The following is a 129,167-nucleotide window of genomic DNA, read 5'->3' on the forward strand; positions in this document are numbered from 1 at the left end:
TGGGAGGATGCAGCTCAGTGGGTTGCATCAGACAGCCCAGTGAGGTTTTGCTCTCTCCCTTCCTCAGCTGTGCACTTGAAGCTTCTGTTCATACTTGAGAGCAAGGATGATCTGAGAGGTATGTGTAAGGGTCTAGAGCATGTCTGGGACTGTGCTCATGGGGAGAGGTGGAACTGACAGAGCAGTGATATCAGCCCCTTCTAAAGCCTCAGAAGGGATATCTTGTTCTTTAGATCTAGAGAGAACCAGCATCTTCCCCAACTGCCTTGTCCCACTGCCAGGGTGCAGCTATTACAAGCAAATGGCTGGGTAATAGGAGGAGCTGCAGAAGGGCCCCAGGAGCCCAAGCAGGTGGGACAGCTGGTGATGACAGGCTCAGTCTGTGGGAACAGTATGTGTGCTGGAGATAGCCAGGGAGAACCCATTTTAGCAAGAGCTGGGCAGACTCACAGTCACATGGCTCTGGCTCAGCTGTACAGCCTGAGCTTTTGGAAGCTGAGAGAACCAAATTTTCAGAATTTGCATATTGCAGCTGAGTGACTCCACTGACTCCATTTCCTGAGGCCAACGAGTTGTTCTCACAGTCCTGTTTCTGCAAGAATCACAAAATGGATGACAACCCCCCCCAAATTTCTAATCTGATAGCACATTTGGAATTGGTGTGGAAATTGGGCAAAGATTCAGCTTGAGTATTTGATATGAAGTGTTCATTTCTGGCTAATGCTATTTCTGTTACATCCCTCCTTCAGAGCATGATTTAAAAGGACTGTCTGAGAGAAGGGCAATGCAACTTGCTGACTCTGTGTTACCTCCTGCAGCATTTTGAATGCAGCTTAATTCCCCTGTGAAAAGAACTGATACAACCAATCCCCATGAACTCTTCACACTTGACAGAAACCCAAGTGAAGAGGGTGATCCATAATAATTAGGAAATTGGGATCAAAAGTGGGCAGGCTTAGCCCGATCTGTTTTGCTCAGGGGCAATACTGCAGTTTATAATACATAACTTAATTACTAGAGAACATCCTTTCTGCAAGTGAAGGCAGGTTCACTGAGTGGAAAAGCTGCTATAAATATAGTTCTAAATTCTACTCAAAACTAGGTTAGGAGAGCATAAGCCTGAGTAGTATTTAAAAGAGTAAAAGGAGAATGTCATGTAGTGTTGTCCTATTTCTGGCATCACTCCTCAGTGGAAAGGCCATTGTCACCTATCTGCCCTCGCGTCGTTCAGAAACAAGAAATCAAACACAAGATAGAAATCATGCCCTTTCCAAACAAAAGTGGATGTCCTACTCAAGAGCAGCGGCAGACATCTTCAGCTCAGGGCTGCAGTTGCGCTGTCAAAGGCAGACTGAGCTATGTTTGTGTGAAGAGTCCTTTTGTGTGTCACAGCTACTGTGTTAATAAAAGTCTAAACTGCAGAAGAGGTCCATCCCCACACTTTTCTGCTTTTCCTCTTACTTTATACATGTACTCTACACTCTATAGGCTCTGTTCAGTGGAGCTAAGACTTACAAGATGGAGGTAAATTTAAGATTTAAGGGTTATCTAATATGTTGTGTAAGAATAGTCTGATAAATGCAGAAGATATCACATATCTTAGCATTTGTTTTTCTTTGTCTCTTACAACCCCCAATTTCATTGAGGATGAGATGTCAACAGCCATTACACAGCAGGGAGTTAATTACAGAAGTTACTGGGTTATGTAATAGTGATTTCCAGTTTTCCAGACTCAGTAAGTCGTATCTCCTCATGACCAGGATTTTTTCTGGCCTTCTGGTTGTATGTCTATACTAAACTTTTTTTTCAGGGCAGTGATTAAAATAGTTTTACTGAAGGAATTTTAGCACTTAAGTTCCCTGGTATCTGATGGATTTTTCCAGAACTGAACATTAGCAAGAGACAGTTACAGTTTGCCATGCTTATATCTTATCCTGCTCTGAGGGTAGTGCTTTCATTATATGGCCATAAAGTAATGGTACTTCTCTGCCTCTCTTGACAGAAAAGTGCTTAAACATTCTATTGCTGGATTTGCTTTTTTTTGTCCTTTGTAGGATTGGGATGAGAGGCATGGAGGGGTGCAAGAGGGTGTGATTGAATTATCAATTGTTTTTGTTTTGCCTCATAGAGTGCAGGTTCTTCAGCACTTCAAGACTTTAGAGTAATTTTCCTCTGTGTGGCAAATAATTTTTTCTCAGTGCTTGTTGGAGTATGTATTTTCTGCTGCTGTCTGGTATCAATATTTAGAATGTTTGAGTAGGGCAACCTAAGCCCCTAATGTACACATTTAATAAAAATCTGAACTGAGAAAAAGGAAAACAAGTCAAGGTCTCAAAGCTGAATCTCCAAATTATGCCAGTGATGTCAAATTTGAACATCACTGTGTCTAATTGTTTAGTTTGTGGTGGCCACAGCATAATCCTTGTTCTTGAGTTAGGCACCTGTAAGTAAATGTGATGCAGAGCTACTCAAGGTGCTTTAGCATGGGCTAATTTAGTTTCTTTTCAGGGTGGTTTATCACACAGTGTTTTATACAACAGTAGTGCTTACTTGCATCATGCTGTGACTGGAGTAAGGCTTTTGCTTTCTGTTGTTCCACTTTATATAAAACAAATCAGGTTTCTCTAGACTGAGAGGGTGGAGCATAGGAATGACTTACTAAGTGAAAGGCTTGTACTTGGGAGGGAGGAGTTGTTGGTTCTGGTTTCTGTCCTGTTTCTGAGTTCAATGTAATCATCAAATACTCTTGCTTATTTCTGCCAGAGTGACTGAAATTTGCCCATTTACAAATGGTAGCATGCAGGCCCAGTCAGAAGCAAGAAAGGTAGAGGCAGATTGCTCAGCAGGACGTTTCTGGCACATGTGTCTATCTATGCTGTGATTCTGTGGGCCCTGAGTACAACAATATGCACAAGGCACAGTTGGAGGAGTTAGGTACATTGTGAACAAGATTTTGCCCATCTCCTAGAATTTCATGGCTGTTATTTGACTCTGACCATGTTCTGTAGTTTGACAATGAGATTAGAGGGTGTTTTGTAATTCTGAAAAGCAAAGATTTTGGAGGACAGATGAGATGAGATCATATATCTTTGCCATGACTTTTGGCAGTGTTTTGCAGAATTATTTTGCATATTAATTGTACCAGCTCTATCTCTTTTTCAGACTTCAGTGTACTTTTTCATGTACTTCAGTGGGTACATGCTGAAGCTGGCAAGGAAGTCAAGAAGGTGTATCAGAGGGCATGATCTTGTTACATGTAATTTTATGAACAACCACTTTGATTATTTACCTTAATGGTGATGCTTGTGCTCTTCCAGAGACCATTCTTCTTCACTTGATAGAGAGCAAAATATGTATCACAAAATAGTTAAGAGTAGTTGCCACACCCATGAGTAAATAGGTTTAGTTCTTGCTCCATAGTGCAGGAGATTTTGAAAAAGAAAATAGTAAAAAATAAAGATATCCCCAAGTGTTTTGACCGCTGAGACTATTGGATAGAGAAGGAGAAATACACCTCTGTTCTCCAGTATGTGAAAGATGATAAATACATTTGTAAGTGCTTTCTGTATTTAGGCCTGCAGGTGAAAAATTATAGGGAAATACCCTGAGAATCTAAGTAGATCTTGGATTATTGAACAATTGTGAAATATTACGATATGAGCAGCTTTATATACTCCTGTTCACAAAAACACAGGGCCAAGCAATGCTAGTGCAGCAGCTCAAAGAGGATTTTAGGAAGTTGGTAGCAAATAAACATCACTCAAGCTCCTAAATGGAGACCTGGTTTTACTGATTTAGCCCCAGGTGCCTCCCCATAGTACTCAAGTAATGGTAGGCACAGACACACTGGGAAGCTTCTGTGCTCTGGGTGGGACAGCACGAATTCTGTCCCAGCTGTTGCCAAGAGGCTGCCATATGACTTTATACTTGCTGATAGTTTATTTCTCCTTCAAAAACAGGAAAAGGGGGAGATTCTGGACCTTTATCACATTTCCTTCTCTAATTGCTGTATGAGCAGTTTGTCACCCAAAATAAACTGCAAAAACTTGCTTACCCCAGGGGAGAGAGAATTCATTTGAGCAGGCATCGTCTGTGTGTGCAGCTGGTGCATTCAAATTTCTCCTGTGTTCAGAATCGAATTGTGTTTTAAAAGGGTTTTGCAAGTAGCTTGTAACATTTTTATGAAAACAGGTTACATAGGTTTCTTGTTTTAAAACCCATTTCTGGGTTCATCCCTGGGAGAGAATGCAGCAATTCTGCCCCTGTGCTCATGCTGTTTATCTTTTGCTAAAGAGAGGAAAGCAGATTATGGCTTTTAAGAGCTAAGCTTCAGCTTTTCTGCAGGTCTGTGTGAGGGGGAACACGTTGCTTTGGTGCCTTCAATGCAAAAATGTTTAACTTGGGAGCAATTCTAAAGAAGCTTAATACACTTCCACAGTCACATAGGCGACTATTTTAGTTCAGTTTGCCAAAATAACACATACCAAGTAAAAGTAAAAGAGGCCAAGCAACCTTTTGTAAAGTGCACTGGTTTAAATTAAGTTACTGCAGCCTTTTTTTAATGCAGGCAAAGGCTGTTATCATCTGGAGAAGGGAGTTGTCAGGATCAGTGTACCTTGCCAGCAGCATGGCTGACTTTATCAAGAGAAGGACTGAGGATTAGAAGGTTCAAAGGAGCTGCACTTCTTCCCACAACTCTTCTCTTTAATTGAGGAGGGGCTAAACTCAGATTGATTTTTGTCCAGATGGACTTGGAATATTGTACTGTGAGAGGCTACACTAAACAATTAATTGGAAGGTGTTTTTAAGAACTCCCTTCTCAAATTTAGCTCTGAATTAAGAAGTTCACAGCTTCTCATACATTCTGTTCAGTCCAGAAATTAATATTACAGATCACTGCCTTGTAAAAGCACTTCTCCTGGCAGAGCAGTCAGCATTCTCCTGAAAGTTACAGTCACTCACTACCAGCTTGAAAACAAGTCAGCCTGTAATTTCTAGTGCTGATAGTTCCAGCAGGGCTCTTGAGCTGCCTTCGTGTAGACACTAGAAGAAAGCAGTGACAGACCATGCACTATTTTTGAGGCTTTCACTTGCCCTGACATAGAAGAATTCACATTTTTTCAAGGAAGTGTCCTGTGGCACTTCCACAAACAGCTGTATTGCTGAGCTTTAATTGTCTCCTATTCTTAAAAAACTTGTACAAACTTCTGATGCAGTGCTTTTTTTCTTTTTTTAACTGATCAGTCTAATTTCTGCCTGCAACCACTGTCAAACTGCTAATAAAAGAGTGCAGTAAGTTAGGCAGCAACTTTTCTTTAGCTCAGAGAAAATAATTCAACAGTTCCTTTTCTAAAGGTACTTGATTCTACATTCCCAAAAATGTTTCCATCATATATATTTTTGTATTTACATTCCGTTTAGCATAATAAATACATCTTTAAGGTGGCTTTTCTATTTTAGAGAGAATACATAATTGGACCATATACTTGCATTATAAAATAACTAGAAAAGACAGCTTGTGTGCATGTAAGGTGTGTCTTTGCTTAACCTTATCTAGTAAACAGTTTTCTAGTACAAGATTTGGGGGTTTCATATCTAGTTTACATTCCCATAATGCATATCCCAAGATTTCCTTAGCATGTGCAAAGGATGACAAATATCAGTACTTCATACAACTATATTTAATAAGTTATTACAGAAAAAAATAAAGTTCAAACTACAAAGTTTAAGCAGTTGTAAGCAATAGCAGCATTGAGCTCCATGTTTAGTCACAGTACTGCAGTTCCATACAAGCATTAGTCCAAGCCAAAAAGGAAGAAGCCTTGTTAGAATTACTAGCAAAAACAATCTAAGAGAACATGTAATAAAAGATACAGTACATTTAAAATTAGTTGAAAAACAAGTACAGAGATCTTAGCTGTGAATGCTCTAAAAGTTATGTCCATTAGTTTGACAGTAAAATTACAAATATCTAATACTTTATACCCCAACAGAACTACATCCAGAAAAGAAAAAAGAGCAAAAATTATCTCGTTAGCACCCTGGTTTTCTACTTACTGATGAACTTTTTGTCATGTAAATTTGAGTGTGTCAGACTTATGTGACCAATGTGATTTCTGACCAGCTACCCATTTGGGGTATAGAGTAGTCACTAACATGAATATAAAATACTCCGTGGTATGATAGAACACTATAGCAGCAGAGATTAAGAAGTTTGTCTGTTTAAAAAAAAAGAAAGGAAGGAAGAAAAAGAAAAAGGGTTTAGCTGACATCATACAAACCAGCATAAAAGCAACTACATACAAGCCAGATTAAACAAAAGAGACATTTCTACAAATCTGTGACTAATCTTTCACTCATACCTTGCAAGTAGAGATGTCACAATACTGAAATATTAACATGGGAGCTTTTCCCAGTTAAGCGCCTTTTTTTTTTGTTCCTTTTTTTTTTTTTTTTTACTACTCTAACAGATAGTGAAATCAGCAAAGTTATTTGCTAACTGCATATTTGCAATACAATTTGTTTTAGCCCATGCCTTGCTAGCAGGCTATAAAATACAAGCATGTCGGCAGAAATATAAGCATAAACTTTGTACCACTTAGCAGGAATTTTTTATTCCCTCTTCATTCCTTAATCTCCTTTGTTTGCAATTTGTGTACATTCCAACCAGTAGTACCTAATTTGAGTCTAAATTTTACTTCACTATTTGATCTAGTCTATACATTACTTACAGAACTGAACACACAGAGGATACACAATAGACCAACTCTGGGCACATTTCTTCCCACAAGTCACAGACGAGCCACTCTAACACTCGAGCAGAAGTTAAGTCTAAAAGGTCATCAGCAACTTGTGGAAGCAAGAGTTTTGTCTAGAGAAAGTCATTGTATGCCCTGTTTACGCAACACCAGTTTTAGTCTGGATTGTTTCAGGTGCCAGAACAGAGTCACTGGCTTCAGGAAGGGGTTTCTTCTGGCTGCATAGGGAAACAAAGGTGATGGAAAGAAATGGAGGTGAAAAGCGTTTTGATACTGGCCCTTGGTATTGCCAATACAAAAGAAAAAAGGGACAAAGACACAAGAGAGGCAGAGAAGAACGGAGAAAGACAAAGAAGCTGAACGGCTGTTCAGACGTGGCGGCAATATGAGTTACTGCATTGCTACCAGGGGATGGACAGAGTGTTTTGCATTAACTTGGCAGCTCCCACCCTCGTGGGGTGGCTGGGTTAGGAAATGCTGTGGGCACCGACAATCTGCTCCACACTGCCACTGAGAAACGCATGCAGAGAGGGACTTGTGCAGGAAAGGGGCAATTTCGTTAAATAAATAACACGGTGGCAAAATACAATGAAGAATATATATTTTCGGAGGTTCAATCTAAGGCTATTGAAAAGAGAGTTTATTAAGTTCATGACAAGAAAAGTAATGAAGAATTATGCTGAATGGGCAGGGTCAAAAACCCATTGTTCAATAGATTTAGTTCCTTATAACGGCAATAGTATTTCATCAACACTGGTGGTGTATAAATCTAGACAGCGAACTGGTACTGTGACATCCCTATTATCTCCCTAAATCATTTTGATAAAGGAAAAGGCTTTTCAAAATATCACGTTTTTTCTGCTTCATTCTGTCATTTTATTGCCCAATTCTGTTACAATTTTCCAATCACTTTACATAACCAACCATTTTCATCATTGCCACACTATTGTAAACCACATCAGCAAGTTAATACATAAAGCTTTGCATTTCAAAAAACTAGACACTTTAGTAACAATATTACAAAGATTTTAGCTTCAAAAATAACTGAAAATGAAAAAAATAAACTTTTAAAGAATCAGCATCATAAAATTAATTTATTCCAAGTAAAAATACAAAATAATATTAATGACATTGACCAGATATGAAAGTCTCTCCCAGAAACAACTATATTAATGGTTGAGAAAGCACTCCTTAAAGAAAATACGAAATAAAAATGAAAAATATGTAAATATGTTTAATTTTTTTCTTAGCAAAAAATCTTTCTAAAAATAACAATGAAAATTTGTCTCAGTACAAAGGCTACATTACTATTGAAAAAATACCAGCATGAAGAAAAGGTACATATTTGACAGTAGAAAAATGATTTTAGTGAATCACAATGTCTAAAGTCTGCAATGAAAATAAATCTGCAATAAAGATTTATGCCTTTTTTCTTTTCATTTTTCTTTTTTTTTATACAAACAGTACAAACAGTATTGCACATAACAACAAATAGTCGAGGTTAGGTTAGCCTTCAAAAAAATCGACTAGTTCAAGTCTCACATCAGAAAAGGCCACAATAGGACCTGTTGTACCCAGGGGCTTCTTAGTCAAGTTGCAGTTCAGAACTCCATATTTTAAAAAATAACTTTTTTTGAAGGACCCTCTTTTAATATAACATATTAACAACTCAGGGGCACATTCATTTACAAAACAAAAGGGAGCATGTCATAATTTAATAAACTAAAAAAAGTTCTCTTTAAAAAAATACAAACAGAAGAACTCTCACAATTCTGGTCAGTCGTGCATAATCACACTTGATTATAAATATACAAATTAAGGGAAAATATTTTTTCACCTTCTATTCACAACTTTCAGCACCAAATGGAGTTTGTGTTTACACCTGTTCTTTATGATGATTTTGTTTCAGATTTAATCCAACATTATGCTATACTGTACATCTTCCAGCTTCTCTCGCTCTCGCTCTCTTTCTCTCTGGGAGTATTTTTCTACATGAAAGAGGGGTATTTCTTCAAAAAGGTTTACTTCTTTCACATAATTAGGTAGACTTCTGTAGGTTAGCTATGATCTTTAATATTACAGTTATAAAGCTCTAACTTCTTCATTTTCAAAAAAACTCAAATAAGCATGAAAAAAATAAAGTTACCCATCTGTTAAATCATTTTTCTTGCAGAATTAAATTAATATATATTTTTCTGAATAAACTTACTTAGAAAATATCATTTTCTTTCCTATATTTCAAAATTGAGGTATTGCAAAAGATCATGTCAGTCAGAAAGCATGCCTTTTTCTTTAAAAAAAATCATCAGCCAACTGTTGAAAACTGTCTAGATACAAAAAGTAGTGCATAACAAAATGTCTTGTACAGATGAAAAAAAACAGAAAAGACACCTGGGCTGGGAAAAGCAATATCACAAAACCGCCCAGAAGTAACTTCAAAAGGGATAATTATAATAAGCATTTTAAACCAGTAAAAAACTATTTTTTCTTTTTTTTTTTCTCCAAAAACAGAAAAAATCCTTTCAAAGCCAATACTTGCAACTAAACATTGGGAAAACCAACTTACTAAATTAGACACAAAGAAGGACATCACAACAGACAAAACCCAGAACATTTAAATCTACTATGCGGTGTCATATCCAGTCAGATTGTCCCCAGAACTGCAAAAACAAAGGAGGAAAAAGAAAAAAAAAAATAGTGTACACATTCTCACAATCATTAGTATACCAAGTGTATTTATATTTATATGCTATCTGCAGCCCCATAGTTCATGCTAAAAAAATGTCCACTGTGTTAGCAGGTCTTAATTGTATTCAAGCTTCACAGGATACATCCAGGGATTAGAGAGATAACGCCACATCCACAGAGCAGACATCTCATGTTACTTTAATATGCAGACATTTCTTTAGCACCACTTTGTTTCCTAACTTTCTTAAATGTGCCTAGGTTAGTAGTTTGACAGACTATCTAATCGGTAGTGTATGTACGCCAGCATGAGCTCTTTGGTTTTCTGGACAAGGTCTGCAGCTACGTAAATGATGCAAGCATTAGGAAAGAGATTGTAACTAAGAGCTCATTTCTGTTTATGTACCTGTTACGAACTGTCAAAAATGTGTTAATGTCAGATACAGAGGCTTTAACAGTTAAGTTTGATCACAGTACTAGACATAATCACTTTACTATATAAAATAAATTGCACGATATATAACAGAGCACCGCAAAGTACTTCATCTACCATCCACAAATTTTTTTTAAGAATATCCTACAGCTAGTTTTTATATTTGTTGTAATATAGATCATTCTGTAATGGGCTGATCCTAATTTCAGAAGCATTACATTTACTGAGGCATGCCTTCCTCCAGTCAGTAATCAATTTTTTTTGTTACTGAGCATTTTGTAGCCTACGTAGATTCATAATTTGTGCATTGTGGGCAGGTTTTATATTAGACATATATAAAATTTATTGCATGCAGCAACCTGATTAAGTAAACATGCAGTCAAAAAATATTGACCTTCCTTGGAAGCTTTTCTGTATGCTATACTGATCTCCTTTCAGCAGCCATCACTATTTTAATCACATATTCATTTTTAATTGATACCCTAGCCTGAATAGAGTATTATGGTATTAGTAATACCATTTTAATAGCAGCAAAAGCTATTGCAGCATACATTTACATAACACTAAAAGACCTAACAGAACAAAACAAAAAAACCCAACAAAACAGAACAAACAAACAAAAAAAACCCTCGGCAAAATAAAAGAAAAAAGTCTGATCCAGCTTATGAGGTATCATCCTTACAAGTCAAAATCGAGAGCAACTAAAGGCTTATTTTCTTTAAGGGTTATTACTATTCTAAATGACCCAAACTAATGATTGCTGAATATCTGTTTAAGTTTTTGCTACATCTGCCACCTACTCGTGAATATTACCTTTGGTAAGTCATCTGCTAGGGGCAAGTCTAAATTTCTGAAAATAAGTGCATGCTCCAGTTTAAAAATAAAAATAATTATAATTACAATAAAAAAAATCTTCATCACATACGCATCAGCCCAGTGAAGACTGATGAGAATGGCAGTCTACATAATGTCACTAGTGACAAGTCTTGTGTAGGAAATTAAGGTACCAAGCAGATGTTTGTGTGAATCAAAGTGCAAAATCAGTACAGTTACACTCTGCCGGTTCGTATTATACTGGACACTGAGTTCAGTAATGTGACTGTAAATAATAATAATAGTAATAAAAAGACCCATATCTTCATTAAAGTCGAGGACGAATGCACAGATTTCCAGAACACTAAGCCCTGAGGCAGCGCTCTCTTTTCACTCAATTTTATTTACTCCAGTACTTCTTGCTGGGTGCGGCCGGGGTTCAGCTCCAGCGGAACGGGACGTGGCGGGGCCGGTCACCTCCCTCCTTTACCAGTGGTTTGTGGAACTCCCGCCCAGCACGGGAGTGTATGCTGGCCCAGCAGTATTCACAGTAATACTGCAAACAGGTAACATTGGCACAAAAGAATGGAGCAAATTTTCCACCACAGCGAGTGCCCTGGCATTCGTCACACATCTGATCATCCAGCACATATGGCTTCACTTCCACCTGCACCAAGGACAAGAAAACAACTGTAAGAATGTTTCATAGTTTTGCTAAGCAACAACACAAACCCCAATATTTTAATTTTTTCTGTCTCTGCTGAAGGGTTTCAGCTGATGCAGGATCAATCCTGCACCACCAGAGGTGTGGCCACCAGAGGCTGGTGGTTAAATTTTCATACCACACGCTTTACCCGTCAGAAAATGTCAAGAAAGAAGGGTGTGCTTTTGTAACTATTCAACATTCCTTGGAAAAGTTGGGTCTAGGAAAGTACTAAGATGGAAGTACAGTAAAAATCTCCAAGGATTTTCCACTAAGAAAGCTCCAGGAATCAGAATAGAGTTGGTATAGGGGCAGGCCATGAGAGCAGCATTTAGGAAGAAAACTTATAACGAACAAAATTATATTTCTAAATTTCAGTGGTCTAGTGAGTTTCAGAGGGTTTTTTTCCTCAGAAGATTTTTTTTTTTTTGTCTCTTTGGTTTTTCATGATTTGCAAAATGCAGGACCAGACTAATAGGAGATTCAAATTAAACAAAATTAAATGTACTTGTACTAAATACTCTCCATTTGGTTGGCAAAAATCACTGTCTAAAGATTTTTCGCTCTTGAGGTGCAATAAAATTTCATTGTAGTTCCAACTAGGGCCTTGCCATCAATTTCAAATAGTCTGGAGAGCTGCTGACTTTAGTCCTACACTCAGCTGTAAACAACTTAGTGCTCGAATGCCTTTTGTTCTTAAAGCATTTGTGCCAATCACAGCAGGACTGATGCATGATTAGGCACTCGCAATAATGCTATTACAGACATTGAATATGTTCCTATGAATTGTGCCTACACATTTAAATTGAGTGTTCATTCAGTACAGGGAAATCATGAGTTCATGCATGTCTAATTCTTATGGCTCTCTGATGCTATTTATAAAGTGGTTTAAGTACAATCAACTGCACTAGAAAAGATAGAAAAAATTGAAGTACACATGTGTTAGCAAGTGTTAGTCCGGCACAATTTGTATATTGCGAGGAAAACCTGAGTCTAGTAACAACGCTTAAATTCACAGCTGTTTAAAGAAACATAGAATAAAATGTGAAGCTGAAAGACAAGAAACATTCTACAAAAAAGCTTTATGCTGAATTTACTTCAGTTTATTCTGATCACACTTCAATAAATGTTACTCCTTTGAAGTAAAGCTTCTATAGTGAGTTGTATTTCTTGCCTAAGGAACAGCTTGGGCTGCCAATCTATTTTTTTTAATTACACCCTGCTACTAGTATTGCATGGAACAAGTCTGAATAACTGCCATTTTGCATATCAGATGCCATATCACTAAAATTAGAAGCATCATGTAAAATAAAACAGCGCTGTCTCAAATGAAATTGGAAGAAAGCAGGTCCAATGCCCAGCACAGCTCTAGATCCTCACCTACTCAGATTTCCCAAGCATGAATTGTGAAGGTCTCAAATAGAGTCTCTTTCTGTCTCTCTCTGTCTCATCTTTTCTTGCATTGGTTACTAGTGAAATAATTTTAAGAAAGTTGGCTGTGCAGTTCAGGGATTTGAATCTATTAGATTAAAATTTAAGGACTAATTAAGAGACTTCATACTTCTTCAAACTCACACATAAATCTATTTTTAAAATAGATAAAAGATAACTAAATAAATTATCAGTCCAGCAAATGAAAAAAGAACATACCGACGAAAAAAATTACTAGCTAGTGACCTTTTGGTGGCTTTAGCCTAAAGCTTAGAAAGTACCCTCTAGCAAGCATGGCTGATATATAAATCTCAAAGGGTTCAACGTGTGATTAAGACTCCAAAAGTAATCTTCTTAATCTCTCTGTAAGATTTTTCAGAATCTAATGGACAAGAAATGTTTAGGAATAGCCTTGTCATAGTTAATGTAATATGGTGGAAAGCACCATACACAAATTGTTAGAGGAATTGTAACTCCATAACCTCCTCGAAACTGAAAAAAAGTACAATTCAGATTTGTAAAGACAAAGTCAAAATAGTTTGAACTTTGCAGCTGTGCAGCTTTATATGCATACTGCACATAATAGACACACCCAGTACCTGTTAAACTGACTTTTGAAGAAACCATTTACACCAGATTAAAAACAAGCCAACCCTATCAGAAAAATACATAGCAGCAGTCCAGGCCATGTGTCCTTTTGAATAATTCTAAATGCAGAGCCCTCAAAGTATGGATGTTGTTTGTATGTGTAATCAAGAGGTGAAGACAGAAGGTCTAAAGGAAAAAAAAAAATCTGGAAAGTAATGCTTTCTTTTAATATGTTCAAGTCAAATTTCAGTGAATACTGTAACTTCACTCCATATTTGAAAAGCCCTTTAGGGATTTCATATGGACTGAAAAAAAATCATCTCATTTCTCCCCCTACTGCCTATCAAGCAGTGGCATTTGGTTTTAGTTAAATAATTCTGGAGACTTTTGAGGTCAGCATTACCTATTTTAATTGCTATAAACCTGTGCTTTAAGGACCTCAGCTCTCAACCTACACTACTGACAGAAAATGGCCTAATAATAGCAAAACTGTCAGAAGCTACACAAGTAGTCACTAAACTAAAAGCCACTGATGCACAATGAACAAACATCTAAAGGAAGAGAAAGAAGCTGGAAAATGGTATGGAATTTCACTTATGGAATTCAAAAGAGAACCAAGGACAAATGAGCTTACAATCAACTATTTTCTGGGTTTAGCACTAAACAGTTATTTAGAAATGTTTAAAGTACTTTTTCACTCTGCTTTAGATGTTTAAATAAGCTTTTAAAAAATTGACAAATGTCATCTGAAGAACAGAACTTACAGTTCTGTTCAGAACTTACACTGTGTTCCAACACAATGCTAATAAAGATTTTTTAAATACCTGTACAGTCTGGTAACAACCACTGTGCTCCATGCTGTTCTACTTACCCGTTTATCAATGTCATTGTGTTGGAGCTGGACAAAGCGAGCACTGATAGCAGCAATATAGCTTTGCTGATTGGAGAAAGCCACTCTGCCAGCACCTTTTGGGTACTTCAGCTCTGGGTCTGTATCAATGCCAGCATAGCAGACACCTCCATATAAACGGTCCATAATCATTGCCAATTCAACTGCAAGAAGTTAATTGTTAAATATAATAGATTTAACATAAATCATGGTGTTGCATTTGGATTGTTGCATTTTAAAAAGCACCATTTGCCTTATCAGATGTGTCTTCCAAAGTCTAAAATTCCAAAGTAAAACACAGATTCAATCAACCTTACATGAATTATAGTAAAATATAAAGGCAAAAACCGGAATCTGTAAAAAGTTGATGTGGCTGAAGTGTGAAAAAAAAATACAGAGTTATGCTGTTAAAATAGGTATCAGATGAACAATAATTTACAATATTGCATATTAAAGCTCTGGTACTTGGAAGGCTTTTTAATGCTAGTTTACATGTAAGATCACTTAGGGATATTCCTGTTTTTAGAATCTGATATTTTGCCCTAAGTACTAAGGTTCAAAAGATATCAAAGATGTGTTTCACATTTGAAACAAAAATCTATGAAACATCCAAAGTTCCTGCAGCTAAAGCAAACCTACATTATAGATGCAATTTAAAATAGTATTTTGGTAGAAAATACCAAATCTTGGTTGTGGATCTTTTGAAATGGTTTGTTGCTTTTTATGTTATTAATAGTAACTCTAAAGAAGCTACAAATATCATTCATAAAATCAGCGAGGTTGAGTGCATGGCTGAGGACACATACGGAAGTTAAGGGAAAGAAGTGAAGGAAGTAGTAAAGAGGCTGAAGAAAGCAGGGAAGAGCCATTTAAATTGTGCAAGGCTGTATGGCCACTGAGCCAAGCTCTCTGTAAAACCTCACAGGCCAACAAATTTGTCAGATGGACAATGCAAGAACTGAGACCTGTGCAGGCCCTGCCAAGTCAGCCATTTTTTAGTGCTAATGTGTGAAAACACTTTCTGCAGCAAGTTACCATTGAACTACCCAAAATAAAATTTTAACTCACAAATACAGAACATTTAAATTCCCATAGTTCTCCCAAAATTCTCATCAGTAAATTGACTAAAAATATGTGTTCACATAAATCTGTGTGCAGGCAAGACCGTATGCTAATTTGCTCATTTGCAACAAGCAAACCAATGTCTGACTCATTCTACCAAACCAGGTAATACTTTTGCTCCAAGGAGTAAGGAAAAACTACCAGCATAATGTAGTGATTAATAGATTCTTCTGCTTTCTAATGATTTGGAATCATCACTTGGATAGTTATCTCAAAAAGTGACAGTACAAAATAAACATCTTGAACACAATTACAATAGTAGCTCCACTAAGTTACTCTTGCCAACAGAGAAAGAATATATAGGATTCCAGGGCAAGGAAACCAGGCAGTGCTCAAATATCTTAGGAAAAACTTCTGTATCTGATCTTTAAAGCTGCAAACAAAAAGAAATGGAAACTGCTTTGGAGAAGTTACCCATTTAAAGGCATCAGTTTTCAAATGTAATGCATTTCAAATCTGATCTATGACAGGCCAAATGGCATACAGTTTTATAAAGGCAATCATTAGGAATGCGCTAATATTTAATTGTTACTATTTACATAATTACCACCTTACAGTTGGGCATTATTTTAAGATGGTGAGGAAAGTGAAAGCTGCCAAGAAATCTGGAATAAGAGAAATCTTACTGCCAGCAATGGCTGGGGGATGTTGGTAGAGCTTTCCAAAAGATTTAGGATTAGGCAAAATATAAAGTGAGGAGCTGAAGTTCCAAAAGTGGCTGCTGAAGGAAACTGAGGGCTACAAGGAAGGTCATTCTACCAGTGACTGAGAGGCCTGGTCTACTACAGTTTCCCAGGATTAGGATTAGGGATGAGAGGATGAGAAAGACAAACCATGCAGCTGCCTTGGAGTGAGGATGGAAAGGGAGTAAAAAGAGAAGTGAGGGCTGCCAAAAGATCTGGCTAGGAGAAATGTTTTAAATTGCTTCATGTCTTTGTCATTGGCTCACCAAAAATGTCAGGATTTAGAAGAAAGGAATTAGGGTTGAGCTACAATTGGGAGCAGTGCTCAAATGGGGCCTTCAAAACAAAATGAGGACTGCCAGGAGTCCTGGGCTGGGATAAATCTGTCCTCTGGCCAAAACCTAAGGAGTCTTATCTATGGCTCTGCAAATAAAAGTGAAGAAAAAGAGCTGAGAGTGAAGAAAAAAAATTGAGGGAAGGAAGCTACATTAGGATTAAATCTGGAAAATGCTCTTCCATGTGAGGCCACCAAGAGACCTGGGTTGGGATGAATTTTCCTTTGGGACAGTAGCTGAGAGGCCATGTCCACAGCTCCATGGAAGAATTAAGGTAAGGGTTGAATAAAAGGGAAACACTGGGCTGAGGTTGGAATTGGTTTGGAAAGGGTCTGGGAGAAGGGTCTGGTCTTTGTCTTCTAGTCAAAGGAAAGGGAAACCTGTCTGCACCTCAGCAGACAAATCAGGGCTTGGATTAAGATGGTCTACATTACAAAACATCAGCCAAGTTTTAGGGTATTATGCAAAGCCGGGGAAAACTCTTTCTACTGGCAATCCAAATAGTAACCTATTTAAAAGATAAAAAAATAGTCACTGTTTGTATTTTGTAAACAGGAATATACTCCTTGTCTTAGAAAGCAAGCTGTGATCTTTGGAAAACACAGAGTCCATTTTCTGATCTTTTACAGATGCTATTTATCTTTCCTCATCTTTTCTACTTTATCTGCTACATGCCCTACATTTTCCTTCTACTCACCAGCTCGGAGAGGCCGTGGAACTCCTCCCACAAAGATTGTTTTTCTTGGATCCAAAGGCTGAGACCCATCCATCACAAAGTCACTGTCACTTAGGTTCCAAGGTCGAATTTGCACCTGTATTAAGGATCATTTTTAGCAGAGGAACTTGGCCACTTAACTAAAATTAATAAAAACATGCCAAATCTCCCTATAATTAAAAACAAAATTTGAACTTTTCAAAAGCAGTAAGTTGGTTTTATAAGAACCAAGACAATTTGAGAATGTACCTTATCTAAGTATCTGAAAGACGGGGGACAACTCATTTATCACCTCTAGAGGCCAGGCTTGAGTTAAATGTCCTCATGACAAACTCCTACGCTCATTAATTCCCTGCGCCTAATCGCCATCATAGGAAGAAACCTGTGAAAGGACTTTCAGAACATTTTACCATGTATGTGCAATTACAGCTGCAATTTGGGCTTCTGGCTTTCCTGAAATCACATACAGTGATCCACAAATTTAAAAGCACTGATAGGAGCTGATAAAATTAATTTCTGTGCTTGGATGTGAAAGGAATTTGTATAATATGTGAATGCCTATTTCTATTGAGCAGCAAGCAACAGCTGATAAGAAATCTTTAAATTAAACAGAAAGAAACTGCTCAGAAGTTATTTAGATAAAGCTGTTCATCAATCCATTTTTTTGATCCTAGGAATCACACAAGCCTGCTCACTGTGCTGCAGTCCTGGGTTGTTCATTCATCTCTTCCAAGATTTTTAATAGTACTTTTAAAAGGCAGCACATTTTTTATCTTATTTGCCTGCAGTTTTCACCTCATTTGTGTATCTCCATAGGCACAAAAAAGGACCAACATTAAAGAATGTTAGAGATGTGAACAATAAAAACAGGCTACCGCATGTCTTCTATTCTGCTACAGCTGTCTGCAGTAGTTGATTTTACCCCATAGTTTCTATAAGGTAAATGAGGCCTAAATTATAAATTGATTAGCTGTTGAATGAATAAAAAATAATAATTAAAAAACCTAACAAAATACAGGGGATATTTGATGCTATCTGGATCTTGATTTGGCAGGGTTAAGTTTCTTCATTTCATCACATAAGGCTTTCTTTTCTCTCAAATCAAATAGATGAAAAATTACCGTTGTGTTGTTTTACAGCTAACACTGTAAAAGGATGCACATTCCTGAAGCATACCAAGAGTACCAAATATAAAAGTTAATTGAACATGGCATTTATCAGAAAAAAAAAAGTTAAAGCCACGCTACACTGATACAGGAAGTCAATTCAATGTAACAGCAAGGTCAGAAACAGGAAATGACAATAATTAACTCTAAGTATTGTTTATTTATTTATTAACTGAAAAGAGTAACAGCAAATGGGTTAGCAACCAGCATAAGTGTTATGGCATAAGCTGCTTACCGGTTTATCCTTGATTGTGGGACTTGACACACATAGGTAAAGTTTGCCATCTTCTTCCAGACAGGCATCTATCAGAGCTTGTACAGAACTTTCTTCCTGGAACAGCAGAAAGGCGTAACCTTGGAAAGGATAAGGGCACAAGAAAGAAAAGTAACAGATTGATTTACAGACCATTTTTAAACAAACAAGCCAGAGAAGTGGGTAAAGTATACAAATTAAAAATAACTGTTGATGTCGGTAGTTTGTTGTGTTGATGTTGGTAGTTTGATGTTGGTAGTTTGTTGGTAGTTTGCAGTGCTCCTTTCTTACCTGATCACACACTCCAAAGGTTTGAGGGCTCAAGGGACTGACCTTGACTCACATTCCATAAAGTAAAACAGGCAAGATATTTGAGGCCTCAAAAACCAGCAACCTGACTACAGCTGACTATTCGCTATCCACAGATATTTGGATTCTTGGCAGAGGAGAAGCAACCCAGCTCCTGCTCTGCTGTTGGTACACACATCACTGAAGTGCTGTCAATAAGCACTGGAATGCTCTGGGAAAAGGCAGCAATGTGTTTTGGTGTAAGAAAAGTCACTACAACTTTTCAAAGGGTACAGCAGAGGGAGATAAGGAGAAAATTAATTTCCCTAGTTTATGAATCCAACCGAGGAGATCCTCAACCCTGAGCAAGCTCCTTTGTACGTGTCCTATTCTGACATCTAAACAGTGACACAATTTCCATATGAAAGGGTAATTTAGTCCAGTTGGTCTAATTTCAGTTAACCTTGCTGACAATAAACTGAAAAATCTGGCATATACACTGTGTCCCACAAACTTGAAACAAGGTTGCCACTTGAAATGCAAGATACACTTGGAACTAAATGGAGTTGTTATAGTCTGGCAAAAGCATTTTTGCTAGCCTAAACAGACAGGGAAAAAAAAATCTCTATTTCAATTAATACCAACATTGGCATATCTTCTCTAATGATGGGAACTTTTCTGTATTACTGAAAGCACAGTTTGTAATAAGACTTCAGTAACCTCCTTCTTCAAAACAAACACACTAGATGGAAAGTGTATTAAGGTGCCTATTCTGCCTTTCTAATAAAGAAGATCTTGATATTCATACTTTATGTTAAAAACTGGCATGTTGGTACAAATTAAAGGCAGTCATACAGGAGTTTTAGCTAATAGTGCATCAAGTATGTATTCTGCCCATCTTTCCTCAACATTATTAACTGAAAAGAATTACTCATTTATCTTTATTATAGCAGAATGTGCATTATATGTGTATTAGGCATGTGAGAGAAAATAAACTTACTGGCCCTGTGGACACCATTCAACTTAGCAAGCCACAGCTGGTAGAGTTTATGAGAAAAGACCTAAAGCAAAATATTTCTCAGGAGTTAAAGATTATCCAGCTTCATGCCTGCCATGGCTTACCAGAAAAGGCCTGACTGCATTTCACAGCATTCATGGAAAGAGCATGTTTACAGAAAGAAAAGGTTTTCTTTTATTCTTCTAAATCTGGTAACACCTTCCTTTTGCAGCTCCATGGTTAGGCAAATTTGGTGGAGTAAAATGAAATCACTGTTTTGTAACCCATGGGGGAAGGCAGGAATGAAGTTAGAATTTTTATACTCTGTTCAGTTTAAGTGATTCATTACAAACATCATGAGAGTAAAGGTTATCTGGACAGTTACATGGTGGTATAGGAATATTTGAGAAAGGTACTAATGGACTAAAAGTACAGATCTCTCAAATGAAGTCCAGAGCAGATTGGGTTTAATTAAGAGTTTTTCTTTGGAATTTCAAGTAATTGTGAATTAGTTCAATTTTATTATAATACCTGAAGGGTACCATTTTATGCTCAACTTGTGAATACTGAATAATTAATAGTTTAAGTTCTTGCATTTGAGAACAACAGTAGATAAATCGTTGTTCAAATGCATCAACCATGAGCTGAATCTTCTGGTACAAAGCCAGCATTTGGCATGCAAATGTTAGATAGCCAACAGGGAAGGATTAACCTACTTCTGGTTCTTAGAACCTGGGCTCTTTTCAAACAAAGTGAAATACTGTAATGAAGAGTTATATATAAGGTCAAAGAGTATTTGAATCTCCATGTCACATGTCTGCATATCATCTACTGATTTCATATGTAATCGATCTGAAATCCATACTTCCCAAAATTCAGCCCACTTGCAAAATCAAGATAAAAAAAAAAGATACAGGAATCATAATCTAAGGGCTATGTGTTTTCAGCTTTATAACACTGAGGTTGGATGGCAGAATTGAGAGAATGAAGAGAAGAACTTCCTCTTTACATTGTGCATAGCAAGTCAGAAAAGGCTTACATGCACTGATTTCCTCTGCAAAAGGGAAGGACCACTTATGCTTGAAACAAGCTGAACTACCTTCGAAGCACAACTTTCATCCATTTAGACAGTGTCTTTTCTGATGTTTTTATAAGCTTCAGAATTACAATAAAATCTAGCATTGACCTCAGATTTCTTATAAAAAGTATTTCAATATATAAATCTACCTCATATTATGTAAAAAAAGGATGGCAAAGAAAATTACTGTTCTAGTCTCATTTCTTTAGGGTTATTTTTAGATGGTTGAGGTGGCTGCCTCAAAGAAGTAAATCTAAATAGATTTAACATTTTCATGAAATATATATTTCACTTTATTTTTTTCTTTCTTTTTTACTAGATTTAAAAAAATAGCTTTGAACTGAATTATGGGATATTCACTAGAACTTTTAGAATAAAGTTGTTTTAAAATCCCACAGGAAAGGAACATTTAGAAACAGTGTGAACCAAATTTCTAAATCAGTTAATGTGATGACAAGGGTCATTGCTCAAAGTCACCTTAGTAATCTTATTAGAAGATGCTTTGAACATGAATAAAACACATTTCAAAATCCAAAGATGAAACTACTATTAAAAATTAAACTCATTTTTGAAAAATAAAAATCCGAGGTGTTAAAAAGCTGCAGACTTTCCTTTAAACATTGCAATGACATGACTGCATTTTCAAAAAAAAACTTCAAAGGCTTTAAATACTTAAGAAACCTCAAAATAGAAAAGGCTGTAATCTCACTTAGCTACTGCAGAAGAGTGAAATTATGTATTAGTCAGGGCTGCAAAGATTAATTTCTTTTAGTCAGTCTAATTTTATATGGCAGTTTTTGACCCTGTCAGCTGATTCTTTTCTCTAAAAAACAAAGGTGTATAAGAAATAGGAACAGTCTAGAATATTACAGTGACTCTTCTATTTCTGCACATTTACATTTTTATATGTTTTTCATGAATACCAGACCAAGCCTGGCTGGTGTGCTATGTAAGAAATTCCTCATATGCCACGTTACAGACAGGTACTGGGGAAGGGTTTGTTTGATTTTAATTAAAGGATTGTACTCCATATCCTCAGTTACACTGAAAAATAATTGGATCTTGAATCTTAATAGCAATAAAATGAATCGTACATGTCAAATGGAAGACAGGAGACATAACAAGAGAAGTCAGCAATGGAGTGGATCATAGAGAAGAGCTGAATGAAAACTGAGGTTCTGTGTCAGTAGCTTCTGTAAAATAAATTGCATGTCTTCATAATTCCAGTCTTAGCACTAAATAGCCCGCATCATGAGATCACCAAAAGAATTGAAGCTAACACTTAACCCTTACTAATAATGATCTTAACAAATAACAGAGAAAACAGAAACATTCTATTTTGTCATAAATATTACGGAGCATTTTTCTCCACATCTTCAATTTAAGTGGAAGGAGAAACCCAATCCACCCACAGAACCTCTGCTTTCTGGACATGCATTATTTGTGGGATATGGGAGAGAAGCCCCAATGCTTCCTCAGCAGAAAGGACACCATTTCTATAGTGCTGCAGTAAATACATATAGCTAAAGATTTATAAAGTCTTTTCAGTTCCAAAACATGTCAAAAAGCAGAAAGATTTTCTAGCCATCATTACTTTATTTTCACCACTTACTGATAAAAAAAGCCCCAAAAGAACAGTATACATATGCCATCTCAGTTTGTCCTGTAGTAAAAATACTCCCACCCACCTGTATTAAAAAAGAAAAGACTGAAATAAATTACTTGGATTTTTTGGTGGTTTTTTTAACCAAAAGAATATTCCACAGGCATATTAAAGCCTCTCTTTATCTGGCATTTTACTTCTAAACTAGTGTAAAACATTGCAACAGCAAATTTATACTGTTGTCTCTTCTTTCAAAGGTCACAGCCATTTTCAACATCAGACTTCAGACTGCAACATGATCTATAGCAGCTATAAATCAGAATTAAAGGATATAAAAGCATAAAAGAAAGGCTCTAGTATACAATTTGGTTACTGTAGTTGTAAGAGTAGTTACATGGACTTCATTTGAGAAAGACTAAGTATTTGATGAGGTGGACGCTATCTTTGTGAAATTTACTGAGTCTGCAGCATGAAAAAAAGCATTCAAACTAGTAAATATATAAAAACCCAACTAAATTCAGAATTGGATTTTTTAAATTTTGATTTTCAAGGGCAATATGCAATGGTGACCGCTCTGGGCAGAGCAGCTCATGGTCATCATCTGGAGGGGGTCAGGTCTGCTGCTGCTGCTTTTACTCTGAACAGATGGCTCAACAGAGATCTGTTTCCAAGTTTGAACAAAACCTGTTACTCTTCTTTGCAAAAAAAAACCATTTTCCAGTCCTACTCCAACCAACATTAACATGGGAAAATTCTACAGAAATATAAATGCTCTGCTTGATTTCAGCTTCTATTTCAAGCACAGTATCAGCAAGAGGTAAAAAAAAAAAAAAATCAGAGGAAGAAAGCACTTGTCCAGAAATCTAGGCTAGCTGGATTTCAGTTATTTTAAATTGAATTTGATATTGGGTTTTACAATAAACATAGTTTTCGCTTTAAATTATATGTTTTTCTTAACAAAGAAAGCAAGCAGCACTTGCTGCTTATCCCAAAATATTTGGGACTGTTGTCAAGAGCTTCAAAGCAAAGTACTTCAATCAAAAAGAAAAGACACCCCATGTCATCTGCACAGATGAAGCTAGTAACATATTTTCTGATTTTTGTATGATTGTAACTCTCCTGTGAGCTGTAGAACATTTCTAAAGGCAGAACACAGAGCCTCAGCACTAAGCTTTGATTTCCCTTCTTTTAATCAAATAATCAATTTGTCATTTGCTGCTGTGGTGCTGCTAATAACCAGTTTGAATGTTCACTCACATGTGGATTGTTTTCAGGTTCTGGTTTGTTCAAATTTCTTGTCTTTGTTGACTGTAAGAAAAACATGCAGCTTGAAAAACCCTCCTTAATAACAGAAGGATTTTTTTCAAAAATTGGATTATGTTGAACAACAAATTCCTCTCAAAACCAAAGAAAACCCAAAACTATTTCTGATGAATAAGAGGATGCATGTTCCTGGGAGATCAGATTAGTATATAAAAAACAAAAAATAAAAATACTGGACTTACCAAATCCTCTAAAAAATTATGTGTTTACCTTTATTAATGGAACTGCCCAGCCTCCACTGGCACACAGCTGACTACTGGTTACACTCTTGGTACAATCAGTAGTCAGATACATTTTAGGTCCCAGGTAGGATTTGCAGGGTATGGAGCAGACACAATCTGCCAAGCACAGCACTGAGACAGCTGAGAGAAAGAGCAGCTCTGAGCTGCTCCCAGCTTTTGAGACCAGAGACAGGCAGATGCACTGCCTTGGGCAGAGGCACCCACCCATAGCCAGCACCTGAAATACTCACACTGCCAGTTCTGACCTCTGGTTTGAGAGGACACAAGTATAATTAGGGGTATTACCTTTGATAAATTTATGATGTGTGTATTCCAATGATCTTGCACCAATTTTAGATTACTGTATCATTATTTTAGAGGTAGAATCACTGAAGTGATCCTAGGAACCAAATACATAATTTTATAAATGTAATGCCTGTAGGACTTCATGAAAGACTTCAAGTTTTTAATGCATTAAATAATTACAACTGATTGGGAGTGGGAGTAGGGAACAATTTACTTTTTAGATGACCATCAGAACAATGAATATGCTGCAGTGCTAGTACAGAATCGTCTCTGCACCACCACCTGCAACAACCCCTTCAACATATTTCAATGATTTGAATGGATAATTTAGCACTTCATAAATTATTAGCAAAACAAGACAGCAAAAGCTACTACAAAGCACAAAATAATATTAAGTCCTCCATTTAAGCACTGTTCAAAGGACAACTTTTATCCTGAAGCCCATAATACTTACAGATCAATTAATGTATCTCCATTTATAAAACAAAAGAAAAGGTGACATTTAATAAAATTACTACTGGGGAGGGATGAGATGTGCAACCCACAGTAAAATCTACTTGGGTTTTAGGAGAGGTTAATGAGAATAAAACAAATATTAACTCCTTCCATTTGACAAAAGTGGTCTGGCTACCGCTACAGATAAACATGGAAAGCTTTTTATGTACTTAGATATGTTCAAATTATTGAAAAAGGGTCAAATGTTTGCTAAAATTTGTGGTTTCTTCTATAGCAACCTAGCAATTCTGAAAGAAAGTAGGATCTGTTGAAAGCAACATGAAAGCTGGGAGAGAATAATCCTGCAATGCTACTTCAGAATCAGATTTGTTCTGCCTAGGCTTGGATGGCTCAAAAATACTTTTGTATTTTGCCTCACCAGATACTTGTTTTCCCCCAGAAAAAAGAAGTTGCAAAGAACATCATTTTAGAGACAGAAATTCTCTTACATGAAGCAAGCTCCTTGAATGCTCTTAGATACCTGGCACAGCAGTCTCAAAGACAGACATTTAAAAATCATCATTATCAGTACACCACCAAGAATTCTCAAACATTTAGGACAAGACAGGAAACAGCATTAAGAGCTTTAAAAAGCGAGGCTCAAACAAAAGTCACCAAAAACCTTAAAGAAAATTCTCTGTAAAGCAAGCTAAAGCCACATAGCTACAGAAGAGCACATGAGTGTGCACTGCATTTTCCCACCACACATTTTGTGACTCACATTGATTTGAGATTATGCTGCCCTGCTGTGGGAAGACACAGGGACTACAAATTACAGACACGGCCTCAGATGTCAGTGGGTACAAGGACTGACACTGCACACAGTCCCTGTGTTGGAACATATGTAAACAACATCTAAAAACCCTCCCAGAATCACTGTTTGCCATACAATGTAATTCTGGATAGGGAATGTCAGTTTCCATTGTAACAAATATTGTGATCTCTGACTTCAGTTTTTTAAATACCAAAGATTGGCTCGGCATTTCATGCTGGACTGTGGTGGTATCATATTTGGTCAGTTAAGCCAAAGCAGGCAGTTTTCTAGAATAGACTGCTGTATTTGCACAAACTAGATATCTTATTGTGAATATAACTAATTAAATTGGAATTATGATTCCATCCTTTCTCCTTTAAACTGTTCATTTCTGTTCCTCTGGCAGAAACTACAACTGCCACTGCAGTAGCAATGGAATTAACCATGGAAATGGTCTTCATCCATGAAATTAAGATCAGTCAAAAGACTACAACAGTGTTCCCATCTAAACAGTACTTTGGAGAGAATCAGAGAGGCTTACACTGTCTGTCCCACCAATTGTTTTTAAATTAAAGCATGAGAATCATTTAATGTTACTTTGTGCAACTTTGCTTACACTGTTTGGTTTTTCATGAGATCTCCCTTACCTTAGTGTCCCATATGGAGCAGTAGGGACAAATGTGCTTAATTTTATCAGATAACAGCATAATGAACCGAAGAACAGGGAAAACACAAATGGATCAGACTGCTGCATCTCACATCTGAATCAACTTTTGTAAAGCCAAATCATTCCTCCCATTCCAAACCCATCCTATCTCCAAGCTCTGCCATGCTTCATTTTCTAACTCTAATTCTCATCTCTATCCAAATATCAATCTTTCTAAATGAAAAAAAAGGAAATTTTTTGCATAATTTTTGGCATTTTAAAACACATGGTTCAGTTCTTAGTGATCACTAGAAAAATCATAGTTATCACAAGGAAAAACCAGTGAAGAGTTTTTTAAAAGTTGTTTTAAAGCTAGCAATCTGTTAAAGAAAAAAACAACTGAAAAAAATGTTTTTGAAACAGTTGGCACCATCTGTTTAATGAAAAAAAAAAGGAAAGAAAAAAATTACTGTAGTTAGCATAAGCATTGCTTAACTCAGCACACCAGCAAGTAAGTGAAAACCCCATCAATTTATATTTAAATAAAACATGAATTATCTGGATTTTGTCAGAGATAAATAGACTGTGATATGGTAAAGTGCAACTACTTTTGATACCATCCTTTAATATATATTTCTTTATTTCTCAATGTCTCATAGGTACTCAAAAGATACTTAACCAAAAACCACATTTAATTCCCAAATCCTGTGGTGAAAGCCAAGTAAACACATTATGAACTGGGCATCTGCTTACCCAAGACCAACACATGGCATTTATAATTTTGCCAGTTCAGTTAGTAACATATCCAAACAGATGCCAAAGGAAGTAATCCAAAGACTTCTCAGGCAACAGGAATGAATTAGCCTTATTCAGAGGCAAGCATTAAAAACCATCTCATACATGACACAAACATAAAAACATGGTGCTAAGCTTTACAATGCACAGGAGGGGTAAAAAGAAATGTTAAGGCAACAATGCAGATGCTCAGAACTAGAAACAGGAGTCTCTTCCACACATTGTCAGCTGTTGACAGCTTCTCTTGCCCAAGTGCACAATATTCACTTTCAGTGACAAGAGCATCCCTGTTCTCTCAGCAACCTAAATATGGAACTCACTGGCAACCAAGGTAAGGTAAGTTGTGCTTGATCTACAGAATGATTTTGGGTTTGCTGTTACAATGCTCAAAACTCAAACGCTGACAAAGGCAGACTGCTTTCACAAGCACTGATCAGGGTATTCTGTCACATCAGGGAAGATTCAGTAAGGGAAACAAACCCCTAGAACATCTGGGAAAACAGGAAAACCTGGGTAATACAGATAGCAATGATGTGCTTGAGGAATATGTTGCAGATACATCTGTGTTGCTGTGCCATCCCCCAAGGTTCAAAATGGCACTGTTAACCTCACACTGGGATAAGCCTGGTGTTACTCACCATGCTGGAGATCCCAGCTCAGCATCATTTCACACACAAACATTTATGTCCACCAGGCCCAACACTAATGTGAGGTCTGCCTAAGCAGACCTGTGGTGACACCATCCTGCTCAGTGACCTGTGGTGACACCATGATTCCAAATCCAGGAAAACCTTTGTTCAAGCTCAGTGCTACAGGAATGTTTCTGGACTCCAACTGGTCCCAATGGTAGCTTACATGCCACTGCAGCTAAGCTAATCAACCCCACCAACTAATAAATTAGCTAATAAGGCTTGCTGGAACTGACTACGGCCGGACTCGCTCACTAAACTAACCAGATCAAGCCCTCGGGGCGACTGGTGGGTGGTGGTGGAGGTCACTAGACTGTAAGCAACATTTTAATCTTTCAGATTTCATGCTTGATCAGATTAGCCATGGTTAATGGTTTCTGCAGCCTTCTCTTCCTAGCCCTAAGAATATCAACAGAGTGCTCCTAATACAGGCCGACTACAGGGAATTAATGTCTTGCACCAGCGCAGCAAACACTCCAAAAGTAAATAAATTATACCAACAAGTAGATACTGGAAATCTGTATTGATTCACTCAGGACTGCAGGGGATGTTGCATCACCTGGATGTAACTGAAGACAGAAAAGTATGATGTGAAGCAGCTACAGCATAAAACTTCACTGCCTGTGCTGACCCATGGCATCACCTACTGATGTTGTCTGCCCCAAACCTCTCAGTGAACACTTAGCAAAGCAAATAGACAGAAATCCTGAACCTTGCTGAAAGACCAGACACTGCCCAATGATCTGCCCCTCCAGTAATGGAAAAGGCCATCCATCAAAAGGCCACTGAAGTCCATCTGGAGGTGATGACATATGTTCAGAAAGAGCAGGGCTCAATTTTACTGCCTCTGGGGCACATTCAGGGAGGTGGGAGAAGCCTTGAAGGTCAGGCTTTATCAATGTGTGAATAGACTCTGCATCATGCCCACTTTATTCCAACAATTAATTTTTCTTCTTTTCTTTCAGGCTTGCTAGCATACAAATCCCAGCTCATTCTCTCCTCTATAATTTCATTTGTCCTTTGTTTTTTGGGACATGTTTTCCATTTGAAAGACTCATATTCAAAACGTCAGAAAATTTACAGACTAGCAATGCAACATGGAAGACGAGACATCTAGAAAAATTGAGAAAACATTTGAATTCATAAGTACTTGACAGCTGAATAAGTCTCACTGAATTTTGCACCAAGCATAATTTCACATAGCTCTTTTAGTATTTTTAAGGAAGTGTCCAATAATGCACCAACACAGCTTAAAATAAAAGAGTAAAATAAAAACTAAAAAACCCAAAACCAAAGCCCACCAACTTATATTTTAGGTCGAAAGGAACTTCTGATCAAATGAGTATTGGAGACATTTTATTGTGGTACTTCTGAAAATTATTCCATAATAACTTTGAAAAGTAAGTACTCTTTATTGAAAAAAATTACCAAAAAGCTGTGAAAAAATTAGAATAGACATTCAAACTTTACCCTCTGACTCCTGGAAATAATATTCTGTCTTCTGTGTAGGTGCTGCCTGTATGGGATCATAGTAAATCCAGTACATTTGACCTACGGAGCTTACCATGACTGTAAGTGAATGTCAGAGCCAGGCATGCAGGATGCCTGATGCTGCAGCCCTGACTGATAACTAAGAAGTCAGATATAAATAAATCTGGAACAGTTGGGATTGACTGTTGTTTAGTACTTTCAGACAGACGTTCAGGGCAACTGGCAGGGGCTTTGAAAGCTGTTTCCTATATTAGAATCATGACAAAAATAGAAGTGAGGCTGCATTCACTTGTCTTCTGCTAAAATAGATCTTACTCAAAAACATTTCACAAGTTTATCAAGGCATAACTAGTCCACAGTCAGATAGAGAACAAAATCAAAATTGGAAGTCCCATGTTAATTCAACAAATAGTTACTTATTGAATTAATAAGAGAAAAAAAATTAAAAAGGAAAAACAAGTAGAAAATACTAAGAGATAATAAGAACAAGGAAAAGCTGGCTTTTCTAATTAAAAAAAAACAACTTTTAAGTGAAGGCACAATTAGAATTCACTAGCCAGAAAGACCCCAGAGATCTTTAAAATTAACATAAAAAGGGAGAAGCATTTATTTTACCAACTGTCCTTAAGAATATTGCATCGGGGTTGAGGTTTGGGGTGGGTTTTTTTGTTGCTTTTGGGGCTGTTTGTTTTTAAATTCATGAACAGATGCTGCATAACTGCTGACAGCAAGGCTGAGTGGTGAGAATGGAACAGGAAAGAGGAAGCATGTATGGGCTTCTCTTCAGATTTTAAGTGTCCCAAATACTGTTCGCAGGGCAAGTATTTGTCACAGTGTTATCATGCCTCCAGCAATTAAGTTTCCAAATAAATGAAGCTGGCTTTTATTTTTGTGTTTTTACAGTCAATCTCTATCTATCAAAATATTTTGAGATTAGCTAGTTCACTGACTGAACAGCCCATTGTTCTGCCAAAATTATCAGTGGCCTTAATGAGCAATTAAGAGATTCCAGGGTCAGTGAGAAATGAAAATCTTTGCATATAGACCAGAAATTTTATGTACAACTTCCTGCTACTGTTTCAGATCATGAGGGAACTCAGGAACTACATGCAAGAGGCACATGTGAAAGAGAGTAGAATGTATTGAACAAAACCAGAGAGCAGGGTACAGTAAGAGCAGTTTGATTTAACCAAGTAACCCTTCCCATAAGCTGTTCTTTCTTTCTCACCCAAAGCAGGTGTGCATAACCTTGTGCTGCCCAATCAACCTGCTCACACTCTGGCCCACCCCTGTGCCCGTGGTGCCCTCTGAGCAGAGCCTGCTCTGTGCCCCAGTGCCCAGGGAGCCCTGGTGTCGAGCAGGACCACAGCTCCTGGGTCACAGCACACGCTGGAGTCGCTTCCCTGCAAAACACTGGGCACCCAACCCAGTGACCCAATCCAAGGGACTTCCTCTCTTACTCCCATGGGTTTTGCAACGTGCAAACCACAACAGAATCAAAGATGACATTTCTGTAACTTGGATTCTACCTTGCATTTGTACTCCTAGTACAAATTAAGGCATAATTCAAGGGTTCAAGGTGTGCTGAAGAAGTACACACAGAGGAGCACATTTCAATGATCAAATTGTGAAATTTTTTCCCATCAGGACAATGGTTGAAAATATGCTTGATGAGAGATAGAAAATCACCATAAAGAGTAAAAATTTTGCTTTGTAGTGGATTGCCACATGGCAGATGTAATTTCCTTTTACCAGAACAGCTTTCTCAAGTGTATTTTAAACTAATTACCTTTAGGTGGAAAATATGACTTGCTTTCAGCTTTGTGAGGCCAGTCCACCACAAGAGGTCCAAACCTACGAAAGCTGGCAGTGATCTCATCTACAAAAAAACAAATGAGGCACCTTAGAGAGAACATAAAAACTGACTGGCAAGGTAAAAAGGTCTTACTTAAAAAAACAAAACAAAACAAGAATAGTGAAAACTGCAATGATGTCCATAGCAGATGCCTAAGTATTCTTTCATCTCTGTGCTGTACATGGCTGCTTAAAAAAGTGATTTTACATTCCACTAGTGGAAGTCTGCAGCAGGATTAAATGCAAACATGATCTATCAGAAGTGAATATGCTTCAGCTGCGGTCTATTTCTAATTATAGCCACAAAGAAGGGTCAGATGCAGCCTCATGGGACTGATGGAGGAGCTCCATGTCAGCACGGCTGCTCCTTGCAGCCTGCCCTAGAAAGAGGCTGCAGCAGGTCATGCCACTGTGGACATTTCACCTTCCTCAGGCCCTTCAGGAAATCTGCCTTGAATTACCAAGTTTTTTCTTCACTTTTTAAGCATCAACTTGGAACCACCATGTAACACACATCACGAGCTATCCTATAGGAAAATTTTTACATGTAAATCCTTCAGAAAAAAGTATTTAAAATTCTTTTAGAAAAAAATCTTATTTTCTCAATACATTTTAAAATGTACTTTAAAGAAAGAATTAGTTTAAAATCGTGTCTAATGTGATGTTAGGTAGATCAGAGTAACAAGCCACCAAAAGAAAAGGCAGTGGGGTTTTACAGTTTCTGGATTGCTGTTTGAGATGTGTCCAGTTTCTCTGACCCCATGAACTGCCCACCAGATCCTTCAATCATCTGGAGACAGAACATACATATTGTATACATATGTATACATATTGTATACATATTGTTCTCTGACCCCATGAACTGCCCACCAGATCCTTCAATCATCTGGAGACAGAACATACATATTGTATACCTGAAGAGCTGAAGGATAAAGGGTTACTGAAGGAGACCTCTCAGGAAAGAGGGTGACATCCCCCAGGTCACCATGTTGCTTCCTCACAGGACAGACTGGGCATGTATTTTGATTCTAAGTGACCCAGCAATGTGCACATCAGTTGTCCCTGTTGGGCTGCTGCTTCTTACAGCTGCAAATCCAGATTACCCACCAGATCCTGTACAACAGCCCTGCAGCTCTTGGTGTGACATGGGGACTGCATTTGAGGTGTTGGTAAACATAGACTGGCAATTCATACTATTTCTTTACTAAAACTGTACATGGTTTAGGCTTCAGATTAGTAGATTAGAGATCTCCCTCATTTCATTATAAGGCATCCTCAAATTCCCTGTGTATGCCCATTGAAGCTAGACAATGGTGGATTCCAGCTATATTCCAGCCATGAAAAATACACCAAAAACTGTCATGATTTTAGTTTGGGAGTAAGAGTTTGTGGGGACACATGCAAGTAGAGCAGATAACGATTGAGAAAAACTCTGACCATCCTTGTTAAGTAGATTTTTACTTTGTAACCATATTATTACCCTGTATTTATCATCTGAACCCTGCATACATGCTGGGTATAAGAGCTGGTTATTTAAAGCCCACAGTATTTTGGTAAGAACTGCATTAAGAAAGTCTTTAAAGTCAACCACATCCAAGAATAGGAAAAGATTATGGAGAGAGACAGTACCCACTAAGTTCCCTTTTTCAGCTTTCCCACCTGACAGTTGTGGGAAGACAGGTAGATCAGAAGAGCTGCTAGGCAGCCACTTCTGTCTCCATCTCTTCTGATCTACAGTGCACAAGAACGTCAGGTAAACTCTTGGGTGTTGCAGGGTGTGTTCCAAGTACCAGCACAAGCACTACAAGAGACACACCTGGGAAAATCCATTTGCTTCTATGAAAATATGACCTTTTTAATAGTAATTATATGAAAGCCAATCCCCACATCTCAGCAATGCAAGTGATTCACAGTACCTTCATCAATGTCAGGAGGAAGACCTCCAACAAACACCTTTCTAGAATAGCGTTCCACTCTTTCCCCATTTTGACAGCGTGTCGGAGAGCTGAGACCCGAGGACAGCGACTGATCACCATGGCTGTCATCTAGGAAGCCATCCTCAAAAGGAAACAGTGAAGACCGACCTGGAACAGATTTTGTAGGATCTATAGTTAACGCTATTTCCTGGAGAATGAAATATTTCAGTAAAAAACTTTCCCTTTTACTGTTTGACTTTAACAGAACTGGCATTAAAGGACCCAGCTAGGTGGTCCAGTTTTCCAATTCATGTTCATTAGTATTGCTTCTATTTTTCCAAGAGTGTATTACCCTTACAAGACAATAAACCTAATTTAGCTTTAAAATAAACCCTCGCAAATTGATAGAAATGAAAAGCAAGTTATTTGATACAATTATGTGTCATAGCTATAGAAATAACCTTTGCAAGATTTACATTTCCAACCAATTAGAGATTTACACCTTCCATAAAAGATCTTGAAGGAATGATCTCAAGATCCCTCAAGCCACTGCACTGCAGAGCAGGACAGTCCTTTGAGTGCTGTACAGGATCCTGACAGCAAGGGCTGCAGCACTTTCACTGCCATGGAACACAGGCCCACACTGACTAGGGGAGCAAAATTAATATGGAAAAGCTTTGGATTGTGCATATTAAGCAGGAAATGAAGAGAGTCGCTGAACAAGAAAAAAAATCTTGTTAAGTAAACCACAAAGAACTTGCACTTGAAGGAAAACATTGTTAGCTAGAACAGTCTGTCAGCCTGTCTGTTACTGAGTTAAAACATCCTTTCAGTAATGAATGAGCAAAATCAACATAAATGGCTGCTACTCAGTTTGTTAATGAAAAGTAAAGAATTTATTTGTAACCATCTCATGCGATTAACTTGTTGCTTCTACTAACAAAGTACACACACATTATCTTAAGAACAGATTTATTAACAAGGAAGATAAAAAATATTCAAAGACTGCATATAAGCAACACTTGCCAACTTCGGAATTTAACAATTCCCTATACCTGAGTTGAAAAATAGATCCTGCAATATAGAGAGATGTATAAATGGGAACCACACCTCAACTCTGAAAAGGCTACTTGTCCCCTCATACCATGGAGGATTTCTCCCAGGGATAGAATTATAATTAATTGATACAAACAGTTTATAAGGGGGTTGATTACAAATATAAATGCATTTATACTTTTGTAAGTGTACGTAATTAAATTCAAAGGTAATGAATCACATGAAATTGACATAGCAAGACCAAAGGTTTAATACCATACTGGTATTGGCAGCACAAGAAATGAAGGAAATAAAAACAGGGGCAAGGAGAAAAATCAATATAGAGGGACAGCAGTCAGAAAAACATACACACTGAAAATATCAGTAATTGTCTCCAGTAGCAAAGGACAGATTAAAAAAAGAAGCAGTAACCCTGTATAGGGAACACGAGCTAACCAAGTCAGGAAAGTCACTGACATACACCACCAGCCTGATCTTTTATTACAAACATCAGGCACCAGAAAAATGTTGATTAAAAATAATATATTGAATTTTAAACAATGAAAGAGATTACAGACACAAAAGTCAATTGAAGTAAAAATCCTACCGTGCATTTACACATCAACATAAAAAATGCCACAATCAGAGAAGGATGTAGAGATGCTACCTTTCAAAGACTTGTTGTCAGAAATATTGGGTTTAGAGCATAAAACAGGAAAGACTTCTGATGAATATTCCATTAATGGACAAACATGTCATGCACGTGTATAAACATATGCATTTTAACATAAAAGAGAACATTTGCATGAGAGAAAAAATAATTAAGAATACCACAACTGTGTAAAAACATCAAATCAGAACACTCATTGAAAAGCAGGAAATCTGAAAATATCTCAGAGACTGACATTACCGGAGAGATAAATAATTTTTAAATTCCTGCCCGTGAACCTGCCTTCTTGTAAAAAAAGTAAATAAACAACAAACATGAGCCATTAGTGGAAGATGACATATCAAATTAATAACAAGTTGTTCAAATAAAATACAGATCTGCAGAGGAGACTGAGTTCTGAAGGAAATAATAAAAATTCATAGCAACTTAGAAAGCAAGGTATCACCTCTAAGCACCATGCCAGACACTTGGTGATCTACAAGCACCACACATAAATGCAAATGATGTTCTATAAGTTATAGCTCAGTCAAGTATAGAGCTAAATGTAAGAAGAATACATTTGAAATAATGGAAAGCATACAGACAAGAGAATAGGGAATGACTGTTCACGGTCTTCTCCAGTAAAGGAAAAATGAACTGCATTGAACTCAATCAGTACATGCCAAGGCTGAAAGCAAGGCAAACTTTGGAACCCCTTGCTACAGACTTTTTGGGATGTTTAAAAATTTATGTAGGCTTAGAAAAAGGAATGAGTAAGAACAGGAGAAAAATGCAATCTAAAGTAATAAATATTAAAACATCACCTCAAGAGACCCCCTGAGCAAATTTCTGGGAGAACATTACAGGAAAGCATCACTAAATGCACTTTCTTTGTAACATACTCCTGTACCCCTCCCTGAGCATCTCTGAGTTGTCAGTGTAGCAAAATAGTTTGGGCTGATTTCCCACAGCAGTGCTTACATCTGTACCTGAAAAACTGGTTGTAAAAGTTAAAAAACAAGGTACCAGGAACATGACTCAACAGCTCTAAACGTGATACCTACAAAGAAATGCTCATCTCTTTTCTCAAAGGAAACAGAGAATCAAGTAGGGAACGGAGAGTTTATGGCAAGCCTCAAGAAATGTCTGACAAAACTTCTTCTCATTGCAGATGCTTAGTCACAGTGACAGGATCAAACACTAATTAAAATATCCAAGTGTAGCAAACATAAAATGAGTCCTTGCACAGACTTGCCTGTGGTTACTCTGCAATTACTCTATTATCCCAGTGCAAATGGTAAAAGCAATAATAGAGAGGGATATATGAGAATATTTGATAACCAACACATTTTTTAACAGACTGTTGTAGAATTTCATGCTTAAGGTTAAGGAAGCTCAAAACCAACATTATAAAAGTCAAGGTAATGATAAAGCACGAAAATCACAGACTTTAATATGCATGAGGCAAGTCAAAATTCCTAACATTAATGACAAGACACACACACAGAAATCTACTTGTTAGTATGGAAAAGCCTTAATTTCACACAGGAAACAAGTCTTGTGGAATGAAGCATGCTTCTTGGTAGTGAGAAAAAAAAATCTGAAAAGCCAGCACATTCAGAACTTGTTTGCCCTGTTTTGTCTCCACTAATATTTGTATAAAACAGCCTAAATTACATTCATCACAATTACTTATGCATGATTGTATTTTGCTTCTTCAATTACGAGTTGCCAGTAATTTATATTATCCTACTGATTCCTACCTCCATTCCTACTTTGATGCCATCTGATCAATCTGGAAACACCTGCCACAACCTCAAAATAAAATTAAATAGTGCTCACGTGCACAGAGAGTTATTTTGTGGGGAAAATTTGAATCTTTTGTTTCAGATTTAGCTATCAAATAAACACTAAAATGTGTCAGCTTTGAACAAAATCAGAGCAAATCCTTTATTACAAACTGTGTTAGTATGGCCTGTACAGCCTACCACCTCAACCCATACAAATTACAAGCCCTTGGACACTATTGGTTTGTGTGATTAAATGATTACACTATTGGTTTGTGTGATTAAATGGATACATCTGCCTCTAAGGTTCTTCATAAATGTGATGTAAATTCTACATTTGGAAAAGGGAGCAATGTCACCTGCATAGCTGGCAGAGAACTCCATGGAAAGGAAGATAAAATTAAGTTCAGTGCTGAAGTACCCCATGCAGATGGCACTGCCTAAACCTAATTGTTAAAAGCTGCTATTTTCACTGATATTTTCTCAATAACAACCAGTCTGTGTAAGCTACAGCACAGGACATAAATATAAGCTGCATTAGTGGCTTGCTCAGTACAGCTGTTGGACTTGCTATTGTCCTTGTTCCTTCATCTCTCAGAATAAACTGATATGCAGCACTGTACATTTATAAAATATTTTCAGGTTCCTTTTATGTTTTAAGGGTTGTCTATGATGAAATACTGTTAAAATGTGCTCAAATACTGTATCTTTTCCAAATGATTATCAATATTCACTGTTGAGGACAGTTACTAGTATTGGTATTGACACATGCTCTGAGGCAACTCAATGTAATGAAGTCTAATATTCAGCAAAAGCTGTTTCATGTAAGAAAACAAGTAATTTTCAAATGTTCAATGCAGCAGTTAAGCATTGGACTTCTACAAAACAAATAAACACCAAACATAAACCCAAAACTGATCTTTTTTTGGAACACTGCATTTCAAGTCACAAATACATGTCTTGAGAGTCTTTACATTCAGTCATCCTCCAGTTCTCTAGTAACAGCAACACACTGAAGTTATCAGCTCAGGATCATCATTGCTTTAAGATGCTGTTAAAAGGGAGCTGTTTTGCAAGGGAAGAATATGAGATGGATTTATACAAAGCAATTTATCAACTAAATAATGTTAAAATTGGTAACATCATCTTACCACAAGAAAACTAAATATTTATTTCTCCCACTATTCAGCAAACAAAACATTTAGTAAATACTTTTACCTCTTCTCCGCCCATAGCTCCTGGCTGCATGTAAACACAGAAGAAAATTGTCGGTACAGCTGTCATTAGATTTAGCTCCAAAAGCAATGAAAATGTAGCTTCTACCTCTTTGCTTTTTCCCTCCCACCATAAAAAAGGAAAAGACATTTAAAAGTGCAGGATGAAATTCAAACAACCCGAGACAAGAAAAAAAAGTTGATGATACAGCCAGGGAAGTAAAAAAAAAAAAGAAGAACATACCTGCTGTGCAAATTTTCTACATAGCAAAGAGCAAAGGTATTAAAAAAATCAGGCATATAGCACAGTATTTTAAAATAATAATTTAGGATTATGGTTTTAAGTGGCAATAAGCATCATCAATAGTAATCCTAATTAAAAGAACTAGTTTTGCATTTTACTAAATAGTTGTGGAGAACATATTTTCCAATTATGTTTCAATTCAAATAATTAACCATATGTAAATACTAAAATCATACTAAAACAGTATGAACTCAATAGCCAGTACATTCAGATGAATAAAACTAGATTGACAAAATGCCTTCATAACTACCAGAATTAACACAGCATTTCAATGAGACATGCATCAATGGCAAATCCACAATGTTGGACAACTTTAGAACTGCTATTTTGTGATATAGTGGCAAATGCAAAACCCAGAATTTTTGATCTGAAGTTTTAGAAAAATAGAAAATAATCTGGAAAAGCATGTCTTCTACACAGGATCTCTGAAATATCACAAAAGCCACCTATCCTTCCAAGGTAATCAAATGTGGAGGGCTGGGGTTGATCAAGCAGGTTTTTCAACAGAAGTGAGCTCAGGTAAGAGGTAACAGAGCTTTGTTTCGTTTCCTTCTCTCCTCATTGTAACACTCTCAGTGTTCCTGCTCCTTCCCAACCCCATCTCTTATTTCTGACACAGTGCCTTCCAGCCCTGCCCTACACCCAGGTGTCCCACCAGACCCCTCAGCATTCCCTGGCTACTTTTCTTCTGATGAGGGGCCCTGGGCTACCCAGAGCCAGGCTCGCCCTCCTTCCGCACAAGAACCTCTCTTCTACCCAAGCAGCTTCTTCCTCCAGCCCTGAAGAAACACCATACCCCTACTCCTTTTTTCTTCCAGTATCAATGAGGTCACAAAAAGGCAACTACATGAGTATGTCATTGGGGGGGGGGGGATTAAAAAATTTCAAGGGCTGTGATGAACTGCTCTGCAATTAATGTTTAACACGAAGACAGCAGGGGCTGTTTGTGTGAACAGCTACTCAGCCACAGGGAGGTGCTTGCTAAGCCCTAAGAGAGACTCTGCTTCTTGCATAGCAGGCAATAGTGAGAATTAACACTAGAGCTGACTTTGCAGCAAGAATAAAATTAGTCCTCCTGCTTTCTAGTTTTTGCCCTATTTTATTAGTTATTATGATGGCAAAGAATCATTGTCAGATCTCTTGTAGCAACTTGTTGTCTTGATGAATGCCCACATTCCCCAAAAAAGCATATTTCAAGGTATAGTTATGGACATATTCTGAGAGCAATTTATCTGAAAAAGGTTTCTCAGAATGTTACCAATCTAAGAATTAAATAGAGAAGAATTATTTCAGTGTGATGAAAAGGACTATTGTGTTTCTTCTTAAGAAAACAAATCTTTATATGATTGATGTAAACTTTTAGGCTCTGATCAAGATCAGTACATGATGGCAGAAACCTACCACAGGCTTTTGTAAATTTTAGAATGCCCTACTGCTGCTCATATATTATAACACTTATATGCAATACTGCACTGCAGAATAATACTTTTATCCTATACTTGCATTCACACACAATCTTTATGTTCATAAAAGTTACTGAAAGTCACTGAAGGTGTATTTGCCTGTAAATTCCAGGGGCAAAATGGTGCAATTCACTTAAACAGGAAGACAGGCAAGTCAGTTTTTGCTGATTTAAAAACATTGCATCACATTTAAATACTCAAAGAATGGTGAAATTTCACCACTGTTGTTTATATTTTGTATACATATACACACAATTTGAAAATTATCTCAGTTTTAACTAGTATTTATATTAAAATGTTAATTTTTTCCAAGAAGCTGAGTTATTCAGCATGACAACTTCAGAATGTCAATGCACGCTTTATTATGTTGCCTTCTCAGGATGTGAAGTTTGAAGGTGTCATTTGAAACAAGTTAAATAAAAAATACCCATCTTGCTGACAAGTCAAAATTCACAGCACAGCAGATTAAATAGCAGGAATAGTTCATCAGGTAAATTTCATAATGCCTCCAGTTTGAGTAAATACTTTAGAAAGGAACCAATTTTGAAATTGTTCCTGAATGAAGACATTTGGGAGAAAATAAGATTACTGCACTATTACAAACAATGAAATTACCAGAGCTATGTATATGAAGTTACTTTTGCTCTTTGGCAACTCCAACAGAAGACAAAAAGCAACTGGGAGCTCCTTAAACTGTACCCCCACTAATGCATCTGTTCCCCATGTATTGGTTTTGGTGCCAGATATAAATGTCCTTTTGTACTGAAAACCATCTCCTGAAATGTTTCTAAATTCAACAGAAATTATTCTTTCCTAGGTACCTCCTAGAGCATGACATATTAAGGCAAACCCAGGTGCTTTAGGAGGGGATGAGCACATTTTCCCATGTAAGAAGTGCACTGATGGATTGTGCAGCTTGCAGCAGGATCACCCCTGCTCTGGTGTTTGTCCATCCTTAGCAACGCTCTGGAACTGTCAGGTACAAAGTTACATAACTGCTGTGTCCCAAATTGCACAGCCTCAAATGCAAAGGAACAACAGATTCTTTTTCACCACTGATAACTCTCCTGAAACTATTAACTCACCGCATCCCAGAAGCCACGTGTATTTTTATGAACATGAAACTGTATCATGAAGGACAGAACTTTAAGCTTTTAACAAACCAGCAGAACAAACTCTCCAGACCTCAAATCTTGCAATGCAATCAAGGAAACTCAGTGTTAATGCTTTGGAATTCCCCAAAGCCTGCAGCTAACATTGCCCATTGTTGCAGTAAATCAAAACTCACTCAAATTTTAACTGCACTTCAAGGCTACACGAAACTGATGAAAAATTCTTTTCTGGGATTTTTTGACTGTTTTATTATAATGTGGGACTGAAACTGCAGCTTGTATTTGTATCAAATAATTAGCAGTCCTAGGAAACACTAAATTTGTGAATCCATAAAACATTTATTCAAAAGGACTAGATGTACATGCTCTCCATATCCTAACTTAAAATTAATTTGATCATGTAATTTCAAATTTAGAAATAGGCAACAACATTTATTTGTATTTTCACATTTTATCCAAGACTTAATAGAAAGTATTTCGAGATTTTTAAGAACATTATTTCTTCACTTCTGGTATTTATCCTGTTCATGCAGTTATGTGGCCACAATATCAAAGATGCACACTTCAAAGAAATCTTAAAGACACATCTTAAATTGACGTAAAATAGCATTACCTCTATGAAAAAAAAAGAATTCAGCATTTCTAGACTAGAAATTTTGGAGCTATACTGGCTAAAGGAAAGTTTATTTGACAAGGCTGGGAACCTCCTTGATTTATAAGGTACCAGAATATTATTTCTAGCTTGGAACACTCATTTGTATTCTTGAAGCAGTCAGCAGTTCAGAACAATACTTGCTTTAGGACATTATGAGTTATGCAATGATTTTCTAAGATCAGAAAGGAAAATATGTCAAGCTTTTGCTTTTGAACAGAGGGTCTCTGAAGTTCTTAGGGATCTGGAAGTTTACAAGTGAATTAAAATACCAGGGAAATGCATTCATGAACTGAGGGAAACTGATAGAATCAAGTCTAATTATGCAATGTGCTTTTCTGCAGCAGAGGGATCATCCAGAAGAACTGCAGAGATGGACACTCACCTACGAGTGGTTCAAAAGGTGGTTCTCAACTTCCACTGATAGATGGGCTGGATGTGCAGATGGGCACTACAACAATTTGGTTGTATGAACCTCAAGAGTCCCTTGTGGTTGATTTTTTTCCAATATTAACAATGCAAGTGTTGCAGCAATCTCCCTTCTAACATATGCTCACATACATATACAACTGAATCCCATCACCAGAAAAACACAATCTACATGTAAGCTGTATGCAGCTAAGTCCCACACACTGGGCCTCAAACACATGAACTGCATTCAACACCCAAAACCAGCTTAGGTGTCCTTTCCTGAGGCATACAAGCAGCCAAGCAACTGTGCAAGAGGGAAGGTTTATCTATTGTGACCTTTTCATTTTAGTTTAAAAAAATCTGTTACCAATAAAACTCACATTTTTTTTACAGCCAGGCTGCTTCATCTCTTCCAGCATCATATATAATACTCTTGGAGTAGCCTGGCAAATCTTAACATTCAGAGGAAACAGATGGCACTAACCCACAATAGAGAGGATCACAAAGATGAAAGAAAAGCACATTGGTGAGGTTGTGAGGCAGGAAAAGTGGTGGGGAAAACAAACAAACAAACAAGAAGGCATTAAGGAGCTACCAAGTTGGATTAAAAGGAAGACAATTTAAGAAATCTTCCTCTACTAGAAAAAGCCTTTAGCAGCCACTGATAAGAGATACTGCCTTCAGTAGCAGCCAAATTGGATTTCTGGAAGTGCAGATGCCAATATAAAAAACTGAAAGGAAGAAAGAAAAAAAAGCATGTACTAACTATTGCTCCCCTGCTTCCCCCTTCACCTTTTTAAAATTTAAATAGGTATAGAAGGGACTTTGAGATATCAGCAAGCCTCCAAGGCAGCATCAATACCACCTGCTTGTACAGCTGGTTCTGAGAAACCTAACAAGGTGATGTGCAAAGTGACAGTTCCCACACTCTGGGACTCCTCTGAACCCACTGCCTTTGCTATCTCACACTTTACATCAGGCATTTTTTCTCTCCACTTATATTCACTCAGATCTCTTCACAACTAAATCAGGTCTAGTTTTGCAGACCTTGTAAGTTCTCTCAGTGTTTTTTATTCCTTTCTGTTATTCTATATATGCTATTAAGACGGTGACACATTAGTAACCCAACCTGGCAACTGGGCTAAAGAGCTCAGCAAATTCCCATAGGCAAGAACTAAACTATTAGATGAGATTGATGCCTCCTGGAATTTAGTCACACAATTGCCCAGAATATTATCACTACAAAAAGAAAGCTTTTATTAGCTGTTAAACTGCCAACCCAAGATCTTGCAAGACAAAAGTAATTCAACAAGCTTTCAATTTGGAGCAGTTTATTTTAAGGTATAAGAGTAGCACTGGCAAAACTTTTAAATATAAAATGCTACTTCAGCAACTTTTATATCCAAACACTATATGTGTTTGAAAACAGCACATCAGAAAGAGCTAATTACAATAGCTCTTAAGGAGACAAGGCAATTTTAAAAACATCAGAAATATGGAAATAAAAAATTAAATCATTTTTTGTCATTACATTTCCTGTCATGGCATGACAACTTCCCCACATAAATGGGATTAATAAAACAAAAACCAAAATCTCAACAAAGACAGCTAAAAAAGTGCCCCAAATCCTTTCCTTAATGTCTTTTTCAAATTATTTTACTCTGAATAAATAGAACTAAATTACACTACTGAAAAGACAGTCAGAAGGAGAGTAAATAGTACCAGACCTCACAGATGACACATTTTTGTATGAGACAAGAATGAACAGTGGAAGCAGATGGAACATTTGTAGCCCAACAGGACTGCAAAGTCACTGTGCAGAGGAGCTTTATGAAAAACAAAACAAAATTCCAGCATTTCACAAAGGGGTTTCATTTAACTACCTTTAGACTACATTTATTTTACAGAAGATTGTTAGGGATCCCAGCACAACACTTCAGTGCTTCCTTATAGAGATCACACACCCTCATTTATTCCCATCTTCCTTTTTCACCTGTCACACTTCTCTCCCACTGAAGTCACTGAGGCTTTCTGGAGTTCCCAAGAAGCCCTAAAGACAGCTCACCACCTGCCATGTAGGTGACTATGCATTCATGCTGATCACCCAGTCCTAGTTACTCAGCTAATTAGAAAGGAGCCTATATTCCAGAGAAGCAATGACTGCAGGAATGTATGACTATAAAAGGTATTGAATATTACCAAGAGAAAGGATGGGGGACACCTTCGTGTTAAATTTATGCCATGTTTCCCCTACGAATTACAGTATCAATTATTTTAACAAGGTTCTGTAGATGAAAGTTTATAAAAATTCTTGTACTGTTTAGCTCAGTATGGAACTAAAAAATTACTTTATGTCACTAATTGATTCTAAACACTATTTCAATTAGAGAAATTTCATTTAGATCTACTACAGAAAAAGCGATACCATTTCCCCTTCAAAAATGCTTCCAATCTAATATTTGCATCTTGCTTTTGTTTAGCTACTCTTTATGCTCAGATCTCTCTGAATATTTGAAAATTGCATTCCTCAACAGAAGCCTAATTCTGAACTTCAAGAGCATTTATAATATAAACATGTTTATACACATGTGCAACTCTGTATGTACACAAGCATAATGCCACTAATGACACTAAGAGATTCCTAGTAATTAGGCATTTAAAAGTCATCTTTTTTACCCCATGAATTTCGTTATTTCAGAACTAAGTGTTTTAAGCTGGTGGTGATTCAGCCTTGCACAATGAACAGAACAGTGGTGGCATGCTCCCCCTGTGCTGCCAGCTGAGCAACACCTTCCCTCAAAGCAAACAATGTCCTCCAACATCTACAGAGAGCAGCTCAAGACAGGCAGGCAGGAAAATCCCCAGTTTCAAAAGGCTGTTATGAGTAAACAGGAATAACAGCTGAAGTACAGTTGGAAGTGCTGCCACAGAGGATGAGGTGCTAGAGACAAACATCCCCCAAAAACTTCCCCTCTCCCTACAGCACGTGAAGTTTTGCACTGCTGTTGGCATGAGCACATGTTGTCTCCCACCTTCAAAAGACTGCCTACATTGTCAGTGTGAAATTGAGCTCTGAGTAATAAATCTTAAAGATTATTACTATGTCTTCACAGGAAAAGAGAAAAATGCTTATGAAGCAGTGACTTTAAATAGAGTGTGAAGGTTGGATTTGCAGACTCAGCAGAAAATGCTTGGTTTCACAGAAATTAAACATAGACATGACAAGTATTATGATTTAAAGACATTAGATAAGTTCCCAAAATTATTCAAAAAAATACTGTGATGAAGTATCTTTCGGAATTTTTTTTTTAAACCCAAATCACAGCCATTCCAGCACAGAAAAGAATATTTCTTCTTGAACTAATTTTCCTTGGTATATTTCCCCACTAGAGGGGAAAGGTAATGAATGACAGGGGAATCACCTAGTTCTAAATTTTTCAAGTTTAGCTACATACAAAAAAGGACTTCAATCACAGAATGTAATTTTTAAGCTTGTGTACTTGAATATTTGCTTTTATTCTCAGCTCTTCAAAGATTTAAAACCAAAATCCAACAGGTTTCACAGTACAATAATCCTAGCTAAGGGCTCTCATTGATGGCCAAAAATTGCCTAGTATAGAACAGTAGGGAAAAGAGTTGCAGAAGAGGAAAAATATATGGGAACTTATTCAGACTGTGGATTTGTGCTTTATTTCATTTTGCATAAATTGCATATTTATGATTCCAGGCTTATTTAAGTCTTCAAACAGTTAATATTTGAATAAACCCATAATATTTTAAATAGTGCAAATGCATAGTATATATAGTTTTGGTCCATCAGTTAGCTATGCTGATATGTTAACCATGCAACAGGACTATAGCTACAAAAGATGATTGTTTTTATAAACAATTAGAGTATAGAGCTGCTGTAAAAAGTTCAAAGAAATTAGACAGGAAAAAAGTTCTTTTCATTATTTTCATCAAAAAGAAATCAGAATAAAAGACATCATTCATTTAAGATAAAAGCAAGTTGTCCCAAAATAGTGTAACTTTTTGTTTCAGTTTTTCATTCCCATCTTTCAAAAATCTGTTAGACTTTGTAAGAAATGCTACTATATATTTCATCATAACTGTCAATTTTTAAAGGTGACTCAAAATTCAATCACAGTATCCCATCTTCACAAATATATTTCTATTGCAGTTAGCTTGTTGAAATGCCCATTGTAGAACAATACATTCTGAGACCAGAATTCATGTCAAACACCTGTACTGTGTAGACCTTATTTACACAGAGAGGCATGGACAGCTTCCTCTTTATTTTAATAAAGTCTTTAATTAAACAAAACATTTCTCCTAGTTAATTATTTGATTTCCCGTAATTTCATGTGCCGTAAGAAAATGGGGGTTATCTGCTAACTATAACAACAAAACCTCCCTCAAATATCACCTCACCATTAACATGTAAAACTAAGAAGAGGACAAGCAAAGTCTTATGGGTTTCAAAAGCTGGCCTTTAAAGCCAAACGTTAAACACCTTGCATCTTGTCTATTACAAATTTTCGGTTCTTCATATCTATAAATTATTCTTTGCTTGCTGCTATACAAAAAAACCACCCTGCACTTTTCAGCTATACACAGTCTAACTTACATAGACAAAGTAAGCCTTAGTGCAAAGGCAAAAAAATTTTAGAGAAGTTCATAAGTAATCCTAAAATGTCTAATACAACACAGTAAACAAAAACTGACTTTTCAAAGCAGTTAGCATTTCTCAGGATTAGACAGACAAATACTCTGCTTTGATTTGCACAGTTCAGTTCAGCATTCTGCTGGTGCTGCCTGACACCCTGTCCCCCACCCTCCCCACACAGGAACTGTCTTCCAGATCCATTCTGCCAGGTTTTTTGAGTCCTTATGTTCATGACTGGACATTTAATTTTACTTTTATTTCCTGACAGAAAAAAAAAACAAACAATAATCTCTCAGTGAAGTGCAGTTTTCCTCATTATTTAGATGTCTAAACATTCTCCCAATTCCCATCTACATAATGGAAACCAACAAAGCAAACACTGTCAGGCCATGTAATTGTATGCAAAACTTGTAACAGCTCATCCTAACAGGAAGAAATATGTCTGGAGAGATATCAGAAATCAAAGTTACAGCTTTAACACGCATACACACCCACAGAAGAGGGAAGGAGAGAGACTATTCTGAAATATTTTCCATAGCACGCACTATGAAGGTTCCAGTGAAACACATAAAGCCATTACAAAGTTAATACAAAGAATCAGAGGTGATTGACTTATGGAAAGCACTCTCAGAGAGTGAACATGAACTTCTATGCAAACATTACACATATTTATGTCTGACTGTGCAGCTACTCACACAATAGATGTAAGAAATAATATTCTGCATGGCAATATAAATCACTAGACATTAACTACTTACTGTTAAGAGCCATAATATTGTCTGTTCCTGGATGATGGAAGTTTATTCCCATACGCCCTGCAATGTAAGTAAAAGCTATTTTCAATGTTTTTATTTCAAAATTGAATTAAATTCGTTAATATGAAAAATTTCTAAAGGGAATGAACAGTCACAGTAGCTGAATCTTCAACCTATTGAAGACAACTTCCGAAGAATACACATCTAAAATATTTAACACCACCGTAACTTCAGTATTATGTACTTAAAATATAAACAAATAAATAATAATTTTAATATATTCCTTTACTTTGCACTAAGAAAGCATTATGCTTACCCTTTCAAAACAAGCCCTCAACTTCAACCTTGCTGCACTTATGCCATTTATAGTTGGCTTCCAATAACGAGTACAGCATTACAAAACTCCATTTAATTGGTAAAAATAAATCACTATTTTTCATACTACATGCAGCACCAGAAGCTTTCAAGTTAACAGACAGTTGGAGAGGGAGTTCTTACCCTGGTTTTGCATTCCTCCCTAACAATCTCCCATCACCAACCACTTGTGGTATGACACTGGGTTGAAAGGAATATTGTTCTCAAGCAGTACATTCATATGCACTTTGAAAAATAGATATTCTTGACCTAAAGGAGATTTAGTCCAGAGAAACCTACTTTTACTGTTAGAGCAAGAAATAAGCCAAAAGCAGCAGTGCTGCTCAGATTAGTTTTGCATACTTTTGAACTGAGCTGAAGTATTAAACCTCACCCTGAAGACGCTTTGTCATAGGACTTTTTAAATTAAACCACCCAAGAAAATCTGAAAGCTGTAATTTGTATTGGTCCTTACTTGGAAAAATATGTAAAAAGATAATTATAGTCACGTAAAAATTTATTTCAATTAGGTAATGTAAGCAACTTCATGCACATAATGTAATTCCATTTAATAGGCTTCTCCTACTTCTAGGTCTGTGGCTAAGTTTGGGAGCTAAGGAAGAGGCCACTTTATATTTCTTCACTACATGGACACTCAAATATGGGAGCTCAGGATCCACTCACTACACTGAAAAACCAATAAAATGGTTATGTTCCTGTACTTCTGCAAACCCAAATTTTAACAAACTCTGGCAAAGCAGAACTAAAGCCAATCCTCTCCAACATTTTTAGTTCCTATTGATAATTAAACTTTCTATTTCCAGTCACAGAAACTGCTGTGCTGTAATGAATATTCTTTCTGAACAGATGCAGCATGAAGTTTCAATACACTTCTGAAACTAAGTCATAAGCAGGTTAAAATAAGTAAATCAATCTTTTCTTCACATTGAAGTTTTCCCCTTCTTTTAGAAAAAAATGCCACCACAATAAGGCTATGAAGCAAAGAGCACCTCCAGAAAAAAAGTGAGGAACAAGGTAAATAGAATTTCCATTTTTACTTTCTAACTCCTTGAAGAAAGCTTCTTAAAGAGATGATCTTCATTAACCACTTCACATTTCCTAATTACAGACATAATTCTCCTATACGTATTTTCACATTAATCTAGCGCTGCAGAAACATTAAAGCTGCTATTATTTCATTCAGTATAACCTTTGCTCATATACTTCAGACATCCCCAGATAAACATTAATCCCCTTTTCCTTAACAGTGTATTAATGAGTGTGAGGTTACAGGTATTTCTTGAAAAGAGAAAAGGTGTCTGCACTAATTTGTACTTTAAAATTAATACTTGGAATAGAAGGGGGGGAAAAAACAACTATGAAAAAATAGAGTAAAATTTGAATGCACAATGCTTGGATGGCTCCTTCTCTTTTCCTTTGCTGAAGCTGAAATTCTGCTGCTCGACCAACTTCAGAAATAGAATCCTATCTGTGACATCTGGGTTTGGTTTTTTCCTCCCTCCAGGCTGTCACTGGACCAGGTGCTGCTTGTGTGACATTCTGTCACCTGCCCTTGGCCTGCTATTTTTAAACAGCTCTTGTCAGCTATCTTTTAAGAGGAGCAGAAACTACAGAGCAGCACAAGCAGAAGGACATGTTCTCCCACTGAGCTAAGCCAGCATCCAGGACAATTCTGTACATCTTCAGAGGTCCCTCGTGCAACTCTACCGAAACAGATTAATGGAATCCTTTCAAAACACACCTGTACTAAAAGCATTCAAAAGAGACTGCAATATACCAATCATGAGACAACAAATTAATTATGAAGAATTATTTCATATTGGTTATAATGTTTTAATATTTTGTTGCTTGAAACCAATTATTCAATTGAAAAAGAGAGGCCATCTGTAGATTACAAAACTGCATAATTATTGAAGAAACAACAAGAGAGCACAGAAAGGAAATCATAATTTTTTAATTTAAAGATGCAATGTAGAACTGCGAAATGTAATTAAGAATATGTACTTTCAAAGACCTATTTAGGTGAAACACATAAATAACTACTGGAAAACAATCAATTTTAGGAAAAACACATGTTACCTGAATATTAAAAACAAATGTTACCTGAACATTTACAAAATCTATATAAGCACATATTTCTAATTATAGTTATAAAACAAAATCTGTATATAACGAGTTTACTTTTCAAGAATATTAAGTACACTAAACAGAAACGTAGGGAAGTTAAGAGCACAGAATTTATGGATTCCAGCAGTTCAGTGAAATCATAAATAGGAACCCTTCCAGTAACAACATCCCCAGTACTTGTATTCAGTGTACATCTGCCATTTTCAGTCTGCCTGATTTGGTTTCATAACTATTTACTGAGTATATTTTCAATTACGTGCTTTTATAACATACACTTAGAGTGCTGCAGTTAGGCTACAACAATAATCCTCTTTTATGTCTTTTCAATTCCTAGTTTAGAAAGAAAAACATCTAGCTGTATACTTCTTGCTCTTTAAACACTTCAGAGCATAAATGAAGGCTTGATGATTCTTGTAGAGCCCAGGCTGCACTCTTGCTTATCTTAAATCATTAAATTTCCTAAATTTTCTCTCCTAACAACATTTGGAGAGACTTTTCTAGCTGGACTGCCTGGGTGCTCTGCTGCATGTGCAATATCATACTTGCCATGGCAGAGAGCCCAATTCCTTTTTAGAGCCCATACTCTCTTCTGTATTGTACTGGAAATGAGGTGGTAAATGGAATTTAACTTTACCTTTTATTGTAAAAGTACATACTGATCTTGAATGAATTCTGAAATCTTTCTAACAACTTCAGGAAGTATATCCTTCCCACATATGAATCTTTATTGATTCTTTCGCAAGTAAACTTTTTTAAATTGTCTAGATAATTTAGAGTTACATGATCAGTTTAGAGAAATAATGCTGTTCCAGAAAGAGTAAACATGAGTACCAGACACAGTTTTACCATTATTGCATTTCTTCTTTTATTCATTTACTCTTCCTAAGTGCTTGATTGTATTTTGAACTTGTGTAACCCTAATCAGCAGCTGGATATGAACACTCACATAGTGAAGGACTGTTAAGATTACAGTTACCTATTCTAACCTTTCTTATGTTACAATCAACATTCCAAGAAACAATGTTCATTGCTTATATATTGAGTAAAACTTCTTGCACTATTATACCTCATGATTTGCACCAAGATTGATCACTTCTACCAATTCAGCAATTAGTGTTTGGCATAAGATTTGCTAGAAAATAGCAAAGTTGGTCTGCTTTTGACCTGTCCTGAACTTTCTGGGAATGAGAACTTCCTTGGAATGAGAACTTCCTCTCACATAATTCTTAAGATCACTGTTGATATCAATTACAATTTATGACTATATAATCCTGTAGCAAGGTCAAATGAAACTGGCAACAGGACTAGGTCTGCTCTATTTCTTTAGTAATAATACCTCCTTTATCACTCTTATCTTTTCTATCATTTCCAAGTTACTGCCAACAAAAGGCATTAAAAACCAGCAATATTTATTTGGCTAGATAGGTAGCAAGTGGGGTAGGGTAAAGTTTAGACACAGAAGAGTGCAAAAACCAAAGCACAACCAGAATATTACTCCAAATACGTGAAATAAAATTATTCATCTGACTTCCCATGTATTTGGGAGACCAGATAACAGCACAACCTACGACTCCACATAGCCTCCCTCATCTCCCCACACTCCCAGCTCAGCCATGAGTGTGTGCTCCAGGATTCACAAATGGCCACAAAGCGTGAAGCATGTGTGCATATACAAGGATTTTAATAGTTTTTACCTGAGTAGACCTTAGACCATTCTCTCTCCTTTTCCCCAAAACTACAGACATGTGAAGCTATGCTACATTAACTCAACACATATGCCCAAGACAATTTCAACACCAAGAATGTTGTAAGCAAGGGTCCAAATATAAAAAAAAAGAAAAATAAAAGGTAGCTCTCTGAAGAAGGTTATTGAGTTTATTCTCTCCCCTCTTTTTATGTATATTTGCCATTTGTTCACACCCATAATTTAAACACCCACACTTACAGATCTTTAAAAAAATTAAAATACTGAGCAGAACAAAAGTGCTATTGTTTGCCAGAAGGGAAATATGAAGAACCATTACTGTGTTCACATGTATATACTTTAACTGTGCAAAAACATATTGTGGCAATGTGAAGGGAAGTGTATAATTATCAGCTACGAACATCAGTAATAAAACTTCTTCCTATCACCAACTAAGCATATATATCCTACCAGTAGGGAAAACAAAACAGCATAAAATAAAACAGCATATACATTATGGTGAAATGCAGACTTTATAAGTTACATTGATCCAATAAAACACAGCAGTCTTGCACATATTTAAGTACTGCGAACATTTTTAGCTTGAAAACAGTTCTGTTGTCAAGATAATAGTACTTTGAAAGCAAGACTTGAACTTAAAGCTAAATTTTGCATTACTCGTAAGTGGTAGACAAGTATTTGTACACATCTGCTTATTCTACATAAAGTTCTAGAACTGTATTCAAAAGAGCAATATTGGCATTTTTCATTGGTGTGTTTGGGGGGACTAAAATAAAACAGTAACAAAGCAGACTTTACCATTAGCAATCTATACTAAAATATACAAAACCCTCAAAACAGTAGCAAAGTGAGAAAGAAAGAAAGCTAAACAGCTTTAGGTCTTTGTGAAGCCAGTCTTCACTAGCACAATGAAAAAAGGGAAATAAAGAGAAGGAAAATTTGCTATCTCTACAACCACTTCTTAAACTAAATAAAGCAAGCAAAAAACCCCACCACTCCTGACCAAACAGATTCAGCAGGTCAAAGACAAGGACATGCTGGTTGCCAGCAGCAAATCAGGAAGTATGACCATACTACAGGACTGTTGCAGAAGGCACTTATTTAATTTAAAAATTATGAACCATTTAATGACCATATTCTGTCCTGAAAAAAAAATATTAAAGAGGAGTTTTTAAAATAAGCAGAGTTTCAAATGGAAAGGCAACATACTCTCTTTCCTTCCAAAGGATTAGCATGAAAGGCCTAATTTTAAACACAAATACACGTGCAAGCACATCAGTCTGCTCACTCTGTTTTCCATGAGCATTTACAGAAAGGGGTCTGGTGAGCATCAAGATTTTGGGAAATGCTGGTATACTGCACTTTTTTCCTAATGAAAGTGTTGCAAAAAGCTCCAACAGTGTAGCACCATTTCTAGCACTGAGATGACAATATTTGTTCTATTTGCATGACCTTTGTGTTCAGCTGCCCACTGCAAATACAAATATGATCCATTCACCTTCACTTTTCTTAGGTCATGTGGCAAACTTAGTGCTTTGCTTACAAAAAGCTTAGGAACGCTTACAGCTGAACAAAATCAGGTGGCATGTACTGAAATGAATGGAAAACAAAGTAGAAAAGTGAAGGTCCATTCTGTATATATTACAACCGTCTTAAGTTGCATGTAATCTTCAAACACTTGGCTGTCAAAAATGTGAGTCATTTAAATGTAAAAAAGAAATCCTAAATTTTGCTTAGTTTTCATATGACCTGATAGAGTCTTTACAAAAGTTATGAAGCAGTAACCCAGTAACTTCAGTTTTGTGTTTCACAAATAAATGGGTGACATTAAGTACTGAAAATCAAGATAAAAAGTTTCCTCACAGATGCTATTTCTACCTGTGAACTGTAGTATATTTTTATTCAACATCTTGATCTCTACTGAAATATTGTGACATAATCAACACATGCTTTGTGCATCTTTCTACAGTATGATAGCCATTAAAATTAGGTATATTAAAGCCTACTCTTGAAATCCCCCTATGCATGTGTTGTCTCCAATTATTTATATTTGAAGTTGTGATACTTTAAAAAAACCACAATTTTTTGTTAGGTGGGGATTTGTAAATTACAAAGTTTGTTTCTGTTCTGATTTAGAATAAAACAGCGAACATTACTGTTATCTAGTGTAACAGTAAATTTGAAAGAAATAGTTTAAAGGGCATGATTTCTTTCCTCAGCTTTATACTTAGTTTCCTGACCTGTCAGTAGCACATGTGCACAGCATATGATCTAACACAGCTGAAATATTTTATTTAATTATTTAAAAATAGAACAAAGGCAGCTGCTAGTTACTTCTGATCAAAATATTTTTATAGATCAGAATACCTCTATTTGTGTTGTAATGCAATAGTTTGACACGGATAAACATATTGCAACAGTGACATATTACACCACAGACAGGAGACACTTTTATGTAGGAAAGAAATGTTCTGGTCAGTGATAAGTGCCATCTACCCATAGCCATTCTGATAATTTACTTTTGCCCTACACCTTTAGTCAAAGCAGAAGGTAAATAAAAAAGGTTAAAAAATACTGCAAATATAACCTTTCCTCATTAAAGCAAAACTGCTGCTTATACTTCTGTAGTGTATAATATTGGCCATTCAGAAAATAAATAAGACTGTTCAGGAAAAAACATCTTAGGAGATACTGCACATTTCTGTCGAAGAGGCCTTGTTATGACTGACGTGGGGAACAGCTAGATACCCTGGGCTGTACACTGTAATTTGTCATTAACCAAGTGAAGCTTAACAATTCCTTTACTCAACTTTTTCCCTCTTTTTTTTCCTCCTTTTGAAAGAAGGAAAGTATTTATGAGTATTGACTGAAAGAAAAGAAAAATGTTGAAGCTAGTCTTGATGGTAGAGAAAGCAGGTAGGGAAGTCTGCCAAAGGGTCTTGGGACAAACGAAAATGAGAATTCCTTTTCAATTAATTTACATTCCTTAAATCTCAAAGCACGAAAACGGCAAATTATTTTTAAGGTTGCACAGTTCCCAGACTATTAGGACAGAAAGCCAGGAACATACAGAGGGGTTCCCCTCTCTGCAGAAAAAGCTGAGAAATCAGTTTTAGAAACAAAACAAGAACTGACACTGAGCACCTTCTTGCAAGCCTGGGCTCATGATAAAATGCAACTTAGATGGATATGCTGGTAATTTAGGTCCAGAAACCTCAGAGCTAGATTTCAAATCTCTTTTACAGCAAGAAATACACAAAAAGAACTGAGTGATTGAGTGACCCTGGCTGTCCTCACCTGAGAGCACCAAGCCAGCCTGCCAATCAGACTGGCTCAATTGTAAGTAACTCACCATTGCAGAAGTGAGGATCAGATCATTTCTGCTGCACCAATAATCTGCCAGACTTGCTCTGCTCCATACTTGAAAGCAATAAAAAAGTCCCTCCCCAAAAAATGTCAGTTAATCACATGTCCTCTCAAGGTCAAGTGGATCATTCCTTAAAAGAAGGGATCTGCTTTGTTGACCTTGAAATAAACCCAATTTTCATGCCTGAAGGACAAAGCCTGGCCATACCTCAGACTGAGAAGGGTATGAAGGAAGCTTCAGCATCTACAAACAAGAGACTCTCCCTTTCTCACCTCGAGCTTCTCCACTACCTCTTCTGAACCAAAAAGAGCATGAGGAACTCAGACCCCAAAACAAGAACAAAATATCCCAGAAGCATTTCAATTTGGTCTTCCCATCAGAATCTTTTATGGTTAATCCTCCCACTCACATTCTGATCGAGAGCTGTCATTCCATACCCAAGAGAATGATTTTTTGTTTCAAGTATCTGCTGGGACATGAAGGACATATATGCCAAGAAAGATGATGTTCCAAGCAAAGTTTCAAACTTCAGATAAACTGCTTGCAATATTTTACTCATTAATGCATATACAGACAGTACTTCTAAAAATAAGTATTTTCTGGCAGCAGCAAGTTGAAATGATCCTGAAACATGGACCTGTTTCAGGCTCTGTAACATGCATTGGAGGCCCCAAGAAATATACAATTTTTCTATAATAAAATCTTTCTGTATTTTCAAAACCAGAGGACTTTGGTACTCACCCTTTTCATACTTTCCACTTAAAAATTTGGATGGTAAATGTATGACAAACTGACCTGTAAGTGCTGCTAGCTGTGATTGTTTGAGAAAAAAGGGCTCATTTACCAAAAGAGGAACAATTTTTAAAAGTCATTTGAAAGCTATCTCATTGCTTCTATTTTAAATTAGGGTTTTTGTATCTACAGAAGAAATAGTGCACAAACCTAAGAGAGGACAATCAGATGCAAGAGGAAGTAAAGATTTAAAGGCAATAAACAGTTTACTATGAAAGACAGAGGTGGTAAAATGAAGAGGAACTAGCTCAGAGAGTTGGTTAAGTTAATAATATTCCAGAAATTTCACACAAGAGGCATTCACACGAGTTTGTCTACAAGGAACTGAAAAAATTAAGCTGAAGTACATAACCAATATATTTAAAAAGTTTCAAGGTGACAAAAACCGAAAATTTGGCAATGACTTAAGAGCAAGCCAAAGCAAGCAGAACGGATCACTTACTTTCTGAATGTGGTAACAGACTAAAATGTCCTGCTACCTTAAGGGGGAGAGTCAGAGAAGAGCGGAATAAATAAGAAAAAGCAAATGAGTTCAGAAGACAACAAAGTGAAATGTGAGGAAGGTGCAGAGAAGGACAGCAGTTGAAAACCTTCTGCACCTTTGCAGAGAAAAAGTAGTGGGATGTACAGGAAAAGAGTCAAGACCAATTTTCACAGAAAAAGAAACAGCAAAAATGCAGTAAGAAAGTGATGTCATGACTGAATCAGTTTTTGCAGAAGAATGGTTTTCAGGAAAAGGATTCAGCTAAAATAGTAACATAGATCTGTTCAACACACAGGAAGGCAACGCCTCTTGCAAGGGAGAATGAACATGTCCTGAAAGAGCTGCTCCTACAAATATTCCCAGTCACACTGCAGTGTGAAAACAGGGGCAGGGAAAGTGCACACATGGCCAGGGCAAGGCTGGGGGCTGGCAAAGTCAGCCCTGTACTTAGATGGAAGAGGAAAAAGAAACACAGGGAAAGCAACGGTATCACTGGGGGAAAAAACCCATATGCAGAGACACAGGGAAGTAGCTAACAGAAAAGTAGAGTTCTCCAACAGCTGCTGACTGGAAGTGAGCTCACTGGCAAGGGAGGAAGGCCAAAATGGGTGAGAAGCACTAAATGAGAAAATGAAATTGTTAGAAAGAGCACATCCAGTCTGAGACAGAAGCCTTTGGAGGGTAAAAGTAAAGGCAATGGTCCCATTGTTAAATGGAAAAAATCTATTTAAACTTTACATAATATCCAACTTCAATAATTAATATCCACTCCAATTTCTAACCCCATCTTTTTCAGTTTTTCCACACTCAGATTCATGTGGAAATTAATTATTTAAAAATTAGTCGCTTTTTGTATATGTAAATAAACACTGAAAAACCCTATAAAAATTACGAGAGCTTTAACTAAATTACAATGAATCTGACAAGATACAATAAATACTTAACTGTATTTACTAGCAATTTGAATTTTATTTAATGCTCTAATGCCAGCCACATGAAACATATATCCAGTAGAAATGTCAATTTTGTTGAGCTTGGTTTTTTAAGTTCAACTTTCACCCTTTATCAGAAGTTTATGATCAGAATAGACACGAGACTGTATTCCTTGACATTTTAGACATGAATAATGGTTAAAGACACATGAAGGCTATGGCACAGCAAATTTCAATATAACAGTGGTACAGAAGCCAGTTTGGTTGGGTTGTGAATAAAATCTGTACCCAGAAGAGATGGTAAAAAAGGCAAAATAATTTTGACCAAGAAAAAATATTTTTACAAATGGAGAGGAGAGTAAATGAGGCAGTCATGACATCAAAAAGCATGTATATAAGCATTAGCATAGGAAGTGCTATACACAACTTAATTTCTTCTTTGTGTTCTGACTTCTTAGTATTTCGGAATCATTTCTTGTTCAGTACTTCCTTGGTATATGGCTTACAACTATCCTCAGTCTTAAAATTCAGAAAGAATGCATATCAGCAAGAATGTGTACCTATTTTTAAACACAACCAATGAAAGATAAAAACAAAGGAGGGTGCAGGCTGATCAGGAATTCAATGAAATGCTGCCACACCTTTTACTATACTATCAGCCAAGTATTACAAATGGTTTCATCCTTAATGCCAACACCTGGTAGAACAAACAGAGTTTAACAGCATAAATAATTAAAACTTTCCCAGCACTTAACAATATCTAATATATTTTAGATATTAGATAACAAATTGAAATCCAAATTAAGATAAATTTGTTTAAAAGAAACCAGAAATAACTATAGAGAATAACCTTAATATAGTGGTTGGTTTAGGACCAGTGCATCCTAGCTGATAACCCACACTTAAGTAGAACCTTTGAAAAAGATGTTGAACACAACAATTGGACTCCAGTTGCATGAAACATTTTTTGAAATGACTGCAGCAAGAGATCTTGCTCTACAATTTGCTGATACAAAATCCCATGTTTCAGATATGCTAGTCAGCTAATACTATGATTGTACTCTTACAATAAATGGATAGACATTTCACCTTATCTTCCTAGTAGAGAAGTTTATCTTAAGATGGGAAACAGAAATTTCACAAAACTGGAAACTCATTGATTAATAAAAAGTTTATAGAAATGCTGAAAAGCTGATTTTTGTTTAAACACCAAGCAAGCATGGACATATGAATATTCCTAACCTGTAAAATGATTCCTCCACATTATATCAGCGAAACTCATTGGTGGGCCACTGGGAGGGTAGTGTTTACCTTTCAGAGGCTCATGATCAGTCCTTATCATATCCATTAAGGAATTTTCCAAAGAGTGCAAGTTAAAAGTGTCATAGGGCCTATTCCGGTCCTAGAAAAAAAGGAAAAAAAGGAAGAAAAGACAAGTGTTATTGAAAAACTTAATTTTCTAACATAGACTCATTTCTTGTTATATAAATTCCAGCATCCAATTCTACATTACTTCTTGATAGAACTTTCTATAAGAAAATATAAATATGTCTACAGTTGTTTAAAATTATACCCTTCATTTTGCAACTGCTGTTTTCACCAGTACAGCTATGCAAAGAGGCTTTTAAGTATTTCTAAAAATATATATACAAGCAACAGCTAATTCTAAACATTGCCATTTAAATAAGAACTTAGAAATAAAGCAGTATTAATGGTTACACTGGAGAAATGAAATCGTTTCAGAGATACTTTACAGCTTCATCATCTGCTTTCTGTCACTGTGCTACGTTAATATCAGAGCAGAAGCAAGCAATGCTCAAGATACCAGCAGGAACCTTTGTGCCAGAAAGTACCAATTAATTCTTCAAATGTCTAACATTAACCAGACAGGTTTATGGAAAGTACACTAGGTGCAAGAAAAAACAGAGGCAAGCTAGGATAACACTTCCACTGTAGGGCACTCAAAAAGCTGAGCAAGAGCTGGTCTGTATTGTTTGAACCTCCCATTTTAAATTCATTGTAGTTCTGCTTCTGCTTTTGGTAAGTAAAAGGGAAAAAGAAAAGAAAAACAACCCAGAGTCAGTCTTTAGCAGGCCTACTAGAACAACCAGTTGCAAAGTTCAGGAACAATTCCATGCAGGAAACAACCTACCAATGCCCATGTATCCAGAGTACTGTGCACCATAAAACAGCATAACAGAATGGCCCCTTGTAGTCACCCTGTTGCTAAAAAAAAATGTATTTGCCTACTCTCATCACTATCATTAAAAAAAAGGGGGGTTTGTATACTATGTTATGCTACAGTTTATAAAGAGTGGTAAAACATTCAACCCTGCAAAACCTTAGTTGTAATATGCTCCCAAAATTCTGGGAACAGTGTTTTTCACATGCTGGTTACTATAAGATATTTTTGCTTGCAAAACTAGTATTTAAAATCCTCAGAGAACAAGCAGTATCCATAGAAAAGGTAATACAATTCTGTCTTAATAAACATTATTTCTCTTTAACCATCTTGTTCTTAGGTTGTCTTTAAATAAAACTAAAGGAGAGAATACTGGTATAAATTAAGCTTTCTTTTAATATTCTTGTTCCGGAATTAAAATAAATACACATCATTAAAAGCTTGCTGTTACAGAAAACTCTGAAATACAGGTAACCTAACTGTCAAAAATTTCATGTTCCCACAGTGCCTACTCTAAACTGAAGACCCTATTTCCCTTATCCAACATGCTAATGTTGTCTTTTCTATAAGTGGACTACCATTATTTTCTATACACATTTATTTAATCTATTGAGCATTTCTGGCAGTCAAACATGATGTTCAAAGAATGACACTTGATTTCTGTTAGAAGCTATACTAAGTACTGAAATTCAAATGAGCTCACTCATTTTCAATTGTCTTTGTTGATGATTCTTGTCTTCTACAGCTGCTTAGAATTCCATCATTTGTGTACTGTATTTAAAAGAGTACTTGCTCACCTATCCAAATGGATCAATACATTGAAACATAAAATAAAATGTATGTCCAGCAAATCCAAAGTACATCCTAAGGAATAAAAAAACCCCTCAAACCAAACAAAAACATCTAAAATGTTTTTGGACAAAATGAGGTTGGGTTTTTTTTTCCAAAAAAGAAAACTTTATTTGGTTAAAACAACCCACTTCTTAGTAATATGCATTGGTAGAGAAGAGTTTGTTATATTTCATAATCACTTCCTTTAAAAAAAATGCAAGGGTAAATTGAAAAGCAAAACCACTAACTTTGATGAAAAAATCCATTCTAGTTATGTATTAGTAAATTGATTAAATGGAATCTATATCATTCCTTCAAAGCAAGAATTTTTGTTGGCTTTTTCGATTTGCATCCTTTAGATACATATACTGCATGCAAGTGAAGAGGTCAAATGCTTCAATACCCAACTACAACATCCTTTTGAAGAGAAAATATGAATGCAAAGATATAGCTTATATCTTAAATAGGGGTAAGGAAGTATTTTTCAGTCAGATGTGTGCCCTGATCTGGTTTACAATACAGCCATAGCAGAGCTGAGCTGGCAAAACCAACACTGGCAGGCGAGCAAAAGGGCAGGACTGTTGCTTTTGCCACAATGGTAGTTTATTCTAGCTTCAAACATTCCTGAGATTACAGTCTTAGAGGTCAGAAGGCGTGAGTTCAGAAGAGGACACAGCCTACAAATTGAATTTAATTGCCCTTTATTAACATATGTATGTTATATTTTAACTATGCTACTATAGCAGCAAATCCCTGGGAGGTCCTGTGTTGTTGATGCCACAGTCCTGCTTTGTTCTGTAACCTGCCAAGGAGCTGTGCACATGGACACAAGTGGAAAAAGGGAAAAAGAAATCGTAGCACGGCAGCAAGGCTATGTAGAGCAGGCTTGTTAGAATGCTGCATCTTCCTAACCCTTTAAGGGGGACACAAACCTACAATATATTTTCAAGATGAAAACAGACCTACATTAGACATAGGAAGATCAATTTAATCAAAACCCTTTACCAGGCAATTGTAACACTTGCCTGTGTTATAGCACTTTAGCAAGATATATCTAGTAAAAGAAATTTTAGACTCAACAGATTTTACGAGTATGCTGTGGCAGTGCATAAGTATAACGCATGCTGACTACAGACTTTGCAGTGTGGGTGATAAAACACAAGTAAGGGCTAACATTCTAGCTCCAAAATAAAAGGGCTATTACCATTTTTCTCAGTAGCTTTCATTTCAGTAGCGACTCATTTGTACTCAGCAGATTTGAAAACTGTTTTCTAAATTCAGCAATTTGCTCCAAGACAACTGGTGCTTCTGCACACACACAATTATGTTTCCTCATTTCTCAGCATGAACAAGTTCTCCTGGTTTTGTGAGCTGACACTGTTCCAGCTCCTGGATTTGCCTTTTGCGTTGTTTCCAGAGGCCACCAATCTATTGCCAAACAATCCCAACAACATAAACAATTCATAAAGGTCCTTAGCAGCACATGAGAACTTTGCAAAAAAGTTTTGGGATCAGGACCATGAACTAAAATCAAAATACGTACAAAACACAGAGTGATAAAGCATAATAAATAACTTGGAAAAGAAGTTTTAAAATCCAGCCAGTCTGGAAGATTTGCTGGGATATCTTCCTACAGAAGACAAAGCTCCTAAGACCTACTTAGATAAACTGCATTATGGATAAAAGAGAAATCTCCAGCTACCAGGCACTGCCTTTGGCTACACAATAATCATTAAGTCAGCAAAAGATTAAGTCCAGCCTGCCCATGTTGAATTGTATTTCTGCTGTGTGCAGACAGCAGCTCCTTCACTGTTAGCTGCTGGTGTATATGGCAGCCTATTTCAGTTCTCAGAATTCTCCAGACTTGAAAGAAAGAAAAACAGTTTAGTAATAAGAGCTCTTAGAGAAGAGATGAGTCCTAAAACTTTAAATTCCAGCCCTTCATGGCTGTTATCTATACATTCATCCATGCCATGGATTCCGCAAAGTGGACATCAATATAGTGAAAAACCACAAATTCATATCAGGATCAGATTTTGAAGGATCACAAAGTGAAATGGACCTTTAATTGGAGTTGGGTCTCAACTTTCTACCTCTAAATATCTTACTTGTAAGTCTGATAAAAAAAGTCACGTAACACAGTGTCTATAATCTTTCAATTAAAAAAAAAAATAAAAACTGAAGAGTAACTGCCAAAATAACTGGAGAGTCAAAACACTAAAATAAAATGAGAAAATTCAACTATGTGCATTTTAACTGAATCTTACACTTTTGCATATGTATTATGCTAGTCTTTAATTACAGAGGCATGATAATTATTCAGAAGTCTCCAGTCTCCATCCAACACACATAATGAACAAGCTCTAGGAATGAATCAAACCAGTGCTTTGAAGAGGCCTGTTTATCTCTAGGACAGCTGCCTGTGTTGCTTACTCCAGGAGATGGCTGAGTTGTAATAAGTGCATCAGCAAATTCCAAGAAGGCAAAAGTAATTTTGAAAGTTATCTTATTTACAAAACAAATATTACTTAGCAATACTGAGGTATTGACACATTTGTAACATTTGAAAAAAAGAACTTTTTCCCATTTGTTGCACCCTGTAACACGGTAGGCTTTGTTCTGCTCCCTTCAGGCTCACAGCAGGGGCACACAAGGGCAGGGCATACCCAGCACTACTTCAGGTCCCTCCCAGTAGACACACAAACCACGTCTTTACGGCTGAGAGGGAAAGATAAAGAATGAGAAAAAAATATACAACTACATCACAAATGACAATGTCAAGACCAAATCTATGGCTAGGACCATAACAGGTGAGAAGTGGATCTTAATACAGCCTGATTTCCTCATTAACTCTCTCAGCTTGAACAGGTAGCCCAAAGTAATTGGAACTAATCAACTAAAAAAAGAAAAGACTGACCTATCCCATGGCAGAGACATGGAGAACATGCATCTTGCTCCAAAACCTGATGCTGTAAAATTTTCTTCTGACTCTGCAGAAGATTACGGCAGCAAAGACACTTGATCATTAATTATTAAAGAACAGTTAAAAAGTGACAAGTTTTACCCTCAGAATGCATGTCAGCAGTCTAACTCATGGTGCCCAAGCCCAGCTATCATCCATACTCAGAATCCTTAACCGTGAAACACAGGGTTGCATGTGTTAAATCCTTGTTGGCGTGGTCATCTACATCTATAGCATAAAATACACATGGAGTTGAGAGACACCCCTCATCTGCATATTTTTTACTGTGCAAGCAGCAAATCCTCAGGTATCTGGACCCTCTCAAAGACACATTTCCCTGTGTCTACATATTTCAGTTCACTGACTTCCTACTAAGCTTCCTATATTCTGAACACTATCTCAGTTTCAGTAACTTATTTCAGTGCTCTTAATTTTCATGCTGCCCTAGATTTTTCAGCTTTCTGCACCAGTATGTGGCACAACACAACGCAACTCTGCTGAGCAACAAGATGGCTTCGACTCACAGAAATATTAACTGTTTCCAGAACACCACAACTCCAGTGAGGCTCCCAGGAGTCATCAAAGCCTGAGACTTTACACGTAGCATTTTGATCAGAACAATGAGATCTAGAGAACAGCTAAAACTCTTATGGCTTAAACAACTTTCCTATCAATGCAAACTTCTTCACAGGGGTCACTGCTGTGCTATTTTATTTATCCATAAACTTGGATTTGGCTGGACAGGATTGCTAAGCATTGCCAATGAAAGTCAATGGAAGCACAGCTTTGAATAAATATAGGGTAAAGTGCCAGCACTGTTTCAAACAGGGCTCACTCACTCTGTTCTAGCACCTGCAGCACAGGTAATTACTAAGAACACAAGGAAAACAAGTTTGTCTTGTTTCAGTATCTCAATTCAAACTAGCAAAACCAACAACTGAAAAAAAAAAAAAAAAAGTATTCTTAAGTTTAGCTTGGGACATGCTCAATATGCCATGATGGTGCACGTGAATGATCACATACAGCATGCTCTAAATGCTTGCTGGGCAGTCCTTCACTTCTCACAGCTTCAGGTGGGATGCAATCCCACTTGCATTCTCAGGGAAGTAAAAAAAAAAGTCTTTCAAAATATAGGAAATCTGAGGAATATGGTCACATGGTAAAGTGAAATTATCACTGTCAAAAAATAAAAATTGTAAATAGCATTACATCCTTTGCAGCTTGGTGCTGGAATGCTGCCAACAACAACATGACTGACAACCCAGATACATGCAGAACTAGAACAACCAGAAATTTCAGTAATTTCTTCCTTATATTGGATTTAACAAAAAATTGAAATAAACCAAAACAAATAAGAAGACATAAAATGTAGGTAGGATGGAACAATAGGGTAAATTTGTCTATGCCCATAATGAGGTATAGCTAGTAACACCAAGTCTTAATGGAATTTTATTTGAATTCCACTTTCTTTTTTACCTTTCCAGCTAATTTTGGGTGGCAGTAAAATAAGTTGGATTTATTGTGTTCCTTTACTGGTACAAATTGGGCAATGTTTTCTTATGTTATTGTTGCTCTTGGAATGTGCACAGAACACATCAACTTCTTATATATTAGTCTTTTCTCAACATGACCAACTGTAGCACATTTTATTTTCATAGGTGTTTGGAAGTTCACTGGCCAAAAGGTGAATTTTTTAAAGCCTATTTACAAGGCTTCTACAAAAAAAAAGGAAGATTAATATGCATATAAAACAATATCTAACTGTATAAAAATTATGGAAAAATTTCCATGTAATTTGAAAAATAATATTTCAAAACTCTAATATTTAGTCACCTTCTCTGTGTTATATAAACTTTTATAGTTAGCATGCAAGAACTCGGACTGAATCCAAAAGCCTTGAAAACTTGACCTACTCAAGCAATTTTTCCACAAAGAAAGGTAAAGTTGTATTCAAACTTTAACACCTTATAAATTCTGAGTTCTAAAATATTTTAGTGACATGTCAGTAATTTTTATTTTCAGATTAACTAAAAAGCACAGAAATATGAAGAGATACAATCACAATCTGTATTATATAGAATTACAAAAACTAATAAGATTATATTATTTGGTTCAAATGTCCCTTTATTTTGCAGTTGAGATTCCTTTTTTGCACACCCTTAATGTACATGTTCAAAATATATAGAAGAAAGTTCAATCTTTATAGCTATAAGACTTGGCATCATACCCACTAAACTCGACTATCCTGTCACGTTCCTGAATATTCAATATTTGCTTGCAAAGTGGGGGAAGAAAATAATTCAGTTTACCCTGCATTTTCCTAAAAACAGCTGATAACTTAGTTCTTCTTCCAATACACATTTTTATAATATGCCACGCACACTATTTACATGAACACTAATGTTATTTCTCCATTCAACAACAGTCAAGCACAAAGAGTCAACTGCTCCAATGGGGAACACCATCTTATACCTTGCTTCCATCTTTGCAAATAGAAATATCATATAATACAATTAATATTTCAAGCATCATCTTTTGCAATGAAAACAACTGAACAGCGTATTTCAAAAACCCAAACAAAAACCCCACAACAACAAACAAAATATCAGAAGAATCAACAAAGCATCTATTCTTTTTACAGCCATTACACTACTGTAGGGAATGATCTGCAGACGGTACAACTGACTGAGCAGAGCAGTGACAGGATTTATGTTTAGTCATATTTTGTTCAATGTGATGCTTTAGATAAAAATCTGCTCATCAGTCCTGCTGCTGAATGCATCTCAAAAAGCTGATGTATCCACTTTCTATTATGGTTACTGATTCCAGTAACAAACAGTTCTAACACTTGTAAAATATAGGATTAAAGTAGTTACACCCAAGATGACCATCAATTCACAAAAACAAGCAAGTGGAAAAAAAAAGATGTCAGCAGTAGAATTTATAAGCCCATTCATTATACCCTTGAGCTATTAAAATGACATAATTTAACTGGTTCATTGGCCTGCTGTGCAAGAGTTCAGCACTGATAAGTTACCTTTGGGCTTCTACCTCTCTGTTCAGTAGAACGTTGCCTGTGTCCCATAGCAAGGAAAAAGTAACATTGACCTAAGAACTCTCTGCCAGACAAATCAGCACAAGTGCAAACCTCTAATCACAAAATGAAAGCACTGCAGAGATGCAAAGGAAGAGGGAGTACTGGGGATGCTACAGCACGAAAGGATCAGAATAATCCCATTCTGCAGGCTGGACCACAGAATGTAACAGACAGTGGAGACATGTTGTAAAAGGAAGCTATTGTCTCAAAGATTTACAGTCTGTCTGTGGTATGAAAGCCTAACGAGACAAAATGGGAGATAGAAAAGAACACAAGTAATCACTGTCAAATAGATCTCTGAGCACCATTGCCCAATAGCTTCATTTACTATGGCCACCAAGGAGACTCAAGGATTTCTCTGAAACAGTGGTTTTATCTATAGTTACTGATCATCAGTGACAAGGAATATATTGGTAAGAGGGGGAAAAAAAGTGTCACTGAAATGTTTAAACCTGATGACAAATAAAATATTGTCTCTCACCCTAAACCACAGTGCTTTTAAGTACATAATATTTAACTGGCACATTCCATGTCACACTCCTGTTCCATTTCTGTTGTGCTCAGGAAATAGTGCCTCCTGACAAAAATCTTGTAGGTGCCAGAACTCCAGTAGCTATTTCAACAAAAGAGAGATACCACATTTCATCTGCTCACACAGGACAAGATCCTCGCCTACAGGTCTGGAGAACTGTCTTAAGAGAGGACAGCCACGTTCCATTTCAGAAGAGGAAATGGTACAGTGGGGATCACTGGCCATAAGGCCTGGGAGGGAACTGGGGCTATTCACCAATATTTACTCATAGGCCTAAAGCAGGCCAGAAACATTGGCAATGAAAAACAGCTCCCAGAGAAGACAAGGAGGTGATGTCACCTTTGCAGTGTGACATCACTTTGCATCCAGCAGGATTTAACAAAAAAAATTAACCTATTAGTTGCAATATACTTTTAATTATTAATTACTTACCAATTACTCATGTGAACTACCCAAGTCCTAACTTTATACTATTATATAGCACAATTAATATGTATGATAAATTGTGGCAGACAACCACCCACTCTGTCTCCTTCTTCCTAAAAGGATTGAGAATAGTCAGGTAGCAACTCTTGTCCATCCTGGGACTTTATCAAGGACATAATCAATCACAGAATCCCAAACTGCCTCAGACACCTTCATGTAAGGGAAATAAAACTACAGGCTTTCTCAAGCTGTGCACCTACTTCGAAACATGAGCTGAAAACTCCTGCATAGCCAGTGAAATACCAGGCAAAACCTGTCCTAAATTGTCGTGTCATTATATCAGAAACTCTAATTTAAAAATACTTGCTAATACATATTTGATCATCAGCAAAATTACCAAAGGCTGCATATATGGAACTGAGCAGGCAGGAAACAGCAGACAGTAGCAATCCAAAGACACTTGTAACATCAAGCTCCACTTAGAGGAAGGAAAGACAGAAGCAGAGCAAAAAAATCCCAGTCCAAAATTATGTTTAATTAGAAGCAACTCTTCAGATCAATTATATGCAAGCAATTCCATTTCAGATTAAATTTTATAAACAAAGGAATTTTTCCAGTGCCAAGTACTGAATCATAGCACCTATGAAAAAAAGAGTTCAATTTAATAATAAATTCAAAATTAATCACTTAAATATATTGCCTTCATATGATAATATATTAAAATAGTAACTGAAACACGCTATGCATACTTCCATCTTTTATTGCTTAAGGGACTTAAAGGCATAGAGGATATGAGGATAATAATAACTAACTATATCATGTATAAAATGCCTGAATGCTTACGTTAAAATCCCTTAAAATAGGCAGAATAAAAAATTCTTCCCCTTAGATAAGAAGAGGCCATGAGCAGTTGTGTTGTCAGGTAGGTGTTATGCATTCAAATTACTGCTGCACATTTGGATTTAATTGAAATAATTCAGAAATCACTTACAAGACACAAGTACAAGTGTGAACAGCCAATTAACCAAAAGGAAACCTTCTTTATGCAGAAATTGAAAACCGTATTCATAGGAGCAGGAAAAGCACTTTCCTTTTACATCATAAGAGCTAAACTGATTAGCACAGATTGCTCCAGACAGGAAAAATGTCTTGACATAAAAGCCTACCTGATTTGCAACAGAATTCTTTTTTTTTTTTTTTTTTTTGCACAGCATAATAAAAACTGACAGGCACCTTAAGAAAATGTTGCTACAAGGAAAGAAGCAGGATGTTCAGCCACTTACACATATTCAGGGAAACTGTAAGAAGGTCAGCATGAATACTTTCAATAACAAATGTCTAGGGAAAACCTAGCAAGACTGAGAAAAAATTTTTAAAACACCAGAAGTCAGGAGAAAATAATGTAGCTTCTATAACTGCTCTTCACATTCATTGAGGAAAATCAGGTAAACAAGGGTAAATAGAGAAGACAGATAAATAGTAAGAGAAAGCAGCATCATCTATCCAACTCGGTAACTGATGAGGAGCACGGCAACATCGTAACCAAAAGGAGCCAGAGTCAGTAAGGCCGTCAGTGGAACCACTAAAGCTAGTCCAAGTAACAATGTCAGTACTGTGTATATCTGACCAGCAAAATAAAAATGAAAGAACTACAATAACTGAAGCAGGGTATGAAACTACAGATGACAAAACACTGTTTCTAGCTTTTATGACTGAAATTCAAGGATTTTGTCTCTAACGAAATACAGTGCAGAAATAATGTAGCACTGTGCATTATTGACACAATATCCTGGAAAAGATGATTCCTTCTTGAAAGATTAGGATATGGCTGATCTAAGGAGGACTTCCACAGAGCGTTTCACATGCTGCTACAGGCAAAGTAACCACATAAATGGAGACAAAAAGTAAGCAGTGCAATTGAGGTAAGAAAGAAAATGGCAAAACGGGAAAGAACTGCTATTGCTCAAGAGAATCTGCTAAAGAAGTGTGAATAATGCAGTTTCTTAAGGGCAAATCTTGAGACCAGTTTCGTTGAGATCACTTGAGATACTTGAAATGAGTAATGTTGGTTATTAAAGTAGAAACATAATAATAATATTTACAAGAGATCATCAACCCAGAAGAGATAAGCTCATCATACAAAAAGAGCAGAACTGCAGCAAAGCAGACTGATATTTAATAGCACTAACTACAAGGTCACGATCTCAAGAACTCAATCTTCACCATAAAGCAGGACCTCAACAATCAGTAAGAATGACACAGAAAATAGAAATACAGGAGATTTTTAATTGATTTCTGGACAATTATAAACCACAAATATAAATGTTATGTGTGAAAAGGTAAATAAAATTGTAGGTTGTATGAAAAACTATGCATTTCATAAGGTTGTCTTTTGCATGCCTGTATTCATAAAAAAAGTTATTTTCACTGTGTTTGTTTTTTTAAATGATTTCTCCTTACTCTACATGTCCAGTGGAGCCAAGGACTGAGCCACATTTTGAGACATTCACCAGTTCAAGTTTATATTCAAACAAAGCTACTGTGCAAGCAAAATAATTTGCAAAAAAACTTTCCAGTTCCTATACAAAAGTGAAGCTTTTCAAAAAACCTGTAAAATGTACTACAATCCATTTTCAAGTACTTTTGAATGGCATACACAACATTCGATACTTCTCCCTTGCCTAGCAAGAAAAAGTTGTTATATAAGTAATCTACTACTTTGTAAAACCATGTCAGTAGAGCGTGTTTCTGTTTAGACAAGGGAGGTGAGACTGAAGGAACTTGCATCAAAACATCACCTGTAAAATCTGCTGACAATTATGGCTGATTTTTTTACTTAGAAGTGACAGGTACAGCTTCACTTAGCCACCTGAGGACCCTCACCATAAATGCTGAGTCTGATCCAAACTTTTCAAGATTTTATTTGCAGAGATTCTCATCTGCAAAAAGTGCATGAGTATATTGTCATGTTGCATTGCCATATTTGAAAGTGCCACAGCTCCCCTTCCATTCTATACTATTAAAGTCCTACTTTTTCTTGTTCCTGACTTCTGTTTCCTCTACTCTCTTGTTCTTTCTTAGTCTTCTTACTCCACAGTCAGTTGCTACTTCAGGCTTTGTGAGTTTTAAGAAAAACCCTTTCAGTTACTATCAGAGGTCTCACTGTTCTCATTTTTTTTTTCAATTGTCACAGGAAGAAACAATATGATCCTGGAGAGAATACATGAGCAAGAGAATTCTTTAGTGAGGTGAAATAATTAGGTCAGACTGTTGTGGGCGTCATGATATAAAACTGGAAGTTATCTTTATAAGTAGTTTTAAAAAATTTCAAACCCACAAAGTATGCTATAAACATTTTACACACTTGGTTATTACACACCTTAACAATTACTAAGCAAATCAATAGATGACTTTAGATTTGCTTATACGCCATCTGTTAACATGCTAACAATCAGTTAATACATAAGTAATTTGTTAACCCTTTACAGATGTTAAGGTCATGCAGTAAATGGGAGTAACACTAGCTATGTCCATGTTAATTCATTAATGCTTTTAACACATCTCTTTCACAAAGCAAGATACTTTAGCAGAATGAAGCAGCAACTTTCAAAAAGGAATTAGGAAATTTTAATTTAATCCCAAACAATATTTAACCACTCAAGTGTTTTAAAACAAAATGTTTGCTCTGTTTATTTCAGCAATTTAAAGAAGAAGCCACAATTCCAAGGACTTTCTTTAAAAAATGAGTCTTGCTTGCAAAAAAGAGCCTCACTCAGAGAATAAAACCCAGAGAGCTTTGGTGGGTGAACTTCTTTGTTGTCTGACATTTCTCATTAAATGATCAGCTTTAAGTTGCCTACAGTGTTGCAAAAATAGCTTTTTAGGATGAATCTTTTTAAGCTCAGCACCTTCACAATAATTCTACATCGAAAAGGTGAAATTCAGCAGAACATCCATTTATGACTATGATATAAAACAAGGACTTTTTATATAAAGCCCATGATAAAGCCAAAATTAATGCTTTTCTCATTTATGTCAGAAGTGGTTTTTTTGTCAATCTGTGTGAAAATCCATCCCAAGTCATACATTTTGGAAGCTCAGTTTGGGCATTGGGAAAGAAAATCAGTTCTGCATGTTCAGACTAAGTTATCACTTGGTAAAATGTCTAAATTTCTAGAATTCAGAACTTCTAGCCAGTATTTCTGAAAATTTCGTTCTCCCTGAATTTGATTAAACCTACTTTTAAAACCCCTCATGCTATTTATTTTGCACAGGACTAAGTGAACACAACTACAGGGATTTATTGTGCCTTCCTCTGTAACCTGGAGCTTGGACACAGAAAGTGGAATAGGGGAGGCCAACTCAAACAAGAAGCCTCATTGAAAAAAAGAATCAAAATTCAGGAACAGGAAGAAATAGATGTTTGAAAGCAGCTGAACAGTTCAAGGGTGGATAAAACAAAGAAAATGGGCCATGCCCACTGAAACCTATTGACAGTGCTCTGTACACATAACTTTCATTAACTTTGTTAAACCAAGAACAAAGAACAATAGAGTTGATCAAAAGCTTCTTAACTTGGGTGATGAATCATGTGAAGTTTATCATTCTAACATGCAACAGAATCTATGGTTTTGCTTAAGTAGGTTATTTAGACTCCAGGAGTTTAAAAGAAAACTGTTGCAAATTCTTGCATATTTTGCAAAGCCATCCAGAAAAAAAAAGAATTAGGAACAACAGAAGTAATACTTCTCCAGAATCTTAAAGATGTACAGAGAACAACATGCACAGTTGAAGGAAAAGTTGGTATCAAAGAAATGAAATATTTTGCTTCTTTTCCTTGATGAAAAAAATCTTAATTCCTGAGTAATTGCTATGTAGCAGGAACTGAAAATTTTCACATGAACCAATTTGATGTCTTCAATTTTTCATGCCTAATTTGAGATTCACACAAACAGTAAACTTAAGAGACTGCAGTGGATGTTCTGTTTTCAAATACCTAGATTCTAAATATTTCAGAAAAAATTACAATTTTTTTAGTCTTATCAGATTGAGCATTGAGAAGAAAATTAATTTCCCAAACTCTGTGCTTCTTATTTACCTCTGTAGAATGGACTTCACATCATCCCTTCAAACACTGTTGTGACAAAGCAGAGCAGTATCTATCCTGATTGGTACAGTGCTTCTCTCCTATTAGATCTTAGAAAAATTGACAACTCTATCTCTGGAATGAGCTTGAGAAACATGCAATAAAAGGACAAAGCCACTTTTCCACAACAAGGAGGAAAAGGAAGACATCAATTAATTGTGATTTACAAATGCTGCTCGTAGCTTGTAGGAAAAGACAGAATCATATAACTGAAACTTATGAAAATGAAAATATTGACCAAGTCTGAACAAACACAAGCAAAGTTTCTGTGACCTTTCACAACTTGCATTTTTAAAATTCTAAAATTTACACATAATAATAAAATGATTACACAAATGAAGATCTAATTCTATATACAAAAATTTTACATTCTTCTAACTACTGAGACAGCTGCTTAGTACCAGCATGTGCAGCATTCTAACAACTGCTTAAAAGCAATGCTTTTGTGAAACATGGAAAAATTAGATTAAAAAAATAATGAAACAGAACATGGCAATGCTACCCTAAATTTAGGCACAGAATGTATAAGATATCACAATAGCCTAAAAACTGTGAAGTCTAGAATAGAAGCAAAATTCAGATGTGTATTCTTTAAGGTAAGATCACTTTCAAGCTTTAAACTAAACAGTGCTTTTTTTAGCTTCCCCTTAGTATAGGTCTGCTAGAAATTACTTTTGAGTGACCTTAATGAAAGGAGAGCTATTTTACCAACTGCTAACAAATGGAAATATTCATGATTCACTCAGCAAACTTTTTTTTTCCTTGAAGAACCACTGGAACCTGAAAACACTACTTTTCCAGGTATCTCTTCCTCTTACATTCCATTCACAAAAGCAGTCTAGGCAAGTAGATGAAAACTGGGAGAGATGATCCAAGAAGTGAAATAGCAAAATTAACTCCATGCCCTTCCCCTTCCCTTCTACTGTTCCTCCCAGAGAAAGATAAATCCTTTATCAAATTTTTAAGACAGAATTATTGATTGACTGATATGAATACCTTTAATGTTTTTAAGGAAGTCCTGTCTATGTAGAGTTGATCAGAACATCAGCTGCCTACTGAACACAGACCTTTGCTCTACCTTGACAGATTAACTATGATTGATTAATTAAAATCAAAACTCTGATCAATAAGCAATTAGTGCTCAATCATCATACTTTGAATATAAAACAGCCATGTGCTTTTTCCTTGTACTATTACTATATTTTAGTGAATTTGAAAATGCAGACATTTACAATTCAATCAAATTTAAAATCTAACAAAAAATTGTAAAATACTTCAAACTACTTAGAACATCATGTGTCACTTGTATCTGTTACACTGGAAGACTACTGAGATACCACAATATGTGCTCCCACATTTTAATATTCAGAATCCAGCTACAAACAGTGGTAGTTAATAGTACCAACAGAAGTATGTAAGAAAAGTTGGGGGGGGGGGGGGGGAAGCAGACCTAGGTAATTTCCTCCTTTTTTTTTTTTCTTTCTGCCCATAAAGTTGCAGGCTGCCAGTGTTTGTACATCATCATGCAAGAAAAATTAACACTGGACTACATGTTAAGAAATAGTTTTTACAGTAACAGTAACACTACTAAGTGTGGTTACCTACTAAACTGCCAAGAAGCTAGAGCCCAGAACGACAAATTTAAACTAAAGAAATACAGTGTTTTAAAAATTAATCTTTAAATATAACTACTGCTGACTAAAAAAAACTCTCTAGATTTAAAAAAGGGTTTTAAAATTAGTCACCAGAGTGTATTAGCCAGTAAAACTCCTTTACTCATAAACACAGAACTTTAATTGTTACACTCATTAATGTTCCGATACCTGAACTCTACATTTATACGTATATACACACTTATATTTAAACACAAACTCACTGCATGTTAGAATTAGCATTTTGTTTAAGTATTAAATATTGAATTTATATATAATTCCTAAATTTAGCTTATAATTTTATCTGGTCCAGACTAATTCCAACTGAAAACAATGAAGAAAAAAACAGTACACCAAAACAATTCCCCAAAAATCCTTTCTCAGTCTCCCTGCAAAAGATAGCATGTTAAAACTATCTTTATACACAATAAACACCACCTTTTTTATTTCTGCTAGAGAAATATCTATCAGTAAAGCTGCCAACAATGGTTTGATGCATGCCAAATCTTCAGAGCACAAACTGCAATGCATTTTTTGTTTTTAAAGAGCATTACTTGGAAAACCGCAAAACTCAGCATAGTTTCTGGAAAATTGTTACAGTGTTGCTATAATTAAAAATCCACAAGGTAGACACACTTAATTAGAATACTGGTCTGCAAACATTTACTTCCTCTCTATCTTCCCTGCAAAGAATTTCTTCTTGCCTCCAAGGGTCTATTTCAGGCAGTATCAATCCTCCTAACCCCACAAGCTGTGTCCCAATATCTTCACATGGCCAAAAGCCAAAAGAAATACACCATTTACCTGAGACAAGTGAAGGGAAAGAGAAGCTCAGAAGCAGGAGATGACAACAGTTCTGTACAAGCCCCACCACTCTGCTGGAAAATGGACCTGAGCCACTGCCGGGAGAACGGCGTCCCAGGGACAATCAGTTAATGGCAGCCTCAAACGCCAGAGCTGAGGATCACCTAATATAACAGCACAACACGACTGCTTGCCACACGGCAGTCAGAGACCCTGCACCTGAACCACTCAGAAGCCAAAAAAAATTCAGAAGAACAAACTGGCCATGTTTTTGTATTTCCTCTCTGGCCTAGTTCCACACCTGTTCCCATGATCTCGTCTCCAGCTCTTACTTGCTACATTACATTTCATTCCAGACTGATCACTTCTCTTTTTCCTTTCAACTATCAGCTTTGTAGCTACATTTTTTTTAATATACATTGCAATTGATTTTTTCCAGTAAGTGTATGAATGTAGTCTCTCTCAAAGCATTTTTAGTGGCTTTTCCACACCAATCACAAGGTAAACTCCAGCAGAGCTCCTACCAAGTGGTATTTTAAAGCTTCTGGTATGTTCTGCAGCACAACTCCTTGGGACAGACACCAATTGGTTTTGACATACAAGATGCACTAAGGTATTACTCAAATTAAGGGATGAAAATATTTAGCATATTGCTTTATAAACATGTTTTAAGAGAAATATTTTCAAATTGAACATTTTTTCCTAGAACAAGATCTATCACTAACTGAGTATCAACTGTCTTCAAATATTATAGACTCAGAACACTAATCTCAGTTACAGATCTTTTCTGATCAAAACCTGTGATCACTGCAAAGACCTGAACTACAAAACGGCTCTCCCTGATGTTATTTCAAACAGTGAAGATATTAATAGTTTTCTTCTTTCCTAGAAAGCCTAATAATCCTAACATAAAATAACAGGTTAACACAAAGAACTTGCTAATGTGCATAAGCTAGGAAGTTTACTGGAAGGTATATCTAAAGTTGCTCAAGACCACACAGTTATGGAGGGTGGCAGATGTAAACGGATAAACCTGCCAGAACTACTTTATAGTGCTGACAAGCAGAATTTACTGTGTCAACATATTGCCCAATTTAGGGGTGGGGGGAAGAAGAAAAAAAGACAACCAGTACCTTGGCAGCAAATATTAAACTCTTAGACTAATTTGAATTTCATTTTTATCAGTGCAACTAAACAGTTGCCTCCTACCAATAGTAAGGTTTCAAGATGTCTTTGGCATTTCATTAAGTACAGCAGCAATCAAGAGTAACCCAGATTACAATTTTTAATAAGCAAAATTCAACAGCTTGTATTGAAAAAAAAAAAAAGGAGCCTAATAGGAAAAAAAATTACAAGTGTTCTGAGTCTCTGAAATCAGACTGGTATACCAGCTGGTGCTGAGAATAGCCTACGCATTTGCTTTCAGTTGAGCATGAAAATACCAGGTTAAATTCACAAAGAAGAAAACAAGTTTCCAATTTATATATTGGCTAATACTATAGGTTTTTTGAAACCTTAATTTCAAAATCAAAAGAACTTTTCTTTAAAAGCAGTTAGCTATTTTTTCCTTGTGATGAGTAAATATCTGCCAGTTTAATTTGTGACAATTTACAGCCACAATAATTAAGTTCTGTATTCATTAAAGATGTATCTCACTAACCAAACCACAGAAATAAGACCATCTACTGTTGTTTTCACTACTAATTCAAATATACCAAGATTTGTAATGTCTTACATGTAGACAATTCAGAATACTTGTAAATTGAAACACATTTCCCACTCCTAATAAATTACTGGAAGTTATTAGCTTTTGTGGTGCTGTGCTCTGTGCAACATAGTATTTACAGCAGGCGTATTGTGTCTAAAGTGTAATCTTCCTCCAGTCTTCAGTGCTTCAGAGACATTAACCAGCAGCTCACCAGAAGGCACTCCACCTTCATTTAGGGCAGCCAATAAAAAAATTGCAACTCTCCCTTTAAACAGAATGAAGCAGCAAAATGAAATTTCAGGGCTGAGTATAAGACCTGTCCTCTTTGACTAGGACTGGAAAGTGCATATATTTTACTTCAACAGTCTCCTAAAATAATGGGGGTGGGGATGCATTTGTTTGATTTCTTTTTTTACTGTGTTTCTAAAACTAAGTGTCAATCTAAATGGTGTTCTTACCAAACTGGTAAGTTAAAGATGTTTGAGAGGTCATACTTTCTTGAGAAAACAACTACCTAAAGAGCAAGCATATATGAATGATTTAACTGTATTTCAAAGCAGAGTTTTGTCTGACACCAAAACATCTAACCTATAAAAGGTCTGAGATTCACTTCACCTAGTACAGATATGACTGCAAGTGCAAGCTCTGCTTTTTTTCAACTTAAAATGGATTTCACACCATGACAGCTTTCATTCTGCATTAAAATTGCAAATCTTCCATTTGGCCCAGTTTCAGCTGCAATTGATCTGCTTTGTCGTCATAGATTTAAAAAAAACAGTGAAGGGCACTGCAGCTTTAAATATTTCAAAGCTATGTAGCTAGTAAATAGACTCCATTGCAATATGGCTCTGAAGGTCGTGTCCTATTGTCTCTTTTCTCTGCAAATATTCTGAACAGCATAAAATGGTTTATTTTATACAATACTTTCCTGCCATTTCTAAATCATGTCAATTGTATTAGGCATTTCCTTACTGGAAAGGACAGCTACGCCACTCTTTCCATACACACCCACGCTGCTTCGAGATGTATTCAAAACGTCCACTGTGAATATAACAGCAGGGTGTATGTATTAGATGTACACAGCTTTTCATATGGATGCCTTATGTGAACAGACTCCCTGTTAAATCCCACCACAGCATAAGGACAATTAGTTATTGCAATGGTGATAAAATAATTAACTGAATTTCAGGTCAAGAAGCATCTTTGGTTAAAATTAACAGCCCAGTTAGAAAACTGAACCAGCAATTCCAACATCTCAGCTTTCTCACATATGGGAGAACAGGAAAAAAAAAAATCTAACATGGCACCAAGGGAACGTAGTCTGCCGAACCTGTTTTTCATGAAGGCTACTACCTTTCAGATGCTAAAAAAAAGAGCAAAAATCAACAACAAAAAATCCCATACACCACATTTAATAATAAGTTACAAGAAAAACACGACTTTGAACCTTAAGCTAAAATTGGAAATCTTTGTATATGCACTCCTTAGGTTCAACCCCACTTCTTTAACGTAAGGTGACTATTTGATGAAAACATGAGTTATGGAGATGCCACTCATACAGAACAGTAACACGAAACACAGCCCTGCAAAAAATAGAAATTTGTGATAGCTGTCATCATGCAGAAGGTGCGTGTAGTCATTTACCTGAAAAGGCAACAGATTGTTGCCATTGTCCGTCCTGAACGCGTTGTCTTCCATCCAGGATTTGGGGGTTAAGGGTGCAGCCCGTGGGAACTTCGGAGGGGCAATGACATTGCTGGAGAAGGGTTTTTTAAGGGGTGAAATGGGATTGAGGGGGGAGGGCACACCAACTCCCACTCCCACGCCAACCCCCACTCCAACTGCCCTTCGAGGGTCCCTACCAGCCTGCAGCCCACCCCAAGGGTTGGAAGGTGTACTCCAAGCCGCGTTTTGATGGTTATTCCAGCTGGAGGAGGAAGAAGAAGAGGCAGAGGAGGAAGACGGTTTGCTGGTCATGATGGGCTGATGGCTGTAAGCAGCATTTCTCTGGGCGAAAGGTGCCTGATTAGGACTCACAGGTGACCTCCGCTGCTGCTGCTGCTGCTGAGCTTGCTGCTGCTGCTGCTGATGTTGGTGGTGTTGAGTCTGAGCTAGGCCAATCTGAGGTGAGAAAGTGCCACCAAATACAGGGTTGACATGGTGTGGAAAATTCTGGAAAAGCATTGTCCCATTGACTGGAGTAATCCCTTGGAAAAAGCTATCATCCACCGTGTTTGTGGTCCCTGTAGACCAGGTGCTGCCAAACGAGGGAGACAAGGAGGTGCCGGCTGCAGGTTCTTGTTGAGGCTGGTGAAAGCTCAAGCCAGGCAAAATGGGAGACTCCATCTGCATCTTCTCCTTGCTATTTTGGGAAGGAGCTGATGTGCCGATACTAGTCACTGAACTGCTGTCTTCTGGTTTGGGTGTCTCCGACGAGATGGGTGTAGAGGGGGCTTCTGCTGAGTTTGGATCTTGCTGCTGCTGCTGCTGCCGCTGCTGCTGGGGCTGGGCTTTGCTTTTGTCCATCAGTAAATCATCCTGCATGGTTTGCGCAGCTGAAACAGTAGGGGAAAAAACCACAAAGACAGATTATTAGCATTGTCATTCATACCACAAGTCAGTCTGTTTTAATCATTTGCCAGCCAAAAATCTCGTCCTATTGCTAGTACTATGCTACAGCATATTGCAAGGCAAACCCGTAATCTTCCCCCTCCCCCATTTAGGAATATGTAACCTTTGATCGTGCTAGATTGCCCTTAAAATATTTTTTAAGATGCTTCACCCTTTTTGATGCCTTGTTTCCCTTCAGTCTAAATGAGAGATGTGCTTATAGGGCAGAGATATACAGCAATTTCGCCACGTCTCTTTTCTCTTACACCGGAACTCAGAGCTCTCACCCTGCAATGAGAAACTGATTCTGGTTCCTGTTTTTCCAAGCACCCTCCTCCTCCACCTCCTCCCCCTGGTTATTTGCATACGTCAATAAATACTGCTGCGTCCTTCAGCAAGGTTAAAAAGACACCAGTCTTCGCTCTTCTCCACCCCCTTTTCTATTAGGGGACCTTTAAAGGAGCCGGGTACCGATTTTCCTTAATTAACAAGCAAGCTTGCAGTGATTGAGGTTTATCAGAGCGAAAGCGCACAGGGACGCTCGCTGATACGGGAGCGGCTCCTCGCTGCACAATCGCTTCCTGCCCGTCCCTGCGCCCAGCCCGCGCCGGCTCCGGGCAGCCGAGGCGATGGCACAGCCGGGAAGGGGGGCCGGGGGGCGGAGACACTTCGCGTACAAAGCCACCGATGGGTGTTGGATTTGCCTTCGGTGACCTTACGATCTCTCCGCGTAAAACGCTGTTTTACATCAAAGCAGTCCTTTACTTGAAGGTATAGCTATCTACTCGCTCTATTTATATACATACCCGCTCTATTTATACGCATACATATGAAATCATCGGTGATTTCTCCATTAGAAAACCGTAAGGTCAAAATCAGCAGACCGGGGAGCTATTATTAGACTATGATCTTTCTAATGCTTTCAAATGAAATATAAAACCAGGGAAAATCGAAATATTTACAATACAGACATGCTGCATGTTAAAAATCATCTTTCTATGCACAAGACAAAGACTAGTGATGCAAATTATTTGCTAAATCAATACATAAGTTCAAACTTCAGAAAGGAAATGTATGTGGAATGGTTGAGGCTTATATATGCTAGAAAATGTGCTCCATATGTAAAAGGGCAGATCACATAATTTTATAATGATTTTGAGACCTAGTAGTACTAATACAATACAGACATAAATGAACAGCAATTGTATGAAATCACAACAGAAACCTCCACATTTTGCAGGCTTTTAGTCTATTGAGGAGATCATTCTTAATCTCAACAGTATTTTAAATGAGCCCCAAATCACTTACTTTCATGGAGTAACTGTGCCAAAGATGGCCATCGCTGAATACCTAACTGCATTGCTATTGAGTTAATCATATGACATTTACATGCCTAAGACTGCATTTTTTTAGGATTGTTTTTGTAATGTAACAATGTAAAGCCAAATCGATTAACTGTTTAAGAAAGGTGGCAAAGTGTGAAACTGTCAACACTGTCCTTTCTGACATCAAATGGTCCAGGTGTATCTTATATTTTTTGTTCTTTCCTTTAAATATCTTCTGAGGCATGCACACACATTTTAGTTAAAATGAATTCCAGGAAAGGTTTCTGGTATCTAGTAAGTTACTGCTTATGTTCCCCTTGATTTACCAGTTCAATATGTAAAGTGAGCAGCAAGGCTTCCTGAGCAGACCATGCTGTGAGACAACATTAAGCTCCTAAGGACGGGGTACACCATTGCATCTGTTCCAGGCAGCGCTGCTGCTGCTGCTGCTGGGAGTGCAGAAAACCTTGCAAGGCATTTTAAAGCAATACTGCAGTAAACCACAATAGACCAAGCTCTGTCTGTGTAACTTTCCATTAGCTTCACTTCTACCCACATCAGTATTACTCCTAAGGCTACATAAAACTACTGATGACTCCACATCAGAGGGAGAAAAGGATTATGTGTATCCCTCTCCCCTGGGTCTGGCCTATCAGTATAAAAATACATTTAGAAAGAAAAACATGGCATTTAGAAAAAAAAACATTTAGAAAGAAAAAATGTTAAAATTCTGTCGTCAATAAAGTTATATTTAAATTAGTTATTCACCAGGTTATCTATAGTGACTAGTACAGCAGTTGCTTCAAATATGTACCTTGACTTAGCTAGCTGGTTTTGAACTTTATCCTAAGGACTATGATTCATATTCCCTTCCATATTGCTTCTTAAAGGCAAAAATCACTGTACCATTCAACCCTCTTGTCAAGGTCAAGACCTTCCTTTAATGAATGAAGCCAGTCCAAATGAAAGAATACTGGTTAATAAATGACTTTGAAAGACGGGCCAGCCAATGTCTAATGTGGGACTAGGATGCAGTACTGTAAGTATTTGTACAAATTTACAATCCAGTACAGGAAATCTATATCCCCATAGCAATACCAGATCCATTTGCATGCAGAAACCCACGCAGCCAACACAGAAATGTTTAAGGAACAGTTACCTTTGGATTTTCTGTATTTAAAGATCAACAAAAGGACAGTATATTTATTTTCTTCTTTCAGGTTTGGTATATGATAAATAGTCGACCAGTCTGGCAAGAGCACTTTGACAACTGGAAGCTTTCAGCGCATGCTCTCCCACGGAATCATGGGGTTTGAAGTCTTACCGATAGACAGCATTTCACTGCTGCTTCCTGAAAGGAAGAGAGCTCGAAAGGGAAAAAAAATATGGGCACACTCCCTCTTCCCAGGGAAAACTGCTGCAATCTGAATCATCAGCTCTGAGGAAATATCTGTCAGACTGAGCTGAAAGTGACTAACTAAATATGAGCTTTAAATAGTTTGATTTAGAAGCCCAGATCAAATGGCCACCTATAAAGAACAACTGCTAGACAAAGAAATAGTTCCACACTTCCCTTACAAACTCCTAGCATAAGAAATTAATTATAAGCTCATACCAGCTATGAAGTTTACGGCTATTACAAAGGAAATCGTGCCACGTTGCTTAGCTGAAGAATATATTAAATAATCACATGTCATAATATAATTTCTAAATATATTCTGGAACTCCAACAGAAATAGGTCAAGTATGAAAATTTAAAAAGAAATCAAAATCAGTGCATAGGTGAAAAGTTGTAGTATGTGAATAGTTTCTAGTTTTCAAGAAAAAGTTACAACTTTTTATTACTGAGTTGTTACTACACTGAAAATTCCACAAAAAAATAAGCTGCTCAGAAGAAAATCAAGGTGTGAATGTTACTGTTTAACATTCCATCTATTCTGTACATGGTGGCGTTACACTTCACCTCCCTCCCTTTCACTACCCACCATTTACATATCTCCAGCCTCCACATCAATACACAGCCTGACAGGAGTTCCTCTCATAAGATATTAATATAGTGATCATTAATGTAGGTCGGGTAAAATTTTCAGAATTTCATTCACTGACACTTGGTGTTCTGTTTCGCACTAGTCCATGAGTTATTCTGCATATTTATTCTGGGTAATTCGTAATACTAACTATTCAGACCAAATAGTAATGCTCATAAGGAAATACATCATTGAAATCAGAAGTGTGAAAATAACAGTGTTTAATAAAAGTGCAGGCTGATTTTCCAAGGATGAAATATGCATAGCTTTGCGCATGAAAGAGAGATGACTAAAGCTGAGAAAGATAAATTAGGGCAGTTGAAAGTGAGTTGTTCTAACACTTATGTCTCTGCTTTCTGCACTCTGTTTATGTTGGACTGTCTGGTCTGCCTGCCCTAAATCAACTGTGTAATTAAGAGTTTCTCAACACTTGCTCTAACCTGTTTGTGCTACTCTGAATCATTAAAGGCAGCAAAACTGTTTTCTTACAGCAACAGAAAATACTTAATTTTATAAACTATCCCACCTCTCACAGGGCTGGCTCTAGGCATTCTATGTCCCTCCTTCATGTCCCTATTTACTTGTGGGCTATTGCTTTTCAGATGATTTGAGGATTCCCATGCAAGGGACCACACTGTTTCTGTCAGTTCTTCCTAGGAGACAGTTTCACTTGATAGATCAATTATTAGGATAAGGAAAAGCACTCCAGAACAAAGAAAATCAAGATTTAAAGACAGTTTTTGATCAACTAGCTACTAGAAGAATTTTTTTTTTTCCTAGCAACCAACTCCTTCATAACTGAAAGTTAAAAGATAGTAACGACAGCTGAATCAGAACACAAGAGCTTAATTCAATCTGGTATATGAATTACTTGACCTGGGCCAGTTCCAAAGAAACAAATGTAAGAAAGGCCCAAAATAAGCCAAGCTAATTCAATTAACATTGTATAAGGTGTATTTTTATTTTAAGCAATTCATTATGAAGCAATTTAAGCCTCTTTAAGCCTCCTGTGACTAACAAACCATGCTAGTCTTTTTGACAGAAAGTGACTATTCCAACTAGCTTGAAGGTTAAAATGAAGTGTTACGGTATTGAAAAAAAAAAAGTTTTATTGTAGAAACACCTTTTTTGACTTAGATTCATTTCATTTTAGACTAACTGAGGGCTATATATCTTTTAAAAAATGGAACCAAGTAGATGAAAAATGCCTGACCTTGTAATTCAATTTTACACATTGCTATCATAGCAGTTAATATTTAGGTTTGCCAAAATAGAATACTCCTATATTGCCAAGTTATTTAGCTTTGTTGTAAACAGCTAATAATTTCCACAGTTTTAATACTGCAAGTTGAGAAGAACCATATTAAGGTACAGCTCCTTATGTATTTGTCCTTTTTTCCAGGCCTCACTGAAGTAGTCATCTATACATACATATTTTATCTACCTCCATGTCATTCTTTCAGTACTCGCTTGTCAACTTCTTTATTAAGCTTAAATCTGTATACATTTGTTATCAAACCATTTCATATTTTTAAAAGTTGATATTTTGCAGTAAATCCAATAGCCAATTTTAGGGCTCAATTTTAAGCCTAATATTTGGTGATTTTCATTAAGTTCTGTACTTGCCTTCAAATGCACAGTTTTACTTAATTCACTTAAAATGGCTGCTACCACCAGCCAGTGTCTGGGAGCTGAGCTCTGGCAAAGCTCCAGGAAGAGCAGCCACTTTCCCTCACTCTGCACTGGCCAAACAGAGCCTGCTCCCAGGAGAGTTCTCTTGGCTCAAATGTAGCCACTCACTGCCAGGTGCAGGTAAGAGATGACAGAGTGAGGCAGAATGCAGTGAACATCAGAGAAATGGAGGGAAGAAACAAAGAAGGATCTATTAAGGGATGATATAGGAAGCAATAGTTTAAAAATGAAAACAAAATGCAAGAGGCAATCTGAGATTTACAGTGGAAATTGCCAATGCAAAGAAGGAAGTATAAAGAACAAAAAGTGAAAAGAAAATTAAGAGAAAAGGGGGATGAGGGAGAATGAAGGAGGTGATTGTAGGGGAGAAAAAAGCAAGCATTTGAATAGAGCAGCTGCATATCCACTCTTGTTAAAGAAAATAGAGAAGGATAAAATGACAATTCTTGCTCTGTCTGGGAGTAAGGAAGTGGTTTTTGACAAATTCAAAACCAGTTGGTTATATGTATATTTTAGGATCACACTTTGATTCTGGAAAAAGCAGATAAAGAACACATATCTCAAGCTGTCCAACAGTTTCCACAAATCAGTTTTTGGATTTCAGAATCTTTAAACTATTTATGGGATGTTAAGGGGTCTGCCATTATAGAATGCTTTGGGTTGTAAGGGACCTTTAAAGCTCCTGTAGTCCAACCTCCCTGCAATGAGGGATGTCTTCAACCAGATTAGGTTGCTAAACCTGACCTTAAATGTTTCCAGGGACAAGGAATCCACCCTCTCTCTGGACAGCCTGTGCCAGTGCTTTACCACTCTCACAGTAAAAGATTTGTTCCTTATGTTCAATCTAAATCTACTGTCTTTTAGTTTGAAACCACTAAAGCTTGTCCAATTATGCTTTTATGTATCCTATTACATTTTTATTTTTCATGTTTGGAAAAAATTAAATTTAAAAAAAAAAAGTCCAAACCTATTGACTGTTCACTATTTGATCTGATATTCAAGTTTTGTCCATTCCAGTCTTGTCACACCTTTCTTTGCCAGTGGTAGAGCAAATCAGCCACCTTTGTTACAGACAGTTCTATAGCCTCAAACGGTAGTCAAATGATCCTGGGTTCTGGTTCCATTTCTTCAGGTAAACATTCTTCACAGCTATTATTAGCCACTATGACCTTTATCATAAATGGCAGGCAACCAGCATATCCTTTCAACACCAAAGCAATAATACAGAAACTGCACAAACCACATACTCCTAGAAAAAAAAAACAGCTTCCCTCTTTCCATTTGTAACAATTGAGAATAAATATAAATAACCTAAGCTAGGCTAGCCTAGCTGCTCAATGTTCTGGCCAATAGGCAACGATCTTAGTCCAGAGCAAGAATAGGAACCAGAAAATCTTGATATCCAATAGTGCATTTACATGCCACGGACAGCTGTAATTGGGACAGTGTGTATTAGGATCTCTTCCAGGAGGTCATGCCCATGTGGTTTACTCAGGCCACTGTACATCCAACAATCCTCAGCACTGAATTTTATGGTCCCAAGAATAAGAACAAAATTAATTTTCTGGGACAGGATGTCGATGTCTTCTTCCTACCTGTTTCTATACCTCCTGTATACCTCTATACTTCAGCATTCCTCTTTATGATATTTGTAGCAATTAGAAAATAACAACACCCTAACTATTATGCACATAATACTGCTTACAGGTCCAAGTCCAGGTGTTTTTCATACATATTGACAACACTTTTCTCTCCCCAAAGACTCTCAAAACCAGACTGATTTGTCCCTAGCTAAGGCAGCAGTATATTTCCTAAACTCGCCTCCTGTTCCACCTGATGTCTGCTGTCACGTACATGCAAAACCAAGAACAGCTCTAGGTTGATGCAGCTGCACAGCTGCATCCTGGGCTTGGCCCTGTAAATTGCAACCTTGAACAGCAACTGCAGTGTAATTTACACAAGGTACAGGAACTAGTTTCAGAAGCACTAGTCTTTAAAAATATAACCTGAAAAGGAAAATTAAAAGCTTATTTTTACTAACTAATCTTTCCAAGAATCTGTCATGTCACAACAGCCTCTGAAAAACAGGCTATTGCCTTTGCTTCAGGAGCATGACGAGAAGGCAGGAGACAAACACGCATGGTGGAGATCCTTGGAAAGGCAACTTCTTTCCAGATACTATCCACCTCTTTGCTCTATAAAGGCTCTTCAGCTTCTAAATTTCCAGTTTTTCAGATTCTGATGCTCTAAATTGACGACTTCTACAACAAATTCTAAAAGCACCTTAGAAGGATTTTTTTTTCCCACACTAACAAAAGAGAGCTTTTGCCATTACCACTGGCCGTGCCATCCCTCACCTCACTTGCACACAGAAGCCAGTGGTCACCGGGCCTCCATCGAGCACCAAGTGCCACTTACAAGGGCGCTTGTCCTTGTCATCGACAACACCACCACTGAAACGGATTAATTTCCCTTCCGCCGTTCCAGCCACCGCCCTTCTGGGCAGCCCGGTCGGGGTTGGCACCCGGCAGGGTCCCCTCCGCCCTGAGGGCAGGTGGCGGGGCCCGGCGGCCAAGCAGAGGCGGGGGCCGCCTGCACCTGTTCGGCAGGGAGGGAACGGGAGATGCTCCTGCCCGAGGGGGTCCCTGCGGGAGCGGGGAGGGGGCAGAGCAGGCGGCCCAGTCTCTCCCTCCCTCCTTTCTTCCCTCCCTCCCTCCACCCGTGAGGGATCCCGGCCGGCAGCGGGGGACGGCAGGAGGGGCAGCAGCCGCCGGGCGCGGACCGTCCCCCCGCAGACCCCGCTCGGCCGCCCCGCCGCGCTCCCGTACCTGCCCCGCGCGCGGAGCTGGGCAGCGACTGCGCGACGGCGGCGGCGAGGAGAGACATGGGCAGGGCAGGGGGAGCGCCCCGCCGGACCTTTAAACCCGCGCCGGCGGCGGGACTACAGCTCCCAGCGGCGGCAGGACTGCGGCGGGATCGCGGCGGGGCTACGGCAAGACTACAGCTCCCGGCGCTCCGGGCACGAGCTCGCGCTCTGCCATTGGCGCAGGCGCGCTGCGGGGCCGGGCGGCGGTGACGGCGGCGCGGTTGTGCTCAGCGCTCGCCGCCTCTCCCCGCGGCGGCCCGGGCGCTCCGTCCTGTCCCGGCCACCGGCCCTGCGCCGCGTCCCGCCTGCCGAAGGAGGGGCCGTCCCGCGGAAGGGCGGATTTGCCGCCTTCCCGTTCGCTCCTCTTTCTCCGCCGCCGCACGCGTGACGCCTTTGTCAGGCTCCGGGCCCTCGGCTGGGCCCGCTCCTCCGCCCGGGGCCATGGCCGAGCAGACGGGCTTGGCGCTGCCGCAGACCATGGACAGGTACGGGGAGGGAACGTTCGGGCTGGGCCTGTGAGCCCCCCGCGGGGGGGTTTGGGGCCGGTGTCGCGGGTCCGGTTTCATTTTTTGCCTTGGTGGCCGGACAGAAGTTGTGCGAGCGCTGTCGTGAAGCAGCGCAAGGTACCGCGGGCAGCTGAGGGGCGAGGAGGGATCGCTCCCGCAGCCCTCGGCCGCAGGAGGTGAGGGTGTGCCTGAGCTGGGACAGGCTCTGGGGCAGCCGGGGGCTGCAGTCCCTGTCCCTGGGTCTAGGGGAGCCTCTGGGTAGGGAACGCACTGACGTGCACGTAAAGTGAGGCACCAAAAGATGACCTAAGCTTAGCCGGCCTTGTGTGTTTTGGTGCTGGTTTTATGATCTGAAGAAAGCCTACAATTACTTTCTGGAGCGTTCTTAAAAATTACAACCTTAGAAGTATTATGACTTAAGCATCTTTCCTCGTCTATAATTGCTAACTTCTAAATTCTGTTTATTATACTTGTTTTCTCTATGTGCTTTTATTTAAATATGTAGCACTTTCACCCTGTTCCACTTAGCACTTCAGATTCCTTAAGTGTAATTTTGACTCATCCAGGAAGCCCTTGCAACCTATTCCTACAAACAATAAACCATATTCACAGCATGTTATTGCAGGAGTTGTAATAGCCTGGCGTCTCAGAAGGTGGGGATCCACAAGCAGTCAGGCTTCTGTTGATGAACCTGTCAAGTTTTTATCATAAGTTTTCATCAAAAAGAACCCTTTCCAAGTCGCCTTTAAGGGAAGAGTATTTAATGAAATACAGCCTGTCATAAGGCAGGAGATACAAACTATGGGAGGCAGGGATAGAACTTGTGCAGCCTGGAAGGTGGAAATGAGAAGTTCCAGTTTGATATAGAAAGAAGATAAAAGTGATTAGGGGAGGGAAAGTTTTAGTTCTAGAAAAACTGAAAAAGTAAGAGATGACAAAAGGATGATTTATGTTATAAAAGTATTACTGAATCAACTCCTCTTAAGCTAAAAAAAAAAAAAACCACACAACAAACTTTCATCTACATCCTGAATTTTGAAGTGCAGTAATACATATTTAGAGTTCTAGGAAACCATAATACTGAGTGGATGCCCTGATGCCCATGGCTATTGTATCACACTCTGAAGTCCTAGTTCACCCTATTGGGAAATGGCTGTGAGGTTGTGTTTATAATCTTTGTTGTGACCCACTGTTAAATTAAATAGTTAATTAAAAAAAAAAAAAGGAAATTAGTTACCTGGTTGCCAAACCAGTTTACTGTTCTTCAGTTGTTACCTGTAATAGAGATGTGGGTTTTGATGTGCATTTAATCTTGTATCCTTTCAAGTTTGTGACATTATAATTTGTGTCTCTGGCTCTTTTCTAAGACTTTTTCTAGTATACTTGGAGTAGCTTGATATGTAAAACAACTGGACAGCGTCTCTGATTTCCTTAATAACAAGGACAGCAGGGAAAGAATTTTAAGTACCTGAGTAGCATGAAAGGAGGTATGAAGAGAGGCTGGAGCTTTCATATAAGAATTCCTTTAGATCATTATAGGAAACTTTAGAAACAGGAGTGTCACAAGGGATGAATGTAGTAGTAAGAAGGAACCAAGTATTTAGGATTTTAATTTCATTCAGAGCGTAGCACAACATCAATAGAAGGATTTTGGACTAACCAAGACCTCAAAATGCAGTCGGTGTAAATAATTTTTCTGCTTTGTATTTGGTTTATGGAGCAGGGTTACATTTGAATAAAGAGATTTTTATGCATCTGATGTTTCTGAAGGTTGTACATAACTGTGGTCATGTTGTTGGTAGTGGTGATCAAGATAAGCCTTCAGTATTTCATCCTAAGGGACATACATCATGGTTAAATTATCTGTGGGGATTCTGAGGAATGGAAATACTTCTTCTGTCCTGTTATCTTTTTTGCTCATGACAGAAATTTGTTTTCCTCAATGATAAAAAATATGCAAAATCTTTAGTTGCTAATGATTACAGCTAAACACAAAGTGCATACTTAAAATACAGATCTTTTAGTGAAGATGATTTTCATTTGGATTCTAATAGTTAAGGAGGGGAAAAAGAAGGGTTTTCTTCTGTTTCCAGTACCTAGATCATGACTGAGAGTGGTGACATGCATCAGGAATTAGGTGTTGCTGCAGATCTGAGCGCATGCACTCAGTGCATGCTTTGTATACAAGGGTCAGAGCTCCGAGAGCAAGTTCTTTAATTCTCTGCTTGTGAGAGGGAACAGCTGGATTCTTCTCTTGACTCTTAGATTCTGTACCTGTATATATAAACCTACATAGCAGGTTTATTTCCTTAATAAAGTTGGATTTCTCCAGTGCAAGGACTGACTTGATAGCATAATCACATTGTTGCCTGGGATTCATCCTTCTTTGATGTGTTTTGTGCTCCACCCTTTATTTGTCTGCATGATTTCAGTCTAGGAAGCAATCCACGGATTTGTAACAAAGAAGGTAAATAGCTGTTAAGATGTAAGGAGTCAGTTACTCAAAATTTCTACCTAAGGATTTTATACTTACCTGAAGGATTCACTGTAGCATAAATACAAGAAGCATGACTGTGAAGTGACACTACGTTGTGGATTGTCTCATTTGCAGCATTTAGGAAACTAATCCATATGATTGGCATCATCTTTTCTAGCCTCAAAATTGGAATTTCCATCCCTCTTGTAATTTTTTTCTTCTCTTTCATGTTCATATAGTAGTTCCAGATAATAATTATTAAGATAATGTCCTTTTCTGCAAGCAGAAATCTTTTAAATCTGTGGTGAAACCCCATATTTCTGGAGTAATGTGTACACTTTTAAGGCAGGTATTAGTAATCTGGCTAAATGGTGAGATTTTATTATTTTAATGCCTTTGTTCTTGTTTAATGCATAAATTACAGAATTATAGTAATCTTCAATAAAACTTGAAATTATGTGGCAATTGGTTTTTTATGTGCTGTTAATGTGAGCTGTAATGCTAAAATGTACTCATATTTTTAAGCTTTATTCTCTTGACTTCTGTTGAATTACGTGCGGATTACTCTTGCAGTTGGTTATGCCAAGGCTTCAGAATGCTGGGGTTGTTTTTCAAAGCATATCCTGTGCTAGTGATTAATGGTATTTCATATACTATCCAAATTAAAGACAGCTGCTCTCTTCTTTCCATACATTTGCCACCATGGTCACCATTGCTTTCTGTTACTTCAGTCTTCAGAGATGTTAGTCAACACTTGATGGATAATCTGTTGAAGGCTTGTCCAGGTACATGCTGAAGAATTAACATAGTGATAATTTTAGCATGGCTTTGTTTTTGAATTAGCATTCTTAATTTTCTGACTGGGTGGTAGTTGCTCAGTTGTGGTCAGTATCCGTGATAAAAACTAGAGCAAGATGATGGGACTTTAAGTCTCTACCCTTGCCATTCCCTATTGAAAGGAGACAAGAGAGCTGAAATTGCAGGTAGACTTTAAAAGCAATTAAACAATAAATTGTAGTTTGCTTAAGAAATTACTTTTACTATCAAGGGAGGAGTACTGTTGCAATTAAATTTTCTCTTTTCCATATCATTGATTTATTGGAAAATGCAATTGTAGTTCAAAAATTGCAAAATAGCATTGGATTTTCTATTTCAGTTTTTTGAACTGTCATCTGATTCCATAGTAATTTTCTTTTTTTTTTTTTTTTTTCCCCAAGTAAAAAGTGCAGGCATTGATTTAGTTTTATTTGCACAATTAACTGTTGATACTTTAATAAGCTAATACATGGTTTTGGATTAAGACCCTAATGCTACAACCTCAACAGTGTAATTAGTGCAGTGTGATCCTTGATTAAAGGTGTTTATTCTGAACATCTTAGACTTGTGCTGTATGTTGTGCTCTGATTTCTCTCACTCATGGAAGTTGACACACAAGTAACTCTTTGTAGGAGTGGAGTTCACCCAGATAAGATATGCAGAGTAATAAGCAACATAAATCACAATACAGGATTTATGTATTATCTTTATTTTTCACAGAATGCCATCTCTGCAGTTACTCAGTCTGTTTGTGTTACTCGTACTGATTAAGCATGTCTCTCTTCCTTGTCCTACCTCAAGTAATTATTTTCTTTCTTCACAACAGAGTTAAACTCTTTAGAGAGAGGTCTTCTTAACTTCTGGTCGAAGTCTGTCATTGTCTAGAAGTACCTGGCTTTCTGTTCTTCTTGAGAGTAGGTTATTCATGCTCAGAAGGAAAGGGTGTGTAAGAGTAGAGAATGGACTGTGCTGGATTAATCTCTACCAAGGAAACAAGGGGTTTGTTTTTCCCTGTCCTTAGCCTAACTATTTGGAAGTTGATGTTGATACAGGATGGAAAAAGCAAAATCACACATATCTTGGAGAGTGGGTTTCAAGAAAGAAAGTTTGAAACAATAATAGCTTTATAATAGCTTGGCTTTCTCATTACTGCTTCATCCCAGGTACATCCCTTTAGTATTTTGCTTCACTTTATCGTGAACGTTCTATGTAGATTGACTTCTTCCTGTGTCTTACCAGTAAAGATGATTAGTGGAGACTTATTGCAGACCTGTGCACTGCCTTTTGCCCATGTGAAATATGCAAGTGTCAGCATGTTATTTATAAACTACCTTAACCTTTTGACTGTTGTCTAATGTATTTATTTTTCTGTCTTTGATGTTTGCTTTCATATGCTTAGGAACAAATGTACATCTTTCAGTCACTGCTTAACAATTAACTTCTACCTGCAGACAGCAGATAATTATTCTGATAGATAACTATTAAAGTGTGAAGAAACTCTTGAGAAACAACTTACAAATTTTTGTACTCAAACTCTTGGCATCCCGTGTATTATGAAGGCACTCAGATAATATTTTAATTTGTTACATTCACTTTTTCTAAAAAGGCTATACAAACTCCTGTTTATTGATCTCTTCCATGTAGAAGTGTTCAGACTCTGTAATAGTGCTTAAAGTTCTAATGGTTTCCTTTGCTGTAGTGTCTTTAAGTGCTCACTGAAGTGGAAACTTCTGACAGTTTATGCAAATATGTTGAATAAATATATGTATAATAATTTACAGACAAATATCAGAAAGGTTAAGGTATTAATTTTGGAACAACTTTTAAAAGTAATATTTAAAGTGGTAATGAATATGCCAGGTGTTATGGCCTTTCTGCATTGTGCAGAGGGTGGAAAATTCCTGATGTGAAAATAAGTGCTTTCTAATTAACATTTTTGTTTTCCCCTGAGCAGCAGAATGGGCCAAGTACTAGATTTTTATAGGATGTAAATACCTACCTTTATCAAAAGAATGTGTGACTTGCTCATGCTTTTACTGGCATTTGTCATTTACCCCAAGTAGCAAATTCATAGCCAGTGCAAAAGAATAAGAGGACTCAGTCTGGAGTGATTAAGGCAAACTGCTTCTGGCTGATGTGTCTAAAGAAACTGTTGAGATTACATTTGGTGAAGGGGCTGGAGCACATGACTTACTTGAAAAAGCTAGAGGGAGCTAAGCCTGTCTGAAGAAAGGATGGCTTGGGAGGTCTGATAACCTTCTACATCCCAAGGAGGTTGTTCAGAAGACTGACTGTGGAGGTTCCTGGCAGGATGATGAGAATCAACTGTAAATATGAACAGAGAAGTTTTCAGCATGTGGGGATGGGAGTGATGCAGTTGAGCTTGGGAACAAGTTGCCCAGTGCAGACGTGGATCTCAGCCCATGGGGCTTTTCAGGACCCAGCTGGAGAACGTTCTGCAGTCTGGTCTGAATTTGGTGTTGCTTCTGTCTTGGGCAGGAGGTCTGACAAGATATCCTGTGGTCCCTTCCAAGCTGTAATTCTGTGATACCGAGTCTAGATGCAATCCCAGTTTAAGGGAAAACAGCACCATATCATTTGCACTGCATAACTTAAACATACTGTGCCAATAGGGAGGTACAGTCCACTGACACCTTCTAGCAAATCTGCACTTGGTCTTTTTTAGCACCAGCTCTGAAATTTGTACCTAAAAGTTAATTTCCTCTTTAGTTGGACTGGGAATTTGCTTTTTTTCTCTTAAGAATTTTTGCTCCTGTCATGTTAATGCTAATATGAATGCATTTTGTCAAAAATTTCGAACACTGAATGGAAGTGCTTATGCTCAGGATTTTTGTGTCAGTGGTTCTGGGGGAAGGATTAGACACTTCCTGTCTAAGACTACAGTAGGATAAGAAAACTTACAATCAAAATGTCCATTTCCAAATGCTGCTTAAAAAAAATTGCACTGAAGTTGTATTAAATCAGGGGCTAGCTGTTCATTTGTTTCTAAGTTAACATAAAAATTAAACTGGCCTGCTATATAATAGTTTCCCCTATAAGAAGTAAATACCAGTTGATTTAAGGGCTAACCAGGGAATCCTTGTATGTGCTTATATTTGGAAACAACTTCCACAGAAGCAAACTTTTTAGATAAGTGTTAATGTTTCTAGGTTTTCAGGTGATTGCTTATGGAAAGTATGGACTGTTTAGTGTTCTCAGTTTATGTATCTGCCTCTTTCCTCCTATGACCATGCAGCTCTTCTTCAATATGTACATAGTAAAAGAAACTGCTAAAACAGTGGGAAGATGGTAAACAAAAAAGTTGTCATGGACAAGAGGGGCTGGCATTCAGTGGTATTTTTTTAAGCCATGTTGATATAATTAATTATTTCTTCACATTCTAGAAAAAAGACAAGAACCTGTATTTTAAACCTGCAATGTGGTCATTATGTACCTTCCAGATCTCTTCTCATTTGTTTCTTCTAAGTGCTTCCTGGAATGTGAATATTTTTGTTTAGAAGTGGATATTTTTTATTGCCCTAAAATGTGCCAACATTTAGTTAGCTTTCTGTGAGGGATGTAATTACAGAAGACCATGTGCAGGGTGCTTGTGACTGTTCTACTGGTGAGTCATGCAGTCACTTCCACAGCTTGTCGAGGAGAGTTACTTAATGTTATCATCAGACACCTTGCAATTTTGTTCACATTTATTCAGAGTAAAGACATTTCCAAATTTTCAATGTCTGCCACATTTGATAAGTGGTTTTTGTTGTTCTCGAGGTATTAACATCCCAAGAATTCATCTTGTGGGCATTTAAAAATTTTGGTAATTTTTAGGTCAGAAATTGTTCCAATTTTTATTATTAGGATTATATAAGACGATTGATTTAAGTAGAGCTTTTTGGTTTGTTCTCTTATCCTGTAAATTTTCTGTGAAAAAATAGAAATTGTAAACTGAGAATAACTTGAGTAATAGTATTTGTCATAAATTCTTGAGCTCAAAGCAGTTTGCTTGCTTTGGAGTCTTCTACTTTTTGCAGTTGGAGGACTACAGTTCTATTTTTTTTTCCTCCTCTTTTCTTTGGAAGAACACAACAGTAAGATTGCTTACCCTGTATGATCAGTTTAACCATGAAACTCTAGGAATACATTTTAAGAAAATCAAACTTCTATTTCACAAGTACTTTCCCTAAAAATTGAATGTAAAGCAAGGAACCATGTTTGGTTTCTGACAGATGTCTATGCTAATGCATTACTTTTGTAACTAAAGCTACTGTGCCTAAAGATTCATTTGTACTTCTGCATTAACTGACACTGGGAAATGGCTGCAGGAGCTTGAGCTCACAAGATACAGACTCAGTGAATAATTTTGTGTTTCTTATCATTTGCTTATCACAGCAACAGCTTAATGTCAAGATGGTTACAGTTTTAAGAAAGTCAAACTTGGTCTATTCTGTATATAGGTCACTCCTGATATTTGTAGCATCTGTTGTCTACTCTGTACATGCACCACGAATACCAGTATCAGTATTTTTCTGATGCAACTCCCTTCCCCTTTCCCCCAGTGCAAAATAACATTGTTGGTTAATAGAAACTGCATATCTTTGTCTTCATTTGGTGTCTGGTCATCGTAGAGGTAATTAATAAGTAATTAAGATGCTTAAAGTCACATTCAAGGAAGTAACTTTAAATAGCCTCTAATGCGTCATTTCCTAGTTGCTTCACATCTCTTCTGTGTTTGTGATTATTGACAGGTTTGTCAAACAAGGCATGAGAAAATGTTTTCCCTGTATCATATCATATGCTATCTCCATTATAAAAAAAAATCCATTAATTTTTTTAAGCATTAACTTAATGCTATTAGAATTCTTCACTGTTTGCTATGTATGTACTTGACTATGTGTCAACTTTCTGTTCAAAGCATTGTTTCCATTTTGGAAGTAAATAGTTATGTGTATGTGGTTCTTTGTTTAGGTTTTGTTTAGTTGGTTTTTCTTTTTCCACTTAGTTTTAGTCACTTTTGTTTTTCTTCCTAAGATGGTAAGAATCAGTGTTATCCACCCCCAGCAGGCACTCAGTAGCTTTTATTGTTAGTTGTAGGCCAAGCTGCTAATATACATTAGTAAGAGTTCAGTTAGAAATACGTATATTTTAGTAATAAAGTGTTTATTGAATGAGCAGTAGTTTTTCCTGATTTGTCTTTTGCACACATCTAGAAGGGCCCTATTCTCCCTCCCTCGCTTAGAAAATAAAACAAATGTTTCTAACATCAAAATTCATTGCATATTTAGAGGCTGATAGCAAGGGCACTGAGCTTTGGTGATTTCTTAGCTTTTCCTTTTGAAAAAGTAAGAGTATGGTAATACTAAAGCCTTTAAGATAACTGAATTTTGAAAACTTTGTAAAAGGAACATGTCTGAATAACTGGTTGCAAAAGTTTAATTTTTCCAGAATGAAAGCTAATTTTTTTACTGACAGTATAGATTTTGGCAAACTAGAGACCAAAACCCAACAAGATAGCTAGATCTGAGGAGAGATTCCTTATTCTAACCTGGCTAGAACAAAGACCAAATTTAAGCACAATAGGTGATGCCTGGCAGTCAAAGGTTTAATTTTATACACAAGCTAGAAAGCAGCCAGCAGGATTCAGTGAACTGTCCTTTACTCATATCTCTGCCTTTATATAGTGCAGTGAACTCAAGTGTAAAATATTTCCCCTTGATTTAAGCTGTAATTAAGAATATAATAAAGCTTGAATTGAACTTCTGATAATCAGTAGATCTTTCTGGTGCACTTTCTCGTTAATTATTCTATGGGGTTTTAATGTGTTTGTTTACTGAGTTTTAGTTATCCACATGCTTTTATTAAAAGCTTTTAAAAATCTAGTTTATACTATATCATCCTGAGGTTAGAGGAAGTCAGAACCTATATATAAATACCACTTCTGTATGTTCATACCAACGTTAGCTTGATTTTCTGTACTTGAGCTGTTTCTATTGAAAGCTTTGCTTTTGTGGTAAAGTGTAGTTACTGTTATGTCTAGATTCTTAACTGTGTCTCCTTTACTCAGCTTTGCAAGCTATCTTTGATGACTAGGCAGAGCAGAATTGGGTATAAGGTCAGATGACTTTCAGGACTTCCTTTGAGTATTTTAGACTTTGTTTCAAGGTGACAACATGTTTTCTAGCTGAGTGATACAGGCTGACATATGGCTGCTATGCCATGCTGCCTTAAAAGCATCCGCTAAAGTCCCCAAGGAACATCTAAGACTGCTATTTTTGCACCAGTGTCTGTTCTTCACTCAGTGTATTTCCCTTGTGAGTTTTTCCTTTTAGGATAGTGTAAGGGTGTTTTGAGTTTGATAGGTGGGTTTTGGATTGAAGATTGAAGTATTTTCCACTGTGTTGGCCAGGAAAATATTGGGGAAAGAGCAATGTTCCATCCCGCAAGAGGGTTCATCTCTTCTGGCACTTCATCTCCTCTGTGAAGCATGACATAAGCTAACATTTCTCGGGTTAATGGTATTCCTTTGTAGCCTTTATCAGGGGTTGGTAGGCTAGGCTTGCATTCTCTCATGAGCAGGCAGTGTCCCTCTAGCACAAGATCCTATTGCTGCTGCTTCTGCACACTCAGGAAAGGGAAATGCTTAGTTGGTAGCATTTGCAATGAGGTGTTTCTCTTGCTTTTTGAGAGAACAGTTTGCTGTCCTCTACTAAAATTCCAGCCAACTCCAAAGCAGCCTAATGCCACTAGGTAACTCCATTTTTCTGACATCCTAGTCTTCCAACTTAAACATGATCTTGTAGTACTTAGAGTGATCTAAGTTGTTTAGATTCATCTTTGATGATGAATAGTGATAAGCTTTACACTAAACTTGCCAGATGGCAAGTTTAGTGTAAAGCTTATCACTATTCACCATCAAAGCTATTTTATCTGTCGACATAGACTATGCATAAAAAGCTGTTATAGAAGCTCATGAAAAATTGCCTCTTCCAAACAGCAGACTTGTGGGTCATCCTTTAGAACAGTGCCTTTTTATGGCTAGTTATTGGAACTCTTTCAGTCATTTCTTTCAAGTTACCTTTTCACCCCTCACTGGTTCTCTGTGTTGTTGTTGCTATCAGTTATGTTTCAGCCTTTTCACTTTCTTCTTTTTGGATGTGAAATTCAATTGCAATAAGCAGCTCAGACACCTTGTGCTTAGCAGGACAATCAGGCTTTACTCTTGCAGTAAGATATCAACAAATTCCTGCCACTTTAGGGAAAAGAGCTTTATGATGTGAGAAATGAAGAAAATTTCTTGTTTTATGAAGGAACTGTAATGAGAGGAAAAATGTATTTCTATCTCATGATTCCAGAGTGTGTCATGCATGTTCAAATTTGCATTTCCCACGGTAAGAGTTAGGTCTAAAAGTCAAGTAGAGCTTTCTTTTCTGAGAAGTTTTCTGATTTTGCTAACCATTCCTATTTGTATGCCACTGAACATAAGGGGGGAAATTCCAAGATGTTTCCATTCCCATTTCAGTACTGAATATTTGAAACCAGATCATAAAACAGCTGTACTGTCCCAGTCTAGCATTCATCTTCCATTAAGTGTTGTGGATACAAGGATATCTGCTGGGCTTATGGGGCTTTAGAAGTTTTTACAAACCTTTTACTAGTGTGTATAGAGAATCAACATACTGCTTTTAAATTACTTTTTTGTATTACTTTGCACAGTCACGCCTGCTTGAAAACAAAACTGTTTCATGATGGATTCAGCTTTCACAAATTGAGTCAGATTTGATTTAAATAACATGAATTAGATACTGTCTTCCCTTCCATCTAAGACTGGTTTTGGAAAAAAGTAACCTTTAGAAGGGGTATAGCTTACTAAAAAGGAGAGCAGTCTAGATGTGTCTGATACTGGAGTTCTTAGGGATGTGTTGGAGCTGTAGCTCCAGCCAGGTTCCAGAGAGAGCAGGCTCCTTACTGGTAAGAAACTTGTGGTTTGGAGGAACCTGGTTTTAGGCAGGCCTTGGCTTCTTAGTCGTGTAACATTTGGAGTATAGGATCTCTAATCTTCAGTACAACTTTCTCCCCATCTGCTTTGCTCTTAACACAAGCAATGCCTTGAAAAGAGTTTGTCTAGAGAAAGAAATAGATGCAAAAAATGCTTTATTCATAGCGTCAGAATAGAATTTTTGAGACTGGAAAGCTTAATCTGCTGGGGAGCTGAATCTAAGAGGCATTTGCAGCCTTATATTCAGAGCTGCAATAGTGATATTGGTCTGGAGTTTTGTATGTTTTGTTTTGATTTTTTTTTTTAGCCAAGGAAGTGTGGAAAAATACATTAGTGTTATTGATTTGGCTATGTAGAAAGTCATCAAGGAAAAAGGTTCGAGTTTCTATCAGAAACAATGCTTTGTTCCACCTTTTCAGCCCTTTCTATTTCAGGTTATCTGAGTAGCAACCTGATTCAGTGGTAAGAATCAAGGTCATATTTTATTCAGTACAAGAAAATGGAAAATCTGGCAAGAGCCTAGATAGCTGTTTTGAAATGGTTTTATTTAGTCCTTTCTGCTACAGCTGCTGTCAATGGAAAGAGATAAAGCTGATGACAGTATACAGGGAATTTACTGTTCATTATTCATGACTTGCTAAAGGTTTAAGTCTGTGAAGGATTTTGTTATTAATTTAGTAGGTCTTTCAGGTTTTCAGGTATGATTGGCTGGCAAGAAATTGGATGAAGCAATTAAAGAAAAGATGCATATTATTTGACTTACTAACCTTGACAGAGAACTTGAGAACAGAATTTAATCTATAACCATTGTCATGGACAAATTCACTAGTTAAAATTGCAGTGTAGCAAGATTATGTTTATGCTAAAATCTGTCATTATTTGAATAAACTCTAGACTTATATTTTGTGATGGTATCCTCAGACCTAACTAGCTCTGTTGTGAAGCCTTTAATTTATAAATAAAAATCTGAATTAAAAATTTTAGAGCAGTTGTAGACTTAAATAGGATGTGGAATGAGTGAGTGAATGTTTACCTGTAATGTAGAAAAAACCTTCTGACGAGGAACAATTATCAGTACTGTTGTATAGTATTATTTGTTCTTAAAGTAAATTTGAGGATTATTAATGTAAATAAAAATCAATGGACAATGCCAGAACTTGTATTTCGTAAGAACTTGATATTGACTGCAATGAACCAAAATGCCAGCCATACTTTGTAATCCTTACAAGTCTTAGTTGTGGTCTCAGCATTTTCATCTAGATCCTTACTAACTTGTGGCTTGTCTGTCTTTGCTCCTCCTGTTTAGGAAGGTTAATGTGGCCTTTCATTTGGGACTGCAGTAGGTGCACATTGGGAGCATCAAGGCAAAAAGAAGGGTGGTGTTGCAGGAGTGACTAGCATGACAGTTTTGATACAAACCAGTGTGGGGAAGGACAGAAAAAAGCCACGTCAGACTTTGATTTTACCTTCCCATTAAGATGAATGGAAGAAACTACAGTTTGATTCCAGATGTCAGACATCAACTGAAAAGCTCTAGTTTTAGACCACCACAGTTTAAATTTACATCTGTACCTACTATAATGTGTTCTGTACTTACCACTGCACGTGTGGACATTGCATGTTCATTTTATGGATTGTTCAATATTAAATTGAGCAATTTCTCTCCGGTCTTCCCTGGAATCTGAATCTCAAATTGTATTCCCTTTTACAAGTATGCTAGTAATAAATTGCTACATGTTGCCTTCTGCTCTGACACAATTGCAACATTTTCAGCAAATTCTACTACTGTAGATATTAAAAAGATTTAGTGCTTTAAAGAATGTCTTTTTAGGCACAGTCATTTCTATTACAAAAGCATGGGTATTCTTCTGTAAAGGAACACTTTCAATTTACAAATAGAACACTATCCAAAATAGTGAAGTCTTAAAAGCAAAGCTGTTAGACAACAATATTTTTCATTTCTTGAAGTTGGAGCCTGACAAAATTAAATTTCCCATTGCAGATTCCCCCTTCTTTTTTCTCAAAGAGGAGTTAAACAAAAGCAAAAGTGAGAGGAAAAAGCATCATGAACTACTGTAACATCCTGGCATAGAATCCACAATCATTATTCTCAAATAATAAAATTATTTTGTTTACGAGCATCAGAGCATTTCTCAGTTTCTTCTTCCTCAGTTACTGTCTGTTACTTGTTACACATAAGAAACCTTTCAGTGTTTTGTCTTAATGATGTTACCCAAGTTGTTAAGAGAACAAAACTTCATCATCAAAATTGTGATGTTAAACTTCAGTTCGGTCAGTGTCTAATTAGATTGTGTCTTTGTAGTTAAATTATAGGGAGGTTGTTTCTGTGCTCCTTTATAAGGGTCTAACTATGATTGTAGTGGCTTGCATAAAATATTTTTTAAAAATCAAACCATTATAAATATATATATAAGTTTATAGTAATATTCTTATATTGATAAACTCTGGTTTATTATGTAAATTTCAATATCTTCATTATGGGAATTAGCAAATTGTTTCACATTAAAAATTACTGGCTGAACATATCTGATATTTTCCTAGTTTAGATCCATATTTTGCTTTCTTTTATAAGCTGGCCAAAAGTCTGGCCTAATCATCAGACCAGATAACTTATCTGGGAATTCCTGGTTCTGTGCTCACTTCAGGTGAGGTTGTATAGACTGTCAGTCTTGTGTTTTCTCCTTACATAATTAATATATTTGAATTTTTATGTCCACATAATTGTCCAAAGCAGAAATTTCCTTCTCTATTGGTCCAATAGTATTCTTGAAGTATTTTGTAACTTAATTTATATTATACAAAGTCAACTTGTTTGAACTAAATACTTCATCTTTTCAAAGAGACCAAATGAATTTGATATAATTGCTTAGAGTTTTTTGTGATATATTGTATCATTTGTGTTGTTTTACCATTTAAGTGGATTGGATTTAGTTTCCAAAGTAACGGACTACAGTATTGATCTTTTATTTTTAAAATTAAAAAAACTTACCAAAATGTTGTAGAAGGAGATGATAAAACATTAAAAAATATGGATTTTCCATATGTTGAATAATTCAAAGATTGGACTATAGTCTCAATGCTTTTTAATCATAAATTATCTAAAAGTTTAATTAATAATTCAGAATGTGTAAAGCAGTTGTTTAGCTATCTGAAAAATTATGTTTATTATGTTGACTTTATAGCAAAACTCTGGTACAAAATGCTTACACTTCTGGTGATTAAGAGTGAAGTAATAACCATCATCTCCTCTAGATGCACATTTTCTTAAGCTGTATGCTTTCACATGTGAATGTTTATTTTAAGCATGTAAAAGTAGCAGAAAATATCTTTTTTTTTTTTTCTTCCTGTGATTACAGAAGCTGCTGGGTTTGTTTTGCTACCGATGAGGATGATCGGACAGCAGAGTGGGTGAGACCCTGCAGGTGCAGGGGCTCCACCAAATGGGTGCATCAGACTTGTCTGCAGCGCTGGGTGGATGAAAAGCAAAGAGGAAACAGTACTGCTAGAGTTGCTTGTCCTCAGTGCAATGCAGAATATTTAATAGTATTTCCAAAGCTAGGTAAGATACAGATAATTTAAATTGTTGCTTATTTATTTGTTCTTGCTTTATTTTTTTTTTCCTTTCTTGTGCTTGGAGCACCCTTTCTGTTGGAAACTTGTCTATTCCCTTTTCCAGGCAGAAAGAAATAACTTTATATTCTGCTTGCATCCTATTTGGTGGCTTAGTTAAATACCTTCTAAAAGTTTTGGATGTATTCCACTTAGGTATATAGATAAATCTTGCCATTGATCTGTAATTATTTCCTGCCTAATGGGATTATTTTTCTTGTTGAGCAGAAGGTGACTTCTTTCAGCAGTTGCCACACAGCAAATAAACACATCCTTTTTTTGACTCAGCTTGTAGAGACACTTATCAGAAGAAATTCAGAGGAGAATTTCCTAAGAAGCACGTGATATTACTAGAAAAACATACTTTCACTTTGGTCAGGAGGTGTTTCTGAGGCAATATTGCCCTGTAATCAAGAAGCAGAATATTTATGATTGCTAGGTATTGCTCTAGCTCTGTTTGTCAAGGTGAAAAAAAAGTTGGACATGGTCTTCCAGAGTTTCTTACTTGAGTAGCCAAGTAGGATAATGCACAGTATGTTACATGTATTTAAATTAGCAGTGCTTGCTGTTATTTCAGCCCTCGTTTGCCCATGTGTTCTATGGGATATATTAAGCAAATCAAGGAAGTGAAATGTTGCCATGGAAACTTAAATTTTGTTTAAAAGTAAAACTGCTTGTTATAGAAGTGGTGATGTAGCAATTGAGTGCAGGCATTTAGAGGATTTTAAAGAAGATTTTTTTAAAGCATCTTATTTCTGTAATAAAAGAGCTGAAAATAACTCATTGCCAATTCTTTGGGACAGGACCTCTTTCTTATTAGCTTAAGGGCTGACGAAATGAAGGTGTCAGGGGAGTTTTGAGTGATGATATTTACTTCCATGATAGAACACTGAGTAATGGGAAAGAAAAGATACACAACAGTACTGCATTGTTGATATAAAAAAGACATAAACCAGTATGAAACTTACTACAAATTATTCATATAACAACTGCAATTTGGCTTTGCTGAATCGTGTAACTCTCCATCATAAAGAAGGTATCAAATGATAACATTTAGCATTGGCTTTGAGAAGAAAACTGGGTTTTCATCTGGACACAGAATGCATCACAAAACTTGTCACTGTTTGAAATTCTTGTTTGTATCTTGACTGATGAAACTGTAATGTGAGATGCATTTGCATTTTATTTTGACAATGGCAAAAAGGGGTAACAACTATAATTTGGACAGGATACATTAACATAACAGGCATTTTAATTTGTTCCTGCAATTCGTGGCATACTGTATTTGAAAGCTTAGATTCCAACATTCCTGGATTCTGAAGCTGGCCTAAAATTTTTGCATGAGATTGTTAAGCTCTTGGCATGCAGGTATGTGAGACTCCCTTCATGTATTTTGATATATTTTTCCTAATAATACCATCTTTTTCCATTTTTAAAGTAAGGGCATAAAAATTCAGACTTGTATAAGAGTACACAAGACATCAGTAGTAGAGCAGGGAAATTAATCTGGGTTCATGGAACATCAGTCATGACCTTGAAGTGCCTTAAACAAGTGAGCCAGTCTTGCCCTTTTGTAACTCCTTCTAGTAACCCAAAGCTGTTATAGCACAATTCAACTACAAGTCAATCAAGGTCGCACAGGCAGACTAAGGACAGTAAGAATTTTCCAAGAAGCCTTGCTAGTGGCCCTATTTTGCAGCAGGTGTCTTTTGAAGACAATATTAGTCATACCCTTCCTGAGCCATCACAGTTCAGAAACTTATTTACTTTAAGAGTTCCCTAATGTACTGCTAGAAACTTTTTTTTTCTAAAAATTCTGTGAAAGGATACCCCCAACACAAATTTTCATTTATAATTATAGTTTAGAAGTAATATCAACTTGAGGAGACATCAGTGAATATAAATAACAGTGGGTGTTACTAGTTCAAAACAACCTCTCATGAAACATCTCAAAATCATAATTCCATTTTAGATTTGATAGTGCCTATCAGTTCTGGTGATTGGTGGTAATTATGTTCCTATGAGCTGTTTTCTGCTCTTTTGAGAACTTTCCCTAAAATGAAAAATATTGTTACCACTTTGAAAGTAATTAAAGTATCTCTTAGATAATTATTTCAGTTTAATAGAAAGAAAACAGTTTGGCAGAAAAAGTTCTTTAAAGCATGATATAGTTTTCAAAATGAAAAATATTTTTGTTTCGTATTTCCTTCTTTAATTTGGGTATCAGTGATATTTATCTTCCTGTTTATTTTCCTGTTTCTTCCTCAGTACCACCTTAAAAAGCAAAACCAGTTCTGTCCTCCTTTCTCACTACTTCCTTCTTAAGGGCTAATTAAAAGATTTTTTCAATATTTTTTTCCTAGTATGTTCTCAAGACTCAATACCTAATTCTCTAGCCAGGTTTCTCTTAATGATTAGTATCAGTAGGTGAAATTTATTCATACCTGTGTTACAAGGCAACCTTCAGTATCATTTGAGTCTCCTGTCTTCAAACATGTTTTCAAAATGGTACAACCAAACAAATTTTTCAGTGACTCTGGGAAACAGTCAAGATGTGTAAACTACTGTGCATTTAGTACTTGCAGTTATGACCTTGTTGCTACTTCCAGCATACTGATAGACATCCCAGCACCTTCTTAAGTGTGTTCTGGAAAGTCAAACACAACTGTTAAGAGTTGAACTGGATGTTCCTGTTGCTTTTTTTCCACCAGCTGACTTGAGCTGAGTAGAACTGGGGTTTTTGAAATCATTCACAATAGAGCTGTTCTCTAGAAAAATAAGAACTAAGTCGTGAAACGGGAGTCACAATTTTGTTGCTGTGGTTAAAATTTGAGAGACATGGAGGATTAGTTACTTGAGGAATGCCTGTAGGCTGGTTTTGAGAATTGTCACTGATTTTTGGTAGGAAAAAGTAGGAGGGAGCTCACAGGAACTGTCCATGCATATGAGCTGTGGGAGGACAGACTGTATGTAGAATTTGTTGACAAATACAAAAGTAATGCAGATTATGGTGATGGTGGTTTTCACTTCCATATATACATTTCAGTGTTCTGACTTTTGCTTCACTCATGCTTTTGCAGTTCCTCAAAGAAAAGATGCAGGCATTGCCCTTGTTTACCTCACCAAAGGTAGTCAGGGTATTTATTGTCTTGCCCTGTGTAAGTCTGGAAAGTGCAGTTGTACATAGACAGAACAATGAACCTATTCATGTGTTGTTGTCAAAGGCACTGAATAACCTGAATAGGAGTGTTTTTTCCTCCAGTGTTTTGAGAGGTGATCCTTTAAACATATTGAAGGCAGCCTTTTCCAGTGGAAGGAATCTTTTGTATTAACTGTGCTACTTTTTACTACATAGCAGGATAGTTTAGTGACAGAATTTTCAGGTGAAGCTGTCAAAGATAAGGACATGAAGTACATTACAACAAATGGGTATTTTTTCCTTTAGAAAACTAAAATATCTAACAAATAAAAAAGGCACTAAGCCTAAAGTGGTTTCTACAAAAGAACAATTCTTACTCAACACAAAGGAAGCTAATCTGTGGGTAAATTAGTGCTTTAAGCAGTGTATCAATCTCCTGGAAAGATTATGTGGTAAATGAAATGGTAGGTAGGCAGAAGTTACAAGTTTAGCTTAATAGCTTTTTAATTGTATATTCTCACTTAAACAGCACGTGTGGTATGTCAGACTTTTACTTTGCCTCGTTTGTTCTTTCTTACTGGTGATTGATGCTGACTTTTCTACAGTATGCTTTTATCTGTGTGTATCTATATATATCTATCTTGAAACCTTACTTTTCCTTTATCATAGGTCCAGTTGTTTACGTTTTGGATCTTGCAGATCGCCTGATCTCAAAGGCATGTCCCTTTGCTGCAGCTGGTATAATGGTGGGCTCTATATACTGGACAGCCGTTACGTACGGAGCGGTGACGGTCATGCAGGTACACACATCTTCCCTCTTCCTGCCACCTCTGAAAGCAAAAGTCAATTCAGACTCCTCTTTCCTTGGCTTAAAACATGCTTAGCTGCTTTCAGTGTAGTTACCAGTGAATTCAAGATGGTTTTTCACATTTAACTGGTCATAGTTTATAACTGCAAGTATGCCTGTTCAGGCATGGTTCAGTCTGCAGCTAACAAAATCCACTACTGTTCTAGTGGCTGCCCTGTGTATGGCAGACTGGTGAACCCAATTTGTTCTCATGGGAAAGGTGCCATTACCACCTAGCTACCAATAATGAGTAACTCTTCAGTAAAGACATGAGATATAATCTTTTACTTAGTGAAAAGCTTTGCTAGTAACATTCAAAGGGTTGAAATTGAAACATGGTAAATTATTTTCTGGATAATGTGATTTTTAAAAAATTGTATAAAGGAAAATACATGCTTTGAATGATGCAATTCATTCATAAACAAGAAATGCAAAACACTGCAGATTAATGTTTTAATTACTTCAGACTGTATGATTAGTTGAAAGGGGAAAAATAGTTCTCCTGCTTGTTCTTGTGAACTTGCTATTAAATAGAAAAGTAATGTTGACAGGTGGTACACTATTAACTATGGAAAGACTTGTTCATGGCAATCCTAGTTCAACCACAAGACCAGAGTTTTCAGAGATTGTACAATCAGAAGCACTTTCATTACCCTTTTAGTTGTTGATTCTTATATCGAGTCTAAAACTTGTGTTTTGCCTGAAATCATAAAAGTATTTCTGATGCTAATTCAGCTGTAGATAAAATTAACAAACAAAGTTAATAAATGCTCCTTTACACAGTTCTAATTTTAAATATACAACCTGGTTCTTCTCTCATAAGTCATTTGGCACCAGTTCTTGGGATGTGTGGTACTGCCCTGCCCTGCAGGTCGCTCCCTGTCAAGATGGTGTGGTTTTGGTTCAGTTTCTATGTGATCTATGTGATCTGAAAGCAGAAATGGAGCCCAAATGAGTGGTTGCAGTTTCCCTGTACCAGTGTGGCCAAGGGCTGGGCAGCTGCCTAGGTGATGTGTAATGGCTTTCAATACCACCTGCATTCCAGTGGATGAGTCTGTGTATTACAGAGTGGTGCAATTAAGTATTTTTTCACTGGATATTTTCTTCTTGTGGCTCCAACAGGAGCATTACAACCATGTGTAATACTACAGAGAGCTTTTGGAAATGCACCAGTCCTTTACTCCTTGTTCACTGCTACACTGAGCTCTTTTTCTGTAGGAAATTGTGACCTTTTTAGCTGCCCTAGAACTCCACAGCCAGATGGAAAAATAAATGCTTTGTTCTGAAGTTGTTTTGCTTTTGAAGTGAGGATCTGTCTAAACATTAGTTTAGGCAGCTGGTCAAATGCCAGGTATGAAGAATTTGCTATTTTCATGATTTAGTGTTTTGATTGTATGGATGGCATGCTGGGCAAGACAATAATTTAGTTTTGCTTGTAGAGGAGGAGATTGAGCGGGCAGTAGAAGGGAAACTGTTCCACCCCTTTTGCCACCCCAACCTTGCTAGGTTTAATACAGTTTTTCCCCTGATGCATTTCAGACTCCTTTCCTTTAGTTGAAGGGCTGGAGAGAAGCACAGAGGCTATTTTTAGACCTCAGGTGCAGAAAAATAAATACAGAATTGACATTGTGGTAGCTAAGTCAGTAACAAGTCAGATGGAGTTACTGAAAGCAGAGAAATACAGTAATCTAAAGCAGAAAGAGACAAGATACTGAGGCATTTTTTGATGGGTAATGACTGTAAGGAGAAAAAGGATAGTGTCAGACTTCACAGCTTGAGTAGAAGATACAGAAGAAGCTGGAAGACAATGCTGAATGTTTTTTCAGGAATAATCTTTTGGCAGCGACAATATTGATTATGCCTATTTTTAGAGGCTGTGGTATAGACCATAACTTCCTGTTCTAGAGGTGTAACATGGAATGCTTTTCAGAGCAAGGCAAAATTGTTTGAAGGTACTGTGGTACATTACTGTAGCTTCTTCTCTGTGTCCTACCTATTCCAGAAGTATTGGTTTTGTTATTTTCCTTTTTTTTAATTTTGCTGTTGTTTCATGTTCTTACCTCCTAATTCTAATTTTTGTGCAATTGAAGACTTGATAAGTTACTGTACTTGTCGGGAAAACAAGAAGTCAATGAAAACACATCAGGAAATCCAGTGCCTGACAAACATCATTATTATTTTAGTGTTTTTAGTCCTCCCAGATTCTTAAAGAAAAAGTAATGAAAGAGCATGTTCTTCCTGGAAGCAATTCAAGGACTGTATTAGCATTTATACTACTTAAATTGTGACAAATCTAGAGGATATCTACCACTCTAATATAATTTTTTATCCTCAGCCCTATTAGATTTATTTAAATTTAAAACAATGTACTTTTTAGAAGACATAAAGCACCATTCTGTTACAGTTTTAACATGTGCATTTTATAAATGGAAAAATCGGATTTATTTTTTTATATGTCAGAAGAAAAGTGTAGACACAGCAGTAATAATGATCCTTTAAAATCCTTGAACTAACTACATTTGAAAATAAGGTACATGTGAGGATATGCTGTTATTTCCACTACAGTTGAAAATTATGTTCATCTTCCTGCATTGTCTAGAGAAACAATAGTTAAATACTGTGATCTCTGTTATGTAAGGTATTCCTAAAAACCATAAAATTTAGATAAAAACATCCTGAGGTACCTACTATCAATTTATCCTTTGAACAGTGGTATCTGATCAGTTACTGAGTCTAGAATTAATTGTTTTAAAACTGTGAATTCTTAAATGCATTTTGGAAAGCCTGCTGTATTATTAGTGTTTCAGATATTTAGGCTTTTATTTACACAGAAACACATGAAACCTTTCATGAGATGGTAGGGAATTCTGTTACAGCTCTCTGCAAGATTAATGATTTGCAGAATAGGGCTGGTAGCTCACCTGCTTTATGCTCCATAAGCAACCAGGATACAAAGATAAAACTGTAAATTAGGTAAAACAGTATTCCTTTTTCTTTAACTTAAAACATGTGGGCAGCTTCAAACAAACTCAACTTTTTAAATTACATTTTTGTTCATTTGTACATTGTAACATTGTTGTGGCCTTTGTTTTGTTTCTCAACTATATGCATATTTTCTAGGTTGTGGGTCACAAAGAAGGTCTTGATGTGATGGAGAGAGCTGATCCTTTATTCCTTTTGATTGGCCTTCCCACTATCCCAGTCATGCTAATACTGGGCAAGATGATCCGTTGGGAGGACTATGTGCTCAGACTGTGGCGCAAATACTCTAATAAGCTACAAATTTTGAACAGCATATTTCCAGGTAATGTGATTACATTCAAAAAGGAAATGCCAAGATTGAATTTCTGCCTTTAGGAGATGGGGATAGGCAAGTAGTTTTTGCTATTTTTAAGTAAAGGTGATTAACACTATCCCTCTATTTCATGTTCATTCTGTATAGATTGTGTTTGTATGTATGTCCAGAGAAGGGTGGGGCAGGAGTAGCAGGAACATGGTTTCAGTTCAGGCTTTAGTAACAAAACAAGCTCCTAAAATTCATGGGTCTTACTTGAAAGTCAAACTGCAGTCTTTTAATGGAAACAGAATATTCTCTGAGAAGAGACATGGTTCTCAAAAAGTAGTTGGGCTATAGATTGGTAGTGGAGTGAGCAGTGGGCAGTAATGTATTTTCTGTGTTCTTTTTTGAGGCAGTGGCTGTGTAACCTTTTCTTCCCCATTCTAATCCCTTTAGGCATTGGATGTCCTGTTCCTCGTATCCCAGCAGAGGCCAACCCTTTGGCAGATCACGTCTCTGCCACACGTATTCTGTGTGGAGCTCTAGTTTTCCCTACTATTGCCACAATAGTTGGCAAGCTGATGTTCAGCAGTGTTAACTCAAATTTGCAAAGGACAATCTTGGTAAGATTCAATACTCTTTGTTTCATAAATTATTATAATACAGGAATATGAAGAGTTGTGAAGGAGGGAGGCAAAGGAAAAAGGAACCTAAACTGATCTGGAATTTTAAGAGCAGCATTTGATTAAAGGAAGAGGATTTTTAGGGTTGCCTGTCTTAGCAGTGGACAAACATCATTTGTGTGAAAGACTGTCTTTATGACTTTCATGACAAGTTCATGACAAGGATGAAAGTTTTATGTGGCACTGTAGTAGGCAGACCTTAGCAGTAATTAAGGCTGACAATGAAGATGAGGAGCCAGCATCTTCTAAGAACAGTCTCTGTAAGGGAAGACTGGGATTTATATTATAAACCTTTCAAAATTAGCTTTTGTTTACTGATTTTGAGAGAAACCCTTCGTTTCTTATTTTAATAAGGAGAGGCAAATTAACTCTCCATAGAATTCAAATGGAGAGGGAATGAATGACAATCTCTTCCTTTGTGAATAACCTCTCTGGTTGCAGCCTTTCAAGGACAAGTCCACTGAGTTTGGTAATATGGAATCCCTGCTCATCTGACTGTCACCACAGCCCATTTTCAATTCCTGCATGTTTATGCATCCCTCTCTTTTATACAGAACAAACAGTGATACTGCAAATGTTCATGCAGACTAAAATCTTCTTGGGTGTCTCATTTTGAAGACTTGGGATAAACATATTGTAAAGCTTTCTAGAGGGAAAAATAGTTTGTTTTACAAAAATAGATTTTGTTTTACTCCACTTTTGGCAAGTGCCATTTTTCACAGTCTAGTTATAGAATGGTTATCAGTACTATTCCTTGTGCCTTGTATAGTATACATTCAGAGAAGGGAGGAAAGCAGATACATATCTGCATTTTCTTTGTTCTTGAAATAAGATTTTGATTTTTAAAATTTAGAATACTGGTGAGACTTCCAAGGAAATAAAAGCTTCTATAGATTCAATCTGTAATCCCTTTAACTAACGTTTACGTCTGTAATAGCGCATTGTGACAGAAAACTTTGAGATACTCATTTGGAACTGTACTAATTAGTTAATCTTTAGAAGAAAATACCATATGTTTAGAAAACAAATCTTCTCTGACTGGAAATTTTTAAGAACATTTGCAGTGATATGGCACTGAACTGTGCAGGTTTTCAAAATATCTTTTTATTTCAGGGTGGAATTGCTTTTGTTGCTATAAAAGGAGCTTTTAAGGTTTACTTCAAGCAGCAGCAATATTTGCGCCAAGCTCACCGCAAAATTTTAAATTATCCTGAACAAGAAGGAGCGTAAGGCTGTAACCTCCAGATGTCACAGAGTCTCACCTAACAGGTCTCCATGTTGTGTTGGTTCCATTGTTATTGCACAGTAGTGGAAAATTGTGATAAGTTGCTGCTCCTCTATTTTTTTTCTTTAAATACAATAAAGCACTGTCTTGTGGCAGGGTAAACCCTTTCAGCAGGTAAATCCTTTCCACTGAACCTGAGAATGTGATTTGGCTTTCATTATTTTTTGGGTATTTCTGTTGGGCAATACGCTTTTGAATTCTTTTCTTTAAGCCAATATACTGAATGGAAAAAAAATCAACTACAGAACATTTTAAGTGTAGTTAGGTAGGCTATATCCAAATGCCTTTTCTATAGGTGTTTTTGTACCCATGCTGTCATTCAGTTTAGCATTTCACACAATGGAGGGAGATTGTTTTAGAAGGGGAATGTGAGTCATTACCAAGGAGAGATAATTTTCCTTGGGTTTTGCTGGTATCAAACGGGGAGTGTGAAATACCCAAATGACAGAGAAAGCAGAAGATGATCACTCTCTACAGGACTTGTATGTCAGCTTTAACCACCTAAGTATTAGGTGTTAAAATCAGCATGGCTTTCAGGTGACTGTTTTATTACTGGTAATTTTCAGTGTCCTGTTGTATCTTCTGCAGTGCCTAGTGTCATTTTCTCATGGCTTTACTGGTTTGTAACTGGTGCTGGATAGCATTTTTTCCTCCACAGTAAAATAATTACAAGGGGGAAATAAATTTCAGTTGCTTATTTTGTAGTTAAGTATTACAGACTTGTTTAGTTTCCATATTCCTTTATGTTGTGTAAATACCCACAGAAAACCTGTGAGAACACAGCATTGAACACTAAAGCTCCATTTGAACTGACAGAGCAGGCCATCCCCTGAAGCATCCAGACCTGAGTGTGTAACTCAGCTGTGCTCAGGACTAGGCTCTCCTGCTCTAGTGGAAGTGCTGGCTGCAAGGGGCTGACACTACACTTTGGATACCTGAGCTGAGCATCCTGCCAGCAGGGTACTTGGCTTAAGGTAACTTGGCTCCATTTTGTAAAGCACTGAGGATAAATCTTAAATGTGTAATAAAATTTATTTAGACAGTAAGCTTTACTGTTCCCATATGTCTAAAGTAGTCAGCTGAGGGAGACATTAGCACTTCCATTATTTGATGTATTTCTAAACCTAATTTCAACAGATGTTGACTGTTTTGTGAAGTTAAATTCTGACAAACATAATATGGCCATTGCATATTCATACCAGACCTAATCTGGATTTCATATTTGAAGTTCTTTCTTAAGACCAATTTCTTTGTTTTTCTCCAAGTTTTTTCTTGTTTATATTAATATGTCAAATGCATGAAGAATAGCTTAAAAAATCTTTTGAGTGGATTTTTTCATAAGTAAATATTTCTTTTAATCAGAAATGAAGTAAATGCAGAATGGACTTCCTATTTGACTGCAATAATGTATGTTAGGAGAAATTCAAAGTAAGGTACCTTTTCTATAGTATGTTTATCTTAATTACCAAGATGTAATATTTTAAAACTGTACAAAAGTGTATATAAAGGTCAATTAGTATTAAAAACCTATACAGGTGTTAAAAATTATACACTCAATCAATATCAAATACTTTTGAGGCTCTTGCTGTAATGGAAGAATTACTATAACCTTGTAAGTCTGCTGATTATATTTGTCTTAGTGAGCTCACTTTTATATAAAACCTAAACTGAGTAGCAGCCTCTGAAAGTTGCTACACTCTGTAAGATAGTCTTGAAACAATATAGTATGTATTTCTTACAGAATTCCTGGTTTCAAGAAAACAGCTTTTCAGTGGTCTTCACTGTATATATTTCCAAACAATTTATTACTGTTTTTTAAAGTCTCATGGAGAAAATTGAATGATGCAAATTAGTGGGTTTGAAACTTGTTTAATGGGAAAGGTCATTGTCTCCTCTGGAAGTTAAAGCTATTGTAAAAATACAATTATAAAATACTGTATGGACTGTAAGATGATTTCACATGAGTGGTTAAAGGTCATTACTCTGTAAATCTTGTTTTTAAGTATTGAAAATTGTAGTTATGTTGAATTAGGTTGAATAAATATTTTTTACACTCCTTAGTGTACTTTGTCAGTTGAACAAAAAGTCTGTAGCAAAACTTCTGAATGGAAACTCTGTTTTGTTTTAATGCATACCTAAAGATTTATATAATTCATTTTAAGTTGATGGACTAAAGAAATATCTTTGTGATGAAGAAAGAATTCCTTTAAGGCTTAAGTCTGACATTAGATTTTTTCCCTTCTCTCTAGTGATGAATAAGTGATATAGGGGAATGTGTTTCTTAAACATCTAAAGCAAAAGAACTGTTGCAATATGGGCAACTTCCAGTAGCACAGAACTGTGGTTGGAAGTGACTACATATCTTTAGGGTGGCTGATGTGCAGCATTGATCCCTCTTCATCAAGAAAGATAATACTGGCTGAAGGAATTGTATTTTTCACTGATAGCCAGTTGATGTGCCATTACTTTCAGAGCAGGGACTATGAAATATTGTCTGGCATTTCTCAGTATACTCTTACCTGTAAGGGCACAAATTACCTGCACTGTGATCATGTAAATATAAAGAAGATGCTTCTCCCCTTCTCTCTTTTCTTCTGCCTTAAACTCTTAGATTTAAATGGACCCCTACTTCACTTGTTTTTATTTTTGGGTGGGTGGTTTTGTTTTTTTGGTTTTTTTTTTTTGTTTGTTTGTTTGTTTTTTTGTTTTTTTTGTTTTTTTTTGTTGTTGTTTTTTTTTTTTGCTTGTGTGGTTCTTTCCTGTAAAACTTAGAAGTATGTGTGCCAAAACTTGCCAAGCATTCTTTCTGCTTTACTAAGATAGAGAAGTCCAGATAGGCTTTATCAATTAATTTCAAGGCTTTCAAGAGCTTGTGTGAAGGGCAGCTCCCAGTACATGTGCACAAAGAAGTATTGCTGTGAGTGAAAAGTGTGCTCTGCAAACAGGGATGAACCCATTGGACCATGGCTCCTAGACTTTCAGAAGGTTTGAAGACCTGTGGCCACTTTTTCCATTCTTGCCAGTTACTTATTCACATGCTCTGGATATTTTATTGCTTTTGCTCCTCTGAATATTGTGACTATAAAGCAGTTATTTCTGGTGTACTGTACTAAGTTATTCAGTAGAAAAATTCCATTCCAGAACCACTAAAAGCAAACAGAAGACATGACTTGAAACTGCCTCAACCAAACAACTCAGGAGCACCTGTCAAAACATATCGTGCAGGCATCTCATTTAATGCTGGATGATTAAGCCATGGAAAAGCAATTACCTAAGCAGTGGTCCTCCATAGGAAGTACTGTGCTTTTAAAATAAAAAATAAAAGCAATTCCTAGCTTCAGACCACTTTGTGGTAGAGCATGCACAGCTTGATGTTTGGGGTGTTTAGTGTTTTTCAATTGCTCCTCTGCTCTTACTACAACTCAGTAACACTTGGCTGCAGTTTAATGGGAGCTGATAAAGGAACACACTGCTCTGAGTATTTACTGCATGTCTAAGGACTGTTTTGTCAGCAATTGTCATTTCTCTGACATGAATCATTACAAGAAGCCACCTCTGAAAGAACCTCCCCTTCCCAATTTTCTAGATACTTCTCATGCACAGAAGATAGAATATATAAAAATAGAATTAAAAACATTTTTAGTTTGATGAAAAGCAAGAATGATTTTTGGGCTTTTTTCTGCAGCAAAATGGTGGCTGGTTCAGAGCTGTTGACTAACTTGATGGAATAAAGTCTCTACCACATTATCTCTCTTGCACAGTTCTAGGTTAACGTAGATCATTCCCTTGGGTATTTCAGAGTTTGTTACTAATCATAGTTTGCTGCATTTCTGTTGCTTTTTTTCTGTTTCAAACAAGACCACAGTGCAGGAGGAAAGTCCTGCTTATCCAATATATTTGTACTTAGGTACAGGGGTTTTATGTCTTTTATTTTATTAATCCAAAACAGATGTTGGTTAAGTATAGATACAATATTACAATAACTGCCTCTGAATCAAGAGCACTGCAGTAGCTGTATGGAACACAAGGTACATGATGAAAGGCATTTGGGGTAGGGTGGATGTGTGTAGGAATAAAAACAGAGATAGAAGAAAACACCATTTAGACATACAGAATCTGAAACTTAGACCCAATTCCCTTAGCTCAAAGTTATGAAAGGCTAGTGGGATTTCTTGTAATGAAGACAAGAGCAATTCTTTTGGAATTGCTGAGAGGAGCCTAGAAAATTTGTGCTAGCCTATAAAAATATTTCCGTTTCAATTTCATTAAACAAGGATCTCAGGTTTTAAAATTTTTTGGTACCTTTTAAATGCAAACCAGTTTTTTTTTTGTGTTCTCGTGTTGGTTTCTTTTGAAAAAGCAAATGCCATCTTTTAACAGCAGGATTCTCTACCCCATCATGTTTTTAAATTTCAAGGTACTGTGAAAAAGAAAGTGCTTTCCACTTAGCATAAATTCTATACTGGGGAATACAACTGACCTTCCCCCATTACCAATCCCCAAGTGTCTCCTACTGCAGACACAGAATTGTGCTATGGATTTATGCTACATAGCTCCTTACTTATAATTAGGCTGTTTTTCCCATCTCATTTCAAAGATGAATTAAAATGCAGAAGAAAATAAAGAGTAAATTCACAAGTGATTTCAAAAGTATGGGTGCTTCCAGTTCTTTTTTCAGCTCTAGATCCTTTTTTAAGAGAGATATTTTATTTTCCTTTTAAAGGGGTGCAGAAGTGCTAAGACTCATTACATCCATTTATTTTATTTTTTTGAAGTACAGGTACAACATTTACATAGAGGTAAATGCTATTTACAGATATGCTAAATGACGGGAAACCTATGTGTATTTCCTGAGCCCTGAAGCCAGAAGCTCTTTGGGTAGAATCAGAGTAAGTGATCACAGATAGTCTATAACATTCCTCCAGCATCTCAGTTCTTGCTGAGCTAAATGACACACACTGTGTGTTGAAATCCCTTTATGTAACACTGAAGAGTAGAATTATTACCAACCCACAGAAATATTTTGCCCTAATCTACAGATTAGGACCAAGGAGAACTAAACCAGCTTTACTAGTAGCATCTAGGGAACATTTTAGAGCTGATTCCAGCAACAGATGATGGAAGTTGCCCCACATGTCAGGGAAATCATCTTGTCTCTTCAAAAATCTGAGCAGCATGGGATATGAGTCTTGAGCACATCCCCTGCAAAGGGCAGCATTATGTGGCTTGTTGCACTGAGCTCTCTGTGCCTCGGTCTTTTCAACCAAGTACCAAGATGGGGATAAACCTCTGCCTTGCAGCTAATGGAATTACAGAATATTCTTAGAAAAGGAAACAAGAGAGCCAATGCCTCCCAAAACTCTACAAGGTGCATATAGTAGCTCATGTTACTGGCTTCTTATTTCAAAATGATGGCTCAGTCCTTATTTATTGCATCTGGCATTCAGATGTTACATAAGGAACTATTTGCAAACCTCCAGCTGACAAGCAGAAGTTGTCTTTCATGGTTATCTTATTTTTCCTTGTTACCACATTAATTAACTCCCATAAACCTCCCTTAGACTGTCACATTATTGAGGAGTACATCCATTTATGGCATCCACATATGAAGAGCTTTAAAAAAGTAATAAAAAAATCATTCTGTATAACAAGCTGGACACCTTGCCTGATAGACTGTCAGCTTTAGGAGCCTCATTACAGGGTAATCAGCTGCATCTGGATATTCCTCAAGAGCAAATTAACAAAGCATTTCAAAAAGTAGTGCTTAGGATTAATTCATCCCTTTCGGCAGCTGCATAATCATCAGCTGGGAAGTCATGTAATCCTTTCCTTGCACTTTATGAATGGCATTCACTGAGCCAGTGTAAAAACACATTGGCAGACCTATGAACATGACCAGGAGAAATGGAGTATTTCTGCATCAGCCATGATGTGCAGCTTGGAGGGTGATTTTTAGTTTTGGTTTGGTGCTGTTCTGTTTTTAAAAGAACAAGGCTTGTCATATTGCACTCCCCAGGAGAGGCACAAAAGGCATAAGCAAGCTGAATTGATCAGCATGTGGCAGTTCTGCTCCAGTCAAAAAGCAAATAAATATGCTGAAACGTAACTAGGATAAGTCAAATATACACCACAATTACATGGCTCATGGTAGGCAGACTCCAGAAGTGTATTTTTGCATTGTAAAAATCCTGTATTCTAAAAGCAAATTCTTTTCTTATGATCGCATTTTTGAGATGTAATTAGGTGGCTTCAAAATACGCTTTTTTTCTGTAATAACCCTTTTTTGAAAAGTCAAGTATCTTTTTTTACTAATTGACTTATGGAGGAACGGAACAGTATTACCATCAAAATACAGTAACAACACTTGATATTCCCTGTGCAGTAGGTAAGGAAGCAGAAGGATGGAGAGACTGTACAATGAAATTAAATTCTTATACTATTAACAGGTAAATTTGGTGCTATCTTGAGTAGTGCATGTAGTTAATTTTGTCTTTTAAAATCTATTTGCATTTTAAAAAATTAACATTTAGTCAGATAAACCACGACACCCATGCTCACAGACACACACAAACCCTGCCTTTTTGTTCAAAACTGATGCCAAACCAAAAGTGAGACCCAGAGTGGGAGCCAAGTGCCTTGCCCATGCTGCCCTTGGAACTCTGCTCTCTCCACCTTTGTGGGTCCTGCTGGCTGGAGGAAGCAGCACTGCTGTACAGCAGGAGCTTGGGAAGAACCACTTGAGACAAAATCTGCAGGCGACTCAAGTGTGCAAGGTGCTACAGGCAGTGACTGCAGGGCCACTTTTAGCTGCACAATCTGGGTTTTCAGTCCCAGAAGTCCTACAAATGCCCTTTTCCATCTATAGAAACAACCACCTGTCAACATAAGCTCTCAGTCACAGAGGACTGGGATTCCTTCAGCACCTCTGACAAATCTATCACAGCTGGATGTTGTTACAGATTAGATTTCAGCTGGTTTAATGTGCAGTAACACAGCTGAGGAATGGCTCCTGGACAAGCAGATGCACAAGCAGTAATTGTGGGACTGTATGAGTCATGGATGGATATGCCACCTGATGCTTCAAATTCTACTGCACCTTGCCCATTGCTACTGTCCACATGATTGCTGGATGCTGTTGGGAATCTTTCAGGTGAGACCCTCCAGCCTTTGGGCTCAGTTGCCTCCCCAGGTGCTTCCTGCCCAGGAGTCAGAGGCATAAAGGGCACAGGGTGCTATGGCTGTACTGGGAGAGCACAACTGAAATGCAAACAGCTGAGCTGGCTGTTACTTGCTTTGAATGGGGCTAAGAGTAATCTGACCTATGGAACAAGCTTCTTTCTTCCCAGAAGGTACTGTATTTAAAAAATCCTCTAGTGGTGCATTATAAGGCTCTGATACCAATGCAGACAGACCACAGTACAACTTTACAGAAGCCAGATTGGCTTCAGAGTGTGCAGAGTAACAAAAGATGGAAATGAGAGCACTGTGGCAGAATTCTGGAACTGTACCAACTGCTTGAAAAAAAGAGATGTGGATTTCATCTAATGTCTAGAACAAGATTATCCCTCCTTATCATAGCAATGTAAGCCTAGAGCAGATGCTGGAATTCAGAATTCTGCACCAGCTGAAAGCAGATCTAGGTCCCCAGTAGGTAAAATGCTGGACTTGCCAGCACTGTTTTCTTTTTCTGGCTTCTGCTGCTCCTGCCAGTAGCTGAAGTTATTGAAGTTATTTTAAAAGGTCAGAGATAAAGATAGTTGGATTTGGATTTGCAATCCTGAACGCATGCGGTATCTGAGAAGATCTGATCTCATATTCTGGTTCCGTCCTTTTATAGTTAATCTCCCCATTTTCCAACTGTGTAGGAATTGTACATTTTGGCTAATCCTCATATGCCTCTGGTGGTTGGAGTTTTTTCCATTGACAGCAGTTCATCAGTACAGCTAAACAAAATCACTGTAAGCTGTCAAACAGAACACAAATGAGAGCTTAGAAAATAGAATACTCGCTGAACTGAGACAACACTTCAGCACCGACAATGATGATGGCAGGGGAGCTGAGACTATCTAGTTATAATTGCCAATTTAGCAACAGCTGAGCCTGTACTTATCTGAATTAGTACTTCTGCTAAATTCATGATGTTTTTGTCCTGTTCTAAGCCTTGATGTTAGCAGACACAATGCAAATGCAGTGTTCCAGGGATAACTCTTCTCTCAAAAGCAGCAGGATGTTGTTAGTCTGAGGACTGAGTTCTAAGGGAAGGTCTCTTTTTTCCCTTATGTGGGCACCTGCTGTTGAGCTGAGATTTTTTGAATCTGCTTGCAAGCCTCAAGGTGATGAGCATGCACTATTTTCTTCAGTAAATGTTTGTTCTAGCCTTCACCTTTCTCTATAAGCCCAAAATATGAATTCATTTTTGTTTAAACTTGCATTTCAGGTTTGTGAAGTCTTGTCTCAATAACAGATATCTTTGGATTGTACCTCATAAATCCAGCATTCTGTTTCATCATGAAGGGGTTACCACCACACACTGGTGGCTTATTATACCAAGGATAGGTAATTTGTGGGAGGTAATTACTGTTTAGCCTCTTGATATGCTTTCTCACCAGAAGATGCTCCAAATCAATGAAGTGTTAAAAGGACATATAAAAATATGCAAAGCCCATTTCTCAGAAATAAATTTTGCTCCAGTGCACCAAAGTGCAGATGAGTGGAGTAGCGAAACATGTGCCCGCCCTTTTAAATGAAGAATGGCATCTCAGAGAAATTTATATGGCAGCAATCATTCTCATAATTAAAAACAGTCATCAACTATAATATTAGGTGCATTGATGATATGAGTATACAACATGGCATACCTAAATCATATAGAATCCTGAAATTAAAATTTGACTATTCAAGAATAGGAGACAGCAAGAAACCAGAGTAAGAAACAAATCTTTCCACCTTTCCTGTACAGGCATCCATATCCTGCTGTCCATTTTGGAACAGGAACCTTCTAATAGTCTTCTAACCCCCATGACATACAAGAGAAAATGTGTCCTTTCTCCAAGCTGGCAGTTACTTTAGTCCCATAAATAGCTTGCTGTAAATTATGCCACAGAACAATAAAATTGCAGGGATGACACAAAAATTAGCTATATCATACAGAAAAACAGATTAATTTGTCTTCAGCTGAAATTTGAAATGTTGCAAACTTATGTACCACATCCTAAAAGGCCTTGACAGGCCTGTCATCAGCACAGCAGTAATTTCCTTTCCTACCATGTATTCTCTAAGTCATGGCTGCAGGCCTTTCTTGTTTCAGTATGGGTAGCACATTTGGTTTGCAGTGTGGATATGAGGCAGATCATATGAAAGGGTCAGTGTGGTCTGAACAATGCCTGTGGTCTGAAGCATTGATATTTGATGCAGCTTTGACCAAATTCACTGCACTGGAGCTCATGTGGTGGGTGGGAGGGGCAGGGGCTGGCAGCACAGTCTGTCTGTCAAAGGCCTGACTCAGACAGCTGCCCAGTGCAGTTTCAAAAGCAGCTGTTTGTGTACAGATTTCACTCTCTTTGCAAAGTCATAGAAATCTGTGCCATAATCATGTCCAGGATTGCAAATAGGGCTGTACATTCATGGCTGATGCTGTTACTTATGTAACTGCTACTTAAAAATTTAAGGAGACTTCAGATTTACAAGGTTGAATTTAAAAGTGAATGAAGAAAGGTGCTGGAACAACAGATTCATCTACTCTTTTCATACTGTAGCATCATATTAGACTTCCATAAATCTGCAGGGGCAGAGGCATGGTTTAAGCTGAGCCAGGGTACTAATGGTTTGTACTGTCCTTCCTAGCAGGAGTTGTTTGAGTTGCCTATTCCCAACTCCTGGCTGAGGCCCAGAAATGTGAGGTGGATGGCTGGAAAGGAGGATGCAGATACACAACTGATCCTCCTGATACAGCCATGAGACTGCTGCAGTCACTCATGAAACCACCCTTCAGACTCACCCCTTATCACTTTTTCCTTTGCTGCCAGATTCAGATTATTTATTACAGCTCTGTGAGTGTGAATCTGACCTGTTTGCCATGACAGGCTGTAGCAGAGAAGGTCAGAACAAAGCTGAGCAAGGAAGCTTGAGTTTTCTCAGTCTTGCTCTTTAAGATGCAAGTAACATCACTTCAGATTTGCATCTGGGTAGTCAGCAGGGATAAGTGCAGGTCTAAGGCCATTCAGGCTGACAAATCTCTGACTCATCTCTCATCTCTACTGGGGTGATACACTTTGCCTATTACTGAGGCCTTTGAAATAAAAAACGGACAAAGGAAAGACAAAAGGGAATTTAACACAATGTCATAATTAATTCAACAATATTTTAAATCACTAACTGCAGTGTTATTCAATTTTGGTGAATGGGAAATTAAATAAGTCAATTTTTTTTCAAATCTCAAAGAGCTGAAAGCTCAAAAGTTTAGATCAATCTTCAGAGAGGTATTTCTAATGGACAGGATTTCTCTCAAGCCAAGAACATTCATTACCTCTACAATGTTCTTTTCAAGCTTACAGCTCTGGAGAGTGCAATTTATTCATCTGTCAGATTTTATGCACTTCTTGCCAGGCTATCATTTATATATTATTTCTCCAAACCAGGAAAAGTATTTTTAGAAAGGGAGAACAAGCATAATAAAGCCTTTAAATACAAATCAGCTGATTCAGAGTCCCTTCTCCATTTTCTATCTCCTTCAACCACATTGCCTTGTATTTACCCTTAAGTTAAACCAGTCAGATGAGCTTTTGCTCTCTGTGACAGAATTACCGAAAACAGGATAAGCAGTTTATCCTTTCAGTGTGCGAAGCAGGCATCTCTTCCAAGCAGATGTATTAGCGAGTCACCACAGCAGGTGCAGCCCAGGGACGCTCATGCCCAGCAGAAAAGTCTGACCCAGGGGAAAAGGAAGGTCCTGCTTGGACCTCACAAAGCACAGAGGAAGGGGCCTGAGGCTCTGTAATTCTGTTCTTCGCTCGCTGTGCAAAGTGTGCAGTTAATGAGATGCTGCTGCCAGTTTCTCTCCTTGCGCTGTCCTAAGGCTCATCCTGCTGCTCTTCCCTCAGCGCTCACGTGCTGCACGCGCCTGCACATTCTCACAGTTCCTCCTTGGTAAGTCTTGAGCCAACAGGAGGCTGTTCGTACAGACTTTGGGAATGCAGATGTGCAGCATCTGCAATCTGCACATCTGCAATTGTACCCTTGATTCCATTCAAGGGTATGTCAGCCTTAAGTTACAGAGCTCTGCAAGTTGTTTCCTTGTCCTCCTTCTGTACTTCCACCTGATGCAGGAATGCTGCTATCACCACTTGGCTGCCTGGTAATTCCTTTAATAAGACCATGTTTCCAATTGCTAAGATTTATACTGAGCTTCAAACACCATGCTCTGTGGCCCCAGTGAGCAATTATGGAAGATTTCTTCTGTCATGGTTTGGACACTTAATGGGAAATGGTAACAGATCTCTGACAGTCTTACAGTTTGAAGCAGTGAATTAAAAATTAGGTGGTAGGGAGGACTTCAGATTGATTGAGGTGGTGTGCTTTATGAATTGTATGAGGAATCTTCCAAACACCCTGAAAATTTGAATGTTGAAGCTGCTTAGGTGGGATTGGATGAAACTGAACTGCAATTTCCCAAGGGTATGGATGTTTTTAAGGGCCACATTAAGAGAAGAGATGGATCTTAGCTCCTTATCATTACCTGCAGTGCTGTATGGCTGGAGATGAAAACAAAAAGGCTGTCCTCCACAGCTCTTGGTGACTTCCCTGCTTATCCTATCCTACTCCAAGGCAAAAGACAAAACGTACCTTCAGCAACACATGTAATGAAGGAAGGACAAAGAGGTTGGGCACCAAGCCGTCATTGAGAAAAGTGCACGAGAGCTGGTGAGCATTAATCTGTGACAGAGAGCCCGGGAGCTGCAGGAGGGTGTGGGCTGTTGATCACACATGGGCTGAAGGAGGCAGGTGACAAATGGCTGAGGACATGAGGACTGAGTCTGGCCGGAGGAGAAGGACGTGGATCGGAGACGAGAAGGGGTTGGTCGGGAAGAAAAGGCAGTGGGTCTGTCACCGTGCGAGGCCGGAGCGAGGCCGTGCCTCAGCGCTTCGCTGCTCTGCAGCACGGGCAGGGCGGCGCTGGCCGCTTATCGCTCGGCCACACGCGTCCTGCACGTGACGGGCCCGTGGCTGTCCCCCGCCAGATAACGCGCGTGGTGCCACCAGGTACCAGTGAACGCAAGCTGTCCCGCTGTGACCCTTTTCTCTCGCTTGAACACCTGGCAATTGCACCTCCCAGTCTGTGCTACGAGCACGTTACCATCAAGGCCCCGTTATGCCAAACGCCGGGACAGACCAGAGCCATTCTGTTTCCCTGTGCGCCACTCTCCCTCAAGCCTGCCACGCAGATGTTGTTTCCATCGTGTCCCTGCAGCGGCAGCTGTCGCAGTGCCAGCAGTGCCCCAGCACGGCCGCCTGGGCAGGTTCAGTTCTGCCCTCAGAGAGCGGCGCGGCGGGCCCGCCACGCGAGGGGCGCAGGGCAGAGCGGCGGCCGCGCTCGGTGCTGCCTCAGGCGGCCCCGGTAATTCACGGCCGCCCGCACCCCTAAGGGCGGGGGCGGCTGACAAATGGAGCCCGCGGCCCCGCCGCTGCCCGCCCGGAGCCCCCCGGGCTGCCCCCGCCGGGCCCCTCGGCGTGAGGGGAAGGCAGAGCCGGGGCCCGGCCTGGAAAGCTCTTGGGAAGGCCCGGGAGTGAAGGGCACGGGCAGCGCGAGGCCAGAGCCGGTGGAGGTACGGCCGTCACACCGTCCTGCTCCTTAGAAAATACACACCGGGACTAGTTCTGCCGTTTAAAAGTGATTTATTTTCTCTGATTAAGCATTCAAAGTTCCGTTTGGGTTTTTATCTGTAGAATGGTACAAACACGATTTTAATCTGCAGAACGAAGGAAATAATTTTCATGCATAACGGTGAGATGTACAACTCTTCACATTGTTACAGGGAAGAACAGCAAACCTTGTATAGCACCAAGAAGAATTTTAATTACAGTGTGAAAGAAAGGTACCACAAAAGCTTCTTGTTTCATGGTATATTATTTAGGCTGACATTTTTACTCTGAAGTATATGCTGTTTTCCAAGCAATGAAAATTAAGCTTTTCATTAAAAAATTAAAATATCCCTGTTTAAAAACTTTACACTTTCTAAAAATTAAGATATTAAATTTTACTTATTTTCTTGCATAGCATTATTTTCAACTTTGAAACAGATAAGAAAATCTAAAAAAAAAAACCAAACCAAACAGAAAAAAAAAAAAAAAAAACAAAAAAAACCCCAAAAAAACCCCAAAAAACCACCAAACCAAAAAACCACCAACCCCCCCCAAAAAATAACTCTTCCTTTCCTAATTTTCCCTTACCCTAGCCTGGTCAAACAGCAGGAACTAATTATTGAATATGTATGACTATATCATGAACTTGAACATTCCTCTGAAAATTTAAGCCTACAGTCCTGCTCCTTTATTTATTACTATAAAAATGGCACTAAAGAGTTCAACAATTACTGTCCAATAAGTCACTTCTACTTGACTTTCAAAAATATTCTGGGAAGTGCCAGCTCTGACTCAACAAGCGACCCAAAAATTCATACTTTAGGTCTTTCACTCTCTTGCATCACCATAAATAAAACACCCAGTTCTGTTGTTCATTTCAAAGATGAAGAACTAGATGTGACAAGCAATTTCAAATACTCAGGCACATCTGTTACCTGCAGGCACAGGTAACTGGTTGGAAATAGCACTGATTAATGCACTATAAGTACTGCAAAAGAGGAGATATAATTGAACTTCCTTTTTGACAAGAAAAAGGCAGCAACATGTAACATTAAATCGAACCAAAGGAAAGACCTGCTGAGTAAGGAGATGTCATTCGATGTAGTTGCTGCTCAAGAACAGAACTTTACACTTGCCCAAAGCATCTGAGATTGCCAGGGGCCAGTAAAGGCAGGATCACTCTCCTCTCCTGGTAGCTCTGGCCATTCTCACTTTCAGGACCAGGAAGAGACATCACAAACACTGCAGAGCTGCTGTGGCTCTGTGGGCACTGCAGTGCTCTCCATCCTCATTACAGCTCCCTGAACTGGGCACTCTCTCCTGCAATGCCACAGCACCAGGACTGTGCACGGTCTTGCCAGGCCATTTCTGCTATGGCTGCTGGGGGCACCTCAGCATGTTCAGTGTACCAGAAATTACCACCAGCCTAAGTAGAATAATTTATTGACTGTGCTATCCCTTATAGTCTTACTTATGATACACATAAATTGACACTTGGCTTTCATTTTGAGCTGCAGTCCATTTTCTGAACAATTGCTTCTGCTGAGCTGCTGGTCAACCAGATCTATTAAATCTTTCCACACAGTTTTGAGAAGGTTTATTATTTACTTCAGCTTAAGAAAAAGTGCCAGATTCATTACACTACAAATGCATACTTCACAAAAGTAGACAGACATTATTGTTTTGCTTGCATGCTGTATGGTGGCTCCAGGGGATTAGCAAGGCAGCTCCTCTGGCATCTTTGTAACATGTCTCTGTCACAGATCTCTGTGACATCACTGCCAAATTGAAGCTCAGTCCAACAATCAATGAAACTATGGGACTCTGATTATTTCTATCCAAGAAAGAATGTATCTATATATAGATACTTGTGTAATATTTCTATCCTGTATATTTTGATCTCAGATCAAAAGAAAAACATGAATGTTACAAGACTTCCAGGACTATTAGCTATTCAAAAAGTATTTAAGATTATTTTAAATGACTAGCCAAGAGTTTATGCAAAGCCATTGTTAAAATATACATATTCCATAATCTAGGGCTATCAATCCACTACAAGGCAACACATTTACTCCAGCTGTCAGGCCAGCTTAAGGATTTAGTTATAAATTATCTCAACTGCCTTTAATTTTTTGGTGTCTGTTGGGTAGAGAATGTAGAGCTAAAAAAGTCAATGAGAAATTTTGATAATTTTATTCTGTTGCTTTCAAAGAAACTTAGGACTCTTTAGACACTACAAGGTGTCCTGAAATTAAGGTCTTAACTCTAAATTACTCAATTCAACATTTAAAAAAAGCCTAACACATATTATTAGCTGTACAGTGCCACAGTTGTGCATTGGTAGTTCACAGAGTAACATGACCTCTTTCCCCAGGAATTTATAATTTTTACATAATGACATGACAGACAGACATGATTATCAGACAAGAAGTGCAAAATGGCATGCAACTCATATGCATTATCTTCCATTTCAACATTATTTTTATGAAGTGGCTCACAGTGTGGGCCAGCACCCCAGCTCACACTTACACTTTGTATACATTGAGCTTAATACAATCTTTTGCATTTTCACATTCATAGTATCTTTAAACTAACAATTACTGACATTTAAACTCAAGTGGACAATCCAAACTACAAGCATTCTTTATATATGCATTCTTCAAGTTACACAGAGCCTACAAGCTATTCCACTCTTAAATATTCTACTCTTCCTACTTCCAGGAAAAGGCTGCATAAGGTACATTTTTCTGAGCTTATTCACAGCAATAGAGTCATGTTGTGCATACATCAGCAGATGTCTCCTGCTGCAGTTGAGTAGCACCTGCTTTCAAATTATTTCTGCAATAGTTTTACTTGCTTAAATCTCCCACTTTGCTGAGCTCCAGCAGCAGCTCAGGGTGGCTCTTCATGCAGTAAATGCCATCTTTGTTTAACTTCATGGGTAAAGCTTCCCAGGATTAGAAGACAAACTCTAATCACAGAAAAAATATCCTAGGGCACATGCATGCTGCCTGCACATAGTGTGTGCCACTGCTAAAGGGACAGCAGTGTGTCTCTGGGCTGGTGTGACAATGGCAGTGTCTGCTCACCTCGCCTTGGCCAGGAAGATGTCACGCAAGGCGAGGTGAGCAGGGCCATCTCCACCTTTGAAGGTGACACACAGAATAGCAGAACTAAACAATCAGCTTGTGGAGATGACAGATCCAGTTATACATACAGATTCCTGTGTTCCTAAAATACATTTAATGACACAGAATTGTCACTATTACTTTCTCTTCCTACAATCTTACCTGGAAATAATCTGTGAACAGAATTATTTGCATAGATTTTTTTCAGACTCTTGAAACTTTCTGGTGTTTTAAACTAGTTCCAACATTGCCCTGTCAAGTGCACCACTTTTAGTAGTATTCAGGAAATTTCTAAGATCTCTGTACATTAAAAGGCATCACATCTAAAATCTCATTTTCAAAGGGCTGCCTCAGTTTTCACTGACATTTGCACAACCAGATTTTCTACATTCAATACCCCACAATACCATTTTTGCACATGCTCTGAAATGACTCAGCCTTAACCATCTAAAATGCATTAATTTTGGTCTCCTACATCTGCCTGGAATTCACAAATAGCTCTTCTTCTTTCTCTGCCATCACAGGAGTCCATCCTTTACAACAGAATTCATATTAAATATATGCTTTTCTATACACAACACAGTGGTTAGCTGAAGTTACCAAAACATCAACCTTATTTCCATTTTCTATTAGATTCTTCCCTAGCCTATCCTTCCCACTTTCCAGGTTACTAACATAGGCTGAGGACCTCCTCATTCCCTTCTGTGGAACCTGTGCTGATTCTGTAAGTGTTCCCCACCAGAGCAGATGTGTGTTTGAGCCTACAAGTACCACAGGACACCCAGTTCTGTGTATGGGTGGAGGGGAGGGCTGGAAAGGGTCCTGAGTTCTAGCTGCTGCTCCAGTGAAATTCTACATGCCTTTGGTAGTCACTGGACAAGTAGCACAATTCCTTGTTTCCCTTTTTGAAAAGGAAGCTGAGCAGACAGTGAAAATCTGTAACAGAAATCCGATGCAGAAGGAAGCACATCTAACACCCAGTAAAGTGGTGGCAAATCCTCAGGAAGATGCAGGATTTGAACTTGGATGCCTCTCCCTGGAGTTTCCCAAAGGCTAAGCCTGGTCACTTCCTTGCACTTGGAGCAATCCCATCCATTTTATATTCCCCCATCCATTGCACAGTCAAGTAATTTAATCGGGAATTTTGCACTGTACCACTAAAGACAGCCTTAAAAATTAACAGTGCCAAATGCTCATCAGTGTGATGTCTACATCTTTTAATGCTGCACTTGGGCTTAGAAATGTTAATTTAGAAAGCCATAAATATTTTTCTTAAATTCTGTTTACATGCTTGAGTTCAAATAAGTTGATTTAATTGTGACAATCTCCTGGGCCTTAGGCCTTACACACTTTGTTCCTTTGAACTGCAATTCAAATTTCACCATTACCATTATATTCCACCCACATCACATACTGTAACTTATATTCTTTGAATGGTAAATAGAAATGTTTCAAATAAAAGCCTTTCAGCAAAATCTATATAGGCCAGGCTTCTTTTAAAATTCCAAGGTACAAAAGGGGCCTGACTTTCTGATCTCTTCTGGCTTTAAAATACCCAGAGGTGCCTTGTATTAGCAACAATATTAAAAACTGACTTGCAAACCAAATATTTCAGAACTGGATTTGAGCATCACGGTAGGTATGAGCTCAAGCAAAGGCCTCAGTGTCACTGTGGATGACCATGTCAGCTCAATGGTCACCTACTGAAAAAACATGGGAAAAATGTACAAAAATGTAAAAGATGTTTTTTCACTTTACAGCAGACCTACAGTAAAAGCACACTAACCAGTTAAGTAGGAA

General features: G+C 37.5%; 2 protein-coding genes and 2 long non-coding RNA genes across 17 annotated transcripts; 2 read left to right on the plus strand and 2 right to left on the minus strand.

Annotated features, from left to right (window-relative positions):
* Positions 1 to 5,662: 5,662 nt before the first annotated feature.
* On the minus strand, positions 5,663 to 86,789 carry CPEB3 (cytoplasmic polyadenylation element binding protein 3). 13 transcript variants are annotated; one of them, XM_053983279.1, is made up of 11 exons: positions 86,771 to 86,789; positions 77,845 to 78,755; positions 58,103 to 58,262; positions 47,082 to 47,138; positions 37,720 to 37,743; positions 33,031 to 33,198; positions 31,050 to 31,139; positions 18,557 to 18,675; positions 17,138 to 17,252; positions 14,283 to 14,464; positions 5,663 to 11,356 (listed from the first exon to the last, which is right to left on the minus strand). In XM_053983279.1, the coding sequence occupies exons 2-11, from the start codon at positions 78,742 to 78,744 to the stop codon at positions 11,129 to 11,131; spliced, it is 2,043 nt and encodes a 680-aa protein (XP_053839254.1). In that variant the 5' UTR covers positions 78,745 to 78,755; positions 86,771 to 86,789; the 3' UTR covers positions 5,663 to 11,128. The 13 variants fall into 13 exon arrangements, with proteins under 13 accessions (XP_053839254.1, XP_053839250.1, XP_053839248.1 ...); XM_053983275.1 differs by lacking the exon at positions 86,771 to 86,789 and adding an exon at positions 86,683 to 86,758 and having other exon boundaries at positions 58,172 to 58,262; XM_053983273.1 differs by lacking the exon at positions 86,771 to 86,789 and adding an exon at positions 86,683 to 86,758.
* Positions 22,045 to 26,353, minus strand: LOC128810457 (uncharacterized). The gene is made up of 3 exons (XR_008438046.1): positions 26,287 to 26,353; positions 23,798 to 23,848; positions 22,045 to 22,130 (listed from the first exon to the last, which is right to left on the minus strand). It is a non-coding gene; the product is annotated as an uncharacterized LOC128810457 (long non-coding RNA).
* On the plus strand, positions 27,596 to 28,000 carry LOC128810456 (uncharacterized). Its single transcript, XR_008438045.1, has 2 exons — positions 27,596 to 27,666; positions 27,775 to 28,000. It is a non-coding gene; the product is annotated as an uncharacterized LOC128810456 (long non-coding RNA).
* A 136-nt stretch (positions 86,790 to 86,925) lies between the features above and the next one.
* MARCHF5 (membrane associated ring-CH-type finger 5) lies at positions 86,926 to 113,437 on the plus strand. Of its 2 annotated transcripts, none has more exons than XM_053983288.1 (6): positions 86,926 to 87,205; positions 101,898 to 102,100; positions 105,989 to 106,089; positions 109,257 to 109,440; positions 109,870 to 110,036; positions 111,210 to 113,437. In XM_053983288.1, exons 1-6 carry the CDS (start codon positions 87,162 to 87,164, stop codon positions 111,324 to 111,326), a joined length of 816 nt encoding a protein of 271 aa, XP_053839263.1. In that variant the 5' UTR covers positions 86,926 to 87,161; the 3' UTR covers positions 111,327 to 113,437. The 2 variants fall into 2 exon arrangements, with proteins under 2 accessions (XP_053839263.1, XP_053839262.1); XM_053983287.1 differs by having other exon boundaries at positions 86,927 to 87,205; positions 105,959 to 106,089.
* Positions 113,438 to 129,167: the final 15,730 nt, after the last annotated feature.

Source organism: Vidua macroura, chromosome 8, assembly GCF_024509145.1.
Source record: "Vidua macroura isolate BioBank_ID:100142 chromosome 8, ASM2450914v1, whole genome shotgun sequence".
NCBI classification, from domain to species: Eukaryota; Metazoa; Chordata; class Aves; order Passeriformes; family Viduidae; genus Vidua; species Vidua macroura.

Coding starts and splice junctions, on each gene's coding strand:
- CPEB3 (XM_053983273.1), bottom strand. CDS start 86,740: ATGTCTCTCCTCGCCGCCGCCGTCGCGCAGTCGCTGCCCAGCTCCGCG. Junction 17,253..18,556: donor CCACAATCAAGGATAAACCG/GTAAGCAGCTTA, acceptor TCCTTAATACAG/GTGCAAATTCGACCTTGGAA. Junction 11,357..14,282: donor ACAATGACATTGATAAACGG/GTAAGTAGAACA, acceptor TCCTTGGTGCAG/GTGGAAGTGAAGCCATATGT.
- MARCHF5 (XM_053983287.1), top strand. CDS start 87,162: ATGGCCGAGCAGACGGGCTTGGCGCTGCCGCAGACCATGGACAG. Junction 102,101..105,958: donor AATAGTATTTCCAAAGCTAG/GTAAGATACAGA, acceptor CCTTTATCATAG/GTCCAGTTGTTTACGTTTTG. Junction 106,090..109,256: donor GAGCGGTGACGGTCATGCAG/GTACACACATCT, acceptor CATATTTTCTAG/GTTGTGGGTCACAAAGAAGG.